The sequence below is a fragment of the Palaemon carinicauda genome, chromosome 4 (assembly GCF_036898095.1).
Source record: "Palaemon carinicauda isolate YSFRI2023 chromosome 4, ASM3689809v2, whole genome shotgun sequence".
NCBI lineage: Eukaryota > Metazoa > Arthropoda > Malacostraca > Decapoda > Palaemonidae > Palaemon > Palaemon carinicauda.
Genome location: NC_090728.1, coordinates 175,555,801 through 175,688,749, shown reverse-complemented (window position 1 = coordinate 175,688,749; position 132,949 = coordinate 175,555,801). Strand labels below are relative to the sequence as shown.

General features: G+C 40.0%; 4 protein-coding genes and 1 pseudogene across 10 annotated transcripts in view; 2 read left to right on the top strand and 3 right to left on the bottom strand.

Moving 5' to 3' along the window:
• The window catches only part of LOC137640219 (FYVE, RhoGEF and PH domain-containing protein 6-like), a 30,563-nt gene extending 8,864 nt beyond the window's left edge, over positions 1–21,699 (top strand). Inside the window, exons 2-9 of the mRNA XM_068372776.1 lie at positions 9,763–9,978; positions 12,222–12,394; positions 14,024–14,159; positions 14,676–14,777; positions 16,126–16,377; positions 16,626–16,808; positions 17,597–17,703; positions 21,127–21,699. Coding sequence (XP_068228877.1) covers positions 9,763–9,978; positions 12,222–12,394; positions 14,024–14,159; positions 14,676–14,777; positions 16,126–16,377; positions 16,626–16,808; positions 17,597–17,703; positions 21,127–21,166 — 1,209 coding nt within the window. The 3' untranslated portion in view covers positions 21,167–21,699. The remainder of the gene's footprint in view (positions 1–9,762; positions 9,979–12,221; positions 12,395–14,023; positions 14,160–14,675; positions 14,778–16,125; positions 16,378–16,625; positions 16,809–17,596; positions 17,704–21,126) is intronic.
• Positions 21,700–24,610: 2,911 nt separating this feature from the next.
• Positions 24,611–25,654, bottom strand: LOC137640216 (protein YIPF3-like). The gene has a single exon (XM_068372770.1). It carries the CDS (start codon positions 25,583–25,585, stop codon positions 24,872–24,874), a length of 714 nt encoding a protein of 237 aa, XP_068228871.1. The 5' UTR covers positions 25,586–25,654; the 3' UTR covers positions 24,611–24,871.
• Positions 25,655–26,341: 687 nt separating this feature from the next.
• MED9 (mediator complex subunit 9) lies at positions 26,342–55,703 on the bottom strand. Of its 3 annotated transcripts, none has more exons than XM_068372772.1 (4): positions 55,618–55,703; positions 36,222–36,318; positions 35,226–35,360; positions 26,342–26,480 (listed from the first exon to the last, which is right to left on the bottom strand). In XM_068372772.1, the coding sequence occupies exons 1-3, from the start codon at positions 55,689–55,691 to the stop codon at positions 35,229–35,231; spliced, it is 303 nt and encodes a 100-aa protein (XP_068228873.1). In that variant the 5' UTR covers positions 55,692–55,703; the 3' UTR covers positions 26,342–26,480; positions 35,226–35,228. The 3 variants fall into 3 exon arrangements, with proteins under 3 accessions (XP_068228873.1, XP_068228872.1, XP_068228874.1); XM_068372771.1 differs by having other exon boundaries at positions 26,397–26,535; XM_068372773.1 differs by lacking the exon at positions 55,618–55,703 and adding an exon at positions 55,219–55,286 and having other exon boundaries at positions 26,397–26,535.
• On the bottom strand, positions 46,756–46,874 carry LOC137640345 (5S ribosomal RNA; annotated as a pseudogene).
• A 14,355-nt stretch (positions 55,704–70,058) lies between the features above and the next one.
• Positions 70,059–126,314, top strand: LOC137640215 (centrosomal protein of 120 kDa-like). Of its 5 annotated transcripts, none has more exons than XM_068372767.1 (11): positions 70,059–70,215; positions 80,261–80,411; positions 82,477–82,594; positions 86,168–86,275; positions 90,124–91,257; positions 101,717–102,487; positions 102,628–102,810; positions 109,043–109,207; positions 110,490–110,588; positions 114,548–114,675; positions 122,993–126,314. In XM_068372767.1, exons 1-11 carry the CDS (start codon positions 70,176–70,178, stop codon positions 123,438–123,440), a joined length of 3,345 nt encoding a protein of 1,114 aa, XP_068228868.1. In that variant the 5' UTR covers positions 70,059–70,175; the 3' UTR covers positions 123,441–126,314. The 5 variants fall into 5 exon arrangements, with proteins under 5 accessions (XP_068228868.1, XP_068228866.1, XP_068228865.1 ...); XM_068372765.1 differs by having other exon boundaries at positions 70,060–70,215; positions 90,121–91,257; positions 122,996–126,314; XM_068372764.1 differs by having other exon boundaries at positions 70,060–70,215; positions 90,121–91,257.
• The last annotated feature ends 6,635 nt before the right edge of the window (positions 126,315–132,949 follow it).

The following is a 132,949-nucleotide window of genomic DNA, read 5'->3' as shown; positions in this document are numbered from 1 at the left end:
AAACTAGGAAAAAAACCACACAGGGACGTCGTCACAAAGGCTACGACCTGAGAGAGAGAGAGAGAGAGAGAGAGAGAGAGAGAGAGGAGGAGAGAGAGAGAGAGAGAGAGAGAGAGGAGAGAGCAAGTGGCGACACATTTCCTTAGGAAATATATGTATTCCTAATTTTCCCAAATTTCGATCCTACATCCTTAATCCGGCTTCCTACAGAGTAAATGGCTCAACTCAATTGTATGAGTAATTCGTACCGTGCAAAAATTTATTTCCGAACTCCTTCCGGTAAGTTGAATCACAATATGCTAATGAGCATCTTTTCCTTTCTTTTGATTCACTAACATTCGGGGGCTAACTTTGTCACTCAGATGTGCCGGATGCGTGACACATTTTACAATTCTGACTTGCAGAAGATAGGGTCAGTCATAGGTCTTGCATTTTCAGAGATCTTATTCATTTTATTTTTATTTTGGATGGCTTTTAAATGCATTTTTATCTCTTCAAGGGTTTACTTTTCATATTGAGCTATCGTCGATAACGGATGGAAAACGCCAAGAGAATTCTAAACCTTTGTTCTTTCACCTTTTTTCAAGTTCATGGCCCTTCCGGCAGCTGTTTAGAAAATCATGTACCCTAGCTAGCCTCAAAAATCACATAGAGAAATTAATCATTTACACTAGCCTCAAAAATTATATATTAAGAATTGGGTGTCTATTTTAAACAAACTACTCTTTTCTACTTAAATGTAATATTATTTTCAGGCACATTATTTTTTGTTATACTCTTCGAATCTATAGGATTAATTTGGGAAACTGGACGACTCCTGTTTTTTATTCAAGATGAATAAAATTCGCTAGTAAAATCTTCCGTGAAATTGCGCAAAAACCACATAGAGAAATTAATCATATACCCAAACCTCAAAAATTATATCTTAAGAATTAGGTGTCTATTTTAAACAAACTACTACTCTTTTCTACTTAAATGTAATATTATATAGGTGCTAGATGTGTAATATTGAAGTAATGCTAACGTCACCTGGTTTTGATATGACCCTATCACTTAGGCTGCCTACAAGTAGGTTATATATTTTTTAAAATTTAGGAGTTTGATGTACTCATGTAATATATCTATAACATTTTAATCAATTCAAATTAATTTCTTGCTTGATACTTAGAATTTTCTTCCTGAAAACACTTTTCAGTCTGTGCACTTAATGCACACTGGTCATGTCATGTACCCATTGAAAAAAATCATGCACTAGTTTGACTATCACTGTTCTAGATTAACAACCTTCCGGAGGTCAACTCCCTAGTAACGTTATTCATTGTACAATAAATATTTTTAATGTATATTTTTGCGCAGTTTGAACAAACGCTTCAGCAATTTTTAAGGTCAACGTTTCGCTACATTGTCGTATATTATTGAAGCTTGAGGATTTATTGAATTATTGTGTGCCTTGCGTAGAATATGTGTTACCTCACGTGAACATGTCTCTTAGAACTACAGATTGTAGGTGCGAACTCTTTGTGCAGTCGAATCGTTGAAACTTCTGAAGTTCAAACTCGGTACAAAGGTCAGTTTGTTGAGCAGACTGACATGATTTTCTTTTCATCGTCCATTTGTTATCTATTTCGTTTGGTTTTACTTTGTTACTTGTGTTGAATCTTAAATCAGTCTGCTTATGATATGTCTGTTTTATATCTATCTTTTATCGTTAATTCTTTACTGTTTGTACTTTTTGCGAACTGGATGGCTTTCCCTTTTAGTCTATTAAGACCTTGATATCTGGCATACCTGATCTCTCTCTCTCTCTCTCTCTCTCTCTCTCTCTCTCTCTCTCTCTCTCTCTCTCTCTCTCTGGTGTGTGTGTGTGAGAGAGAGAGAATATTCATCACGATTCATGACTACACGCAGAACTTGGTCGAGATCACTTGGCCTTTAATTCGAACTGCAGGCCTGGCCTCTAGCGGCATGATTCCTCAAGGACGAATAACATTGGCTTTAACCTACGTTTTTCCTCCGTATTGATGTATCCTTTGGAATTTATCCGTATCACGTATCATAATGCAGTTTAATGGTAAAAAAAAAATGACACTCACGTTGGGTATAGGAAATTGATACATAATTGTTTTTATCATAGAATTTTAAGTAATGGCAACTCTGATTTTCCTCTTTGACGCAATGATAGCTAATAATAATAATAGATTAAATAAATGCCTTTCTGATACTGTGCGTGCTGCAAAGCCTATTATTTGAAGGCGATCCCACTACCTCTTGGGTTCAAATTCGTTTGTGGAAACAACTTTCTTGCTTCCATTGTCGCCGGAAATGTCAACACGTCATCAAGATACCTTGGTTTTACCGCGAACTCTTAAGACTAAGATTTCACCGTACAGTATTATGAAATACTTTTGATACTAATGTAATTGGGCAGATTCAAAACAAGCGCAGATTTCCTTTCGTAGGGTAAAGAGTTTTGGTAAATTCAACGAGGAAGAATGTAATATCATGTGGTTATTTCCCGCTAATGGTAACTTCAGTTAGGTGCATCCTGGCTCGAATTCTTAAATTTTCCGAACGTGTTATATTGTGACATTTCAAAGTATGGATTTATTTGGTTTTATTGTATGTATGTTTGTATGTAGTCAGGAAATAAATTAGGCTTATGAACATTTATGGATGCATTATTTTTTTTTATAAATGCTATGTTGCTGTTCTCATTTCTGGTAGTTAATGCTCAGATAAATATTAATGAACATATGAGTCACTGGACTGTGCATTTCGAGGATTTTTTTTTTTTCCGGGCATGGAAACAACCAGAGCTGAATGACACAAAGGTAAACTGGTTTTTGTGTAAGATTGAGTCATCCAATATAAGGGACGCGACACCTGAAGTTGCTAATAAGTTCGGTGCATACAATGGTGATTGTAATCAGATTATAGAGTAAAATATGAATGGAATATCCTAATGGGAGAGAGGAATAGTTGTCCCTTTATGTAAAGTAACAGACCACTGAAATTTATCAGGTTAGGGTCATGGTAAGAGTTGGGTTGAGAAAGTAACAAAAATGACAAAAAGGAAAAAAAAAAAAAACGTTATCGGTTATGTCAAAGAACGGGCTTTGTGAATAAAGTACTTATGAATCTGTTATTGAGCAATCTAAAATTTAAACTGTAAAAAGTAGACAACATACATCAAATTAGATTTATGAATTTTGGCTATATATTCCGGTGCTGGAGTCTAGGAGGCCATTCAGCATATAAATGCAACTGTGAAATTTTTCTGCAGTTAAACTCATAATGTATAAGTTTATTTCGATGAGGTGGTACATATATATATATATATATATATATATATATATATATATATATATATAGAGAGAGAGAGAGAGAGAGAGAGAGAGAGAGAGAGAGAGAGAGAGAGAGAGAGAGAGAGAGAGAGAGAGAGAGCGTGATTGGTTGGGAAAGATAGTAAAAGACAAAGGTGATATGTAACGGGCTTTATAATTTTACGGACGAAAATGTGAAAGAAGTTTTGAAAGGAAATTAAACGTGTAAAAAGTTATTTAAGAACATGAGCTAAGAATGCAATGTGAAATTATTGATGTTTGAAGATGTGAATGTACTGATTCTGGGGAGCGAAGAAAATGGGAAAAGTTTGAAAACTTCTGCAAGAAGAAAAATTGGATAGTGAATGTAAGCAATGGTAGAGTTAAAGAGGGTAAATGGAAACCAATGGGAAACCAGGAACATGGTGTAATGAAATTTTAATTTAGGAGTAATGTGAATGGAAGTAAAAAGAACTGAGTCACAGAACAGGTGAAGCAAGAAAAGAAGCAGGAAGTGCGTAAGAGTTTGGGAGGAGATTCGAGTTTGTCTCTAAGCCAAGTTTGTATTACATGAAGAGATTAAGTTGAGCCAAATCTCCTTTATGGAAGTGAAATATGAATAGCGAAATTGAATGAAAGGAAAATTTAATCTATGGAGATGAAATAATTGTGTAGCGTATTCAGTGTAGAAGCAACTGAAAGTAATTAGTCTATAAATTAGGGGATAACGTAGTGGCTAAAAGGTTAGCGTAAGTGAATTGTAGATGTTTTAAACTTTTAAAGTGTAATGAAATAGTTTCATTTTGTGGAAATAGGGATATTGGTATCTTGGTGTAAGATTTGCATTATTCAGAGGTATTAGCAGAGGAAAAGAGAGTGGTGGTTAGAAGTTTTCTGCATTGGGACTCACCCGCGATTAAGCTCTCTAGGCTAACTTCTAAGTATGACTGTGGCAGAGACTGATGTGTATTTTTCTTGATGGTAACCACTTGTGCCTCATTGGTGGTCATCTGAACCTCATCACCAGCGAGTTCCAAAATGAATTCAGAGTTGTGAAGGAAATGCCTGAAACCGTAATGCTCGTAGTGGGGCACCAGCCACCCATTGAGATACTACCGCTAGAGTGTTATTGACTCCTTTGACTGACCATACAGTACTACATTAGATCCCTCTCTCAAGTTACGGCTCATTTTCTCCTTGCGTACACATACACCGAGTAGTCTGGCCTATTCTTACCACATTCTCCACTGTCCTCATACAGCTGACAACACTTGAGTTTACCAAACAATTCTTCTACGCTTAAGGGGTTAACTATTGCAATGTAATTGTTCAGTATCTACTTTCCTCTTGGCTAGGGTAGAAGAGACTCGGGTAAGCAGCTCTTCTAGGAGAAGGACACTCCAAATCTAACCATTGTTCTCTGGTCTTGGGTAGTGCCATAGCCTCTGTACTATGGTTTTTAACTGTCTTGAATTAGAGTTCTCTTGCCTAGGGGTACACTCGGGCATGCTGTTCTATCTTATTTCTCTTCCTCTTGGTTTTTTGAAGTTTTTATAGTTCATATGAGAAGGATCGAGTTTAATATTGTTACTGTTCTTGGAATATTTATTTCAATTGTTAGTTCTTCTCTAGCAGTTTGTTTGTTTTCTTGTTTCCTTTTCTCACTGAGTTATTTTTCCCTGTTGGATCCCTTGAGCTTATAGCATCTTGCTTTTCCATCAGGAGTTATAGCATAGCTTGTAATAATAATATAATAATAATAATAATAATAATAATAATAATAATAATAATAATAATAATAGTGATTAGCCTGGTGCGATGGTTGTAGGCAAAAAGGAAGGCAGCGACCTTATCCCAGGAGAGATAACTTTAATGCCAGTACTAATTCATAAATTGGTTATATATATATATATATATATATATATATATATATATATATATATATATATATATATATATATATATATGTGTGTGTGTGTATGTATATATATGTGTGTGTATATATATATGTATATATATATATATATATATATATATATATATATATATATATATATATATATATATATATATAGTGTGTGTGTGTGTGTATAGGTATGTGTTATGTGTTATTGTAAGATGGTGAAAAGTCCAGAATATGAACGAAGGCAGAGAGAAACGTTAAAACCAAATTCTCAGTACTCTGTAATAGTAATTTTCGTTATTTCTAAGAAATTCTTTAAGCGGCCCTTGCTCTGGGAAACAAATTACACTTAAGAGAGATGAAAATATCATTAGCTTTTACTTCATATACTAAAAAAAAAAAAAAATGTTCGAGAGAATTTAGACACGTGCGTCTAGTTTTAGTGTGCACAGAGTGGGTGGGGTTGACCAAGGCTAAGTATATCCCTAGACCGCAGAGTTGACATTCCAGAGAAGGACGCACCATTACTCATGTGGCTGACAGAAAGCAAAATACTGTGTATGAACGGCATCCTGAGGTTTCTTCTCTCTGTGAATGACCGCGATTCATGCTAAAACAACTCAGAGGCATGTGACCATGACTCAGGCATGTGCGTTTGTTCGTGCGAGTGTGATTGTAAAACTGGAGCACAGACCTGATAGTCTAATTGAAATTAAGTTTAACCTCTGGGTCTACTTAGGGTTCGTGGCGTTCCATTTCTCACGTGGTGGTTATAATTTCCGTCTAGTTAAATCATTGCACTGTACTGTTATGTCTCCAATCATTTTTTTTCTTAAATGACCTGTAATTATAAGAGAACATTGTCCTTATGAAACTAAGTCTATCCTAACCTTTGTGTACTATTTTCTATCACTTTCAATTTCATGATATGAATGTTGCTCTAATATTTCTACTCTGTACAGTAAATTAGTAGCAATGCCTTTGCTTAAATTTATTTGTAAATTAAGCAATTTATCTTATTGCACTCCATCTATTACTTACTGGCACAGACTTTATTTTTTATTTAGTTTTTTTCTGATTATGGGTTTTAGACTTTTTATAATTGTTTAGTTTCGGGTACGAAATAATACAACAATTTCTACAAATAGTAATGATAGCAGCAGTTGTAGTCATGATAATAATTGTTGCGCGAGTGGCTTTGTTAATATTTCCTGTGAAGATATTCTTGACCAAACTACTTTTCAACATTCAGTTTGGCATTAGTGTACATATTTGAACAGAGTATTAAGTAATCAAGACTTTTTTTCTATTTTTTTTTTACATTATAATAAAGAAGGAATTTCATAATATTTATCAGCACAACTTTTATTTTATCTTGTATTTTCTAATAAAATCCGTCCCAGAAGAAGACTTGTTGGTCTTCTTAAACACTAGAAGACTTGAGTGATCAAGGGTCTTAATTATTCTCATCAAACCATCAAAGCCATTTCAAGGGTAAATGTTCAGTGGTCACTTTCCCCTTGGTAAGGGTAGAAGAGACTCTTAAGCTATGGTAAGCAGCTCTTCTAGGAGGACACTCCAAAAACAAACCATTGTTCTCTAGTCCTGGCTAGTACCATACCATGGTCTTCCAATATCTTGGATTAGAGTTTTCTTGCTTGAGGGTACACTTGGGCATACTGTTTTATCTTGTTTTGTTACAAGTTTTTTTTTATAGTTTATATAGGAAATATTTATTTTAATGTTATTACTGATCTTAAAATATTTCATTTTTCCTTGTTTCCTTTCCTCACCGGGCTATTTTCCCTGTTGGAGCTCCTGGGATTTTGGCATCCTGCTTTTTCAACTAGGGTTGTAGCTTAAGGAGTAATAATAATAAAGGGAAGTAGGCCTATGCACTGAAATTGAACATAGTGCATCAAATTCAGGAGTAATGGTATCTCATATCGTTTTCTCATCAATTGAAATTAGAATTTAGTTATTCTGTAATTTCTAGTTAAAAAATACTATCGCTACTCAAATGGAATACCAGTCGTCCATTGTTTTAAATTTGGCTTTGGTTATTAACGTACTGATCACGATGGCACTGACGAAAGAGTTCTGTGTATTCTCGTTTCATGGAAGTAAACAATGAAATCGACCGACTTAGTCCACTGCAGCTCTTGTGAAACAATTGTTCAAACTAAATTTAACTGCAACATAAGATTTTTCTTGTACCCCTAGCTCATAAAAAATAGAGCGTATGTCATTTAATTACTTGATAATATTGAAAAGAAAGACAATGTTTTTGGTGCTTTTTTTTTTCTCTTCGTTTTCGAAATATTCAACAAAGTTTTGGTAACTATACCGTGGAAAGTTTTCAAAACTACAACGGATGGTTTACATGTCCCATTCATGTGGTTAGCCTATTATTGAGAAAATTAGAAATAATTGTCTGCAGATAAGTATCAGATAACCGCACTACATCTCAGATAACATTAAAGTTACCCCTAAGGCCTAAGCCATAAGTAAATTAGCCGCCTTTTATTTCATGTTTTTTTTTTTTTCGTTGCGTACATCGTGAAGTACTCTGATATCTCAAGTGTTGGTAATTGTGGAAATTGACTGCGTTCAAAATATATATATATATATATATATATATATATATATATATATATATATATATATATATATATATATATATATATATATATATATATATATATATATATATATATATATATATGCAGTCACGTGCGCGTGTGTGTGTGTGTAAACGAAGAAAATACTAGTGTTTACATAGAAAATTGTGAAAAAAAAGAAATATGATCCAAATATAACGACTAGCCTACCCAATTTGAGCATGATAGGCCTATTACTGAGTTTACGTGGGGAATTCTATTAAGAACAAAGATTAACCTATTTCAAATCGGCAGGTAATGCAGAATTGATACATAATAGACCCATAACTGATTTTTCACAGATAACTTGTATCGTATAACTCAAATTCTCATCAGAATATGCTTTTAGATTTTGACATAGCAGACTGGGGGTGGTTAGAAAATAAGAAAACTGGCCAATTTAAACCACCACGAATCCAGCGGTACAAAATAGGCCTAATACCGAGGGTTTTTCTACATGCTTATGAAAACAAAGATGACTGTTTACAGAACTAATGACAAAATAGGCTTATAACTTATTTCCTTTAGACAACATGCCCTAGGTATTCGTCGTAGAATTATCGCATAATTAACTACGAAATTAGCAATGAATACTATTTTTTTTTTTTACCTATAGCAGACGAGAAAAAAAAAGTGCGCCATGGACTAATTTTAGCGTATTAGAAACCATACCGTAATGATCACCTGATTCTTAATTTACATTAGTGAATTCGTAAAATAATAACTCATGCAGATTTTGAACAAGATTTTTAGGAAAAACAATATCTTAAATATTGAGTTGTTTATAACAGACACACCTAGCCTATAGGCCTAATTTTCTCTGACAAGTGTAGGCTAAGTTATCGGACTGTTCTCATGAAATTACGTATACCCTATTGTAAACTAAAACAAAAATGCACCGTTTTATGCTCCTGCTAAGTATTGGATGTCAAAGCGAACACAAGTAATTGTAGAGTATAGAATCGGGCCCAGATTCAAACTTTAGAAATCGGTTGGTAATAAACGCCATAGTCAGTCACGAAAACAAATTTTTAATGAATCAAATCAATTAAGCGTAAAGTGAATGTTAAAGTGTGCAAATAACAATTTCTTAAAACTTTCCCAATTCCAAATCTCGGTAAAACTTAATGTCTGTAAAATATCTACTAAAACTTACAAAGAAAATCCCGATGCAGTGGAGAAGCTTGGTCACTCGTGCATGGATGGCAGACTAGTTGTTACGTCAACAATCAACATCACCGTAACCGATTAAGTATCTAAGTACCAACGAAGCTGGCTTAAACTCCAGACAATACCGCTTTTTTCTTTTTCTGTGATGACTGTCTTTTAATTTTATTTCTTATTATATAGTATTTTCAACAAGATATTTTTGCATGCTATTATAAAGCAATTGCTTTATTTAGCTAAAATAATTTATGCGATCATATAAACTTCTTCATTGAATCGGGCACAAGAAACTTGCCATTTAAAGTATCATGTCGCATGTTATGAAAGTTATTTTTGGAGCAAAGTATGAGGGCGATGACCACATAATTTTCAGGGGATAATCCTATGATGTTATTGCATGATTTAAAAACTGACCTATAATGTGTTGCAAATAATTTACCAAAAATGCTATAATCCTTGGAGTAGTCTGGCTATCTAGGTTTAACGATACACTAGTCATGTGACTCTAGAAAGGATTAGAGTTTGCTCTCTCTCTCTCTCTCTCTCTCTCTCTCTCTCTCTCTCTCTCTCTCTCTCTCTCTCTCTCTCTCTCTCTCTCTCTCTCTCTCATTAGTGTAACTAAAGCTCTCGTAGCCGTCTACTGATCTGTCCCTCTTTGACATCCACCACTTAATTGAATAACATCAGACGTTGTTCATTTTTTCCACAGACCAACTTCATGAAGTTGCTGGCTCTACAGGATCGACTGACGTGCAGTCAGAACAGCAACGACATAAATAACGCGAACAGCAACGCTAACGTCACGAGCCAGCCATCCACCAATAATACCCACTACGAGCTAATTAGGCCTGGACGATCTCTGCTGAAGGAGGGGGAACTATTGAAGCTGTGCAGAAGGGGAATGCAACCCAGGTATTACATCTTGGTAAGTTAAAAACGAAAAGTCACCTTTTCTGGTGTCTTATTGACCTTTTTACATTGGGAGCTGTTTGAGACGCAACACATTGTTTTATACCAAGGTTGATCATAGAAATGTCTTGAATATGACGATCTGTAACATTTTGGAGCAAGGTATTAGAAACGGGACGTTAAAACAATTTTGGTTACAGTACAATACAACGTAAGCCCATTTGTCTTAGAATAAGAAACTGGAATTTATTCCGTGGTGATTGTATCAGAATGCGTTTTTATTTTAATCTAAACTTTTTCTGTTATGGCTTCCAAATAGCTAGAGCCAATGTCTTACATTTTGCTATCTTAATCTGCAACTAACCAAGCTAAATTTCACGCAGGTGTGATCTCTCCCGGGTATAATTGTTTACTGAAGTTGAATTTAACATTTTCAAATTTTGCTTACATATCTTAATGTACTTTATGTAGATGTTCTAGGTGTTTTTAATCCTAGAAAAAATCAAAACGCGATATATATATATATATATATATATATATATATATATATATATATATATATATATATATATATATATATATATATATATATATATATATATATTTAGCTGCAATCAAGTTTCCATGTGATATGTTAATTATAACATGATGATGGAAATGCTTCAAGCTTCCTATGGAAATTAAAGTGTTATAATTTATTTTCATTCATAATTGACAGCCAAATACCAAATTGTACTGGTGGTTTTACTTGAATGTTTCAACTTCACTAGTCGTATCATCGAACTTAGGCCTATCTATAGGCCAGGGCAATCTGTATTGACCTTGGGCTTATCTTTAGCTTACAGACAGTCTTCAAACTCTGATCCTTAAGACTAAAGGAGACAGTCATATACTCCATTTAGGTTAATTTTGATTTGAACCTATTGAGTACGACTTATTCTTAACTTCCGTAAATATGTAAATATAGTATTTCCATGGTTTGGCCTCATACTTTTCTCCTTGAATATCATTCGCATACATACCTGGGAGTCTTGTATTCTCATTTCCCTTAATTGCAAGTTTTGCTTTTCCTCTGTTAACTGTTTGCCGCAATCTACCCTGCATGTTATGGAATAGTGATCAATGACTTGTTAATAAAAAAAACAAAATCGTGATTCAATTAATATAGGTAGACCACTAGTCTTAAAGTAAGCAAACTTTCACATGGAAAGTCACACACAAGGAATGTTTATTAAAAAATAATTGTATACTTTTACTGTCATTTTAATTTCCGTCGAATTGGCTTGTGGTTTGCCTGAAATATAAAACGCAAATCTGTTACTTCCCGACGGATACTCCCTTGATATTTTGATTTTTCAATCGATCTCCAGCCAATGATAGCAACAATTTATTTTTATGTTGCTTGCAAGTTGCTGGCCTGAAGAAGGAACAAGGAACACTGAAGCAACACCAAAGGCGGTGGCAGTGATTTTGCCTCGAGTTGCCTAGTTTAAATAAACGACCGCATAATTTTGAAGGGATAATCTTAATGATGTTATTACATGATTTAAAAATGGAACTTGTGTCGCAAATAGTTTACTATAAAATATTACATTGTGTCATGAAATTCAAATTGAACTTGGAAAATTAAGTTGGAAAACCTTTATGTCAAATGGAACATTTCGGTAAGGGTTACTTATTTCAGGACTTATGGAGACTGTTTTAATAATATTGATTAGATTTTAAAAAATAGTGTTGGCTTATATCAATTTGTGCTGAACACAAAGTTAACTAATTATGCCCTTTAGTAAAGTAAACAAGTTGTCTATTTGTGGCCTTTAATAAAGCAAACAAGTTGTCTGTTCCCTTTAATAAAGCAAAAAGTTATCTAATTTTGCCCTTTAATAAAGCAAAAATTTATCTAATTTTGCCCTTTAATAATGCAAAAAAATATCTAATTGTGCCCTTCAATAAAGCAAAAAGTTATCTAATTATGCCTTTTAGTAAAGTAAACAAGATGTCTAATTGTGTCTTTTAATAAAGGAAAAAGTTTGTCTAATTGTGCCCTTTAATAAAGCAAAAAGTTATCTAATTGTGCCCTTTAATTAAGCAAAATACAGTAGAGTACTATAGTACTATTGTTATCCCGAATTAGTGCTGGATGAGGCCCAGAAATTGTTAAGATTGATTTGTTCCCAGCCATATAATTTTTCATTCATAAAATATTTTGATTTATAATATGGGATTTGAAAAATCGAATGTTTCTACTTTTTGTTGCAGTTGTCCGATGTCTTGTTATATACCAGTTTCATCACTAGTGGTCCAGGGGGAGCTCTTCGAGTCAACTACGAGTTACCCCTTGAAGGAATGAGGGTCGAAACACCAAAAGCTGAGGATTTTAAGAATGAATTCAGTGTGATCTCCACCTCTCGCTCATTTACACTGCAGGCAAAGTAAGGAATTACACGTTTATAAAAGATGAACATCTCATTAATGTTCATAGTCTTGCAGTCTTTAGCATTATTATTTTTTTATTTGCCTTATTTATCAATATCATACAGTAATTAATAAGGAACCGCAAAATTATTTCAATGGTAGAATCTTGTTGTTTGACAGTTGACTGCTTACATTCATTTATTAATATAGTTATTTTCACTCTAGTAAAAAAAAATATCCCAGCCTTAATTTACCATTTCATCCCTTCATGTCTGAGTTAAGGTATAAACTCACGTGGCAAAAATTCATATACTGTAGTTAAGAAATGATAATTGTGAACATCATGGAAAAGACTTCACTGTTTTCAGCTTTTCTGTCATTTCTGTTGCACATAATAAATTACTGGGATTTAATTTTCATATCTTGTAGTGTTTTCTATTGTAGTCAGCTGAGACTTTACTTCCATATACAATTGGATTTATGAATATGGGGAATAAGGCTCAGGGCTAGGGCCAGGGATACCATTCAGTACGAAGGTGCAACTGGGTTGCATTATGAAGTAAAAATCCAAAGAAGGTGGACAGTAAGATGAAAGGTAGGCCTAGATAGAAGGCTAAATAGGGAGTGAGCTATGAGGCAAATGGATGCCGAAAGTGCTCATCTAAGGTGCACTGATCACATTTAACCTCCCTGGGAAATTCTATTATTATTATTATTATTATTATTATTATTATTATTATTATTATTATTATTATTATTATTATTATTATTATTATTATTACTATAAGGTAAACTACAACCCTAGTTGGAAAAGTAAGATGCTATAAGCCCAATGGCTCCAACAGGGAAAAATATCTGAGTGAGAAAAGGAAACAAAGAAATAAATAAAACTACAAGAGAAGTAATGAACATTTAGAATAGAATATTTTAAGAACAACAACAACAATAAATTTGATCTTTCATGAGCAAGATAATTAGTAACTCCATTGAGATTTCAACTGAAGTTTTCTTTAAAAGTCTTCAAAATTATTCTACAAAATACTAATATAATCTTTTGTGTTTCACGTACATTAATTCTTGCCTGTATCAGTTTACCATAAAGTGTAATTAATCATAGATATCCTAGGTAATTCATCTGTTAGCAATGGTGGTATAGACAAGAAGGGAACTCAATCATTATTGGAATTGTACAGTACGTTGATGTATATCGTGAGGTAAAATTGAGGAAATTTACTGAGTGCTAAAAGTTGGTTATAAATGAGATTTTCCTTTGGTGCAAATGAGGGAAGAAATGTGTTAATCGAGTAGTATGTAACAAAATTTGAGCTTGCATTCAAGGTAATAGAATTAAGGGATGCGACTGAGAATAAAAAGTTGCTTATATTTCTTTATTAGAAGCTGTTGAGACTTCAAATGTCTAGTGTATGCTACTGGATAGAGATAAAGATAAAGATGGGATTGCATTAAGTTAAAGAAAATTTTGGGGTATAATGCAAATAAATATAGATACTTTTGAGGAACCCGCTGACAGATGACATAATGATATATTTAAAATTCTGACACCTATCAATACAATCTAGCTGATGATTGGAACAGGGCCTACCATTCTTTAGTTGAAAAGACATTAACTTCTCTCCTCCTTAAAGGTCTGCTGAAGAGCGAGATGCGTGGATACAAGCACTGAGGGATGCCATCGAAGACAATGCTTCTCGAAGGTCCACATTCTTGAGGGCAAAAATGCCAACTTTCCAGCATCCGAACACTTCATCGCTTGGGAAGCAGGTAATTTGGTGTTTGGTAACAATTAAAAATATGAACACCCAGTCACACTGTTTTGTTTATCAACTACCAAGAAACATTCTTATACATGACTGTTATTTCTTGAATAAGATTGTACCTTCCTTTCTCTCTCCTCAATGTAGATGGTATTTTATCAGTGACTTAGACCTACAGTACCTCATCTCTATATTCTCCTTCGCTCTATCACGAGGTGCTCTCTTTCTTTAAACTTTGCTATAATACAATATCTACTGTGTCTATCATACAATAAAGAATAAATGTCACCCAGGCTTAAGAAGTTCAACTCCTAGGTTATTTTAGGGAAATTTCTATTCTGATACTCACCTATTCATAGAATCTTTTGCATATTACCATAGTTACCACAAAACTAAATACACTATTATTACTGCTGTAAGTGAACAGAGTTAGGTAAGCTGTTACTGTAAAAAAGAAACTTAACCAACATAATCACTAGTAAAACAATCTATCACTGAGACTTATGCAAGTTACTTTTTTCAGGCCCCAGTTTGGATTCCAGACAACAGAGTAACTATGTGTCAGCAGTGTACAGCGGAGTTTACTCTAACTTTCCGTAGGCATCATTGCCGTGCTTGTGGCAAGGTAATGTGGTATTTTACTATCTTAAGGTTATTAGTTAGGAGAGGGAAGAAAAGCTTTCTTCAATTGTCTAGTTCACATTATGTGGCTAGATGAGAATCAAAACAGTTCACTGAATTTTTGAGATTCTTAATGCTATGAGAAGGATACTCACACCAAGATTCTTCTATATGGTTCAAAGCTTCTCGAGATATTATTTTTGAAATGCAAATTTGGCATATCTCTACCCTAACAAAATTATTTAGTACAGTATTACAATTCTTGAGGGCAAATGGCCCATAAGTTAAAGCAGATTAAAGCAGAGATTCCTTTAACAACACCAGTCACAAAATTCAACCACACATTTGGTCTGAATCATGTTAGGGTGGAGGGTTTGTTGGTTTTTTCCATTTGAGATTACCATTCTTGGAAGATAGATGGTGACTTTGAAATATAAAACCATATTGAAATAATGTCACCTGCATATTCACACCCTCAATTTTTAGTTACATTGCCCGTCTGCCATTTACATGTCATCCATTCCACTTCCCTCTTTTCTACTTAGATATCAAACTTCCTCTTCACAACTAAGTATTTTCTCCCCAAATCACAATGAGTCTTTTAATATAATAAGGGAAACCATGAACTCCTGGAAGTCAATCTTTAGTTCAAAAGTAACATTCCTTAAAAGTTATTGGTTACAACCAGTTCGAATATTTCCCTTTGGAGCCAAATTTTGTTTGTAAAATATGAAAAAAAAAAAAAATATACCTAGATTGTTTAGTGCAATCATCACTTACATGCTAATCTTTTGGAAATACTTAGTACAGTACATTTCATGAAGTTATACATGACATTTAGCAAAACATGAATGTTCTTTCCATTGGGCTAAGATGAAAAATAGTAATAAGAGACAGGATTTCACATTTGAAAAGTATCCAATACCGTGTTAGATAACGATAATAAAGTTGCTGAATTCTTTGTTGGCTAGTTCTTGAGGATTAAAGTAAAGGGCTTTCAATAAAGCAGTGGTATATATTTTATGAGTATCTGTATTCTAAATACTTTGCGTTTATGAAGATTAAAGTCTAAAGTACAAGTATGGCAGCTATGGCAAAAAAAAAAAAAAAAATAGGGCATTGATGTGGGGAGAACTAATTCTGTGTATAACCTGATAAAGGGAAAAGAAGTAAAACTGTTTGTGATAATGTTGATGGTGAATGTAATAAAAAAAAGTAGGCCTATGTTGTTAGATAAAGTAATGTAATTTTGAATTCCTCAGATTTCTTGAACACTCAAAACACTAGAGCCTTTATGCACTTGTATTTTTTATTTGTTCACAATTTAATAATAAAATGCTCTTTTAATTCAGGTGGTTTGTGACCACTGTTCAGCTAATCGTGCCCCACTGCAGTACAAGAAAAACCAGCCACTCAGAGTCTGTGATACTTGCTTTGAAGTACTTCAAAGTGAATTTGAGCGAAGGTATGAAGGAACAGATGCGGAGGAAGATCCTCAAGAATCTGAACTCAGAAGAGCATCCAGCCTCAAAGGTCTCTTTAAAAGAGGAGAACGAGAAAACAGAAGCCATACCAGAAAGAAAGTACCAGAGAGATTGCTGGAGGTAAGAGTTTTTGCCATATATTTAGTCATTTGCTTCCCTCCTTTTCCTCAAGTAAACTATCAATTTTAATTTTCACAAAATTATCATAGAATATTTTTATAACACAGTAAACATTACAGTATTATAATTTGATATTGTGAATAAAAGGCAATACGGTATTGTATTTACTTGTACAGGAATTTTGCTTATACTAAAATCTACTTACTCTTTATAATAAATCTTGATCCAAGTTGTTAACTATGTTGTAGGTAAGTGCAAGTGATGCTGCTTCTCAAATGTGTGGTTATCTTCGTGTAATGGTAAGGCGATCTTTACGAAGAGGCTGGTTTGTTCTGAAGGACCGTGTGTTATATGAATACAGAGCACCTCAAGATGTTTGTGCGCTGCAATCTCTCCCTGTCTTGGGTTATCAAGTTGAAACTGTGGACAAGGTATGAAATCTTCTTTTATAAAATATAACCCTTTATATACAAACCTTGCACTAGAAATTATGTAACAAATTATCCTCTCTCTCTCTCTCTCTCTCTCTCTCTCTCTCTCTCTCTCTCTCTCTCTCTCTCTCTCTCTCTCTCTCTCTCTGAGTATGTACTTCATGTCAATTAGGTCCATATTACCACCTTTCTATGTTTTGTAAAGTTTGTAAATGACTTAAGTAGGGGTAATATCAAAGAAGTATTTTATGTGCCCCAATTATATCTTGATAATTTAAGGGTATAATTAAGAATGCCAAAGAAAATACTGTATAGTATTGGTAACAAACAAAAGACACAATAACTTCTTAAAAGTTTTGATGTTATAGAGAAATGTGTAGATTTTTAAAAAGGCAGCAATCTAGTTGGTTCACTAGGGAAGGGTAATCTCAAGAACATTGATAGCAGTTGTAATTTTTTTGTTAGTGGAAATAGAAACTTGATCATAGCATCTGTCTACTACTATACTAGGCTAGTCGTTGAAGGCATTATTTTCCTCCTGGATATTCCTTTCATAGTTAAAAGAAGTTGCATATTTTGGGCAAGTTACTTGATGCAAAGTGAGATAGTATTAATTCATTTCTAGGTCAACTTTTGGTTCTTATTTTTTTCTGTCTTAGCATTCTGTTTTTCTTTGAATTTCTATATAAATTTCTTTAAATTTATAATTTTGCTATATTTTACTCAAACTGTTGATTTCTTAGTATTTTTTGTGGGTCAAATCTTATCCTCCATTACTTTTTGAACAGGAGAATGATGTATCTGATGGCCTTGACAGCTGCTTGACCTTCAAACTTACTCATCCCAATAGACCTCCACTAGTTTTCCATACAGACTCCCCACATCTTGCAGAGAAGTAAGTACATGAAGAAAATCAGTTTTTCTAACGTAGAATAATTAATAATTTTTAAAAATAGTTACTCATGAAATGAGAACATTATTCATTTGATTGATCAAACAATTCAATAAAATATTTAATGGTACTTTTCAAACTACTGTAGTTATACCATAGTTCCTAGGGGTGATGTTGGTATTTGCTTTTCACTGATTCATTGTATGTGAACTTCTATAGATGGTCATTCATTTACTAATTCATGTGAGAGAATATGCTTTTATCTATGGGATCATATATTTAAATTAAGAGCCTTTACACAGTAAAGTAAACAAAATACTGTACAATGTAACTTAAAATTTCACTAACTATCCCAGGAACCATGAGGCATGAATGTTAAGCTGCATTTTGTTAAAGGTGGTTAAATTATCTTAGTAGAGTTTCTCTCGCAAAATAGTAGAGTTTCTCTCTCAAAATGCTGCGACTTCTTTCTAAATTCATGGTAAATGCTTAAATCTCCAAAAACGTGGAGACCTTATAATAGTAGAGGGAAGGTTAAATGGTACTACTTCTGTCTCTTGTCTGATCAGTGCTAGAGATCTTCCTCTTGCTGATGACATTCCTAGTTCATTATCAGCCCCACACGGAGCCGTACATCTCCGACCACCCTGGCTACCAGGGTAAAATTAGAAGATGAAGAGCTAGAGGAGGAAAAGGAATAGCTGGAAGAGGGCGATTAGCTGGAAAAGGAGAAGAAACCAATTCTCTCCATCTTACCAAATCTCCCTCAGGATCTGCAAGATGAGAAGTCAAGGTCTAAGTGACCATCACTACAAAGCTCCCCTAAGGGAAGAATCCATAGTGATTGCTCCGACAGAAAGGATCACTGTCACAGGAGAAGCAGTATTGTATGCACTATCACTGGCATTTACAATAAACACTTAAGGCAGAGGTACTGGCATACAATTATAATAGGAGCCATGGGCTCCTTGATGACAGTAACAGATTTCACTGGCACCAAAGCCTTCTTACACCCTTTTACAGGCTTCAGCGTTGGCACCGCTAAAATTATTGGCACAGAGGATACTGAGGCAAGTAACTTCAGCTACCGGCTCCCTCGAAAAATGCATAGAGAACCTCCCTGCAAGACTTGAGGAAAGCTCATCGTAATGGATATGGGAGACTTTCCAGTGTATGCTAGTGTGTAGCAATCCCTGTGGGAATGCCACATCCCCCAAACCTGAAAAACTCAACGATATACATCCAAACCAAGGACAGAGTGAGGGCTGTATATTGTACCTAGAGAACTTCAGTAATCAGAGAACTCGAAGAGTAGAGTAATGTGCTATAATACAGTTTCCTAGGCATTGTCTTGGGTGTTGTCAAGGAAGGTGTCAGAGAAGACTAAACCTTCCTATTCCTCCTTCAAGAATAAGCCTTTCCCAGAACAGGAATCCACGATCTGTGCTTGGCACATGATGATTGTGAGCAATCTTAGCCTTACAAGAAGTTCAGAGAGTGTGGATCAGAACCGATTGCATGCGCCACCTTTTCCCCAACATAAACATAAATTCTGCTTCCCTTCCATAATTGACAGGAAGCCAACAATCAACCATTCAAACTGGAAATTAATAAAGAAAAGATCCAACAGGCTTGGAAAGCATTTAATTACTGTACATCTACAGAATACTGTACTCGTTATGGCCGAGGTCAGAAGTGAATTAGTTTTAAGATGAAAGTGGTGTGGGTTACTTACAGGTGCTCACCATCTGTCATTGACTACCTCAATAACACATTCTACAACCATTCCAGCTCTGATGAAGACATATCCTGTTTTAATGGACAAAAGATCTACATACAAGGAATAAAAGTAATGACTAGACTTTAATGTACAATCATGGCAAGTGGTCTTGCCCAAAAACTAAGCTGATTAATGGTTCCTTATTTGTAGGGTCTAATGGATTTATAATACAGTAGTACTGTATTTAAATTCCACTGGTATTTAACATGTCTTAAATATGTACAAGAGCCTTCCCACTAAAGAGTATTACTTTATTGATATTGTACAGTTTATTATTCAACTTCTCTCATACAGATGTCCTGTTGGTCATGGTACTAGTCACATACTTACTGCCATAAGAGTTATAAGATCCATTAATGATTAGCCAGACACTGATGTTGGATATTGTTTTAGTTATGGGTATATTTTTTACTTATGCATATGCTAAATAGTTTAGCATACAGTATTTCTAATATATATTCTGGTCTTTTCTCACTCTTTGATAAACACTAAGCATACATCATCTCTCACACTCATCAGCGAGTTGCTATTTGCTCATATTGTATGGTAGAGACTCTTTTGACATGGGTAGGGGTAACAACACTTCTTCAGGACACAGAAATAGTACTGGATAGTACCTTAACCTTTGTTTTTGGCTAGTTCTCTGGCGTGAAGGTACACTCAATCCCCTAACTGTCTATTTGCTCTTCCTCTTCTTTTATGAAAATGGTGGGTCGAGTAGGAAAAGGATGCTTGGTGTCTATCATTGTGCATATTTATCTTTGATCTTAATTTTCAATACTGTTACTATGGTCCTTCTCCAATGTTGAAATAATTTCATGTCTTATATAGTCTTAAATTTTTTTTTTTAGTAAGGGTTGCCTTTCCCTATTGGGGCTTGAGGTTTTGCAGCATTCTGCTTCTCCTAGAAAGGTTACAATTGGCTTTTGAATATGAAAAGCCACAATAATACAGTAATAATAACAATTTAAGGTCATGTACTTGAGGATCCACGCTCTTAACCACATCCATAAGAAGGATGGATGGCCTTGAAAGAGGTCTTATATTCTACTTGGAATCTATAAGAAAAGCCAGATTGTCACTCCTGCTACAGAACAATTTATAGCAACACCATAAAAATAAAATATTCAGTAGGGATACAGTTGCAACTATATTAATACATCTTTCTTCATTCTACATACATCTTGGTTACTAGGAAAATCCAGACTATTATTACATGAAAATGCAATGCAATACAGTAGTCACTTCTACCCAGTAATTATCTTGGTTACTTTAAAACAAAGATGAAAGGCTATCATTATTGTACCTAACTTTGTAGAATAGCCATATTCAATATTTGTTGGTCTTACTGTGCTGTATCAGGAAAATTATTGATTTAAAGCTCTTCTTTCTAAAGCTTTTTATATTGTGCAAACAAATGGGGGAGGGAGATGTAAACTCATTATCTAAGGCATGATCCTGATATTCCTGACCTTATCATAATCTGTGGCAGAGATGTACCATTCTTCAAAATGCTGCTCTGCCATGAAATAAATTTGAACTACAGTGCAAAGTTAAACATCCGAGATATATTTAAAGATATATGTATGAAGTTTCAGTGCCTTATATTCATTCAAGATTCCTTAAAATTTGAATTTTTCTTACAGATGGATTCAGGCTATGAGAGAAGCTGTGGTCTTATCTTGAGTATATCACTTCAGCGCTGGAAGGGGATCGATCTGCCTTATAAATAAGAGGGGGATGGGAATAACTTCTCACTTCCAAATACAGTATGAAGAAGACATGACACATAACTGGCTCAGGGATAATGCAACGGAATATGGCCATAGAAAACTGAAATGACAGCTAATAATTTAAAGTTACTATATATTCTGTATATCAAAGTATTTGTTTTTAAACTACAATTATGTTTTAATTGATTTATTCAATGTAAATACCATATTTAAAAAAATCTTTTGTCTTTCCAAGTCTGTGATGCATTCCATTTGTGAATACTGTTGTGATTATTTATATTTAGAACATACAGGTCAGTATACTATGTATAGTTTCTATGTATGAATTACTAGGACTGTTGAGTTTACAAGATATTTTAAGTTAAATTTTTGTCAACCCACATTTTTATTTATTTTTCAGGTTAGGAATGTTAAGTCATAAGAGGCTTTCATTATTACCATTTGGGTACTGTATTTTTAACCTGTAATTAAAATTTGAGAAAAATTAATTTTTTTGTGGTGTTTTCCTTTATCTCAAAATCTGTTATTTTGTACCTCCCATGTTTGTGAGGATTCTATATTTTAACTTTCTCATTACAGTACTTGAGATTTCTTGGCAGCATTAACTTACAGTATCACTTTTGGAAAATATACTGAAGTCCATGTTTCCAGCATCATCAGTAATCGTATAATAGTTTCACAAGTCTAAAGAAGCCCATTTCTAGACTCATTTTTCTTACAAAATTATTTACACTGATATTACAGATGAAAATTGGAATGAGGTATAGTAGTTGGGCAGTTTGGTACGAGGAAGCTGAAAAAAATACATGAAAATGAATGGCAAATATTAATTTGCACTCTAGATGCTGAAGGAGTCTGCAATAAGCATGGATTGCTATTTCTAGTTAGGAATCAATAATATCAAACCTTATACAGTATCACACTATCATCTTAATTAAGAATGAAATATAAAAATATGGCAACTGGAGAGGTACAATTTTTCTTTTTACACAGCCGTTCTAATCCCACCTGGAAGAATGAGCTAGAATGAGCTTTACACACTTCATGATGAATGTTGTCTTTTATTTTGGCCAGAGCTCTTCAATTATAGTAGTAGTAGCACATGCATTTCTGGATGTTTCATTGAGAAATTATAGTGTCAAGATATAAATGAACTGCATAATTTTAGCGCCCTAAAATGCTGCTGTTGTACAAAACCTGTCTTATGCTACTGAAGTCTTTTATTTAGGAAAGAAATCACTCCAAAGTATAACCATTACTTATGATTAATTTGACACTAAATACTATAAAACTTTCAATACCAGCATTAATAACCTTGCATTGAAAGTTAAGTTGATAATTTCTAAAAATATACTTAAAAGTTTAGGCTGTGAAGTGAATGCAGCTATGGGGCAAAATTCTACTGCACAGACCACTATATAAAGCTTTAACTACCAATCGAAATGCACTGTTGAGCTACCCTTAAAGGGGATTAATTGATTTGCAAATAAGTATTAAATATGTTTGCAGCAATATTCAACCGAGATTCGAAAGTTTAAAGGATATTCTTGTCAAAGAGAAACCTCACATTCTTTCAACCCCGATACTTTACTGAATGTCAAGCAATTTCTTTATTAATGCCTATCAAAAGCAATAGAAATAAAAAATTTCCTTTAACCTAGGTCTTATCTTCAAATAACCTTGATTTGACCTATGGCAATAGTTCTGTATACGAAACAATTTTCAGGCTAATTCCATTGCATCTTTATAAAATGCAATGACGTAGACAAGCTCTCACACTAGTCAGAAACCTAATACAAAAATACCTAGCCCAGTTAATATATAAGAAGGCCATTAAGCATGTCCTGACATTCTATAATGCAATTGGTTAACACTACTGAGTATTATGGTAAAACAGTATGAGGTAGGGGACATTACAAAATTATCCAAACAGTGTTATAGACTTTCGTAGATAATTACCAAATATGAGAGGTCACGGCAAAGTCTGGGCATGTTCCAAATTTGACTTCCTTCATCATTTATTCTGAAATACAACTAAGTTGATGGCTATCATATTCCAAGATAGGCAATGAAAGTGTGATGGTGCAAGCCAATATGAAAAACAAAATAAATGGTTCTGGTGATTTTGTAAATAACATGAATGCACTGTTAATTGTTCATAGCTATTTCTTATATTGCCATTCCCTATAAAATTAGATAAGCAAAGGGCAGCAAATGTCCAATAGGAGTTCACTATTGAACATAATTATGGGAAATACTCGGTCCAAACTAGGTAACTCGCTCCTGATGAAAGGAAACTACCAAGGTGTGAGCAGTCATGCTCAAAGCGCAGTTCATTAATTTCCTAATAGGAAGAGCATGAACAAAACTTTTAGGAGGGATCACAATAAACCATTACTATGTCTTACCATTCAATATGCTCCTGCTGCTAAGAGAGCATTAAAAATTAAGCTTATAACAAACCAAAGTAAGAAAAAGATCCAACAGTGTTAAGTCTGTGACAGGCAGGTGAACAGGGTTTCCCCTTGCACCTCCTATCATTAACCAAATACTTTGTTAACAATTCTGCATGCCCTGTGCTAGCCTCCTATTTCAAAGGACAAAAGGTTTGAATGCCTAGGAACATGCAGAAGGGGTATCTTTGCCAGATAATACTTGAATGGTTAATACCCTAAGCTTGTCAATTAACTCTTATCATTTGAATCTGTTCACAAGATGTCACCAGCATTGGGAGTTGTTATATCATTGACTATCAAACAATGGGATTTATTAGATTTAGGTTAATTAGAACTGGTATATAGGCCTGGAGTGCCAATCAGCACCATTGGGAAACTGAGGAGGGGAACCCGTAATTACACAATTCAGTAAAAGAAGGTGGACGATAAGATTTTAAGATAGGAAGCAGGAATGGGTAGTAGAATCATTTATAGTGCAGCTCGGGATTACAGGATTGCTGCAAAGAGCCTAAAGTAAGGCCTTCAGTGAACTGATGAGGTGCACTTGATTAAGATATGTGGCTATATGCAAAATGTTTTTGAAGATCTTTCCATGGGTTAATCAAGAAAAATTTTAATCTCATAACAGTACATGTACACTAATGTCAACTGCTTTACATAATTGCCATTAAAAAAATCGAGGCTCTCCTCAACTACAGATTATTATATTCTGCATAGATTCTATGAACTTGAGGTAAAAGTACTTGTCACATGAATCATTAGTCCAACGGACAATTCATATACAGAAGTTGATCAGAGGGGAAAATTACAAACTATAAAAGTCTTCCGTTCATATTCACATAAATCAATAAATACTGTAACATCTCATTAAAACACAATTAACCCCATCACTATACGTGCTACATACAATTTTATTCTATAAAAATGGATACTTAAACAAATTTAAAAAATTCCCATTTATTGGTACTCATATTTACATAAAGAATGCGTTACAAACTTCTACCTTTTCACTTGGAATTTTATCTATTTTGACTTTCATGAATGAAAGCTATGTTTTAAAATACAATTAGTGCAGACTGCTTCACAGGATTTTAATGTTTACCACTGAATAAACATGAAAGTTCAATTTAACCAATAAATATTTTATGTCCTGAGATTTCTAACTTGTCACAAACTGTAAAATGGAGGCCTCAGCTCATGCCTTACACAGCAAACTTTTTCCTCATAAATGCAAAATGAATATATATCAAATGCATGAGGTGAATGCATGCTAATGTAGAGCACATTACAAGACGCTGTCCCGGGCCTGGCGTACGTGCTAACATTATCATAATCAATCTACCTGTGGCGAGTCCCCCAAAGACTGTTGTAAGGAAAAAGAATACGCTATGGTTCTCTTCTTGGTGCAGCACTTCTGCAGTTAATAAGACAAGGCAATGGCCTGTTAGACTATATCCAGTTATGGAAAGCAACTGTGAAAATGTAAGACTTGTTTGACAAAAGTAACCCAGGAAAAATGCAAGAAATGAGAAGCCTAACCAATACCCAACTGTTAGTTTGGCTGTTGCCAAAACTTCCATAACAAGAGTTCTTTGGGGACTATGAAGGCCATAAAGAAGAATTGATGCCAGCAATGATACAATCATTACAGGGCCTTTCATATCGGAGTACACACGCTGGAACTCTGGAAAAAAAAGTGGTGGTGCCATGGATGATACTATTCTACGAGGAATTCTCTTGTTTGACACTGAAAAGTACGGTTTCACAAATCTGCACAGACTAAGTAAGTAGCCAAATACAGTCAGTTGTGATGAACACATGTCCGTGTTTGGACTTATTGACTCTATGGTCACAACTGAATGGCATTTGTGTGACATTGTGACTATTTTATTGTTATCAGAACTATTATATATCATTGGATCAGAACTATCATATATTCTCAATGATTTTTACCAGTATATCATTCTGTATACAACAAATGGTCACAGGAACTCGCTGCACCAATCAGCCAAACATTGATAACATTCTGAAGCTTGATTCGAGTTTGCACAAACGAGATCCTGCAGCCATTCCAAAAAAAGCTCTCTGTTTTTCTTGAGAACGAGAAATTGTCCAAGAACAACAAATGCCTTGTCAAATCCTCTATTCTCAAGGCGTCTCCCTAGGACTTCTCCAATTCCAGCTAATTCTGTAACAGGTTTATCACCCATGGGTTCAGCCACAAACAGAGTGTGTTTTTGAGAAGTTGTTGTCATTGTGATACACCAATTAAGAAACCAATTTCAAACCTAAAATCAGACTTTTTTGATAATTCCAAGCACAGTACAAACAAACATTCACTAACCAGCGCACAAACACATGAATGGTCTATATATTAAATCCCATATCTCGCATGCATTTCTTGTGAGCTTCAATTAATTCTTGGCAATTTTCTGCACCATTCTCTACAATACAAGCATCCCTAGCTTGTTTAGTTTCTGGACAGGCACAACAGGCTTTACACTTAGGCTTTTTTTCTTCAACCTCGTTCTTTTCCTGTACAGCAGGTGAAGATTCCGACATGCTGTTGTGTAAAAAAACTTGTGCTAAAAGCAAATTAAAAATATATCTTCACTTCTTTGGTTTTTCTTGTTCCAATTCTTTAAAACCTTTCTGTATTTCCTCGGTGAACTTCTCAGAGAATCGAGAGACTCGCTTTTTGGCCTCGGACTCTAACGCTTCCTCCGCTGCAATTTTGCTTCTCTGTAGGGCATAGGCTGTTAACTGAGCAGCACGTCGAATTGGGTACGACTCTGCTATCTTCTCAATTATCTGTGGGTTGTTTAGGATTCTGTTAAGGAGATAACGAAGTACCATGTCCACGCAACTGAAATGCATGGAAATCTTATTATATATTAAAAGTTAAGAAGGGATATTCAAGAATACACTTCTAATACAATTATAGACTATACTGAACTACCCTAAGACGAGAGGCATGACACTGGAACACTTTCCAAAATATATACTGTGCGGACTATTGTTCGTTTTCAAACATATATTTGTTGCTTTTATGAAATGTTGATCAACTCATACTATAAAATCCAATTAGGTATCATCAATAACCATACTGTATAAATTTCTACTATAAATAATGAATTAAATATGAATGATAACAACAGGAATACTTATTGTTTAAAACCAGTAAGTGCCATATAAACATTTTAAAGTTCAGCAAAATAAAGCTAATTTTAAGAGATAATTAAACAATAAAACCTATCGCTAAAGCCATGCTTCACACTATCTATGCAAAATATGAGAACTTAACTGTTACTCCAAAATGGAGTATATCTTGTTTAACTTATAAATAATTACAACAACAAGCATGCAACGTAACTGTGCTTTTTAACTTTGATACAAGCAAGGGTATGGTTAATTGCTAAATGAAACCTTCCAACTAGGGGGAGGGAGATTCCTGTTCCATTTATAGCTAGTCTATGAAGTTTGTATTCATAGAAAGACATTAATTTTAATTTTACAAGATAGTATGTCTATACTTGCCTCCCATTCATAAGAACAACTTTCCTGTCCTTGAAATTTATCACAAATTTTCAAAGTAATTTGTATTTTGCTTACCTATAACAAGGTGAGTCCTTTGAAATTTGGGAACGCTTTTAATGTCTTCAGCGGAACTGGAATGACTGTTTAAATCTTTACTGAAGTAGTGAACAATAGGCAGTGAGCACGACCCAGTAGCGCCACCCACTTTCATACCAAAGACAGTTTACTTGTAAGGGGTGGTTGAGGTTGTAAGTTTAATGTTTACAGACTAGTATTCAAACATTTTAAATTGTTCCCAAGTGTATATGGTACAAACCCTTTATCCTTTAATACAGGGTATAAGGAGACTATTTTTGGTGGGAGGAAATTCACCAAAGAACCGAACTGATTTGTTCTTTCTCTTCCCTGGAAGTATGCCAGTCTTCCTGGTCTCATACAGGTGCAAGGGAGATGACTCCAGCAACTTCCAATCAGCCCACCATAAAAATTAGTAGGCTGACAGGGCCTGGGTTATACTCGGTTATGTACGTGGTACTCTGTCAATGAAGGAATCTTTCTCTTACGGAACGATGCAGTCTGTAATAAAATACCTGGCGTATGATGACCGATGGGCCTGGCATTCATTCAACCATCGTCCCCTTTGTTAAGGGAGGATATGGGGGAAATACTTCTTACAGATTGATTTTAATAAAAAGTTCTAAAAAAATAGCTTACCAGCATCAAAGTTAGATACAGCGTGTAACAGTGCAACCTATTCATCACCGAGTGAGGGGAAGTAAAGAAAAAAATAGCTTACCAGCATCAAAGTTAGATACAGCGTGTAACAGTGCAACCTATTCATCACCGAGTGAGGGGAAGTAAAGAAAAAAATAGCTTACCAGCATCAAAGTTAGATACAGCGTGTAACAGTGCAACCTATTCATCACCGAGTGAGGGGAAGTAAAGAAAAAAATAGCTTACCAGCATCAAAGTTAGATACAGCGTGTAACAGTGCAACCTATTCATCACCGAGTGAGGGGAAGTAAAGAAAAAAATAGCTTACCAGCATCAAAGTTAGATACAGCGTGTAACAGTGCAACCTATTCATCACCGAGTGAGGGGAAGTAAAGAAAAAACAGAAGAGTCAGTCCTCTTAACTTTTATCCAGACTTACATTGATACGTTACCATAGAAAAAATGCTTTCTTTTTCCTTTGGGAACTAAGCTGGCTAATCAGCTACTTGAGCAACTACCAACAATGCCAAAATCTAAGTTTGTTTAGCACTCCCAAACTCCTCCCTTCATTATCTGGACAATTGCAAGATCCTTCTTTAAGGAGAAGTTAGAACTTTCATCCATTGCTTCGGGAGTTCTCTGTCAGATCTGATACCTCAGCATCTGTAATTGCTTTTTTGAGGATTTCTTGAAGCCAGAAAAAGACCATACTCTTCAACACCTATTTCTTGGTTCTGTTAGTGGTAAGGAATAGTCGACACTCAGGCCTGAGATGTAGAGTGCACTTCAGATACCACCGCACAGCCCTTATGGGACATAAAAGCAACTCCTCTTGATTACCATCCAACGCTTCACGTAGAAGAGGAAAGGAGGTCTCGAAACTGGGATCATGTGCTAACGGGTTCTGGATTTTGGCTACGAATTTGGGCACAAAACTAGAGGAGACCTCATTCCAACCTTTAGTAAGGGTTATTACACAAGTGTCCATGCAATTCGCCTGTTCTCTTTGCTGACGCTAAGGCCAGCTAAAAGATAAACTTGAAAGTCTGATCTCTCTCCGACGACTTTCTCAAAGGCTCATAAGGGGTATGCGAAAGAGAATTTAGAAAACGGGTCTCATCCCACTCAGGGGACTCCAGATTCTGGAGTGGGCAAAACTGTTTGAAGCTCCTCATGAGCATAGAGCAAACAGTTTACAACTCTCACGATGAGAAAAGATTTTTGCCCTCCAGTTGCAAAGATAGACGAGGATATCTGCAATCTGGGCAAGAGATACTCTGATCAGAGCAGTACCCATTCAACAACGCTAATCACAAAAAACAGATGACTTTCAGTGGTATTACTAGCAGATAGCGTCAGAGAACCATCCCAGGTACCCAGACAGCTTCAAAGGACCATTTCAGTTATGCAGACATCTGTGCTGTTCTGTGCCAAAAGCCTTTCACTCAAAGGCAATATTGGATAGCCTCCAACCCTGAATTGCAAATGACTTCATAGATTAGTGATACTTCTGATGGTGAGGGTGACAGTGAAGTGTTTCACGGGAGTTTTTCTCTCAGTGCTAACAGATCAGGATACCATTAGGCTAAGCGGGAAAAATGCATACGAATGCACCCAGGCACTTCCATGGGTTCTGGAAAATGTCCTTGAACAGCCCATCAATCTAAGAAGAGAGAACAAAACATGGTGTTTCCTGTTTAGCCGTGTTGCAAACAGGTTGATTCCAGGCGAGTCCCACAAGGTAAAAGCCATTATGCGAAGCAAAAATGCAAGGGCCATTCCAACCATACAACCTGGCCCTGAAAACTAAGCATGTCAGCAAGTATTTCTTCTTGCCCAGAATAAATCTAGCCGACAGTTCTATGGCACAGTCCGCCACCCAAATGTGCCTCTGCTTTGTCTAATTTCTAAGAGGAAGAGAAACCGTGCATATTTGGTGTTGTTGCTCAGAAATATCACCAAGAGGCTAGTCAAACATTCATGGAACACTTGCAGTACCAGAAACACCCGACTGCATTTCCAAAATGATGTGCAAACACTTTTCTCCTGACAACACACTAGGTGAGAGCCCTAACTCTCCTTCGACGCATCTGAGAAAAGCTGCATGTCAGGAGGTGGGGAATAAAGCAGGCTTCCATTCATGAGATTTTCTTTGTCCCACCATTGCTAAGATCAGCCCTTTCCTCAAGTCCCACTAGAAGAGGATAGTTCAGGGGATCCATGGAGACCAACCAGTGATCCTAAAAACACCAATGAAGGATCTATAGTGGAGTCGTCTGTGAGGAATAAGCTTCTCCTAAGAGTAAAGGTGGACAAGAATCGCCTAACTTCGAGGTGGGAGTACTATTTTAGACAAAAAAGCGTGTGCTACATCTCTGAACTTGATGATGCACTCCTTTGGTGGAAAGACTCTCACTGCTGCCATGTCCATCAGCTATCATGATCCCCTGATCTCAACAAAAGGAGTGCAGGCAATCTCGATCCTGTAGCAACTGCCTCTCACAGGAGCCGAGGATCAACTAATAGTCAAGATACTTCAAGAGACACATCCAATGAGAGCAGGCCCAAGTCGTCACCAATGTAAATACCAGATTGAAAATCTGGGAGCAGTGCAGACCAAAACAAAGGGGTGACGCAACCACTGGAAATCTTACTTCCCTAGAGCACTACTTGTGCTGGCAAAGACGCAACTCTCATAAAGAAAGCCATTTTGTGTCCCCAAGACACTGGCTTCAATTGTACAGGCATTACTTGATTTGGGGTGGAATTCTTTGTGACTTTTTTTTTTTCCCTTAGCACAGGGGGAATCAAAGGACACAATCTTGGGCTTTAAACCTTTTTGGGCTTCATACTCACTGGCTTCTTTGTGGTCACCACTAGTTTCACTATCACTGTGGACAAGGGGGGGGGGGGGGGGCAAATGAGCCTTATACTAACTTTCTCAAGAAAGACAAGGAGGGCCTAACTGCAAAACACTACTTTAGGTCAAAATCATTGCCAGCAGTCTGCACGGTAAATAGAGACTAGCGCACATTGGAGTGCAGCAATAACCGAGAACCCCAAACACCCCCAAAACCCTGAAAAATTTACCAATGTAGATCAGACTCTTGATGCACACTCCTTGGGGACTGAGCCCAAGGCATACAGTATAGCTATACCTAGAAGTTTCAGCAACCTGTGATGTTGATAGGGGGAGAAAAGAGCTATAGGGCTGCTTCTATATTATTTTAGGCATTGCCATGGATGATGTCAAGAGTTCCCTTTAGCCTTTTTTCACCTCCTAAGAGCAAAGGCTTGCCACTGAAGAGATATGGGGAAGATTACAAACAGACATGACCCCTACAGAAGTGTGTGTGTGTGTGTATAGATCTATCCCCAAATGCCATAAACCAATTACAGCATCCACTCTTCCTCGCAAATTTATGAATATCATACTTTGCTTCCATAATAATGTTAGTAAAGACAACAATCAACCACTCAGACTGCCAGCATTTGGATAGGCCACAACAGTATGTCTTTACTCGATGCTGCCAAAGACTTAAGTGAGGAGTCTTTCACAGGAAAGTGGGCGGAGCTATTCTTCCATACCCACCAACTGTGATTTCCCCAGTTGTTCCAGCTTCACTAAAAACTTTCCCGATTTCAAAGGACGAAAGGTTTATATACGCTTTGGCAAAAAAAAAAAAAAAATCTTCCCTATTGCTACTGTATTTTCCCCCCGCTGTGATCAGCTACAATAGTATTACATCATGTCCTATAGAAACATCACAGAACTTTGGCCAGTTAATACATTTATCCCATACATCAGACTAATTTAGTGTATTGTATACTGATAAATCTTAAAGCTAAAATTTTTACCATGTTACATAAACATAAGTGAAAGCACCTATTCTAATTTTAAGTTAATATGGAAATAATATATTTCATCCTTTATTTTCATGAAATTTACCTTCAAAACATAAGCTACCTCGCACATTATTTAGGTTGGTAATGAATGAAATCGTACATTGAAAATAACATTAACAATCATACAAGAAAGTACTAATTACAACTCTACACTTATAAGCATACATGTTAATATACAGCCTGTAACTTGCTAGTAAGTGACTGCAGCCAATACTAAAAGGAAAAGATTTATCACAGTTAATTTGTGTCAACCTATTTTACAGATTCACACTCAGGACTTCCTAAAAATCTTACTTTTTATTTTTTTCTATTATTGTGTTTCCTAAAAATTCTTAAACCTACATTAAAATTTTAGAGAATATTCTGTTCAACACATAGTTTTGTAATCATCAATGCCTTAAATTCTTGGTAAACAATATCTGATGTTAATTAATCTAATTTAATACATTCAAGAACTGAATTAAATACTATAGAGTACTCATCTGTACTCTTTGATAGCCGAAGTTAACCTCCTCTCAATACATAAGCATAAAAACAACAATATTCTCGGACTTAGCTTTGATGGCACATCTTTACTACCACCAATCACAATGATAAAAATCATCCACTGAATTTCTTCTGCAATGTATATCAGTGGCTAGCTAAAGCACATGGAGGTCTAGATGAAAGAAATGAGATTTTGGTTGTACGGAATCCCATCTGAGTAGAAAGTAACAACAGTTTTGGTACCACTGCCATGTAGTGAACACAGATTGAAAATTCATAGTCTTAGGGAATTGGTTGATCTCTGATTGAATTATTGATAATGGAGGAAAAGCAAAAAAGGTCTAGACGCTTTCAATTCTGGAGCATTGCATCCATTGTCCCTGGCATGTACTGATGAACAATAGATTTCCATAAATTTAGAGAAAATAAATTATATCAATATTTGGCTTTCCCGATATCCATTTCCAAACTTTTAACTAGGGGATGACAAGACCACACATTTCCTTCCTAGTTAATTGGCTAATAGTTTAAGCTGACTCGATATAAGGCAAGATAATAATTGTATGTCTCACTTCCGCTCTTTCGCTAAACTAGAGGGACTCGGACCTTATCACTCCTTTCTCCTTATGTAAGCCATAATCATCATGTCCTTGTAAATTGAAACAACCTTCAACCTCACCTATCACTAGAAGTTATACCTTAAGATGAGCTTTAATACCACTAACTCATCCAGGCAACTGATATGCATAATATTTCTGATGTCTCTGCTTATGCAAGATATAAATTTCAGTCTATGCTGAAAGTGCCCATAATCTGAGACCAATCTGGGATTGGAAATTGAAACTATTGCAAAGTTATTGCAAGAGGTGGGACAGTAAGATGATGAAAAGAAGAGGGATAAGAGGTAACAATTACGTTAAAAGTGGGTACAGCTAGGGAGTAATGGAACAACACCAAAATCCTTTTATGCCTAAAGGGCACCGCAAGGTAGTTTGCCATTAAACTCTCACTCGATACATTCATTATCAAGTTTTTCTAGGAGAATATAGGGTAACTACAGTATGCTTATAATCTCACGACCACAGTGATTGGATTGAAGGCCATTTAGCACCCAGGAGGAAACATCAAAACCGTACAATGTATTAAAAGTCAAAAGAGGTAGGAAAGCAGGATGGAAGATAAAAAGCATATAAAGTTTGATTTGAAGTATAATAGAAGACTAAAAAGGATGCAACTGAGTCAAGGAGACACTGTAAAGACCCTTAAATAAAGCCTACAATGCAACAGGTGTAGTACACTGATGGCACTACCCTCCTTATTGCCTTATTCTATGTTTGGGTTCCCCCAGGGCCCTCAGTGTGAGGCACCTCGTATATCCACCAGAGAGTTGCTAATGCATCTTCCGGTGTATTTTGCATCTTCCAGTCTTGGATGGTCTGGGATGTATCTTAAGTATTTATCGAGCTTATTCTTAAACACATCTATGCTCACTCCTGATATGTTTCTTAGATGACCTGGCAGCGCATTAAATAGTCGCTGCATTATCGATGCTGGTGCGTAGTGGATTAATGCCCTGTGCGCCTTCCTTAGTTTTCCTGGTATAGTTTTGGGCACTATTAATCTACCTAGACTTGCTCTTTCTGATATTTTTAGCTGTGATGTTTTCGGTAATTCCTTCTATTTCCTTCCATGCTTGTATTATCATGTAGCGTTCTCTTCTCCTTTCTAGACTGTATAGTTTTAACAATTGCAGTCTTTTCCAGTAGACAAGGTCCTTAACTTCTTCTATTCTAGCAGTATAGGACCTTTGTACACTCTCTATTTGTGCAATATCCTTTTGGTAGTGTGAATACCATCACATTGCAGTACTTGAGTGTACTCGTATATAAGTTTTGTAAAGCATAATCATGTGTTCAGCTTTTCTAAACATTCCCATCTTTGCTTTACATTTAGCCAACAGTGTTGCTATTTGGTCGTTGCATAACATATTCCTATTTAACATTACACCAAGGTCTTTTAATTGCTTCCTTGTTTGTGATTGTCACGTTACTAGGTCCCTTGTATGCATATACCATTCCTTCTCTGTTTACATAATTTATTGATTCGCATCTTTGTAGTGAGTTCCTATCTTCATCACAAGTAATTTCTCTACTTATTCTTGTGTCATCGGCGAAACTTCTCACTAAAGAGTTTTCAACATCACAGTCTATGTCTGAGATCATAATAACAAACAGCAGTGCAGCTAATACCGTACCTTGTGGCACGCCAGATATTACCTGGTCTTCATCTGATTTCTCGTCATTTGCAACCACTATCTGTTTTCTGTTTTGCAGGAATTCTTATACCCATTTTCCTATCTTTCCCAAAATAATATGCTTTCTCATTTTTTTTTCTCTAACATATTATGGTCTACCTTGTCAAAGGGTTTTGCAAAATCTAGATAGATCACATCTGTGTCTTTTTCATTATCATATTTTTTTATGTTTTCATAGTGTGCTATCAGTTGGGTTTGTGTACTTTTTCTGGGCACAAAACCGTGTTGACCTATAAAAACAAATTACTTTTACCCAAATGATTCATTCTTTTCTTTTTTATTACCCTCTCATAATATGTGATGTTAGACTAACAAGTCTATAATTGCTTGCCTCCAATCTTGATCCACTTTTGAAAATAGCGGTTATATAAGCTAATTTGTTCAACATATATCTCGCTCATATCTACACTTTGTCTTAGCAGTATTGCAAGCGGCTATGAAGAAAATCATGCGAATAAATTTCTATTTTAACCGTGCAAGCGAAGTTATTTAATGTGGCATAAAAAGATAACACGATACCTTGCAGGTACACGCAGCAATGGACAAAATCTCGGAACAATATTAAGAAACAAAATTTATGTTACCATAATTAAGCATACCTCTCAGTGCTGTGTTTCACTTTTGGATTTGTATTTCAGCAGCAATCGTTTCTTCAGGAGCAACTGCTTCCTTAGGGCTTCAAGATGCTTCAACTGCTCTTCCTTGCTGTACTCTACCCCAGGAAGTTTACAAACCTGATAGAAGGGAAAAAAACTTCAAGGTACTGTATATGACAACTAGCCTTGCATTTATACCAGTGGTTCCAAACCCCTTCTTTGTCACAAACCATTAGCACAACTAAAAAAATATTAAGAACAATCTAATTTTTACTAATATATCATGCACAGGAATTAAAATGTGTACTGCATTTCTTTCAAAACAAAATTTCAATAAAGTCAGTACTATAAACTACTAGAGCACTAATAATTTGGAATCACTTCTTTGCAATTAGACTTAGGAACTTTCTTATCACTATTAAATAAATATTGTAATCTACTGTAAGCCAATAATTCGGCTGCAAAAACAAGCGATGTACTGAGGAGTTAAGTTACATATATTAAATAAAAAATCTGTGATGCACTGAGAGCGTGATACATGAACAGCAATATGACAAAGGATTACTGTACAACCAACTATTTAACACCATTAGTGTTTTAAAACCAGGATAATGACCAAATATATTTTACTGTTCTTCTCTCCCTCCCTACTTTATACTTTATTACTATAACTTAGTTAGAACAAAATCATATCACACTTGAAGAAAAAAAAAAAAACAAAAAAAAAAACAAAACTGACTGATGCAATCTGCTCGGCATGAATAATCATGTACTGTACCTACTTTGATCAAGTTTTTCACACTTGTTTTTCAATATATTAACAAGAATTTGCATTCATCTACAAGTTATCACCATGTGAACATCCTGTAAACCAACCAGTCACCACTGACCACAAGTTGAGAACCACTGCATTATAGTTAAACGAGAAGAGTCAAAACACCCCAATATATATGGCCAAAAGTATTTTTAAACCAATTAAAACAAAACTCAAATCCATACCTGTTCTCTTGCAGTCTGAATTTTCCGCTGAAGTTCCAAAACTTTTTGGCTTGACTCCTGAGAAACTCTGGACAAGTCAGTCTGTTCTTTCTCCAAACTGAAAAAATAAACTTCCATAAATATTTTTCTCGAAGTATATCATGTAAAAAATAACACCCCTTTAACAAAACATCCATGACAGACAAACAGCATTACTCTCAACATTTATTCATTCATTACTACACTAATAAAGATTTGAAGAATTTAAACACAATACGTAAGTAAAAAGAAAGAGAATAAAATAAAATAACTAAAATTAACAATAAAAACCAAACAGCATTGCAAGTCGAGAATTGAATAAAATAACTGAAATTAACAACAAAAACCAAACCGCATTGCAAGTCGAGAATTGAATAAAATTACTGAAATTAACAACAAAAACCAAACCGCATTGCAAGTCGAGAATTGAATAAAATAACTGAAATTAACAACAAAAACCAAACCGCATTGCAAGTCGAGATTTGAATAAAATAACTGAAATTAACAACAAAAAAACCAAACAGCATTGCAAGTCATAAAACTAAGGCCAAAGGTGAACGAAACTTTTACAATGATATTTCAGCCCCTGCATCAGATATGGAAATGCCAATGCTTTAAAGGGCAAATAGCACTTTACTGGTGATATTGGCAGTTAGGGTCAAGATGGAAGTTCCTTCATGGAATGGCTTATAGACTGACCAGAAAGGTTAATATCTTCAAATCATACATCAAGATTTTAATCAATATTTCCTACTACGGTATACAGTACACAAATTTTTTTTATGTGGGTTTTAAATGATTCCAACCTGTAATTGGGAAAGGAGTATTTTTAGAAACAAAGGTCCACCTCCAAGAATGATAATACGAGATTAATGATGATAATAATCACAAATTTTAGGTAATTTGTATTTTTCCTAACAATACTTACCTCAAACTACTGGGATCTCCTCCCATCCGACCAGAGTTTTGTGTAGTTTACCCTAAACCCATTTTCTATGAGGGGTAACCTCAGGCGGAGTGATACGCGCCTCGAGGCTAACCCCGGGTCAGAGAGCATGCTTGGCTAAGGTCTCGACCTCCAGTAAGTTCTGGTTGCTAAAGTCTCAAAGAAAACCAGGGGGCACTCGGGGAAGGCAGGGTGGGCCATTACCCGAAAGTAGTTCGCGGTAAGTACTGTTAGGAAAAATAAAAATTACCTAAAATTTGTGATTTGTTCCAACACGAAGTACTTACCTCGAACTACTTTTTTAGGAGACTTATACTTTAGGATGTGGGCGTGGCCCTAAAAAGTTCTTGAGACCGTGCTGAGGAATATCCAGAGACCTAGAAAGTGGCTAGGTCGTGTTGACTCCATAGAAAACGATTGAGAGGAAACTACACAAAAACCCATCTAGTGTCTAAGAAACTCACCTGTGCAAGAAATCCTAGGGGATATGTCTTCCTCTTGTTGAGGTACTCGTCTCTGGCTCAGGGCCCTCACAGAGCCCACTTGAAGCGGAAAAAGGGGGAAGGAAGTACAAGGGGGTTTAAGGAACGAACCTATGTCTCTTGTGCTTGTTACTCACGGTTATCACTGAGGCTATGCCTTTAAATCGTTTGGAGCGCTGAAACGACGGTACCTATCGAGAACCCGTCCAGGGATCTTCTTGAATAGTCCTTCAAATAGTGAGCCGTGAAGGTAGGCTGGTTGACCCAGGTGCCTGCCCTTAGGATCTGACCCACTGCCATATTTTTCTCGAAGGCCAACGTAGTACTCAGGCCCCTAATGTCATGGGGCTTGGGTTTCCCCGGCAGGGGGATTCCCGCCTTACTCTAGGCCTTGATGATGACCTGCCGCAATCATAAGGAGATGGTATTCTTCGAGACTGGCTTCTTCACGAGGCCAGTGGAAACAAAAAGACTCTTGATCCTGGGCCGGAGTCTTGCTGTTCTTTCCAAGTATTTTCTCACTGCCCTGACGGGGCATAGGCACAAATCCTTCACGTCGTCTGACCGGGGGATTGCCGGAATAGAGAAACCCTCAAACCTGGGGTCCCATACAGCAGGGTTCTGGGTCTTAGCTACGAAGGAAAGAACAAACTTGAACGTGACTTCTCGCCAACCTTTCGAGTGAGCAACTTCGTAGGACAGACCACGAATCTCGCCTACCCGTTTAGCTGAAGCTAACGCCAGCAAGAAAACTGTCTTGAGAGTGAGATCCTTGTCCACGATGTCTTTCAGGGGCTCGAACGGAGGCTCGGATAACATTTTCAGGACCCTTGCCACGTCCCATTGTGGCACCTTCACAGCTTGCGGGGGGGGGGGGGGGGGGGGGGGGGCATGATTGCTCAAAGCTCTTAATAAGCATTGAGATATGTCTTGAGTTACCCAGGTCTATGCCCTTCAGGAGAAAAACTTGGCCCAAAGCCGCGCGGACTCCCTTGATGGCTGGAATGGACATGTTGACCACGTCCCTGAGGTAAACTAGGAAGTCCGCTACTTGCGGGATGGAGGCCTTCAGGGGCCTGATGTTCCTAGTGGCGCACCATTTGGTAAAGGTGGCCCACTTAGCCTGGTATACAGCTGTCGATGACCGTCTCAGGTAGCCCAACATCACGAACCACTCTCTCTCCAGCCACCAGGGCGCTACCAAAGTCATCTGTAGGTTGCTTGTCCTTCTCACCCTGTTGAGGACCTGCCTGAGCATCCCGAAGGGGGGAAAAGCGTACACGTCGAGATTGTCCCACGGATGTTGGAAGGCATCCTTGAACGCTGCTTTTGGGTCTGGAACAGGAGAACAGAACACGGGGAGCTGCGTGTTCAGCCTTGTTGCGAAGAGGTCCATCACCGGCGAACCCCATTTCTGAATGACGGAACTGGCTACTTCCGGGTGTAGAGACCATTCGGATCCTACCACTTGCCCCATCCTGCTGAGGCCGTCGGCGAGGACGTTCCTTTTCCCTGGGATGAACCTCGCTGATATTCTTATCTGCTCAACTTCGGCCCATTCCAGAAGTTGTAATGTGAGGACGCACAGCTCCTTCGACCTTAGGCCTCCCTGCTTCTTTATGTAAGCTACTACCGTGGCGTTGTCCCACATCAACGCTACGGTGTTTCCCCGGAGTAGGTGTAAAAACTCCAGGCACGCTCTTTGTACTGCCCTCAACTCTAGAACGTTTATGTGCTGGGTCTTCTCTAGGGCTGTCCAGTTCCCTCTTGCTGATTTCCCGAAGAGATGAGCACTCCACCCCTCCTTCGACACGTCCGTGAACAGGAGCCCCTCCGGAGGGTCGGCCGCAAAGGGCATCCCTTTGAGTGTTCATCCTGCAGCTCCACCACTCCAGGACCCGTTTCGTGTTCGGAAACACCGGGACCACTCTGTGGGGGGAATCCGTTTGGATCCAGTTCTCCTTCAGGTTCCATTAGACCTCCCTGAGCTTTAGCCTGCCCTGGGAGACCAGTTTCTCCAGAGACACAAGGTGACCTATTAGTCTCTGCCAGTCCTTTGCCCTCCTGGGTTGGTCCGCCAGGAAGGGGCAGAGGACCTGGTCTAAGTTGTCCAGCCTGTCCACGGAGGGGAAGGCTTTCACTAACCGGGAGTCCAGAACCATGCCGAGGTAGGTCGTCCTGGTGGAGGGTATCAGTTGGGACTTCTTTAGGTTGATGGTGATCCCCATAACGTTGCAGAACTGGAGGAACATCGCGCCTTGCTCCTTCAGTACTTCCTCTGAGGCTGAAAGTAGCAACCAGTCGTCCAGGTAACGAATCAGGCGGATGCCCTGTTCGTGTGCCCAGACTGAGACCGTTGTGAAGACCCTTGTGAAGACTTGGGGGGCAGTGGACAACCCGAAGCAGAGGGTCTTGAACTGCAACGTCTGGTTCTCCCATAGGTACTTCCTGCTGGAGGGATGAACCGGGATCTGGAAGTAGGCATCCTTGAGATCTACTGACATCATGAAGTCCCCTTCCCTAGGATGCCAAGACTGATTTTGGAGTGTCCATTTTGAAGTCCGTCTTGCAGACGAACTTGTTGAGAGCGGAGAGGTCTATGACCGGTCTCCAACCTCCTGTCACTTTCTCAACCAGGAACAGCCTGCTGTAGAACCCAGGACCTGGGTCCCAAACAGATTCCATTGCTCCTTTTGCCAACATCGCTGAGACCTCTCCCTGCAGAGCTGTCCGTTTCAAGGGATCCTTAGGGACTAGCCACTCCGCCTGCTGATCTGGTATCAGAGGAGGAGGGTCCACTAGGAAGGGCAACCTGTACTCTTCTTTCAGAACCGTCACGGTCCACGGGTCTGCTCCGTGTTCTTCCCATGCTTGCCAAAAATGTTTGAGGCATCCCCCCACCTGAGGCTTCGGCAGAAGTAGGGGGCCTCCCTCCCTATCTTCTCCTCGATGAGCGGCCTGAATGGCCTCTTCTGGACGCCGCGAGGGACATTCTATAGGCGGTTTGGTTCGAGGCTGATCCCCTACGGGAGGGCTGACACGACTGGGACCATGTTGTCGCCGAGTTGTCTCTCCTAGGGTGGTTAGGAGTGGGCCGAGGAAGGCGAGGCGTGTCAACGGAGGACCTTCTGAACGTCGGCCTTCTGACCGGGTGGAGCCTGGTCTCGAACGGTTCCTTCATTCTCGGAATTCTCTCCATCGCTTCCTCCGCTGCCTTCGGGGGAAAGATTGAGTCTTCCCACAGGGTCAGGTTCATCAGAGATCTGGCCTCTCTGTCCGGCAACCTCCTAGTTATCTTGCTCAAAACAGTGTCCCTCCTTCGTAGGACCCAGTTGGCGGACATGGCTAACGACTGGTATGACAAGAATTTCCGGGCCTTGCCTCCCGAGCTGATGAGTTCCTTGAGCAAGGCCTGGGTCTCCGGAACTGACAGGTCATAGGACGACTGAACACCCACCAGGGTGGCGGCCCACCAGTCTAACCAGGAGGAGACATTGACAAGGTCCTTCGACATCTCCTCCATCATGACCGCCTCCGAAGGAGAGAAGCAGATTGGAGCCGTGGACGCCCTTTCTTCTGAGGCTCCTTGCCCTAACACGGTGAGTGCTGGTTCCAGTGCACAGGCGCCCGCTCGCTGTCCCTCTGGGAGGTGGAACCTGCTCTGGGACTTCAGGCCCTGGAGCAGCTTGGAGGCGCTCTGGCTCTTGGGCGCCTCTGCGTGGTTGGCCACGATCCTGTCCACGTGACCCTTTCCCAAATAAACGTCCCTCGCCAAAGGGAGGGCCAAGGACTGCTGGACTGGGGTGTCCACTATTCTATTGAGGCTGGAGCGCCAAGCATCTTCGGAGGAGGGTTCCAGTAAGTCCAGCCTGTGGTGACTTCTGATGAGGCGTATCACCCTCCGATAGGCCGATACCTCTGCTGCTGACCCCTCTCCATGGTCGTCGAGCTCCTCCGACGGGGGTGCTGGTACAAGTGACGAGGGTACCCCGACGGAGGACCTCGCACGTGGGGGAGTCCTGGACCGACGCTCGCGCGAGGGTTCCCGACGAAGGACGGGCATCTCCGTCGGAAAGGGGGCCTCCATCCTGGGTCTAACATCTCTCCTGGAGGTCCTCGAATCTGCGGGCCTGCTCATTGAGGAAGGCCGAGGGCTGCGCTTGTGCCGAGCTAGGTGGCCCTTGGAGGTCAGGACTCGGCTGCCAGACCGAAGGGGCGACTCTCTCCGCTGGGCGGATGGAGTCGGAACCTTCGCGGTCTTATGCCTGTCAACTGGAACCTGCCATGAGGAATCCCTCCGTTGGGTGCCGCTGCTGCCGGAGGAGTATCTATCCGGGGAGCTCGTCCTCGGACGCCAACTTGAGGGGCCCGGCGCCGCAGCTAGCTCCAGAAGCCTGTCTCGGTGAACCATCACCCATTCGTTGCTCTTGGGGGATCTTGGGCGCCGACTCTCGTGGTGCGACCTCGAGGGGGAGCGAGAGAGCAACGTCTTCCTGCGGGACTTCCCCTTTCGCCTCCTGAGCTTCCTCAGCGCCTCATCCTCCGAAGAGCAGGAAGAATCCTCCACTGAGGAGACCGACTACTTATAGGCCCTCTTCGAAGGCCTCGCCTCCCGCGGTGATGTAGGAGGATTCCTGCGACGCTCCGTGGAAGACGACGCCTGCAGAAAAACCTCTGGAAAGACGGCCAACGGTGCTGGGGGGGTAGCGAGGAGGCTCTCCCGTGGGAGACCAGGTCCCGTAGTCATCCTCCATCCTCATCGGAGACCTGAAGGGCGTCTTAGGGGGAACCCAAGCAGTGGGGTTCGATGGCGGGAAAAGCTCCTTCTCGACATCGCCCTCGGCTGTTGAACCATCTGAAATGCAAGCCCAAGAGGCTGGGGAGAAATTAGCAACATTATTACCCCACATGGGGTCATCAGAGGAGACGTGACCTGCAGGCACCAGGCCACCATCTCCCGAAAACACTCCCGCCCCTCCCTCAGGCCCCTCACTCGCCTGGAAAGACGCCACAACCCCACTGTCATGAAGATCAGACTCTTGGGGAAGGGCTGCGGGCCTCTTCCCCGCAACGGACTTACCTCGTCCCCTACTCTGGGTCGGGGAGGTTGGGAGAGAAGCTCGGACCGACGAGGCGCCCGTCGAAGCAAGGGAAGAAGTGACGGTCTTCTTAGACGACTTCTTCGTCGCCTTCTTTTTGGTGCTATACCGCACCCACTGCATCTCGTTCCAAGACTCGCACTCCGGACACGTGTCGGAAGGGGAACACACGCTGCCCCTGCACGACGAACACAAGGAGTGCAGGTCAACTTCGGGTTTCGAGAGGAACGCACCACACGATTTGCCGGCCATAGGCCCAGGACAACGGGGAGGATGCTCTATGATGAAGGAGAAGCACTACGAGACACAAGCGCGCACAGAGAAAGCACAAAGGGACCACGTGGGAACTGCGTGAGACACAAAGGGTCGGGGACACACAAGTCACACTGGGATAAAGGAGAGCGGCGAGATGATATCGCGACGCGACCAGAGAACTTACTGGAAGTCGAGACTTGAGCAAGCATGCTCTCTGACCCGGGGGTAGCCTCGTGGGGCGTATCACTCCCCCTGAAGTTACCCCTCATAGAAAATGGGTTTAGAGTAAACTACATAAAACTCTGGTCGGATGGGAGGAGATCCCAGATACTCCTAAGAAAGTAGTTCGAGGTAAGTACTTCGTGTTGGAACAAATAATAATTATAATAATAATTCAAGACAACTGGAAAACCATGACCTTTGGTTGGGGTGAATAACAAAAAGGGTAAAGTAGGAATACATTGTAACCTTACCAAAAATAACCTAAATTAACTAGGGAGCCTAATCCTTCCTCACTTGGAATGCTATCATTTAGGAATAATAACCTTATTTAAAAAATTTTAAAAAATTAATATGGTTTAAAACATCAACTGTACAAGATACAGGTCTCCAATAGGTTTGATTGTTTCAGTCATGTTAATTATATCAAGGTGACTAGGCAACAAATTGACAGAATCCAACATCAAAATCTGTCGGTAACTAAAATACTGTACAGTACTTGGAAATAAAAAACTTTTAAATAAACATAGCAACATGGGAGGACAGTAATATACAACTAATACCCTTCAACCAAACCCCTTCCCACATACCCCGAGAAAAACAAAAAATACCACACAATTCTAAATCCTTTGTAAAAATTAACAAAAATGACATTCGAAGATAATTTGTATTTTTCCTAACCATACAAACCTTAGCTATTTACATTGGGTTTACCTTTTAGCGTAGCTGAAATGGCGAGCCATTAGAATTTAACGAGGGTGTATTACCCCCCGTGCTAGTTAGCGGGGGGTAGGGGAGTGGTAGCTAGCTACCCCCCCCCCTCATACACTGGTGAAGCTCACTTTCACTTAGAGGTAGGACTTGTCTTGGGGGACAGGGCTGGCGGGCAAATATGTGTAAATAGCTAAGGTTTGTATGGTTAGGAAAAATACAAATTATCTTCGAATTTGCCATTTGTTCCGTAACCGAAATACAAACCACATTATTTACATTGGGTGACTTACCCCTTAGGTAGGGTGGAAAGTCCCCAGCCATACTGGCTTTGGCTTTACCCGTGGACTCAGAATCCGAGTGAGTCGCACTCGAGAAAAGGAGTCCCTGCACCTCACAAGTTCCTTGCTCCGCAAGGAACCGCGTGGCCTACATAAGCTTGTGTGTGAAGGAAGAAGTGTGACCTGTCCTAGGCAGTTGACCTGGAGTTCCAGAAGGAACTCTGGGTTAGGACGTTCCCAATACCACCTCGTCAGGGTATGGGGGACGCGACAGTATTGACTCAATACTCGGAACACAAGGAAGCATGGTTTACCTGCAGAGGTTCGAGGTCAGCTATGCAGAGACCGGGATGCTGCTTCCCAGTAGAGGGGATGATTAAGAAAGAAGTAAGGGCCAGACATACTTCTTTCGTTCATGCAGACTAAAACCTGATAACAATGCCCTCAACCTTCTGCTACCTGTCCAAAAAGGAGCCTGAGGTTAGACCAGCTGTTGTGTAGCCACCACAGAGCGAGAGAAAACGTATCGAAATTCCTGTGGGTCACGCTCTGCAGGAAGCGGGCTGCGAAGGTCATTAGACGCTTCCAGACTCCAGCATGTAGCACCTGCATCACAGAGTAGTATTACTCGAAGGCGAGGGACGTTGCGATGTAACAGACATCGTGCTGTAGGGCGACGTGACGGGGGAGGGACCGGAGTCAGGTCGAGATGACTCTCCCCCGTGTCCTTCTTGTGCTCCCAAACCGGCTGCAACTGAGGACAAACTGCAGCTGTTCCCAAAGCTAACCTCTCGATTCCTTTACTGGCAAGAAGGAGAAGGTTTGGGACATCAGATACAGAATGGTGACTCGAAATCTTGAAGGAATTGGACCGAAGGGCCGGGACCCCAAGATTCTGAGTCTAGCCAACTACTCAGGAGCGAACCTGAATGTTGCCTTCCCCCATTCCTTAGAAAGGGCGGAGTTGTACGAGACCAAGAAGATTGCTTACACACTGGCCGCGGCCAGAGTGAGCAGGAGCCCCAAGACGGAATACGATCAGAGGCCTGACGTAAAGGGTCTTGAGAAGATCTCTTAAGGGACTAAAAAGTCCGAGCCATGCTCCAAGTTGGAGGTCTCACTCCGACTAGGGCAGGAACGTTCGCAGCTTCGCATGAGCGAGGAAAGGTCCAGCGGGAAGGAAAAAGTTATTCCTTTAAGCCTGAAGGTCAGGGAAAGGCTGAGCAACAGGCTTCAATGCCGAGAGCGAAAAGGAGTTTCCTCCCGCCGAAAGGCAAGAAGATCGTTATTGCTGGAGAAGAGGCCTCAAGGGAAGAGGTATATCTCCCACGACACCAACCACCGAAGACTCTCCACTTCGCCTGGAAGACCCCTGCGGATGACTATCGCAGATGACGCGACCTCCGTCCCGCGACTGTAGCGGGTTGTCTCTTCTTGAGGAGGAGGCGTAGTGTCCCCAGGCATGAAGCCGAAGCGACGCCCCGGCTCGTGAAAGATGTTGCAGTGCGGTTGTTTGAGTCGCCTGTGCCGTGGTAGAAGCTCTCCCGGGAGTTCCGTCAGGGGAAGGCGAGGGTCCGGAAACCATTATGCGCATAGTCCCAGTGGAGCTCTCAGGGCCATTGAAAGGTTGACAGACAACCTGGTCTTGTTGAGACCCATTCTCAACAGACAACAAAGGAGGGAAGACGCAGGCGTCGATGTTGTCCTACCATCCCCGGACTGCATCTTGCCAGAGTCTCGGGGTCTGAGACTGGGGGGAAGAACAGCGGAAGCTTGAGGTTCTAAGCTGTCGCGATCGAGGTTCCAAGCTGTCGCAATCAGGTCCCCCAGACCAGGACTTGCTGGTTACTCAAGGCCAAAGACCCCCAGGTACACTCTCTCTACGAGGCTCTGCTCGGATAGTCAGAGAGAACATTCCTCTGCCCGGAATGAGAGAGCCGATGGTGGTATTGAGTATCTCAAATCAACTCAGTATCTCTACTGCAAGATACGAAGGTGTGAAACTGCGTCCCCTGCTGGTTAGAACACGCCAGAACCATGAAGTCGACGAGCACGGAGCGACTCGGCAGGAGCTGTAGGATCTGTAGAGGGGCCAGACTATGGCCTCTAAGCCTGCCTGAATGATGGAGAGATATCCTTCAGGTCCTGACCATAAGCCTGGACAGGAACATCCCCCCCGCCCCCCTTTCTTTGACGAGGCCGAGACCAGCATAAAAAATGTGGGGAAAGGACGAGAATATCCACTCCCATCAAGAGGTTCCATAGGTCAACACCCATTGCAGGTCTAATCGTTCCGCTGGTCCCATAGGGGCCAGAAAGTCCGGTTAATCGTTGCTTTGAAACCACCGGAACTTGGGCCGCCCCACAGGGAACTTATCCAGAGGCGACCGTTCGGAACTTTAGACGGGTCAATGAGGAAAAGAGAACTAGGAAACGTTCCAAGGTAGGGCTGAAAGCTCTGCTTGACTGAGAACAGGTACTGCGACTCCCCTCAGCCTTGCCACAGTCAACTGAAGGGAAGGCTGGCAACAGAATCTGGCCTCCCCAGGCGGTCACCCATCCAAGTACCGACCAGAACCGACGTTGCTTAACCTCGCTGGACGGACGAGAAGCGGGGTTTCCAACGTGGTAAGGCCGTTGACTCAATATCATGGCTAGATACTCCAGATGTTGAGGCAGAAGAAGAAGAGAAGGCTCCTAGCAAAATACCATGAACCCCCCCTCATGGTAAGCATCCGGAAGCTTGTCCCGGCGCTGAAGAAGGTCGAACCCGAGCCTACTGGAGTTGACCAAACCTCCAAAAGGCGAAGGAGGCGGAAGCCTGCACCTGAGCGGCCATGAGGAAAGCAGGGAGAGTTCTCTGGGGAAAAAAACCTGCGATGCCACGGCGGGATCGCCACACTGCATCTTAAGCAGGAATACCTGTAGTCTAGGCTGAATTCCACGAGCTTCCTGGAAGATGGATGGAATGGACACTGAAAGTACCCGTACTTCCGATCCAGGGCCTAAGGAGTCCTGTCGCCTCGTTACCAGTCTGATCGATTCTGCTGTTCCACGCTGGACGAAGTTTGTTCGACAAACTTGATCAGGGCTGAGAGGTCGACTACGGAACTCCCGTCTCAGATACTTCCTTACAAGAAAGGATCGACTGAAGAAGCCGGGGGTGAAGCCGTCGACGATCCTATGGAGGACCTTCTCATAAGGCATGGATCAATCTGCCCAAACGGGCAAACTCTTGCCGACCCTATGGCATAGAGGTTCAGAGACACTGAATTCGCTGACAGAGACGGCAGGTGCGATATCCTTGGCTGCTCACAGAGATCGTGCAGGAATGGGCATCGGGAAGCTGTCATCCGGATGAGTAACCTTAGGCATCCTCCCAGCGTGAAACCTGCAAGGGGGGGTGCCAATCCTAGATTTCGTGAACTCTGCCGCTCCCTCTAGGACTATGCCCCCCGGGAGAGCCTCCAGTGCCATCTGTTCCTGACAAGAGGGAACTGCAATTGGACACCTTGTCTCAGTTGTCGTAGCCGGTCCGATAACTTAGGCCAACGTGGCTGAAAGAAAGAGGCGCTGGAGCCCTGCAGGGTCTGGAAGAAAGCGCCTTGGACGAGTGAAGACGGAAGTCGACTTCCTCCGCACAGCCGCTGTCTATGTCTCTGTCCTTGGGCACAAACAAACTCTTCTCAAGGATGGAAGGGTGTCTGAGGTTGTCGACATCCACGGATGAGACACCCGAAAGGAAGCCCTCGGTCATTGCGTCCAGATGGTCCAACATCGAGCTTGCCCGCAAGTTCGATACTTGACAACGAAACGCCTAGGTGCATGAGCCCGAGAGGAGGAAAGTACCCATGACCTTCCTGTAGCTTCCTTGAACAAAACCTCGGGTCGCAACCGAGGAGGGAAAGGACCTGGTAAGCCCCTTTCATGAGATGGAGAAGAGGAAGGGGTAAACCAGTCACCCCTTGGCCGATGGAGAAATCTCGAACGGAAAGGCCCCCGCCAAAAACCCTTCCAGGGACTGACGGGGAAGGGTTAACCCAGGTTCTGTAAAGAAGAATGTTGCTCAGACCTCCCTGAAGATTCTTCCTATTCTTGCATGTACCATGCTCTGCGTTTACGGGGTGAGGCCGTGTTCTGGAAATACGCTCCAGAAGACTCGCCAGGCTGGCCATGCTGCAAAACCCCGCGGTCGCAATCGCTCTGGCGCTCGCGCGATGGTAAATCAATGATTTGCGCGTGGGCGAACGTGGAAGCGCCCATGCGCGGGCACGCAGGAACGCAAACGAAGGTGAGTGAAGGAGCGCGAGCGTGGTAGGAAGGGCAAGAGCTGGTGGTCGGCGAGCGATAACCCTTAGGCGAGCAATGGATACTGCAAGAATTAAGCAGATATTCGCGCGACGGGACGCCGTCGGCCCGCGCGACGGGACGCCGTCGGCCCGCGCGACGGGACGCCGTCGGCCCGCGCGACGGGACGCCGTCGGCCCGCGCGACGGGACGCCGTCGGCCCGCGCGACGGGACGCCGTCGGCCCGCGCGACGGGACGCCGTCGGCCCGCGCGACGGGACGCCGTCGGCCCGCGCGACGGGACGCCGTCGGCCCGCGCGACGGGACGCCGTCGGCCCGCGCGACGGGACGCCGTCGGCCCGCGCGACGGGACGCCGTCGGCCCGCGCGACGGGACGCCGTCGGCCCGCGCGACGGGACGCCGTCGGCCCGCGCGACGGGACGCCGTCGGCCCGCGCGACGGGACGCCGTCGGCCCGCGCGACGGGACGCCGTCGGCCCGCGCGACGGGACGCCGTCGGCCCGCGCGACGGGACGCCGTCGGTCCGCGCGACGGGACGCCGTCGGTCCGCGCGACGGGACGCCGTCGGTCCGCGCGACGGGACGCCGTCGGTCCGCGCGACGGGACGCCGTCGGTCCGCGCGACGGAATACCGCTGGTTCGCGCGCGGGCGAACATTGGAGAGCATGTGCGCGGTCACGCATGAGCGTAGTCGTGCAGGCACGTGGGCGTGCGGTCGCGCGGGCATGCGGGCGTGTGGCCGCGCAAGCACGTGGGTACGCGGGTGAGCGCAGGCGGCCGGGAGACCGATGACACGTAGGCGGGCGATGGCGCGTTCTGGTGAGCGATAGCCCGTAGGAAAGTGAAGGCGCCTCGGCAAGCGATGGCGCGTTGGCGAGCGGTGGTGCGTTAACAAAACGCTAGCGCGCAGGTGAAGAATCGCGCGGGCGCGTAGGCGAGAGACTAGTGATGGTTAGCGCAAATCGCGCTAACAGAAGGCGCGCAGGTGCATCAGGAAGGTGAGCGCTGAAGCATGCTGTTAATCGGGCGATCCTAGACGGTCAGAAAACCGTTGGCGCCCATTGGTGCGTGGCAAAGAAGGGCGTGCGATGTGCGCTGGCGATTGAAGAAAGCTGGCGCACAGGACAGAAGTAAATGTGAGCGCTGGCGAGTAGGAGGAAGATATACAGCAAGACTCAGCTACTGGAGATCGTGGTCCACAGCAGGCGAGCGCTAGATCGCTACTGATGGTGTTCAGGGGAACTGACACGCGTGGTAGATCGATGGCAAACGTTGACGCGTAGGAGATCGCTGACGAGCAGGTGAACGTTGACACGTCTAAGGTCGCTGGCGAGCTGGTGATCGCTGGCGACCAGAAGGCAACGCGTGGAAGCCTGTGCGTAGAAGAAGAGTCCTTGACCCAGACCTGAACCGAAGTTCTAGATCGCGAGGGCGAACGTGGGCGCGTAACAGGAACCAACAGGAACAGCAGAGATGATCATCATGAGAGCGCTGACGAACAGGAGAGCGCTGACGAACAGAAGAGCGCTGGCGAACAGGAGAGCGCTAGCAATCAGGAAAGCGCTGATGAGCAGGAGAGCGCCTGTGCGCTAACACTGAGCAGGAGCGCTAACGCTGAGCTGGCAGGCGCCTGTGCGCTAACACTGAGCAGGAGCGCTAACGCTGAGCTGGCAGAAGGGCGCGCAGGGGAACCCTGACACGCAAGGGAAGAACCCCCGTGGGAGGCAACCCTTTGCCCCGAAGGGATCATTGTCCGTCGGAAGACCGTTGTCTGTCCGCCGGGAGACTGATGTCCGTCGGAAGAATGTTGTCCGTCGGGAAGACCGTTGCCCGTCGGAAGACGAGGTCAGACTGCTGTCCATCTGCACCAGGGGCGGAAGATCAAGAAGAAGGAGTTGTAGGCTGCATACGGAGATTCAAAAAGGCGCCTCTTAGCACCCTTATAGGGAGATGGGAGGCCCTTACGACGAGGCGGACGGGGAGCCTTACGGCGAAGGAGGTCAACAGCAACAAAAGCAGAAGAATCCTCCAAAGAGGAGTCTCTATGAGTGTACTCTCCCGCGAACGAAAGAGAAACACTTCGTAGAAGAGACTGGTCAGCCAGTGACCTAAAAGGAGCAATCCTCCGAAGAGGGGCTCCTGCAGTTGCCCAGCCCCTTGAGCGAAACTGCAGGTGCGACCGCTCAACACCAAGAGCATAGTCGCACGAAAAAAAGGCAAGAGAAGAAACCCCCAAAAGGGAAAAACTCAAGCCTGGACAGGAAAAACTTCCCTCGGAAGGAAAGTTACCCACCCAAGGAGGCGAGCCTCCTGAGAGTTCTAAAATGAACTGGAGAGCTGTCAATCGTCACGGGAGTACTTCCAGTAGAAGGAGACACTCCCCTGACGAAAATCCAAAGGGGAGGCAGCAACAGCCGAATCCCCAGGCCTCAACAAGACAGCTCACACCGTTGCCATATTACAGAAACGAACTAGATCGGTAACTGTAAAAAATAAAACAAAAATCATTAGTACACATTCATTCCCCCGGGAAGGCTCCGAAGAGGAATCCCCGAGGGAAAGGAAAACAAGAATTACACAACAGGCACGTGCCCTCACTACCACTTACACTCACGGAAGGAGAGCTGTAACCAAAACAGAATTATAACAATTATAATTATGTAATTTAAAAATGAATGAACACTAAAGAAAGAACGAAAACCCCGAAAGAAATCGTTCTACAAAGCTGGAAAATTAAATACAATTAGATTCATAAACTAATTGAGACAAAACGTACGGCGTAGCAACCCCCCCCACACGGGAAGGAAGCTACAAAGGCGTAGTAACGTAGTAAAATGGTGAACGACCTCAAGAGAGAGAGAGAGAAAGACCGAAGTCAAACTCGATACCCATAAAATTACACCGTGGTGGCCTAAACTGCCGAGGGCTCCACGGAGATATCGTACACTACACACACAAGCACAAATCTCTGAAAAGGAAACTTACTGATTTCTATACTCAAATATATATACAAACATGAAAAAATTTTTACATATATATTGAGTAAAAGAAAAGTAAGTGATTAAGTAAAGACAAAACAAATAATGGCTGCCAAGCGAGGACAAAGACAGAGACGTCTGTCCCAGTCCGAGCCAAAGTGAAAGTGAGCTTCACTGGTGTGAGGGGGGGGGGGAGGGGTAGCTAGCTACCACTCCCCTACCCCCGCTAACTAGCGCGGGGGTAATACACCCTCGTTAAATTCTAATGGCTCGCCATTTCAGCTACGCTAAAAGGTAAACCCAATGTAAATAGCGTGGTTTGTATTTCGGTTACGGAACAATTAGTATTTTTGACATTTCTCAGGATACATACGAGTTGGTTGTCAACTATCATTTTCACTTTAATGTAATGACCTTATGCTAGTAAATTACCTTTAAAATACGTAGTACCTCAGTTTATGAGTAAGTTGGTATAAGAGCATAAAAATTCATTTCAGTTTACGAGTCTTGTATAAGCCTGCGAGCAATGATTTCCCTTCGTGTGCACAGACAAGTACTATACAAACAATTCTATCCTGCAATGCACAAACTTTCTCTAGTGTAATGAAATACTACCTGCAAGTCTCAAATAAATCAGCTTTAAATATTTGATTTGAGTAATGTACTGTACTGTTTTATCTTTTGTGTGTATAATTGGTTTTTAAACTAGGCGTACGGTGTCTAAAAAGAAATTGGGCATAGGTGTTTGGAAACACTTTTTTAAAATCATCTTTTTATGGGAGGGAACAGACAAAATACTTAAAAAAAAAAAATTGCTACACATTGCGCAGCCAACAAATCGTGTTGACACGAGAATAGTTACAGATGGCTTCAAACTGTTGGAACCTAGATATATGTCTACTTTAGGCTTCAGAGCCTTTAAATATGCAGCCCCGAGACTATATAATAAGCTTCCACGAAACATTCGAATGATTGAAGACATTGAGGCTTTCAAGAGGAAACTGAAGATTTTTTTTCATGAGCCTTTTGACAGTGACGATTTAACAGTAAATGAACAATATGTGACATGAAAAGATAAATACTCTGAACAAACAAGGTAAAACGACAGTGGAGGTCGGGTAGAGAGCGGGGTTCCCCTACTGTACGGGACTGGAAAAGCAGCCAATAAAGTAAAGTTAAAGTAAAGTAATTATTTTGTAGAGGGAAATGGTCGAAAGCTTTTGAAGAAGTTAATTGAAAAAGGGCACTGTTAGAGTAATCATGATTTGAGGTCCAGAAAAATCGTGCCTGTACAAGTAAAAGTAAGCAACACACAGTACCAAGCCAGTTGGCAAGACCAGCCAAAAAATGTAGTGGCACAGGGGTAGTTGGTATTAATGCTTTCATAATGGGTGTTCCATATAGCAATAATTTCCTCAGTGTGCAAAGCAAAAAAGCTACACGAACAGGGTTGCATAAATACAGCCATCTATCACCAAAGCCAAAACAGCATTTAAGTAACATCATGCGAACATGAAAAATGACAGAAGCATCCTTCATGGCGTCACACAAAACAAGGAGGGAGTGTTAACGTGTGTATCTTTTTTATCTAATTATTTTACACTAGGGAAGCTGAAACTAACTGAAGGGGAGGGTAGAAAAAAAATGGCTGTTGTAGAACATCCAGAAACTTGTACATAAATATCTAGAAGCTCATGATTGGTTAAAGCCAGGTAATGATATTGTCATACATAAAACAGAACAGCTGATGAAAGCGAACACAAGCAAAGCACGCGCAATAACTAGCCGTCAGTATCCCGTATGTAAACAATAGCTAGAGTAAGAATTAGCCTTCCCATTTTGATCAACCTATGCTTGTTACTATCCTCTAGCCCCCATTAATCATAGAGAAAAATGCCCTACTAGCCAGCACTCATCAATTATAGCGAATTCAAGTTTCGCTAGTAATCACAGGGTTAATACAGTATATGATACTTAAATTACTATCAAAGCAAATTCGCTATAAGAGATGGACGAGTGCTGGCTGGTTTGATATTTTTCTCTATATGTTTAATGGGGACTGCAGCATAATAACTTGCGTATCAGTTGATTAAAATGTGAAATCTATCTCTCACTCTAAGTCCATTGTTTACATCTGGGAGACTGATGTCGTGTTACTGCGATAACTGTGCAGGCATTGCTTGCATTCACTTTGGCCAGCTTTTCAGTTTTTTGTAGGACGTAATTATTACCTGGCTGTTTTAATCAATTAGGAGCTCCCAAATATTTATGCACAAGTTCCCAGTTTTTGTTCTACAACAGACATTTTTTCCACCCTTTCCTACAGTTTGAGTTAACCAACCATCACATAAAGACATCTCCAATAGGGATCCTAAGGGAAGCACATCAATCTATTTTATTCGAAATTTAGTGTAATTTCATCTAAGTCGGCAATTAATTAGGATGGAAACGCTCTCCGTTCAGCGTACTGCTAATGTTACCAATGTGAAAGTAAACAATAACCGCAAAATATTGAGCCGCGTAAATTGCTAGCGCAACTTAACATTAATGCTTGCCAGTACATACGGAGCTCGCAGTTTTTCTGCGAGCAAAACGAGCGCAGGTTGGAGCAAGAACCATTAGAAGTACGTTTTATGAATCCTAGATAATTATAATACTTTAATTTTCAGCCACTTACACAAACCATATATTTCTCCAACTGGTTATCTAGTGTTCCGTTTGCATTTTTGTCCATTATTATTGCTGTAAATCACTTTCCTTGGACTTTCCCAACACAAACAAAAAAAAATGGTTTCCCACTGTAGTCCCCCAAAATTGTCTTCATATAAGGGGGTCCAAAAACTCATAAAAGGGTGGTTTGCCCCCAAATAATCATAGTCAGAAATGCGTTAAACCCATGATAGCGAGTGGGAAAAATATATGGTTCATATATTTGGCTAGAAATTAAAGTCTCATATATTTACCAATCAAAGTATCATATACTAACCAAAGTACTTCACCTCTTTGGAATAAAATAATTGAAATTGTATTATGGAAGATTTACAGCATACAAGATATGACTCGATGAGCTACAAACTATCTCTACGGATTAATTTTGGTATTACCTTATTTTCACCTAACGAACTGTTACACCCAATAATGTATGATGAGGTAACTAACCATCTTAAAGGTGAACCATAGAAATCTATTGTGCTGTTCTTAGTTACAAACTTCCATTAAGGAGAGAAATTCTTCAATAACAATATCAGTAAAATTTGCCATATTCTAAGGTCAGGTTGGCCATTCAGTCCTAATCCTCAAATGATAATTAGATAAATATTTAGAATTAAAGTTTTGGACATGATTGTATTCTAAACCTAAAAATATTACTTTTAAGTAAGGTTAGGTGACACAACTTTCAGACAAATCAAATCGTAGCATGGCCGAAAGTGCTACCCTTACCAGCAATATACCCGATGCCACCAAACTTAAGATAAATTGGTTAAAACATATTCATATACTAGCTATCTTGATGATCTGCAAACAAACTATCATAGCCTGCAAGCTAAGCATACCCATGCCGTAAATGATTGTGTCCTGGTTTAAGGCTACCAGTACCAGCCTAACATTCTGGCAATTCAGTCTTCCAAATAAATACACAGTAATAATTAACTAACCACGTGTTTTTTCTTAAAACTTGCTACTTGCTTGCCTCTCACTTACAAAAAGTTCAGTGGAAACTTATACCGTACCATAAATAAACAAGGCTGGCTGGCTTAGGTAAGAGCTAACAGCTAAGAATGCCGGTAGAAGAGTTTAGTTTAACAAAATACTACAAGATACGTTGATATTGCGTTACCTGAGCATTTACAGTCATATATTTATTTAAGTAAATATAATATTGCGTTTTCTCAACCAAAAACCAATTAAGTGTTACGTAAGTTAAATTCTAAAGTTCGGAATTTTAGAATGAACGCCACCAAAGAAAATGCAAACCATATTCGATTGTTGAAAGAGAATGGCGATACGATCAGGATTCAATGTAACCTTTAAAGGATAAAACCAAAATGAGTATAGTCTAGCACCCATAGGGTGTATAATTACAATACATAGTATAATTACCACCGTAAATATTGATAAATAATGGGTAAAAAGTCTACATCGATGTCCTCCGCAGCCACAACCTGAGATGACATAATTGCAACTGAGTAAATGGTTCTGTTGGTATATGAAAATATTTCCGTTTTTCTTTGGAAATTAAAAACTGAATTCTTCTTAGTGAATTCATCTAATAAATATTTTTATAGCCTAAAATTCATTGTGAATACCTTATTGTAACTTGTGTTTGCAAATGTCAAAAAGTAATTCAGTTTTCTTTTTGTTGCCCGGTTCTCAAACTCTAGCTGCTATTATTATTATTATTATTATTATTATTATTATTATTATTATTATTATTATTATTACTATCCAAGCTACAACCCTAATTGGAAAAGCAAGATGCTATAAGCCCAGGGGCTCCAATAGGGAAAAATAGCCCAGTGAGGAAAGGAAATAAGGAAATAAATAACTGAAGAGAACAAATTAACAGTAAATCATTCTAAAAAAAAGTAACAGCGTCATAACAGATATGTCATATATAAACTATAAAAAGACTCATGTCAGCCTGGTCAACAAAAAAGCATTTGCTCCAACTTTGAACTTTTGAAGTTCTACTGATTCAACAACCCGATTAGGAAGATCATTCCACAACTTGGTAACAGCTGGAATAAAACTTCTAGAGTACTGCGTAGTATTGAGTCTTATGATGGAAAAGGCCTGGCTATTAGAATTAACTGCCAGCCTAGTATTACGAACAGGATAGAATTGTATAGGTATCTTATCCTATCTTTCTTCCGAGTTCAAACTGTGAATTTATCGCAGGCTTTCAAAAAAATAATATAGAAATTCTAGCATCAAACATATTTGCTGATATCTACTTGATACACTTATATTAAATTTCATAAAATCATATTCCTGTGCAGCACACTTTCGAGTTTTCTATTTACGTTGATTAGTAATTCTATCTAAATTCTCCATATTTGATCATTTTAAGTAGGATAAAATCACTGTAAGTCACTTCCTTGGCATACATGGTCGTTTTCTCAGTCTCTTTAAATACCGTTTTGATCTAATATTATGAAAATATTTCGTGTTATTTTTTTTCTTCCTTTTGAACAGAAATTGCTGACACACGTCTCGAGGATGTAGGCCTATGTCTAAATCGTTTAGTTATTGCTGGTCGTTCAAACGACCTGCAGGAATTTGTAAATTTTCAACCATCTGTAGCACTATTCAGTCATGTGGTATTTTCCCATGACACTATTAATCATACTCGAGGCATTGCCCAGTGGATTACCGTGATTCAATACTGTTGACAGCTATTCTTGTAAGCATCAGTGATTCAAATCTTTATTCATGACAAAAGCTTATTGTAGAATAATAATAATAATAATAATAATAATAATAATAATAATAATAATAATAATAATAATAATAATAATAATAATAATAATAATAATAATAATAATTATTATTATTATTATTATTATTATTATTATTATTATTATTATTATTATTATTATTATTATAATTATTATTATAGCTCTCTCTCTCTCTCTCTCTCTCTCTCTCTCTCTCTCTCTCTCTCTCTCTCTCTCTCTCTCTCTCTCTCTCTCTCCAATTAGGACTTCTTTTCTAAGTTGAATTACTTTTCATTCTGTATGAATAACCATCTGTAAATCTGTAAAAGCATTAGACATAAAATGGATCTAATGTGATTACTGTATTGTGAGATTTTGCATCACAAGTAATGCGTCTTACTATATGGCATCAATGTTGATGGTGCAAACAGAGTTAACAACGAGGGCATATACCTTACTTATTGGCTGCCAACGCAAAAACCCATGGTCTCCTTATTTTAAGGCTGAAGTCAATCTTAAACGAACGAACGAACAAGGGCATAGGAAACAATGCAGATGATTACTGTAATCAGGGATACAGATATTGCTGTACACGAAGGTACAAAAATGATGGATGGGATTAGAAAATTGCTGAACTAGAACATTTACAGGTAGCTCAAGCTAGTGACTTGGTAAATTTGTCCAGGGTTGTTGACATAGAATCTAATTAATTTATAAGGAAATTTTTATCAGAGGAAATTTAAGTCACGAAATAAAGAATCATTTGATGGTGTGGTGATGTTTCCTCTTAAAATGAAGAACAAAAGTTACGGAAAGGGAAAAAAGTGATGGCAATGAAGTCTCCCCACTCAGTAGAAAAAATGAAGTGGCAAATAGGTTTAAAATATTTTCAATTGTTCATATCAGGTCTACTTCTAATGGATATGTTGTAAATTTTGTTGCTGGGACCGATGGAGAAGTTAAAGTGGCTATAATACATAACACGACTGAAGTGACAATAGCGGAAAGTAACTCTAAACTCAAACCAAAAATGGAATTTCGAATGTATTTAGTGAGGAGATCGATGTCGTTAATACATTAGTGGACATATATTGTTACTTAAAGTTAATCCCTGGTTTAAATGAGAGGATGTGGGCGGAATTACTCATATCATTCTAAAATAAGATTCTGAAATTTGGAGAGCCATTTATGATAATGTCATATTATGAAGGAATAGGACATATATGGCGGATCCCCTTTGCAAGCTCACATTTAGTGTCAGAGATATGGCCTTGTTAAGAAGGACGTACGTTCAAAAATGATGATGGAGTCTGGAAATTTTGCTGATGATCATGAAATGAAAGAAGGTGCTTTGAGTTATCCGTTTGAGAGAGAGAGAGAGAGAGAGAGAGAGAGAGAGAGAGAGAGAGAGAGAGAGAGAGAGAGAGAGAGAGAGAGAGAGAGAGACGGATACCGATCATAGGGTGAATACGGTGTTGCAAAGTTTTGTACGTGTTGATACCAAAAACTTCTGCTGACTAATCATGGATACGAATGTTAAAGCTTTAGACTGTCAGTTAAAAACAATTGTGAATTAGAGCTTATGCATATAAGAATTCAATTGATATATTAATATTCTTCGTAATGTTGTTAACTTTTAATTATTTACTGACGACGTTTGCCTTGTGGTTATTGAGATTATTAATTTTAACAGTATTTCCACTTTTGGATGAGGTAATAATCTATTTCTAGCCAGTTGAATTGATTACGCTCAGTGAACGTCATTAACTAAAATGCAGGATATTTGAAATTCGACAGGGTCGTAGGGTAGGCCTGGTGCTAATTTCTGTGAATTGCAGATCTTGATAAAAACAAAAATCAAATAATAATAATAATAATAATAATAATAAAACACCAAAAACGACAACAACAACAACAACAACAACAACAACAACAATAATAATAATAATAATATTAATAATAATAATAATAATAATAATAATAATAATAATAATAATAATAATAATAATAATAATAATAATAATGATAATAATATCTCGCAATTAGACCCTCTTTCAAGCAGGTTTCATTGAAGAATAGGCTACAATTGCCTCAGTGGTATTTGGTTTCTAGTTGAGCTTTTCAATTGCTCTAATTTTCCTCTTCTAAACAGTACTGCATGCCTCCAGTAGCTGTGCTATGTTCATCATCTCATCATTAGGTGAGGGAGCAAAATGCATAGACAAAATTTTAAGGTTTTACTAAAAAATTATTAGAAGTAAACTTGTCAAATACTGGGTACAAAAGAGTCAGCTGCAACACCTTTCGAGAAAGTTCTGGGTGTTTCCTCTCATCTTCAGTGGATTGATGTAAGCGGGGCTGGCTTCATTTATACGGATTGGGGGTTAGTTAATTTGGGTGCTGGTCATTGAATGGTCCATGTGAGTGAAGGCGGTACCAAGCCTGGGGCGAAGCAGCTCTCCTATTGGCTGAGGCGCTCGCTGAGAGGGGATCCGTCACAGTCAGGCTGCTGCTAAACTTACAATTGTCAGAGTTAGGCGGGGTTTAAGTAAAGCTGGTCTGGGCTCCCAGTGCTGTACACTGATTGGTCGAGACGCTCCTTGAGTGAGGCTCTGTGTCAGGCAAACTGTTCTGCCGCCATGCTCCCAAGTCCAGTGAGTCCGGAGCTGCTTCCTGATTTGCGGAGGCATGCACTGGGAGAGTCTCAGTCTTAGGTCGGGTGTCGGGTCGCTGATTGTCCTCATGCTCGTCGATGGTGGCGAGTGGTTTGGTTGGTGCTCCTATAGCAGGAGTGGAAGAGGATCCTTTCTTGGGTAGTGTTGAGGTTCTGCATTTTCTGCTGGATGAGCAGGCCTTCAGGATCCTTAGTCTTCTGCTGTCCAGAGCTTTTCCAATGATGATGGTATTCCCAGTGGTTTCCTCTCGTTTGATGCTTTTGTTATGCACCAGGAGTTGGTACATCTTAATAGTTCCCTGCTGAACATGACAGGACAAACGTTTAGAAAGTCTCATCATTGTCATTCTAATATAACGGCCGGGGAATCCACAGACTGGATTAGTAGTCTTGCAATAGAGGGGCCAGATTGTTTTCCATAATGAGGGATCTGATCCTTGCTGTTTGATAATAAATTATTAAATTAATCTCAGTTTCTACTTGTGTGGCCCTAACATTATTCCTGGTAATCTTCTTCATAGTCCTATTGTCAACCTGGTACTGCTTGTGCATAAAGTACAGTTTGACTTTGGAAGTACTGCTCTCGCTGCAGGGCACAGTCTTGTACCAATTATCATAGCACGTTTGATATCTCAGTTGACCTGTCTTATGGAGTGGCCATTGTTCAAAAAGACCTGGGTGATCATATTCAGTTCCTTGTGAGTCTCCATCCAGGAAGAATAATGGGAGAAGGCCAGATGAACGTAGGCTGGGATGGTGGAAGTCTTGTACCTAATGGGACACTCACTTCCACCATTTAAGGAAAGGCCTAAGTTAGTGGGTTTCATGCAGATGGTAGTATCAAAACTATACACTGCAGTCGAAACCGGGATGTCCAAGAAGGAAGGCGGCCATTGTATTGATGCTCCAATGTAAATCTAAGGGAGCTGCATACCTTCAAGGTCCTACAGAGTTCATGAGCCTATTATGTGTGGTGAAAGGGTCCTTCTTCGTATATATTTCCAGGAGAGTGCAGAGGGCATGCTCAAGAATGTTGAGTGGAGGGGTCAAATCCTCCCTGTAGACCTGGATGGTCTCGTCTTCAGGAACATTCATGAAGAGTGACTCTACATCAAGAAAGGTGATGGCTCCTTTACTAGAATGCCCTTTGATGTTCATCAGGAACGCCATAGAAGAAGCCAAACTGTACTGGTCAGGACCTTAAGGGGTCAGAAGAATGCTAAGCTTTTTAGCAAGCTATAGTACGTCGGGCACTGGTTGATGATAGGGGAGAAGGGGTCTCCTGCATTATAGGCCTACACATTCCCATAGAGGTAACCATACCCAAAATCACCAGTGATGGGCTAAACGTGGACAGGATTGGAGGCCACGTTGATGACCTCGATGATGCGGTTGGCCTCTCTTTTGATGTCTTCTATGGAGTTGGAAGTAAGTGGTTAGAATTTTGAAGTGTGGGCCAGGATGGTGTCAAGTTTTCCATGGTAATCCTCGGTGTCAATGAGAGCCTCAGCAAGCAGGAAGGGCTGAAGGGCATCGGTAGTACGGAGGGTGCCTTTTTCTTGATAGTTAAGAATGAAGTCAATCAGCAGTTCAACTTCCAATCTTTTGTCTGTAGGTCTGGGGCGAGATTTGAAGCAGTAGTTCAGGCCTAGCTTCAGTATCTCGACCTGGGTTGGCGAAGGGGAGAAAGTTTAAATATTAATTTACTGTAGTCCTGTTTCTTTTTTTGGATGTGAATCTTGCCACTGATGATGAAAATCAAGTTGTTATAGATGGATTGGATTTTCCGAGCCTAGTCACATTCCTTAAGGGACTGTGGGGTATGGAAAATGTTTTCTGGGTAAGGGAGGTCCTGGGAGTGGTTGACCTCGGTGTCATCAGCGCGGGAGTCATATTCTATGTCTGATTCTTCTTCTTCTAGATGTTCCTCAAAGACTAAGTCCTCAAGGGGTTCTCCAGGTCCTTCAGGTGGGCTGGAGGTTCCTTGCCGGATAGCTATCCACTCCTCCTCCAAGTGGCTCTGTCATGCAGGCAGCTCTTCCTTCTCTGTCTTCTTAGCATCAAGCTGTTTCTGGAGGAGGGTCCTCCTGAAGTCGCTGGTCCTTGGTTCATTGCGGACTGAGGGGTTATGCAGCTTGAAGTTAGTACAATATATCTTGGAAGTAGACTCTCTTTCAAGCAGGTTTCATTGAAGATTACACCTACCTCAGTGACACTTATTTTGTAGTTGAGCTTTTCAATTGTTCTGATATTCCTTTTCTCAACAGTAATGCATGCTGTCAGGAGCTGTGCTATGTTGGTCATCAGTAGGTGGGGGAACAAAATATATAGAAAATTTTTAATATTTTACTAGAAATTTACTATATGTAAACTCATCAAATATAGGGTACAAAAGAGTGAGCTGCAACGTGTTTTGAGTGAGTGCCAGGTGGTTCCTCTCATCTTCAGGTTAGAAGAGGATCGATATAAGTGGGGCTGGCTCTTTTTATACAGATCGGGATGGTAGTCAATGAGGGCGCTGGTTGTTGATTGGTCCCCCTGAGCGATGGTGACTCACCAGTACTTCAGCCAATTAAGAAGCAGCTCATGACTCACTGGACCTGGGAGCTGAGTGGCAGAACAGCTTGCCTGACACTGAGCCCTGCTCAGGGACCATCTCGGCCAATCAGCACATAGCATTGGCAGCCGAGGGCAGCATTAATCAGACCCCATCTAACTCTGACGACCGTGAGTGTAGCAGCAGTCTGACTGTGATGTCTCAGTGAGTGTCTCAACCAATGAGAGAGCTGCTCCGTCCCAGACTCAGTACTGCCTCCACACAATAGGACCAATCAATGACTAGTGCCCAAATTGACTACCACCTCGACCCATATAAACAGAGCCAGCCCTGCTCACATCAATACCATTCTAGCCTGAAGATGAGAGGAAACACCCAACTACTAAAATTTTATCACTTTTCTATGCATTGTGCTTTCCCACCTACTGATGACCAACATAGCACAGCAACTGGCGGTATGCAGTACTTTTAAGAAAAGAAAATTTAGAGCAATTGAAAAGCTTAAATACAAAATAAATGTCCCTGAGGCAGCTGTAATCTTCAGTGAAATAATCATAATACTAATGATAATAATGAGTGAACATGATGTTTGCGAAACACAATGCCCCCAGCAGTGACATATTCCTTTTTAACTTTCCACTTGTAGGTTTTACTTTGACTAGGAATTCCCTCTGCACATTTTACTCCCACATTCAAAGATAAATAAACAATCTTATATATATATATATATATATATATATATATATATATATATATATATATATTTATATATATATATATATATATATATATATATATATATATATATTTATATATATATATATATATATATATATATATATATATATATATATATATATATATATATATATATATTTATATATATATCACACATACACACACACATATAGGCTATATATATATATATATATATATATATATATATATATATATATATATATATATATATATATATATATATGCTATGTATGTATATATATATATATATATATATATATATATATATATATAGTAGGTTGGCCAGGGCACCAGCCGCCCGTTGAGATACTACCACTAGAGAGGTATTGGATCCTTTGACTGGCCAGACAGTATTGCATTGGACCCCTCTCTCTAGTCACGGCTTATTTTTTCTTTGCCTACACTTACACGGAATAGTCTGGCCTATTCTTTACATATTCTCGTCTTTCCTCATACATCTGACAACAATGAGATACTTAACACTTCTTCACCAAGGGGTTAATTTACTGCACTGCAATTTGTTCAGTGTACTTTCCTCTTGGTAAGGGTAGAAGAGACTCTTTAGCTATGGTAAGCAGCTCTTCTAGGAGAAGGACACTCCAAAATTAAACCATTGTCCTCTAGTCTTGGGTAGTGCCATAGCCTCTGTACCATGGTCTTCCACTGTCTTGGGTTAGAGTTCTCTTGCTTGAGGGTACACTCGGGCACACTATTCTATCTTATTTTTTTTCTTCCTCTTGTTTTTTTTTAAATGGTGTGTTGGGCAGGCTTAATAGAAGGGCCATGGATGCCTGGTGGTTTATCAAGAGGTTGTCTTTTCCTTTTTCTGATTTTTTCTTCTCAAAACCATCCTTACTGTCCTCCCTTCAGTTGAAGTGGCTATCCTGGAGGGTATTTAGCCTTGCATGGTGTATCGGCTCCTCCATGTTGACCAGTTTTTCCGACTTTTTACTATAGTCTATGGATATCATCAATCACTTTTATTATTATTCTGTACATATTGTTTTTGTTTTAATTCTTGTTAATCTAGTTTTTAAGTATGATGTCTCTTTTTTATTTCTATTAATTCTTATGCTGTCTGGAGACATTGAGCGAAATCCGGGACCAGTACGTCCTAGATTTCGTCAATGTCGTCTTCTGTATTGCAATATTCGTGGTCTTCATGCAAATATCCGAGACCTTACAGTTGCGTCCAGACAGTATGATATTCTTTTGTGCTCAGAAACTTTGGTTTCTAATATGAGGCACTCATCTGAGCTCCTTATAACTGGTTTTAAGAAGCCAATAATGCTGAAACGTGATTCCATTCCTAGGGCCAGGGGAATGGCGGTGTATATTAGGACCGAGTACCCTGCTTCTCATAAGCCCTGCTATCAATGTGGATGTCATGAGATTCAGGTAATAAAAGTTTGTGGCAGGCATAACAACTTTTATTTGTGTTCAATCTACCGGAATCCAGACATGGATGATTCTATCTTTGATTGTCTTCTTACCATTATGGCTAAGATACAAGAAGATGATAGAAAGGCTTCGTTTGTCTTTGTTGGTGATTTTAATGCTCACCATAGGGAGTGGTTGAGTTCTATCTCTCCTACCGATCGCCATGGCTTAAGAGCTTTAGACTTTGCCTCAGAATCAGGCTGTGAGCAAATCATAAATGAAGCTACTCACAGGTCTGGTAATTGCTTGGACCTCGTATACACTGACTCCCCTGGCGTTATAACTAGTAAGGTTGGTTCTCCAGTCGGGACTTCTGATCATGCCTTGATTTCATTATTAGTGAAGACTGAGCAGCCTGTCCCTGATATATCATATTCTTGTAAAATTTATATGAAATCCCAAGCAGACTGGAATGGGATTTTGCATGATCTTTTGTGCTTGAATTGGTCACAATTATATAATAGTGTAGATCCTGTTGTCCCTTTGAATGAGAATCTAGTCAACATAATTGATAGGCGTATCCCTTCTCGTGTGCTAAGGTACCGAATGAAGGACAAACCGTGGTTCAATGATGATTGTAGACGTGCTTATTTGGAGAAGCAGGAGGCCTATCACCTTTGGAAGGGTAACAGATCAGATTTGACCTGGAACAACTATACTCAGCTTCGAGCTTTTGCTCAGAGAGTTTATGCCTCAACTGAAAAGGAGTACAATTTAATCATAAAAGAAACCCTCTCAGGTACAACTCAGGAACATAAATGGTGGTCTACCCTTAAATCTGCACTCTTTGGTGTAGATGCAACAGTTCCTCCTTTACTTAAACCAGATGGCTCAGTCACTCACTGTCCAAAGGAAAAGGCAACCCTTTTGGCTGATGTTTTTGACAGTAAACAGAGTAATGAAAAACTTGAACTTCCTCATTCCTGTTTTCCTGAGGCTAAACTAACTAGTTTAGCTTTTCGATCTCGTGAGATTAAAGCTCTGTTGATGGACCTTGATGCTTATGGAGGTGTAGACCCTAATGGTATTTTTCCTTTGTTTTTTATAAAGACAGCAGATTTCTTAGCTCCAAAGCTATCTGTTATTTTACGCAAGTTAGCAAGAAGAGGAGCTTTTAGCACTTGTTGGAGAATTGGTAATGTTACTCCTCTATGTAAATGTGTTTGTGGTAGCTCAAGTCCCACTGATTACCGCCCAATTTCCATAACTCCCATATTATCTAAAGTTTTTGAACGTCTTCTGGCAAAACGTCTTAATAGGTTTGCTGAAGGTAATCATCTATTCCCTAGTTTGCAATTTGGTTTTCGGAAAGGCCTTGGAGCATGTGATGCCCTTCTTACAATCTCCAATGCAGTACAGAAATCCCTTGATTGTGGTCGGGAAGTTCGTATGATTGGCCTTGATTTTAGTGCTGCCTTTGACCGTGTTAATCATGAGGCCCTTGTTTTCAAACTGAAACAGTTGGGAGTGGGTGGGTCGTTTCTTAGCATTATTATTGATTTTTTAAGTAGTAGATCTCAAAGAGTTGTTGTTGATGGGCACCATAGTGATTATAGGAATGTGATATCCGGTGTTCCACAGGGTAGTGTTCTTGGCCCATTACTTTTCATACTATATACACATGACATGTGGTTTGGCCTAGAAAATAAGCTTGTTGCATATGCAGATGATGCTACTCTTTTTGCATCAATTCCATCCCCTGAATGTAGATCTGGGGTTGGTGAATCCCTTAATAGAGATTTAGCTAAAATTAGCGCATTGTGCAAATTATGGGGTATGAAGTTGAATCCTAACAAAACTCAAAGTATGATTGTAAGTAGGTCAAGGACAGTGGCTCCTCAACATCCGGATCTCAGTATTGATAATGTTTCTTTAAATTTGTATGACTCTTTCAAAATTTTAGGCGTGATTCTTGACAGCAAATTTACTTTTGAGAAACATATAAGGTCTGTGTCTTCTTCAATTGCACAAAAAATTGGCTTATTGAGAAAGTCTTTTAAGATATTCGGTGATCAATCTATTCTGAAGAAGTGTTTTAATTCTTTTATTCTACCTTGTTTTGAGTATTGTTCTCCGGTCTGGTCTTCAGCTGCTGATTCTCATCTTAATTTGTTGGACAGAAACTTACGGTCTATTAAATTTCTTATTCCTGATCTAGATATTAATCTCTGGCACCGTCGATCAATTAGTTCATTATGCATGTTGCATAAGATTTTTCATAACTCTGACCATCCTTTACATTCAGATCTCCCTGGACAATTCTATCCTGTTCGTAATACTAGGCAGGCAGTTAATTCTAATAGCCAGGCCTTCTCCATCATAAGACTCAATACTACGCAGTACTCTAGAAGTTTTATTCCAGCTGTTACCAAGTTGTGGAATGATCTTCCTAATCGGGTTGTTGAATCAGTAGAACTTCAAAAGTTCAAAGTTGGAGCAAATGCTTTTTTGTTGACCAGACGGACATGAGTCTTTTTATAGTTTATGTATGACATTTTTGTTGTTGACGTTGTTAATAGTTTATATATGATATATCTCTTTTGACATTACTTTTTTTAGAATGATTTATTGTTAATTTGTTCTCTTCAGTTATTTATTTCCTTATTTCCTTTCCTCACTGGGCTGTTTTTCCCTATTGGAGCCCCTGGGCTTATAGCATCTTGCTTTTCCAATTAGGGTTGTAGCTTGGATAGTAATAATAATAATAATAATAATATATATATATATATATATATATATATATATATATATATATATATATATATATATATATATATATATATATATATATATATATGTGTGTGTGTGTGTGTGTATGTATGTATATACATATATATATATATATATATATATATATATATATATATATATATATATATATATATATATATATATATATATATATATATATCTACCTATATATATATATATATATATATATATATATATATATATATATATATATATATATATTATATATATATATATATATATATATATATATATATATATATATATATATATATATATATATTTATATATATATATATATATATATATATATATATATATATATATATATATATATATTCTTGAATTGGTCACAATTATATAATAGTGTAGATCCTGTTGTCCCTTTGAATGAGAATTTAGTCAACATAATTGATAGGCGTATCCCTTCTCGTGTGCTAAGGTACCGAGTGAAGGACAAACCGTGGTTCAATGATGATTGTAGACGTGCTTTTTTGGAGAAGCAGGAGGCCTATCAACTTTGGAAGGGTAACAGATCAGATTTGACCTGGAACAACTATACTCAGCTTCGAGCTTTTGCTCAGAGAGTTTATGCCTCAACTGAAAAGGAGTACAATTTAACCATAAAAGAAACCCTTTCTGGTACAACTCAGGAACATAAATGGTGGTCTACCCTTAAATCTGCACTCTTTGGTGTAGATGCAACAGTTCCTCCTTTACTTAAACCAGATGGCTCAGTCACTCACTGTCCAAAGGAAAAGGCAACCCTTTTGGCTGATGTTTTTGACAGTAAACAGAGTAATGAAAAACTTGAACTTCCTCATTCCTGTTTTCCTGAGGCTAAACTAACTAGTTTAGCTTTTCGATCTCGTGAGATTAAAGCTCTGTTGATGGACCTTGATGCTTATGGAGGTGTAGACCCAAATGGTATTTTTCCTTTGTTTTTTATAAAGACAGCAGATTTCTTAGCTCCAAAGTTATCTGTTATTTTGCGCAAGTTAGCAAGAAGAGGAGCTTTTAGCACTAGTTGGAGAATTGGTAATGTTACTCCTCTATGTAAATGTGTTTGTGGTAGCTCAAATCCCACTGATTACCGCCCAATTTCCATAACTCCCATATTATCTAAAGTTTTTGAACGTCTTCTGGCAAAACGTCTTAATAGGTTTGCTGAAGGTAATCATCTCTTCCCTAGTTTGCAATTTGGTTTTCGTAAAGGCCTTGGAGCATGTGATGCCCTTCTTACAATCTCCAATGCTGTACAGAAATCCCTTGATTGTGGTCGGGAAGTTCGTATGATTGGCCTTGATTTTAGTGCTGCCTTTGACCGTGTTAATCATGAGGCCCTTGTTTTCAAACTGAAACAGTTGGGAGTGGGTGGGTCGTTTCTTAGCATTATTATTGATTTTTTAAGTAATAGATCTCAAAGAGTTGTTGTTGATGGGCACCATAGTGATTATAGGAATGTGATATCCGGTGTTCCACAGGGTAGTGTTCTTGGCCCATTACTTTTCATACTATATACACATGACATGTGGTTTGGCCTAGAAAACAAGCTTGTTGCATATGCAGATGATGCTACTCTCTTTGCATCAATTCCATCCCCTGAATGTAGATCTAGGGTTGGTGAATCCCTTAATAGAGATTTAGCTAGAATTAGTGCATGGTGCAAATTATGGGGTATGAAGTTGAATCCTAACAAAACTCAAAGTATGATTGTAAGTAGGTCAAGGACGGTGGTTCCTCAACATCCGGATCTCAGTATTGATAATGTTTCTTTAAATATGTATGACTCTTTCAAAATTTTAGGTGTGATTCTCGACAGTAAATTTACTTTTGAGAAACATATAAGGTCTGTGTCTTCTTCAATTTCACAAAAAATAGGCTTATTGAGAAAGTCTTTCAAGATTTTCGGTGATCAATCTATTCTGAAGAAGTGTTTTAATTCTTTCATTCTACCTTGTTTTGAGTATTGTTCTCCTGTCTGGTGTTCAGCTGCTGATTCTCATCTTAATTTGTTGGACAGAAACTTACGGTCTATTAATTTTCTTATTCCTGATCTAGATATTAATCTCTGGCACCGTCGTTCAATTAGTTCATTATGTATGTTGCATAAGATTTTTCACAACTCTGACCATCCTTTACATTCAGATCTCCCTGGACAATTCTATCCTGTTCGTAATACTAGGCAGGCAGTTAATTCTAATAGCCAGGCCTTCTCCATCACGAGGCTCAATACTACGCAGTACTCTAGAAGTTTTATTCCAGCTGTGACCAAGTTGTGGAATGATCTTCCTAATCGGGTGGTTGAATCAGTAGAACTTCAAAAGTTCAAAGTTGGAGCAAATGCTTTTTTGTTGACCAGGCGGACATAGTCTTTTTATAGTTTATTTATGACATATTTGTTTTTGATGTTGTTGATAGTTTATTATATGACATGTCTGTTTTGACGTTGTTTCTTATTTTAGAATGATTTATTTTTAATTTGTTCTCTTCATTTATTTATTTCCTTATTTCCTTTCCTCACTGGGCTATTTTTCCCTGTTGGAGCCCCTGGGCTTATAGCATCTTGCTTTTCCAACTAGGGTTGTAGCTTGGATAGTAATAATAATAATAATAATAATATATATATATATATATATATATATATATATATATATATATATATATATATATATATATATATATATATATATATATATATATATATATATATATATATATATATATTAGTATATAACTAGGTAACTATCATAAATATGTTGTACATCTATATTTAGCATGCTACCTTTTTTTTAGATTTCATACGCGTTATGAATTTTCTATATTGAGGTGTAAAATTGATGTTTAAAAAATTCACCTGGTTAAGCAATTTAATGGCGATCTTCGTTGGTTTCAACTTCCACTATTTTGACCACTTGCTTTTTCATTCCTTCGAAGCGGGCGTCCATTGATCTTCAGTAACAAATTATCAAAGAAGAAGAAGACAAAAGCTTTCAAAGGGAAAGAATTTTGGCAATTTTCTGCGTATTTGGAATATGAAATGAAGAAAGACTTACTCCTGGTTTTGTGCTTTTACGAAGGTAATTTACCCGAAAGATTCAAGAACAGAAATGAGCCGTCCATTTAGTGATGAGTCAAATAGAGGAGGGAGGAAATCCTCATCACCGAATGTAAACAAATCAATGGCATTGTTGGAAAGTCTTGCCGTACCGTAGGCCTAATTCCACTTCATTCTTCTCCGGCAACTCATGCAGTACCGTTTTTTATTCCAACGTGAATTTTACTTTTCTCTAATGTGTCCGTGTGTATGTGGTGTAGCTGCCAGGAAGAATTGTGTTTAGACAACCTAGTATATCTACCGGCGCTTCCAAACCTATCCTAACCGAGGATGTGAAAGTTTTTAGTGGAACGGAAGGCAAGGCTACATTTAATCAGCTCAAGTCACAATTTGAGTCATTGTTCGTTGTTAGGTTGCCTGAAATTATTCATCCCTATCTATCTAGGCCTCGTTGTGTATACAAATTTGCATCTGAATTCTCGCAGTGTTACAAGGGCAAGAAGTGTGGATTTCAGATTTGGCCTACTTTGCTTGGTAAAATTAGGAATAATTTTAAGACATTAGCTTGGGGTTGTTGCAAAATCCTGGGGGATCTGGTTGTATACATAAGTAGTGCAATGTAAATGATAGGGGGAATTGAAAATACCAAACTTACCACAACAGGTTGCCAAAGCTGATGATAGCAAGGTGTTATTCCAACTATTTTCAAGGTAGAATGGGAAAAAAGTAAAGATTACAAATTGCATTAATAATATTGTTTATGTTACAGGTAAAATAAGTTTAATTACAGTAATAAGTATAAGCCTAGAAGTGTTGCATTTATCTATTATGCTAAAGAATGCCCACAAACTTATTTTGTGGAGTGACCATTCAGGAACCGGGAAGGAGATACCCCACTCATGGTATTTATGGGGAAATGTGTTTTTTCAGGCATAGTTTCACATGTTTTAAAAGATGTGTGTTCGTTTGAACTGGAAATTAGTAGATTTCACATTAGAGCATATTTTCCCAAAGTAACAGTTCCAATAAAAAGTTATTGAAACTGGCGTCTTATAGTGATCATGAGTTTCGGTCCTGGATTCTTTACCATTTTGTTAAAGTTGAAAGGATATATGTCTTAGCCTACGGTAATCCCATAATCCCACCTAATTTGACATATAGTCATGTCCTTACCTACTCTTCCTCCCTTATCTTGAGTAATTGTGAAACAATCAAAAGTGCTCAATGATTAGATTAGTTGAAGCCAATCACCAGTATATGGAGTGAGTATTTTATTATTTAAGTGAAAACTATTTCTGCAAAAGATGTATGAAAAGAAATTGATTGTCTTGAACAGATTTGTGTCAGTAAAGATATATTACATATAAAGTATAGTAGCTTTTTTAGGAAGAGGGGTCTTTGTTAAGAAAATAAGGAAAAATTTCATAACCTAACCTATTAAAATAATTTATGATGTAACCAATATGGTGCAACCTATCTATTGTTTTTATGAACAGAGCATATACAGTATATATATTGATTTAAAAGCTCAAGATAGAGATAACGAAAAATCTAACAGGCCTTTTGCGTTAATAGGCGTAGGAGTAGATGACGATGCTATATATACTGTATATACTGTACAGTATATATATATTGTATATATATATATATATATATATATATATATATTGTATATATATATATATATATATATATATATATATATATATATACTGTACATATATATATATATATATATATATATATATATATATATTATGTGCGTGTGTGTGTGTTTAGTATGTCGCTTAGTCATTTGGGTATTTGTTAACAAGAGCATGTTCTCCATATCCTCCAAAATTATGCATTCCTGCAGCTCTCCTCTTTATGAAGTAATTAGGAGGTTCTTTTAATGTTGGGAGCAAAAAATAGCAAGATATGTTGCAGGAGGCGGGGAAAGGGGAGGGGTTGGTGGAGGAGGTACTAAGCGACCAGGAACCGACACTGTCAACATAGTCAACCAAAGAGAGATTCATGACGTCAGCGCACATTTGGTATATATTCAAAATATATACTAAATTAAAAATGGAGTAATTAACCGAAACTGTCACAATTTGTGAAATATATATTTTATATTTGGTAAATATTTGATATAAATCATATTAAAGTGTTTTTTTTTAAGAAACTAGTTTGAGAATGAGTAGTTTACCCAGACGACGTTTTGCTACACTAAAGCCAATTTCCCGCCAGTGAAAACTGTCATACGTTGCAAAAATAGTCATTCTTGTAAAAAGTTTCTTTAAAAAAGTAACTAGATTTATTGTCAAGTATTACCTAATAAAATATGAAATTCACAAGTAGTGACACTTTGGAGTAATTGATCCATTTTCTTAATTTAGTATATATTTTGAATATATATGAATTGTACGCTGACGTCACTAGCTTCTCTTTGGTTGACTATGTTGACGATGTCGATTCCAGGTCGCTTAGTACCTCCTCCACCAACCCCTCCCCTTCCCCCCCTCCTGCAACATATCTTGCTATTTTTTCTTTCCCAACATTTAAAGAACCTCCTAATCACTGTTCATGAAGAGGAGAGCTGCAGGAATGCATAATTTTGGAGTAAATGGAGAGCGTGCTCTTGTAAACAAATACCGTCCTTTGGTAAACTTTACCACGTAGGGTTAGGTACGGTTAATGTATGATATTTTAATTTTTGATAAAATTTGAATTATCTTTATAAAAATTGACGAGTACGGGAAATTATTGCATGTTTCTTGGTAGATATATGATACTTTTATTTCTAGTCAAATACACGAACCATATATTTTTCCTACTCTTTATTTTGTGTTTTGTCCATTTTTTTTCATGAATATTGTAGCAAACCCCTGTTCATGAGTTTCCCTACCCACCCTCCATATACAGTACTGTAGTAACAAATATTGGGTAGCCCAGTGAGAAAATTAGGATTTCGGGTCGGACAAATCCAAAATCAAAATATTTGCAGCAATAGTAATGATCTGAAATGCAAAATGAATCTAAGTTGGAAACATATATGACATGTTTCACGTAAGTGGCTGGAAATGAAAGTATTGTGATTACCTATAATTTATATCACTTCTCACATGTAGATTTTACTCTGCCGGGGCTCGCTTTACTCTCAAATAAATATCTTATTGCTCCTTTGTTCAGGCAAGCGGTACATGGATGCGGTGTGCATGCCATCTGTGCGGGTCACCATTTAAGTATCATAATTACCTATAATTTATTAAGCTGTGATCCTCTTAGACCCTGCATTGACCGTGCCCAGCTCATCCACCTACCACTTGACAGAACAGCGGAGGAATGACAATGTTTAACTGTGAGGGAAGCGAGACACTGTGGAGCAAACACCATTACTGGGATGTAATATAAATTATGGGTAATTCTTCTTCTTCTTCTTCTTCTTTGTCTGCATCTTTTCCACTTTTATGTGGGGTCTATGTTTCTGGCCAGCATTCTCACGGGTTCGCCCTCCAAGGAAGCCCTTTTGCAGTCCATCCGCATGGGTGCTTCTGTTAAGCATCATCGTCGCCGTCAGAGGTAGATCCCCTGATTCTTGTCGACTTTGTTGTGTCAGAGGTGTCTCATGCGGCGTCATCCCTCTCCTCTGCCACTCCAACTCTACAGCTGTAGCTGCCGACTTAGTTTCCCCCGTTCCTGACCATCCATCATCGGTCTCTCCTGCTAGTGTTTCTCTCCCTCGGGGGATTTCACTTACAGAGACTCCTCTTCGGAGGACTGCTGATGGTCAGCTTGTTGATTCAACGGCCCCCAGAGGGCGCATCCGTTGGAAGGCTCGCCTTCCTCTTCGCCTTAGAGGTCTCCCTTCACCAGCGGTGAAGAGGCGCCTCTTTGGTTCAACATCATCACCGCAGTCCCCCATAGAGGAGCCTCCGTCAGACCTTCATTCATTCATCACTGCACCTACAACCAGTTTTGTGACTTCGGTCCTGGACCATTCTGCAGATTGTTCGCAATCTCCTTTGGTGGATGGTCGTCCTTTCAAAGGACACGTCAACCATCCATCCTCCAGACCTGCCGACCTTCCATCACCATTCCTGTCGCCTGTAGAGCCTAATATAGCTCCTCCAAAGTGCGCAGATGGGCGCTATCACACTCGGCCTGCGCACCACGTGCCTACGGGGTCAGACCTTTAGCGCTCACCAGCAGCTCGTCATTCTACAACGCTTCGGCGCGCCACTCAACTTGCTCGCCCTCACAGACGGCAGCAGCCTCATGCGCTTGCGCACCAACACGCGCCTACGCGCCATCATTCACCTACACATCAGCGCTCTCCTGCGTGCCACGCGCCCACGATCACCTGCGCATCCTGCGCGCACTCTCTCAGGGTCGCCTACACGCCAGCACACCACAGCGCACTTGCGCTCTCCTGCGCGCCCACAATCTCCTGCGCTCCAGCGCACTCCTGCACCTACTCGCCATGCGCCAACACGCTCACGATCTCCTACTGGTCAGCGCCCACCTGCGCCCCAACGCTCGCCTATGTGCCAGCAGTCTCCTGTGCGCCAATTCTCTCCTACGCGCAAGCACTCACCTGCATGCCAACGCTCTCCTGCACGCCAACATGTGCGCAATACATGCCCGCGTGCCATCCCACTCGCCAACCATTGCGCCATCACTCCCCAGCGCACAAGTTTGTAGGTAAGACGACAACTACGTTGCCGCCCTCACCTATGCGCCAACTTGCGCCAGCGCTTGCCCGAACATTCGCGCTCACCTGCGCGGCCGCCATTATTCTCCCTCGCGCGAGCGCCATTGTTCTCCCCCGCGCGAGCGCCATTGTTCTCCCCCGCGCGAGCGCCATTGTTCTCCCCCGCGCGAGCGCCATTGTTCTCCCCCGCGCGAGCGCCATTGTTCTCCCCCGCGCGAGCGCCATTGTTCTCCCCCGCGCGAGCGCCATTGTTCTCCCCCGCGCGAGCGCCATTGTTCTCCCCCGCGCGAGCGCCATTGTTCTCCCCCGCGCGAGCGCCATTGTTCTCCCCTGCACCTACAGTCACGAACACAGATGCACCATCCGGCAAGGTCGCCATCGCCTCATTCCCCTCCTCGCAAGCGCATCCCAACGCGCACTGTGGGAGAAGGGAAACACTTTTACGCAGAGAGGTTCAGGATCCCTAAACTTCCGTCTAAGGCGGACCCACCTATCACAGTAACTCCTCGTAGGGAACTTTCGGTCCCTTTCCCTTCAGGGGATCTGTTTGACAGTGCATCTCTCAGCCAGCAGCCCTGGTTCAGTGCCTTAGTCAGAGCTGTAACACAGGCTTTCAAGCCTGTCCTGTCTGATCACTCATCAGAGCAACCTATAGCTCTAGACCTAAGGCACGGAACCATGGCTTCCTCTACCCCTTTGAAGAGGAAAAGACGAGTTTCTAACGCGGTCACTTCCCCGAGGGTGAAGCTGATTCCATGCAGACCATCGAGGCAAGTTCCTCCTGTTTCTCAGAGAGACTCTCCATCCCTGTCGGACGAAGAACTCCCGTCACCTAGGGAACCACGCGAAGAGAGAAACTCCGCCATCGCACCAATGGAGGAAATCTCTCTTCACGCTGAGAGTTCCCTGCAATCTGAGATCAGAAGGGACATGCCACACAAGTCATCGATGTTGGAGTCTTATCTCCTTCCCGGAAGGAATCCAAAGACTCCAAAACTCTGCCTAATTCCTCCACAAGGGCTAGAATGGAGCCAGCCAGCCACTCAGGGAATGTCTGCGACTCACCCCAAGAAGAGCCTTTGGGGTTAGAAGGAGACTTTGCTGCAAGTCCTACAGCAGGAGGAGACCAGCAAGAGTCAGAGCATGCATTCTGGCAGGTTCTGACTCTAATGAGTCAAAGACAGGGTCCTAGACCGCGTCTTTGGTACTCAGAAACCCTCAAAGACCAGTGCAACCCTGCCCTGGTCTCAAGGGGTGAAGAGTACCAGGGACAAGATGTCCCAACAGCTCTCTGAGTTTGCCTCCTCCAACCGTGCCAGTACCACAAAGAAGCTCCTCCCGTAGAGCAGAGGAGGTACTTTGAGATCTTGGAGGAACCCAGTTCAGCTCTTCCTCTTCACTACTCTCTGGAAGAGCTAACCCGGGAATCCGTCTTGAGAGACACTCCAATCGGCAGGTCTTGTTCTTGGCAACCGAGATCCTTAATCAGGAGAAGGTCACAAAGTATGCTGTGCAAGCTACTTCGTGGCTGGACATCTGGTTAGGGACCTTAGGCATTGTGATACGATCCGAGGATTTTTCCAAGGAACGTACCAAGAAAGCTATGGAAATCATCCTACTCTTAGGTACTCGCATGATCGAGTTTCTTGCCCACCAAGTCTCAAACTTGTGGGCAAACACCATCTTGAAACGTCGGGATGCAGTGTCTGAGAGGTTCCACCGGAAGGTCCCTAGCGTTGAGATAAATAGGCTTAGACATTCTTCCCTAGAGGGGTCCCATCAGTTTGAGCCTAAGGATGTGGAACTTGCTGCTGAGGGATGGAGGAAGTCTCACCAAGATTCCCTCCTCCATAGGGCTTTAACATCTAAGTCCTATAAACCTCTAGCACCACAGCAGTTCCGTCTAACCAAGACCACAACGATGACAAAAACAGCAGCGAAGACAATGGTGTTTAAGCCCTTTCTTGTCAAAGACAGGAAAGGCAAAAAGTCTTCCAGGGGAGGGAAAAATCCTAGAGGGAGCAGCCGAGGCCGCAAATGCTAGGATAGGCAGGCCCCCTGCATTTCCACCCGTGGGGGGATGCCTGCAAAGTTGTGCAGACAGGTGGAAGCAACTCGAGGCCGATTCTTGGACAATCTCTGTGATCAGTCTAGGATATCGCGTCCTGTTCATAACATCTCTACATCCCCTGACCAGGAATCCAGTGTTATTGAACTCCCTTGCCATTGGATTGGCAAGGGGGCAAGCCCTTCGGGCAGAAGTCCAGACCCTGTTGAAGAAGGGCGCTCTCCAAGAGGTCGTCGACGGATCCCCAGGCTTCTTCAGTTGACTCTTTCTTGTAAAGAAGGCGTCTGGAGGCTGGAAACCAGTCATCAACCTCTCAGCCCTAAACAAGTTTGTCAAACAAACTCCGTTCAGCATGGAGATGGCAGACACAGTCAGACTAGCAGTAAGACTGCAAGATTTCATGTGTACACTGGACCTAAAGGACGCGTACTTCCAGATCCCAGTCCATCCGTCTTCAAGGAAGTACTTCAAGATTCAGCCTAGACAACAGAATGTACCAGTTCAAGGTGCTGTGCTTCGGTCTTTCCACAGCACCACCAGTCTTCACCAGAGTGTCATCTTGGGCACACAGGATCGGCATCCGTCTCCTCCGTTATCTGGACGACTGACTAATCCTAGCAAACTCGGTGTCAACCTTTCTCCTACACCGAGACAAACTTCTTAGACTTTGCCAGGATCTGGGGATCATGGTAAATCTCGAGAAGTCCTCTCTGCTTCCTACTCAGAGACTGGTGTACTTATGCATGATTATAGACACCAATCTCCACAAAGCCTTCTCATTAGAAGACTGGATAACAAGGCTGAGAAAGGTCGCAAGACCTTTTCTCAGACGAGAAGAACTTCCAACCCAATCATGGTTACGTCTCCTCGGTCACCTTTCATCGCTGGCCCGTCTAGTTCCCAAGGTCGCCTCAGGATGAGATCCCTCCAGTGGCGACTCAAGTCCCAGTGGAATCAAGAACACGACTCCCCGGACATCCAGATCCCCATGGGACCTGCGGAACAGACAGACCTTCAGTGGTAGGTGACAGACGAGAATCTACGAAAGGGAGTGGACCTTCTCGCCCTCCCCCCGGATTTGATGCTGTTCTCAGATGCTTCAAAAATAGGGGGGGGGGGCCACATGCAGCACCACATGACCTCAGCCTTCTGGTCAGAGTCAGAAAAGTACCTCCACATAAATCTCCTGGAGATGAAGGCTGTCTTTCTGGCCCTTCAGCAGTTCCAACAGTTCCTGGCAAGCCACTCAGTGGTGGTGATGAGCGACAACACCACAGTTGTGGCCTAGGCCTACATCAACAAGCAAGGAGGTACTGTACTTTTTCGCAGCAACTATCCGATCTAGCAGTAGAGATACTGAGATGGGCCAAAATCCACTCAATACTATATCGACACATTTCATTCCGGGCAAAAGGAATGTGCTCGCCGACAACCTGAGCAGAGCATCTCAGATAGTGAGCACCGAGTGGTCTTGGGATCATCTAGTAGCCAACAAAGTCCTGACTTGTGGGGTTCTCCGATTGTTGACCTCTTCGCAACGGCCCTGAACTTCAGGGTCCTGCTGTATTGTTCCCCAGTCCCAGACCCCAAGGCGCTCTGGCAAGATGCTTTCTAACAACGGTGGGGCAACATCGATGTTTACACCTTTCCCCCGTTCTGTCTGATGAGGAGGGTACTCAACAAGACCAGAACATCGGTCAATCTTTCAATGACCCTCATAGCTCCGCTATGGCATCACGCAGAATGGTTTCCGGACCTTCTGCAACTCCTAACGGAGCCTCCAAGAGAATTCCCTCCACTACACAATCTACTCAAACAACCACATGCCAACATCTTCTACAAAGCCGTAGCTTCACTACGACTTCATGCCTGGAGACTATCCAGCATCTCTCTGAGAGAGGATTTTCGCAACAAGATGCGATCAGGATGTCTGGATACCTGCGAAAATCATCAGCAGCAGTCTACCAGGCAAAGTGGAAAGTCTTCTGTGGTTGGTGTTGTGGAAGGGGTATCTCTCCACTCGATGCCATTATTCTAGCAATAGCGGAGTTCTTTGTGTATTTGCTTGAAGAAATGCGCCTATCAGTCTCTGCAGTGAAAGGCTATCGCTCAGCCTTAAGTCTCGCCTTCAGACTGAATGGAATGGACATTTCTTTATCGCTAGAACTTTCCTTACTCATACGGAGTTATGAACTTACCTGCCCCCAGTCAGAGGTGAGATCTCCCCCGTGGAACGTGGTTTGAGTTCTCAGGTCTCTTAAGAGACCTCCTTATGGACCATTATGCCAGGCAACAGATCACCACCTGACTTGGAAGACGGTGTTCATGCTAGCTTTGGCTTCAGCCAAGCTATTCGGTGAACTTCATGGTCTCTCATACGACATTGCCCATTTAAGGGGATGGGAGAGGTAACGTTCAGCTTCTTCCCTGAGTTTATTGCTAAGACTCAGAACCCAGGAGTTGCGGATCCTCGATTCGACTCCTTCCGAATTTCTAGTCTCTTTACTGTAACAGATGACCCAGACCATCTCTTACTATGCCCAGTAAGGAGTTTGAGGCTGTACCTTAAGAGAGAAGAAATATACATTAGTAGTGGGCACGGCCCGAATAACTACGATGTATGTTCCAACAGATTAATTCCTTATTCTCCAGCAATTGGTTGCCCAGGCCGTTATCCTGCGAGGATAATGTGGTGCAGGTTCCCTTAAGGTATCACTATACAGAGGCCATCCCAGGACAGTTGCCAGCCAGTTGGTTTGGACTTCTGCCCACCTAAAGGTGATTCACCTTATAAAGAGCAGAAGGTTTGTATTTGGCTCCGGAACAAATAACAAATTTGGAAGTAATTTGTATTTTTCCTTGCAATACAAACCTGGAGCTTTTTACACATACTGACCCGCCAGCACCAACCTCCTGAAAGTCCTGCCGCAATTACAAAAGTGACGGTTAGTTGCTAGTGCTGGTGTGAGCGGTAGGGTTAACCTACCCCGCTCCCCCCCTCTGCTAACTAGCGGTGAGTAGTTACACCCTGACAAAAAGTTTATCGGCTGGTTTCAACTTTTGCCAAAATAATACTCCTCTGTAAAGAGCTTCAGGTTTGTATTGATAGGAAAAATACATATTACTTCCAAATTTGTTATATTTTACATGTAAAAAAATGTTAGTATATCAATTTAGGTTTAAGACTAATAGCTCTCCAATAAATCTTGAAATAGTCTATTATACATGTAGTAGATGAGCCCACAATAGATATAGACAACTATAATCTTATTTAATCCTCAAATTAATTGTTGTCTATTTCACTAGGCCAAGGATTTTTCCCTAAAGAGGGTCATCGTGTTGTACTGTCTGCTAAAATTGACAATAACATCCTATCAACTGATCCGGTTGTTCAAACTTCTGAGCCAAAGTTTTGCACTGAAATATCTTGGACAGTAGATCACCAAACGCTTCGAAGGTCAGTTCTTTATTATGTTGGTCTTTAATGCATCACTATTTTTTTCTACATAAAATAAACATCCTACATTCTTTACATAGGGAGAAGAAATCAAGGCTAGCTGGTGTACGTCTATAAAAACTTATAACAAGGTGTCAACCACTGTCCGGTTGTAACCAGTGGTAACGGAGAAGCACCACTTATTGCTCACTTACCTTCTTCACTTTAATTTCAGCCATGGTCAAAGAGAAGATGGACGTCTCCTTCCATGTACCTAACTGGCTTTGGCAAAGATTTAAATTGTCCTTTTTTTTTTTGTTTTTCTTTTCAGATTGTGGTGTAACAGCCTTAAGCACTTGCAGAATATGCATGTTTGGCCTGGCAAGGCGGACCACTTCTGTAGTACTTTCATTTTCCGGGAGTACATGGACCTTCATCACGTTTTCTCAGTATGCAGAGGACATTCTTGCATGGGGGCCTCCCCTTGCCTAGAGTGTAGGGAGGGGCCTATCCTCTCAGTGGTAACAGTATGCAAGGAGGAGGAAGAAATAGTCTTAAGAGGGATTCTTCGCCCTCGTGGTCATCCTCGAGGTTGAAGAAGTCCTGCCTCTTTATCCTCACCCCTGATACCCTTGTCTCTGACTCTACTTGATCGGTTCCCTCCGGGAAATAGTTGAGTTTAAGTGATGGTCATTTGACGCTCGGTCAACCTGCGGATCAGGCTGCTGCTTCTTCCTCCTGTAGCGAGACGAAGGGAGTAGCCCCCAATGGGAGACCTTATCCTAAGATGCCTTGAGTCATCTGTGGCTGTCCTTAGGACTTTATAGTCCACCCTTTAAGGACTGGCTACTGGAGGTGTTGGTGAGTTCCCCCTTATCGTACCCTTCCCTTTGGAGTTGTAGCGTACTTCGAGCTTCCTCATTGTGATGAAGACCTTGATCTTCTTCCCCCTTCTGAGCATGTCGGCCCTTCAGAGTTCAGCAGGTACTCTTGTCGTCATGAGAGGTTGTCCTTGCCTGACAGTTCACCTCCTCAGATAGATCAGAAGCAACAGCGTGACTCGTCACCTGCCCTCTTAAGCTCTTCAGAGCTGAGCTCGCAGATGATCTTTACGATTATCCTGCAACCCAGCATGCTTTCGCAGCAGGGATCTCGAATGAATCTCGTAGTCTTCAGTGAGTGCAATTACTTGCGGTAACTCGCCAGGCTCGTTCTGCTCATCAGCACTTGCCAGGGAGGTTAGTGAACGTTGCAAAACTGCGCATTCTAATTAACCTTTCTACTGTGGCTCACTCACACACATGTAAGCATAGGCTACCTTATCAAGTAGCTCGCTATTAGGGCGAGTAGCAAACTGCGTAGCAGTTGCTTTCAAGAATCTGCGCAATCTCTAGGAGCTCTTGATCGCGCGTGATCCCTTGCTCGTAATCTAGGGGAAGCTCGTGCACCTTATCAGCAGGTTCATGCTCCAGTACAGGGGCAGGTCATGAGTGAACCAATGGTGCAAGGTTTGTCTCGCAAGGTTTTCCTACGGGAGATCCTTAGAGCAGTGGCTGCTATCGTCCCTTCTCCCTAAGTATCTTTAACAAACACAGTTATGACTTAATCACTTCTCAGTCCTGATCCAAAAGTCAAAATTAAAGTCTTTGATAGAAGAGTGGGTGGTATTTTAAAGGACTCAGGTTTTTATAGTTAGGAAAGTTACAAATGACTCTAATTTTTTTATTCTTATTCCGGGTGGTTTTTGTGTTTTAATTAATAGTTAAAAGACTAGAGATTTTTTAGACTGTGATTTCTGTTTATTCTTCTTGATTGCTCTCCAGTTCCTTCCCTGTCATTTATTCATGTAAGATAGGGAATGCTAGGTTTTGTAAATGTAGTGATTGACTTGATTTACACTTATGGATAATTGAATGGTTGGCTTGATTTACTTTATCACGCTGTTGCAAAGCATTGGATTGGATCTATTCATTGTTGACTCTTTTAAGAATTGATGTTTGACTGCTGAATCAGTTGAGAAATAATAAATTACTTTGGTTATTATGGCAATTTTTTATTTTTATAATTATATTCTCTACCCTTTCAGATACAAACTCTCTCGTGTACCAGTAAAGGTTGAATGTTTCAGTTTGGATAAGAATGATGATCGTAATTGTCTTGGTTACATTATTTTAACCCTGTCATCAGTGGTGCAAGGAATAGAGGTAATAAAATACAGTATAAATTATGTTTATCCATGTGCAGTATAATTTATCAGAACCATTTTCTTTATCCATATATTTTTTATCAGGACCATTGTAACATTGATATATTGGCCTCTCTAGTTTTGTCTGATATTGAATGCCATCATTTGCCTCCTGGTTTGTTCCTACATGAATACAAACCATCGTCCTTTACGTAGGGAACAGTCTTCAGTGCTCCATCTAGACGTCTGTTAAATTAGTTAACGACAAATGGGAATGAGGCCGAGGAGCCCCTCTTCCTTACCTATCAAAGTCTCTTCACTCAAGTTTTTGGCAGTATTGAGTATATATGTACTGATGCGCCCTCGAGCAAACTTGTAATTTTCTTTTTCTTCAGGAAGTTAATACTAGCTGTTAACTTAGAGATTGTAGGAAGATGTACTTTACACCCAGTAAAGTACATCTATGTTTTCAATCATCCCTGTCTGCTGAGTGTAGGTCATGGCCTTGTTGTGGTGGCAGACGTATGCTTTATAGATGAAGGAAGAGAACATTGCTGCTTTCTTGTGCTCGTTGGATGCTTCTGCTTTTGCAGCCTCTGTGCTTGATCCCCTGGCTATTCCCAGGGAGTGTGGGGCAGGAGCAAGAAGCCCTCAAATGTACGTCGATGTATTTCAGGTCCTGGTGTCATGTGGTTCGCCTCTCCTCGTCGGAGGTTGAAGGCTCTTCTCCATTTGTACTGCTGCTGACGACGAGTGTGATTTAAGGTGGTTCTGGCTTCCTTAGATGCTTCAGGTAGGCTCCCCAATGCCAGTGTCTCCTTGATGATGCCAGTTGTAAAGGTCATGTCAGTGTGTCCCTAATGTCAATGTTTGTCCTTAGGGGCCCCAGGGCTGAGGGCATGTTCCCCCTAATGCTGGGGAAGGGTTCCAATGTTTTTTCCTGACTGGCCACTCCTTTCTTCCCTTTCCCTGTGTCACTCCCTAATCCTTGTGCCTGATGGTTTCTAGGACTTCACTTCTTGTAAGCGTGATTTCTATCCCAGTGACAGTGTTCCCCTACTGTTGTAGTTGCTCCATAAACTTTCAGAGCCTGAGGGAAAGGTTAGAAAGAGGAAGAAACATAGGCAATCATCCTCATCATCCTCTTCTCACTTCCATCTCTCACTTTTTCAAATGAAGAAATCTAGGAGGGCTCTTCAGCCTTAGTCAGAGGAAGAGCTCCTTCAACACCACCTCTCTTATGAAGGGTGGGCGGCTTCTGAGTGACTCCCAATCCCATGGGGAGGAAGCCTTGCCCCTGTATTTCTGTCTCCTGGTGACAACTCACTGGCCGGGGCCATGACCCTGTGTTGCAGCCTTGAGCCTCGAAGGCCGGGCTCGTGTTCCCTACTACCACGGTAGCCAAGCGGTATTTGTTATAGCTCCTTGTTGAGGCCTCTTGCGACCGATGCATTGGGCCAGGGCCTTGACCCTGTGTCATGGTATGAAGCCTCTGCCCCACTAGTACCAGGCTTAGGTCCTTGGTTACCCCGGTAGCTGAGCGGAACTTGTGTTTTGGCCCCTGGGGCCATTTTGTGTATCCGGGGCTGTAACCCCATGTCACAGCTTCGATCTACAGCTCATGTCCTTGGCTACCTCGATAACCAAGTGGGAAAGGTGTTACGACCCCGCGTTGGCTTTCTGCCCAGGTGCTATTTTGCTAGACCGGAGCCGTGTTCCCGTGTTACAGGAGGGTCCTGAGTTATCACAGTAGCCAAGTGGGACAAATGTTGCAGTGTAACCTATTGTCACAACTTTGAGCCGTGGCCCCATGGGGGCTGGGACTCTAAGTCTCAGTCTACCCCAGTAACCAGGCAGGGCATGGGTGATGTCCTTGTGTTTCAGCACCCTCAGAGCTGAGCTAGGGACTTTAGGCTGTGGCCTTAGGTCTTAGTCCCCCGGGACCTGGGCTCAGGTTCCCCACTTTGTCTTGCGTTGGCTCTTTATTTTGGAACTTCGGGCCAGATGGTGACCCGATGTCGCAGCGCCGCTCCTATTGGGCCCGGGACCCGGGACCCTGGACTCCGATTACCTCAGTATCCAAGTGGGATTCACAGGCGATGTATTTGTCAAGAGTATGGCTCCAGTCTCGGTCCCGGGACCACAACTTGGATGTTGTCTATGTAGGCCTTGTGTTTCGCGGGGTGGGGGGCCGATGACAAGGCCGAAGTAGATGCTTTTTGAGAATACATTCTTGCCTCGGAGTTGACAGCCAATCATTTACCGAGCAGGCTCACTTAATTGCCAAGGTATGGCTGTACGATCTGTGGTCCCTACACCCTGGCATATTGGAGAGGATTCTTTGGGGATTGTTCTGTTCTCCATATGATTAGACAGGAAGCACCCCCAGGTTTTTTTTTTTCTAACCACTCTTGTCCAACCCCATGATTTGTGTTTTAAGTAATTTTCAACTACCGTGGGATCACTTGGTTATTTACGCTCAGTCTCTGGTGATTCGGGTGGTTCCCAGTTAGCTTTATAGCAAGTGTTTTTCCATTCTGCCTTGTTGAGATATTGGAAGAACTCCCTTTGCCTTCACTCTCCCAGGGAAGTGGTCCTTTATCTATGATGGTTATCTTAGAAGGCATCCTTCTTGAGTTAGATCATCACTAGACCAGATCACGGAGTTTATCTTCTTCCTTGCTGGGAGAAGCTCTTGTCAGTAGCCGGTGTCAGGGCTACCTCTCAGTCTTAAACATATTCTTTTGACAGAATGGGACAAACCTCCTCTTCTCATGGGAGTTGTCTATGCTCAAGGTTGCCGCTAACAGTCTTGCTGTTCATGGCGCCTCATCCTAGTTTTTGAGAAGGCCTTAGTTAAGGTGCTGATGCACAAACTATCTCTACTACCCTACTTAACGAAGAGGCTAGGTGCCTTAGTCTCACCTCTTGGTGTGGGAGCTCCGTGGTCTTGTGGTGGGGCACTTGGCAACTTGGATTCTGCTGTTGAACGGCACCAGGTTTGAGCACTTCTACTAATCTCTATGTGAACCATGGAGGGGCTTTGAGAGAAGAGTCTTTATGCTGTGTGAAGAAGACCCTACTTTGCAGTCCTGAGCATTGGCTACTATTCTGTAGCATGGGCAGAACCGAGAAAGAGGTGTCTTGAATATGATTCATTTCTGACTTCTCGAGTTGATCAGTAAGGCTTACAGCTCTACTGTTGAGAGGGTCTAGGTTCCAGCTAGGACCAGAACTCACATAGTTCTCAATTATTTGTCAACAGTAGTCACATACGGTCTTTGCAAAACAAGAAGAGAAGAGGTTTACTGTACTTGCTAAATGTCAAAAGCACTTGTGTGAGCAGGTTCTATTAGCTATTATACTTTTTTACAAAGCATGAGAATGCATATATATGGGGTTGATTATGATGGCTAATGAAGACTGTGTGTGAGTAATAGGTTTGTGAGGAAAGAATATTCCAGAACAATGTTTTTTATATCGTTGATGTATAAATCAGTGAACTGTTAATGTTTTATAGCTATAAAAGTGTTGCTATCAAATAATTTTTGTACTTAATATTTTTATTTGAATCTACTATCCTCTTTTTCAGACTGATCCCAAGTGGTATAAACTGTTGGGAGGAAACTTGCAGCAAAGTAAAATTCCTCCCCAACTTCTGCTCTCCTTAAATTTGCACCCAGTTAACCTAGATGATGAGGTAAGAGCTCATTAGAAAACATGATACCTATATCGTTTTACTTATGTTAAAAGTCTGGAATCCTATTCCCACACAAATATTACTAATTATTTTTTCTCTGTGCTTAGAAAGTGATTTTGTCAAATTCTATCATTACTTCAGGAAATAGTATATTTCAGCCATTTAATCTTTCTTTTTTCTTTTTTGGTCTATTCTTGTTTGTTCAACTCCTCCGTTTTATTTAAATTTTTACCACAGTTTGAATAGATTCTTTTGCTAAATTTTAGTAGACTTCAAAAATGGCAGAAGTGTTAGGTGTAATATGCAAGACATATGGGGATATTTTGTACAAAGGTTTAAAAATAGAAGAGAAAATCTTTCAAGCTTGGATAGGAGACAGAAGACGGGCAGAAAATTATATTTGGAATGTTTTTTTTCCAACTAGGTCCATGAGTTCCCCATGATTACGCAGTAAGAGTAGAAACATTTTTATAGAGGAAAGATGTGATGAATAATTGTGTATTTGAGAAGGCCTCTGACAGTGTACCAAAACACTCATTTAGATGGACATCAAAAAAGCTTAGGATTCTTTGACCAATTGAGGGTATATTATTCTAACACAAGATCTGTTTGGATATATTAAGAACACTTTTGATTTATATATGCGCATATCCTTGATAGCAGTAGCTTGAATCAGCTGCCTATGTTTACATGTTCTCAGCTGGGGTCTATTATTTAGCTAACTAACTTATTCAAAGCATCTTATATATATATTGCACAAATGTCGATGGTGTATGTTATAGACTGCCGTAGTTTATGGACAGTTTACTTAAAGCTATTAGTGTCATTAGGTATCAATTGGATTTGTAAATGCATTTGTTCATTGTGTTTTCCTTTTTTGGCGTCATGTAGGGTGTGTGAGAGAAGGAAGAAAGTTAATGTGGGTAAGAGTAAGGTCATGAGATGCACGAGAAGGGAGGGGAGTGATAGGTTGAATGTTATGTTTAATGGAGTTACTTGAGGAAGTAGATCAGTTTAAGTGCATTGGGTCTGTTGTTGCTGCAAATGGTGGAGTGGAAGCAGATGTACATCATTATTATTATTATTATTATTACTTGCTAAGGTACAACCCTAGTTGGAAAAGCAGGATGCTATAAGCCCAGGGGCCCCAACGGAAAATAGCCCTGTGAGGAAAGGGAACAAGGAAAAATAAAATATTTTAAGAACGGTAACATTATAATAAATATTTCCTATATAAACTACAACAACTTTAACAAGAGATGAAGAGAAGTTAGATAGAATAGGGTGCCCAAGTGTACCCTCAAGTAAGAGAACTGTAACCCAAGACACTGGAAGACTTATGATACAGAGGCTATGGCACTACCCAAGACTAGAGAACAATGGTTTGATTTTGGAGTGTCCGCTTAGAAGTGCTGCTTACCATAGAGAGTGAATGAAGGTTGTAAAGTGTTGAAGGCAGTGAAGGGAGGGGTTAAGACAATAGGGTTAGGAATGAATGTAAAGAAAGTTCTTTATGAGAAAGGTATTGTACCATTGTGATGTATGGATCGGAACTGTGGGGAATCAAAGTGACAGAGAGACAAATTGAATGTGTTCAAGAGGAAGTGTCTGAGGAGTATGGCTGTTGTATCTCAATTAGATAGGGTTAGGACTGAAGTAGCGAGGGTGAGAACGGGTGTAAGAAATGAATTAGCAGCTAGAGTGGATATGAATATGTTAGGTGTTTTGGCCATGGAGAGAGAATGAAAAATGGCTGTCTGCTGAAGAAGGTGATGAATGCAAGAGTTGATGGGAGAGGCACAAGAGGAAGGCCAAGGTTTTGGGTGGATGGATGGAGTGAAGAAAGCTCTAGGTGATAGAATAGAAGTGAGAGACAAAAGAGCATGCTAAAGTAGTAATGAATGGCGAGCAATTGTGAAGCAGTTCTGATAGGCCCTGCTTCTTTATCTGGGCGCCTTGGTGACCGCTGAGATAGCTGCAGTAGGGGATTCAGCATATGAAGCATCATTTGTTGTGGATAATGGAGGATGGGTTGTGGCACCCTAGCAGTACTAAACAACCTCCGCTGAATCCCTCTTCAGACTGGGAGGAGTGAAGAGAAGACAAGTCTCCCCCCCTCCCCCCTTTAATGTTAGCTAAACCCCAAAATGGGGAAAGTGCCTTGGTAAGTAGATAGATGTAGGGGAAACATGATATGGAAACAGTTTTATTTTGTTTATTAAGAATTTCTAAGACTACAATAAGGAAAAAAAAGTTTGTAATAACATAATTTTTACATATACACTTGATAATACTTATTTAAAGTGGGCATATCCTCCAGAGTGGTTGCTTGAAATCAGCTGATGGCAAGATCAGCTGAGTGTGTTTATTTATTCTGAGATGGACTGGCATAGAAAAAAGTTGGTTTCATTTATATAGAATTATTCCTTAATTAGGCTATTTGTATTGGAGATATGCCAATAATGAATATTATTATTATTACTTGCTAAGCTACAACCCTAGTTGGAAAAGTAGGATGCTATAAGCCCAAGGGCCTAAACAGGAAAAATAGCCCAGTGAGGAAAGGAAATAAAGAAGTAACTTATATGAGAAGTAACAATCAAAATAGAATATTTTAAGAACAGTAACAATATTAAAATAATATCTTCATATATCTATCTATTTACCAAGGCACTTCCCCCTTCATATATAAACTGAAAAAATTAAAAACAAACAAGAGGAAGAGAAAGAAGATAGAATAATGCCTGAGTGCACCCTCAAGCAAGAAAACTTATCAAAGACAGTGGAAGGCCATGGTACAGAGGCTGTGGCACTATCCCAGACTAGAAAACAATGGTTTGATTTTGAAGAGTACTTCCAGAAGAGCTACTTACCATAGGTAAAGAGTAGAAATACGGTAAAAATTATTCTATTACTTTATATAAATAAATACATACATACATACATATACCATGGCACTTCCCCCAATTTTGGGGGGTAGCCGATATCAACAAAGAAACAAAAACAAAAAGGGGACCTCTACTCTCTACGTTCCTCCCAGCCTAACAAGGGACTCAACCGAGTTCAGCTAGTACTGCTAGGGTGTCACAGCCCACCCTCCCACATTATCCACCACAGATGAAGCTTCATAATGCTGAATCCCCTACTGCTGCTACCTCCGCGGTCATCTAAGGCATCGGAGGCAGCAGCAGGGCCTACCGGAACTGCGTCACAATCGCTCGCCATTCATTCCTATTTCTAGCACGCTCTCTTGCCTCGCTCACATCTATCTTCCTATCACCTCCTATCATCTTAAATATAAAGATCTCAAAACTATTTACTTCTTATGGTGACCTTTGCCAACTGAATGCTACTCTAGCGATCTGAATCTAATCCGGTATATTTGAAGTCTGTAATAACAGTGTCTGTTGCTGCAAGGTTCTACTGTATTTCATTTCTGTCATCCTATTATAGTTGGTTGTCACTTTTAAGTGATGGTGGTTAAATCTTGGGATTTAAATTTAATGACTCAAATCAAAATGCTTTTCTGATTTTTTTATTCGATAAAAATTTCATTGATATTATTCAAGATAGAGGTTGGAACTGTGCACATATTTTCTATTGTCAGCTTTTACTCTACCGCTAGCTGTTTTTCAATAATGTAAGAGCCTTTTAGTCAGAAAACTTTTAGACTGTTAATGAATGGAAGATGGTTATTTGTTTAGTTGGTGAATGGAAAAGAGGTATTTGTGTTTGATGAATATTGCTAATGATAAATGAATTTTGTCTCAAAATTATAGAATTGTTATTTGATATGTAGTGAAGATATTATTTATTCATATGAACTAAAGTCCATTATTTTCCAGCAGGTAAAAGTTGATTCACCAAGGATGTTGCATAATGGTAACATGCATGGTGGACAGTACACCCTGACTCCTGTCAGTAGTGCTGTTAATAATCACTTATCACAGCACAATGGCACATCCCATGTTTACCAGGTTCCAAATATGAATTCACATGTCTCCCTGTCACATCAAGATGCCTTTCCAACAGTTGATTTTGGTGCTTCTAGTAAGCTTGGAGCACTACTCTCCGACCGCTCATCACAAATGCTCATTTCATCATCTCAGAAAGATGCTTTCCAAATGCTCTCTTCAGATTCAGAAATTAGGAATAAAGACACAGGATCTGCAAAGCATTTTGAAGATGAATTTTCTCAAGCTGAGCACATAGATTTCGATGAAGAACAAGATGATGATTTGTGTAAAATTGAAGATGTATACACTGAAGAAAATCTGGATGGAGATCTGGCTCCTAGTGAAGATATTCGTGATGCACAGGAAGTAAGGGCAAAAAGATTTGAGACAGCCTCTGCAGACAGAGTTAAAAATAAGGATTTCACAAAGTGTAATGGCAGGGTTGAGTTTAGAAATATTAAGAGTAAATCAGTGCCATCATCCCCTGTAGAAAGAGTGAGAAGTTTACTAGACGGAGTAACCAGTGGAGGGGAGAGTCTGAATGAAAGTGAAAATAAACTGAAAAAGAAAGAAAAATTTGATGATGATGTTGACATATATTCAGGATTGGATGATGAAGGTCTTGACAGTGGATTCCAGTCTAGGTTTAGTGGTAAAGCTCGAGAAGGCTGGCCTTCAGCACAGCCAGTGTATCACAGCAGTGGGGAAGGTGAGAAAAACATAGCTGGCTCATCTAGTTGCCCAAAATCTGCAAAGCAGAATAAGTTCGAACACAGAAGGCTTTCTGATCCTTTGAGTAGTGCATTGAGTGGAAGTAAGCGGAATTTCATCCCTGTAAGAAATAAAGGAGGACTCCAAGGTAGTGCTCAGTCATCTGCTACTCGACAGAACAGTGGACACTCAGATCATCTAGTACCCCATATGGACCATGATGGTGGCTTCATTCAGATTGGGCCTGCAGGTGATCCAGAGGAAGAATCTTTTGAGTTTGCAGTTACAATAGTTTCTGCAAAGAACTTGGATCAGGTTAGTACTGCTGATCAGTAGTTGTTTAAGTACTTTAGTAGGGATGCACTCAATACTTCTTTATCTTTTGTTTAAGAGAATATAGGAGTAATTGACTCTTGATAACACAAAATAAGTTTGGTCTATAAATATTAGTGAGTGCCGAGTTCTGATGTTAAACATGCTGTGTAAAGTATTTAATTCGTGATGATAAAAGGATTTCATTTGGAATCTTTATAAAATCACACTGCTTATTAGGGGTATTGGCATGCTTATTCCTTACAACAAACAAACTACTAGTGTAATATTTCACATTTGCATGTTCTATTGGTTATTTTTAACCTTTTGTTCATTTACATTAGAATTATATGTAGTTGTTAAAATATTTCACTTTTTTGCCATTTTAACTATTTTGTCTAACCAGGATGATGCAGTTTTTATGAATCGTTGTATACTTGTAACATCATTTAACATCATTAGGTTTGGCATTTATGTTTGATAATATTATCTGCTGAGTAGATAGGCAGCAATACTCTTAGCTTCCAAAGTGGAGAGTTGGTACCCCTAAATGGGAAATTAGTTATTTAGTAGTAGTGGTCAACTTGCTATAAAGAATAATTGCTTATGTGATTACATTTAGCCAAGGTCTTCTTTTTCGTTAAGGTGATACTGTACCTTCGTTCTACCTTTCACAAATGTTCTACTCACTTGGCTTACCAAAGAAGTTAAATCGACTTGGTTAATAGAGAAACTCCTGATGAATACACACTGATTAAGTAAACTTAAGTTTTAAATATTAAACTTAGCCGGTGAATATATAATAGCTGACGTCTCCGACGGCTCGACAGATTCCAAAAACTCGCGAGCGATTGCCATGAAGGTTGCGGGTGTGCCCACCAGCGCCGACTATCGGCCAGATACCGCATATACTTGTAAACAGCTCCAGTTCTTCTCTGTCGGTTTCATCGACAAGTCGATTCCACTCGCTTTATGACCTCGAGTTTTCTACCGAATTGGTGAAGTACTTGGTTTTGGTTTTATTGCTTTCGCCGTGTTGGATTATTCAATACTATCCTCAAAAGAAATGCTTTTGAAAGGAGAGTAAAAGTGTTTTGCCCTTGCTTTTTTATCTCTGGTTTTTCCATAGAGTAAAGATGGCCGACCCTTCCCTCAGTGTACGGAAGTGTGTTTTAGGCTTTTAGTAATTATTTTATCACGTTATAAATTATTGTTGATAATTATAGATTTTCCTCTATATATTTTATATCTCTCCCGCCTTTATTAGGCCTCTTCGATTAGCTTTCCATTTATACTAAACATCAAGATAAATTTTATGTTTTGTTTATATGCGGCCTTTACCTATTCCTCCCCTAGTCCGAGATGTAGGCGGTCCTAACTTGGAAACCGAAGTTAAACAACGTTGAGCCCATTCAACTTTTATTTTCGTTAAGTTTAAATCATTTGCTCTGTAAGAGTTATGAAATGAATATTTTTTAGAAAATATTTTAAGAAAGATATTCTTTGAATAGTCTTCGTGCTTTTTTTTCAAAGATGAACTAACGTTTGGTTTATTTATGCTACGCAGTTTGCGCTCTATCGTTACTATAGAGAAAGAGAGAATCACGGTTTCACTTTGCAGAAAGAGTAAATCGATTTTGACGTTTTGTTCATTCTTCTTTCAAACTGAAGTGTTTTAAATACAAATTTAAAGGAAGTTGTTAATTTTCAATTTCTTAGTCCTTTCAGTTTTTTCCTTTGGTCAAATAACCTGTTTATTGACGAAGGGTGAGTGGGCAATTCTCTTGTGTGTGACAAGAGAGAGAGAGAGAGAGACGGAGAGAGAGAGAGAAAGAGAGAACGATCCGATCTTTATTCTCGTCCCAAGTAAGGAGTTTGGGAGCGAGTAACGTTGTTCTCGATTCAGTTTTTTTACTCTCGTCCCAAGTCTCTGTACGGGGAGAAAGGATAAAACGTTTTTAGTTTTTATTCTCGTCCCAAGGCACTGTACGGTGAAAGATTGAAAACGTAGTCTTTAGTGAACTAGAGTTTAGTCTCCTCCCCAGTCACTGATCCTTTTTAACTTTATATATTTCCGTTTTATTCGATATATATGTATATGTTTTTTTTTTTTGATTTTTGCATGTGTGTTTCATTTTGTACTAATGTGCTTACATTATACGACTCATTTCGCAATTATAACCTTTTGATGTAAGGGAGAATTGCGTGCTTCAGGTAGATATCAGTTTTATTCATGCCTAATGTGAAATTATTGAAAAATACGATATCAGTGAAGTGAGTGCTAGAAAACATGTGCTGTGTTGCGGAGGGTTCGTTTGTTCGTGCTTGTCACTTGCCTAGTCCGAGACCTCTTTCAGGCTCCCATGCACCAGGGAGAAGGAATGTCGTAGGACCTAAGGGAGTGAGGAGTGTAAACCAACGAACAGACGTTCCCTCAAAGGTATCAGACGTTGCTCGGCAAGCACGTCCTTGCCATAAGACAGGAGAGACGAAGTTTCTCCTCGTCATCCGAAGACTTTTCGCAAAAGAAACCTTGGCGCAAGGTTTCTAGACCCTTTAAGCGAAAGTCAGTCCCTTCAGGACAGGTCCAGCGTCCTGGCTGTAGCCATGGGGACAGCTCTGACCCTTTGCAGTCGTCGGAAGACGGTTCGCCTATTAAACGCAAGCGTAACACGGGGTCCGAGGGTCGCGGTAAAGGCAATGTTTTGCCAACACAGACGTTACCGTCGTCTCGGCCCGTTCCGACTCCCGTTGATCCTAAATGGGTTGTCCTGCAGGGCATGCAGACTAAGCTTGCCTCCCTTATGGAGAAGTATGGCGTTGAGCAGGTTCACGATGAACCTTCGCTTTCGAGTCGCCGTTACGCTAAACGAGACTCTGGCCGTCAGCCGCCCAAACGAGCATTTACTCGTCCTTTTTGACATTATGAAACGTGATGTCGGTAGTTTGTCACGTCAGTCACGTGACTTGGATCCTCACTCGCTGCAGTCCCGTGTTGACTTTCAGCCGCTGCCGCAGCCTCGTGTTGACGTTCAGCCGCTGCCGCAGTCTCGTGTTGACGTTCAGGACGTTCGCCAACCAGCTCAGTTGCCTTGTTTTGACGTTGAGCGTCAAGCACCGCAGTCAAGGGTTGTTTTGACTGCTCAGTCTAGGCAGTCAAGGCAGTCTCGACTTGACGTCGAGCGTCCATCAACTCCTGTTGTTGTTGCTGGTCAGTCCTTTCAGCAGCGACATGACGTCGCTTCCTTGACTGCTACTGCTGCTCCTTTGCTTGTGGACTTTGCCTGTCAGCATTGCCACCGCGGCAGGTCTCTCCTTTTCATGAGACTCAGCAATTGTCGGACGAGGTTCCTTCAGATGAGGAAGTTGCTGATCCCCCTCCTACTGATATTCCTTTGGGGACTTTGTCAGACGGAGAGGAGCCTAAAGCTGCTCAGCCCTCTATGGATTTAAAAAAAAAAAAATCATGCTGATTTTTAAGGATCTTTGTCCGGACCATTTTGTAACTGCTGCTCCTCGTTCGCCTTTGTCAGAGTTTACACTAGGCCTAGCTACTTCGAAGCCGTTGTTTTCTAAGCTAGTGCTCTCTCGCGCTTCTAAGAGAGCTTTACGTTTGCTAGGCGACTGGTTGATCACCAGGAGGAGTTTGGGGGAGACAGCCTTTGCTTTCCCTCCTTTTAAACTGGCTTATAGAGCGAGCGTCTGGTATGACACGGGAGAAGTTCTCGGCTTGGGAGTTCCTGCCTCTGCCCAGGGAGACTTCTCAAGCCTCATAGACTCTCCCCGTCGCCTGGCCATGAGACGCTCCAAGATTTTATGGTCGGCTTCAGAGCTAGACCATCTCCTGTTAGGAGTTTTTCGAGCGTTTGAAGTTTTGCTGTACAATTATGTCATGCATGAACAAGGCTATCAGGGATGGCTCCAATGATCTGACAGCCACGTTCTCTGCAGGAACAAGGCTATCAGGGATGGCTCCAATGATCTGGCAGCCACGTTCACTGCAGGAGTACTTAAGATGTAAGTGCGCTCAATGTGTTCATTGTCAAGACAAACTTCACGATGAAGACTACCAAATCTGTCTTGGCAGCATTAAGGGAAGGCGACTGGATGGTCTCTCTCGACCTTCAGGATGCATACTTACACATCCCGATTCATCCAAACTTTCAACAACATCTGAGGTTTGTGGACGGGAAAGTAATGTACCAATGTCGAGCACTGTACTTCGACCTCATTCCTGCTCCTCTTGTTTTTACAAGGCCCTTGCAAAATGTAGCAAGCTTTCTACATTTTTTGAGGACTCAGAGCCTCCCTTTATTTTGACGACTGGCTAATCAGGGCGTCGTCATTATATCGCTGTCTGGAGAGCCTCTAATGGACATTAGACCTAACCAAGGAGCTAGGTCTCATAGTGAATGTAGAGAAGTCGTAACTTACAGTACCTCATCCCAGACTATTCTTTATTTGGGAATGGAGATACAGTGTCTGATTTTTCGGGCCTTTTCGTCTCCCGCAAGAATGGAACAAGCTCTGTTAAAAGTCCTTCACTTGCAAGAGAAAAACAGTTGCTCTGTAAGAGTTTGAACTAGCCTCGTGGGAACTCTTTCATCGCTGGAGTAGTTTATCTCTCTGGGGAGACTCAACCTATGCCCTTTCCAATTTCACCTAAACCATTGGAACAAGGAGAAGGGCTTAGAGAGTATCTCTTTCCCAATCTCCAACTCAGTCTAGACATGTCTGACTTGGTGGGACAGCAACATCAGACTTCGAGATGGCCTTTCTCTTGCGATCAAGAACCCAAACCATGTGTTGTTTTCAGATGCATCGGATTTGGGGTAGGGAGCTCCACTGGACAGTCTGGAATGCTCGGGTCTTTGATCCACGGATCAGAAGGAACTCTATTTAAGGCAAGTAACATCTCTCCTTTGGCGAGATTTGTGCAAGGAAAATGAATGTCTTGGCGGACGGCCTCAGCAGAAGAGGACAAGTCATCTCCATGGAGTGGACATTGCATAAGACTGTGTGCGAGAAGCTATGGATGACATGGGGTCAACCCACCATAGATCTTTTTGCGACTTCTCTGACAAAGAGGCTCTCGACTTACTGCTTTCCAGTTCCAGATCCAGAGGCAGCCCACATAGACGCTTTCCTGCTGGACTGGTCTCACTTGGACGTTTATGCCTTTCCACCTTTCAAGATCCTAGACAAGGTGCTGCAGAAGTTCACCTCTCACGAAGGGACCAGGTTGACATTGGTGCTCCACTCTGGCCCGCGAGAGAGTGGTTCACAGAGGTACTTCAATGGCTGGTAGACGTTCCAAGGAGTCTACCTTTAAGGATGGATCTCTTACGGCAGCCCCACGTAAGGAGTCTTCATCAAAGCCTCCCCGCGCTTCGTCTGACTGCCTTCAGACTATCGAAAGACTCTCAAGAGCTCGAGGATTTTCGAAGGAGGCAGCCAGAGCGATTGCGAGAGCTAGGAGAGCATCTACCATCAAGGTCTACCAGTCGAAGTGGGAAGTCTTTAGAGACTGGTGCAAGTCATCATCCATTTCCTCTTCCAGTACCTCTGTAGCCCAAATTGCAGACTTTCTCCTGCATCTGAGAAATGTTCGCTCCCTCTCTGCTCCCACTATTAAGGGCTACAGGAGCATGTTGGCTTCTGTGTTCAGACATAGAGGCTTAGATCTGTCCAATAATAAAGATCTCCAAGATCTCCTTAAGTCCTTCGAGACCTCTAAGGAGCGTCGTATGGCAACTCCTGGATGGAACTTAGACGTGGTCCTAAGGTTCCTAATGTCCGACAGGTTTGAGCCATTACATTCAGCCTCCCTGAAGGATCTCACCCTCAAGACGCTTTTCTTAGTGTGCTTGGCTTCGGCTAAAAGGGTCAGTGAGATCCATGCCTTTAGTAAAAACATCGGCTTTTCTACAGATAAAGCCACATTGTTCGCTTCAGCTTGGTTTCTTGGCCAAAAATGAACTGCCTTCTCGTCCTTGGCCTAAATCTTTTGATATACCTTGCCTATCAGAGATCGTAGGCAACGAGCTTGAAAGAGTACTGTGCCCAGTTAGAGCTCTTAAGTTTTATTTAGCTCGTACCAGATCTTTACGAGGTGGATCTGAGGCCTTATGGTGCTCAGTTAAGAAGCCCTCATTGCCTATGTCTAAAAATGCTTTATCGTATTTTATTAGATTTTTAATCCGAGAGGCTCATTCTCACTTGAGTGAAAAAGATCGTTGCTTGCTTAAGGTCAAGACGCACGAAGTAAGAGCTATAGCAACTTCCGTGGCCTTTAAGCAAAACAGATCTCTACGAAGTATTATGGACGCGACCTTTTGGAGGAGCAAGTCGGTGTTCGCTTCATTTTACTTAAAAGACGTCCAGACTCTTTATGAGGACTGCTGCACACTGGGTCCATTCGTTGCAGCGAGTGCAGTAGTGGGTGAGGCTTCTACCACTACATTCCCTTAATTCCAATATCCTTTAAATCTTCTCTTGAAATGTTTTTAATCTTGTTTTGGGTTGTACGGAAGGCTAAGAAGCCTTTCGCATCCTTTTTGATTTGGCGGGTGGTCAAATGTCATTTCTTGAGAGCGCCCAGATTAAGGGTTTTGATGAGGTCCTGTTGTATGGGTTGTCGCCCTGGATATAACAGCTCCTGGGAGTCTTTCAGCATCCTGAGAGGATGGCTGGGCTTCGTGAGGAAAGCGGACTAACAAGGCAGAGTAATCGTCAGAGTCAGCTTCCTTACCAGGTACCTATATTTATTTGGGTTTTGTTATGATATAACTGTCAAAAACTCTAAGCATATACGCCTTTATTGTATTAATACTGGTCTCTACCCACCACCATGGGTGTGAATCAGCTATTATATATTCACCGGCTAAGTTTAATATTTAAAAATGATATTTTGATTATAAAATAAATTTTTGAATATACTTACCCGGTGAATATATAAATTAAAGGCCCTCCCTTCCTCCCCGATAGAGACCTAGGGGACTGAGAAGAACTGGAGCTGTTTACAAGTATATGCGGTATCTGGCCGATAGTTGGCGCTGGTGGGCACACCCGCAACCTTCATGGCGATCGCTTGCGAGTTTTTGGAATCTGTCGAGCCGTCGGAGACGTCGGCTATTATATATTCACCGGGTAAGTATATTCAAAAATTTATTTTATAATCAAAATATCATTTTTGAAAAAATTCCCCTCCAAGCTTTAGTGGCAGATAGAAAATCTATCTTTCAGATCATGTTTATTAAAAGTTCCTCTAATTGTTCAGAGGGAGTATCACAGTTATAAAGGTCCTAAGCATAATATGTATATAAACAGATAATCCCATACATAGAGAAATACATTTTTGAGAAGGTGTTACTTTGATTGAGACCATATACTATCTGTGCTGAAGTTTTATAAGAAAATTTAGTGCCATTTCTTGAGGGGGCCTCAGCTTGTGCTGGCTTACTGGTTTTGAAGATGTAGAGCAGTCCTGAGATTTCAGCTTACCGTGAGTTCGGAGGTCGTACATTTCATTGTTGACATTTACAGTTTCCGGAGAAGTAGGTAGACTATACTCAATTTTTTTCTTTTTCTTTTTTCATTGAGGCCCATTTTCACTCACTTGCAGGGGTGCCCTTTTAGCTTGGAAAAGTTTCCTACTATTTTATCCTAATAACATCATTGTTTTCAAGTAATTATTATTATTATTATTATTATTATTATTATTATTATTATTATTATTATTATTATTATTAAATGCTAAGCTACAACCCTAGTTGGAAAAGCAGGATGCTATAAGCCCAGGGGCCCCAACAGGGAAAATAGCCCAGTGAGGAAAGGAAATAAGGAAAAATAAAATATTTTAGGAATAGTAACAATATTCAAGTAATGTTAATCTACTAAACTAATTTTTCTCATATATGTTTTGTAACACATTGAGAAAAATTTCACTAAACATAAGAAAAACATATAGCCTAGACTTTTTGAATACCAGTATCAACTAAAAACATGGAATTAATAAAGCTCGCCTCTGGTGAAAATTTGCTGGGATGTAGAAGGAATAGCCAAGTGGGCCATCTTCTGTGGGTGGTGTTGTGGAAGGGGTGTCTCCTTTTGGAGCCTCTATACCATTAATCGACGGTTCTTTACTTCTGCAAGGAGGAACTCTGCTGAATTTCAGTCTATCAGTCACCCTTAAACTAAGTCTTTAGACTAAACGAGTAGACATTTCTTCGGAGAAGGAAATCTCCATGCGCACATGAATGGGGCACTCTACTTATCGATGAGGATAACTTCAGATAGGGATCTCGCCCTTAAAATGGTTTTCTTAGTCGCTTTTGCCTTGGCTAAATGTTTCCGTGAACTTCATGGTCTCTCTTTCGACATCACCCCTTTAAGGTGTTGGAGGAGATCTTGCTCCCCTTCATCCATGAGTTTGTAGCCAAGACCCAGAATCTGATTCCTGATTCCAGATTTTTATATTTTCAGGTCATGAGCCCTAGGGAAGTAACCAATAATCTTTTATCAGTTGTTACTACCTGAAATATATTTTTCTCAGCACATGGAGGACAAAAAAGAAGATAAATATAAAAACACAATTTCACTCTGGCTGAGGGAGGTCATTACACGAACTCTCATCATCTTCCTCCTCTTCCTCAGGAAAAACATGGGTAAAGGCTCATGATGTCAAAAGCATGAGAGCTTCTTTAGCATTTAAAAAGCATCTCTCTGACGCAGGCACTCCAAGTAGGTGTGTGGAAGTGTCAGATAACATTCACTGCTCATTATCTTCAGGATGTAACCCACATATCCCTATATAATTTCTCTTTTTGGGCATGTTATAGCTGCACAGCAGGTGCTGTAGCTACCTCGGTCCTCCTACAGGACCATTAGATTTGGATAGAGGGCAAAGGTAACATGTAAGTCTGGCACAAAGATAAAGAATGACTGGCCTTTTCTTTTCCTTTCAGTCTTCCCCTCTCTTTGCGCACCACTTCAAAATGCCTTGCAAGTTGGACTTGATTTGATTAATAGGTAAGCCCCACTACTTGGGTGCAGAAGTCTTTTACACAAACTCTTTGCAAGTTGATTGGGTCGTTACTGGGAAAACCCATACTCATATATGCGTTACACACAAAGTGATTCAAGCCAATCCATCTCATCTTTACCAGGTGTATGACCGAGATTTTTAGTTCAGAACAACCCATGAAGACAGGGCCATGAACCTGCTGATATTACTAAACCACTGGTTCACGTAGTGAAAGGAACCGTAATTCTTTCAGCATCACAGATGCACAAGTTTTGAGTTCAGGGCTAAGTGTTCCAATCAGTTAGAATGGGGATTTCCTCTCACCTAAGGATGAGTCTCCTATGTAAAGGTTGATAGTTTGTATTTGTGCGGGAACAATTGACAAGCTTTTAAAAGTAATTTGTATTTTACCTAATTATATACAGTAAATCTGAGTCCTTTACTCATACTATCCTGCTAGCACCAACCCCCTAGGAAGTCCCAGCTGGTATCTAAGTGGTTTGTCAGTGAGCCAGCGAGGTGCTATTGCCTCCCCGATACCGGTATGTAGCTATCTGCTGGTTGTTGACAACTTGTAGTATTTAATTGCTGTATTCCCATATTTGCTGTTATCCTTTTCCTATGTAAAGGACTCATGTTTGTATACAGTAGTTAGGAAAAGTATAAATTACTTCTAAAAAAATTTTACACTTTAATTTCAATTTTGACAAGGAACCTATGTAGAGATGACTTGCTTTTGCCTTTTCTTTAAAATAACATAGAAATGGGGGTAAAGATTGCATGAACACTGCGAGTGTGGCATATGGACACTGCTTAACTGATTTTGTGCTAGTCTGGTTAGTACTAGTCCACTAAACATTTGCATACTAAGGGAAATATATGCTCACAAACCAATACAAACCCCCTACACCTAATCAAAATTTCACGCTCATGTTCAGTTATTTATGAACCGAGGTATTACTGTACTGCATTATAATAACTCAGCACTTGACTAATCATGCATTTTGGTCATTCAAGTGTAAGTGAAGTAAGAATGCGGGGTAAGATACTATTATGAGTAAAATAGTTCTTTAAAAATCTAATCTTCAGGCCATTTGAATGTATTTTTCATTACATGTTAAAAAATGCTTTGTTTACTATGTTTAAGGAGGTTGAAGCTGCTGTTTGTTTTTGTGCAGCAAAATTGAAAGTTTATCTTATTAGAAAATATTTGAAGAGGTTTTTAAAAATCAGTTTAAAAACTCTAGTGTATGTTGTTTATTTTAAGGTTTAGTCACTTATTTTATTCAAACTATATCAGATGCATGATTTGTATCTTGTATTTTACAGTTCTCTACTTATTAGAGTAGGTATAGAATATCCTTGTTGTCTTTTGTTGTTTAATGACTATTTGAATTAACTTTGCATACACCTTTAAATATTTTTTTTTCTTTACAGCTTCTTCCCAAAGACTTCACTTGGAATCCAGCTACTGAAACCTGTTTTTCCTATTCATTAATGGGTTCCATGATTACTAGTGACCCGATAAAGAGTTTAAGCCATCCAGAGTTTTTAGCAGAAAGGGTAGCAGGAAACATTCAAGCCACATCTTCTAATTTGTCTGCATATTTTAAGAAAAACCCAGTGTTCCCTATTCACCTAATTGTTGGGGACTTATGTTTGGCCTCTGCTTCCATCAGTTTAATGAAATTTCAAGATTTTGAAAGCAGAGCAATATCACAGGTACCTTTAACATTAGAAGGGTGGCACCAAATGGTATCAGTAGCACCAGAACCAAGGGAATTCATTCCAGGAAAAGAACCTGTTATTGGTGTTGTTTTCCAACTTAGTGGACAGTCCCAGAGAAATGTACACTATATGCCCTCACTTTTATCAAATTCGGATGGTTCTAGTGAATCCGAAATAGATATGTATGACTACCCTGTCTCTCATCGGAGAAGACACAGGCCTGGAAAATTGAAGTTCCACAACTTGCTAGATTCACCTTCTCTATCTTCCGAGTCCTCGGAAGAAGACATATTACCTGCTGGAAAGAGACGCAGAGGTGGAAATTCAAGAAAATTCCATCTTAATAAGCCTTCTCTGACTGACATTGCAGCACTTCAAGGATTGTCTGATGAAGGTGGTAAATTGAGGAGACACCTTGTGAAAGCTGCTCTTGAGGTTGAATCATGGAAGGTGGACCAACAGGCAATGTTTTTAAAACAGGTGAGCTTGGCTATGCTATATATTTTAAATTGATTTTAACACTTATAGTAATTTTTGTCCTTTTTATGTGTTTCTATATACTTTTATCATGTATATTTATAAGGATATCTTGTATTTTAATACCCCCTGTGACTTTTTAGTGGGCGCAGAAAGAAGCTGAGTTGCAACGGCATTTATCTGAAGAGTGGAAAGCAAGAATAAACTACAAGGAATCAAGTTTGCATAACCGACTAGCTCAGATTGATGGTTTGAATAGAAAGTTAACTTCAGCACTTTCAGAACTAAGTATCAGAGAAAAGAAGTTATCTGCCAAGGAAGATAGGGTGAGTGTTAAACTATAACTTGCTTATAATTATCCAGTTTATATTGTTCTTATTAGTAGAGACATGAACTACTCAAGGCTTGCAGCTTTTTAGGAAAAAGGTAATCCTAAATATATGCTCTAAAAGGCAACATGACAAAAAATAGAATTCTTAATGCCTTATGAATGAAATTTAAGGACTATTTAATGAAATCCCTCATGATAGGATTTCTTAAAGCCTCTACACACACACACACACACACACCTCTCTCTCTCTCTCTCTCTCTCTCTCTCTCTCTCTCTCTCTCTCTCTCTCTCTCTCTCTCTCTCTCTCTCATATATTTTGACGATAGCTTAAACCAACCATTAAGCTTTTTGCGAGGAGTCATTATCCTCCACTAGTTAGCAGGGTGGGGGAGTAGACCAGCCACCCCTCTCACACCAGCGCTAGTAACAAACTGTCACTTTATTTCTGCTCAGTAGAGTATAGATGTTTTGCTCTGTTGTTGAAAACTATACAAATCCAATACGATTGAATACTGGCCTAAAACCTAAAATCTTCCTTTTATTTTTCTATTTGGGTGTGTCTGCCCATGGGAATCGTAACCATGCAGGTTAGTCCTGTCACAGAAGGGCGCTGTTGTAGCACTTTCATGCAGGCTGTGTAGACCGGTCTTCTCGGTCTCTGCCCTACATGTAGGAGTCACTCTTGCAAGCAGAAGTCTCCTTGCATGGAGTGTCGTGAGTGATCGCCTTCCCAGTAAACAAGGTTTAGCAAGCGACAGAAGATGAAGGTTATGAGGGATTCTATCCCTTCGGGTTTATTCTCAAAAGGAAAGAAATATTGTCATCGAACTCTGTAGGCTCAACCTCGCCATTCTGACTACTTGGTCGGCTTCCTGTAGGAGTCGGTCGGGTATGAGTGATACCAGTTTAACTCCTGGATAATCTTAGACTCCAGAGGCCTCTGTTTTTTCCTCCAGCGAAGCAGCACCGGCTGCCTTCGTAAGGAAACTGCTCTCTGTCAGCAGTGTCAGCTCTGGGCTTCCTGAGGATAGGGAAGAGCAGGGAATGACATCCTCTCATGCCCTACTGGCCTTTGATGCTACACCTAAGTCAAGGAAGCTCTCTGGTTGTGCCCCTTTAGGAACAGTTCCTTTCTCAGGGGACGCACCATGGTTCCTTGGCTTAGTAAAGGCAGAGAAGTAGGTGGTCACAGGACCAGGCAACCTTTCTCCAATAGTCCCACCTCCAGATACTCTTACCATTCCATTGGAGGTATCGAGTTCCTTCAAGGGAAGTAAAGGCCCTGCTGACTCTAGACGCAGTAGTGCTGCAGTGCAAATTCCTCCTGTTGCCTCCAGGTTTCCCTCCTGTTGCCTCCAGGTTTCCCTCCTGTTGCCTCCAGGTTTCCTTCTCCTTGGAAGTCTCCAAGGTACCAGAAATATCTGGCTACTAAGGCCTCTTCCATCACCCTAGACCATATCTGGGAGAAACTGGGGTCGATTCCCATCGTCCCGAAGAAAAGGAAATGGGGGCTACAAGACGGATACTACCCCGGCCGGGGGATTCAGTTCATGCGCGAACCAGCAGAGGATCGAGATCTCCAAGGGAAGTCTGTTCAACATCTGCCTGCATAAAAGGAAGGACATTCAGACCATTCCCAGGAACTGGCACTCGAGGTCTGAGCGCCCAGTTCAAGGGGTAGGTCAGTCGGCTACAATGTCTATTCCAGGAAGACCAGAGCATAGCGGCCTTCGTTCATGCGCGAACCAGCAGAGGATCGAGATCTCCAAGGGAAGTCTGTTCAACATCTGCCTGCGTAAAAGGAAGGACATTCAGACCATTCCCAGGAACTGGCACTCGAGGTCTGAGCGCCCAGTTCAAGGGGTAGGTCAGTCGGCTACAATGTCTATTCCAGGAAGACCGGAGCATAGCGACCTTCCTCTGAAATCTCACTCTGTAATAAAGACCTTTGTTGATGACCTAGACCTTCCCTGAGCTGCTATGGGTGCTAGGTCAGAGGAGGAAGAACGATTTTATAACGGATCGTAACACACTGATGGGGTGCTGCATGAGTCCGCTAGCCCCAAGATCTCCCCCTTGGAATAGAAAGACACAGGTCATGTCATTCTGCAAGTGTTATCTTGCATTCATAAGATCAATTCCTTTGGGGGAACCAGATCAGGTTTTAGTGGAGGGTAAGGGCACTGTCGTAGACCTCTTCTACAAGACTGAGACTCACCAAGACTAGGGTAGCTTTTCCTTGGTCAAGGGGGGTCAGGGCAGCGGAGAAGAGGGCTATGCCCAGGTGCCGGGAGCATCATAGTCCCTTCAGTCTGTGAACTCATCTCATATTATGAGATAGTGGTGGACGATTCTCCTCTGCTACCCTTACATCCAGCAATTCTGGCCCTTAAGCAGAATACCCTGGACAAACTGGCAACTTTGCCAGTGAACTTCTCTGCGACAGACACTGCCATCATGAAACTGGTAGCAAAGTGTGCTCTGCAATCCGTTTCGAAGCTTGACTACTGGTTGAGGTCAGTGTGCTACCTAAGTAATAAAGACTTCTCCACTTCCCAGAAGAAGGAGGCTATGTTAGCCTTCTTCCTCCTCTGGAGAGAGAACACTGGAGTTCCTAACACAGAACATTATCAACTAGTGTATCTCAAAATTCCAGAGGCAGGTGCCTAGGAGAGATGATGATGTTGCATAATTCTTCAATGGATGGTTCCTCCCTCTTTAATGGGGAGGAAATTGAGGCAGTAGTAGACAGATGGATGAAGGCAAACCAGGACTCTCGCCTTCATAGGGCCATGACTTCATGTCCTTACTCCGTGGTACCACCACCGCAGGGATTGTCCCCAACAAAGCTTCAGGGTGCTAAGAATTCTGCACAGTTGCAGAAACAGGCAACACAACTTCAAGGTCCTTAGCAGCCCTTTCGATCTCGGGGGCACAAAGAAGGGCAGAGGGGCAAGAGAGGAAAATGCTTATGTTCCTGCTAGGGGGAGCATTCCCCTGACCAGTCCATCGGTGGAGGGATGCCTGCAGAGCAGTTGACACAGATGGATGCTCCACTGGGCTGACCCTTGATCGGTCTCCGTACTTTGACAGAGATACATGCTCTTTTGCCCTCCTCTGACCCTCCATCCGTGGATGCCAAGTTCCTACACAAAGAGATCCTCGAAGGAACAGGCCCTTCATGCCAAGGTCCAGACCATGCTAGAAAAGTAAGCTCTCCTGGAGGTCCTGGATGGGTCCCCAGGAAAGGCATCTGGAGGCGGGAGACCAGTCATCGACCTCTCAGTCCTGAATGAGTTTTTCCAACAGACTCGGTTCAAGATGGAGATGGTCAGACCGGCTGCCAAACCAAAGGACTAAATGAAATTGTTAGACCTTAAGGATGCTTATTTCCAGAGACCCATTCATCCATCCTCAAGGAAGTACCTGAGATTCACATTAAGCGGAGAGGTATACCAGTTAAAGATGGTGTGCTTCGGCCTGTCCACAGCACCGTAGTTGTTCGCTCAAATTTTCATCCTGTTGTCCACCTGGGCCCACAAGAATGGCATTTGTCTGATTCATTATCTAGGCTAATGGATAGTTCTAGCAGACTAGAGGTAGAAGGCTATCCATCAACTCCACAGAAAATTCGAGACCGGTTGCTAGGAAAATTGCTGGGTATCTCTGGGAGTTGTCTGCTGCCGTATATCAGGCGAAGTGGATTGTGTTTTGTGTTTGGTGTCATAGACAGGGTATCGCTCTCCTCAGTGCCACTATTCCAACAATAGTGGACTTTCTTTTGGACCTCAGGGAAGAAAAACTCTGCTCGGTATCAGCAGTCAAAGGCTATCACTCAGCCTTGAGGCTCGCTTTTATACTGAACTGAGTTAACATTTCCTCCTTATTTGAATTCTCTCATACTGAACTTTGAGCGCACATGCCCTCAGTTGGAAGTTAGACCTCCTTCTTGGAACATATGTACTACGTTCTCTGATAGGAGCGTCTTATGAACCTCTTTGTCAAGCATCAGAGCGTAACTTGATGTTAAAGACGCTGTTCTTGTTGACCCTGGCCTTTGCAAAGAGTCAGCGAGCTACATGGTCTTTCCTATGACATTGTCCTTTTTTTTGGGGGGGGTGGATGATACTCTGCTTTGTCCCTGAATTCGTAGCTAAGACTTAAAATCTTGCTGTAGTGGATCATAGATTTGAGCCCTTCTTGATTGAGAGTCTCTGTTCTATAAAAGATAACCCAGACCAGCTGTTACTGTTCCCTGTAAGGGCGCTGAGCCTGTCCTCAGATCAGCAGGCTCTTTGTGAGCTTGGGAAGAGTCAAAAGGAAGGTTACTAAGAACTCCATCTCATCCTATATCAAACAGGTAATTGGGAGAGCCATACGATCAGGCTCCTCACCTTCTGGTCGTCGAATCCAAGCGCTTAAGTGACACAAATACTACAAGCGGGCGTGTGAACGGCAAGCCACATTCACCGCTCACTACTTGCAAGACGTAACCCACACAAACCTAGATACTTTCATCTTGAGGCATGTGGTGGGTACACAAAACATGGTCTGTAACATCTCATCTCCCTTGTAGAATAAGTAGCAGTATTGAGGGCAGGTGTTACCTGTGAGTAAGTATAGAATGGATGTTTGATTGACTGACCCCTTCCTATTTCATTCTCCCCTCTGTTGTGGTTCAACATCAGAGGAACTCAGGAAGCTGACCTCCTCCAACTGCAGATGGGTACCATCGTCCCTTGTGTAACCCGATATGTCTATATAATTGTTATGCCCCTGATCTCCAAGCTAGGTGGAGTCGGGCAATGTGTAGGTTGAATTATTTTTAATATTTGCAATTTTTGCTAACTTATTAAATTTTGCCAAGTGTTTTACCCTGTGGATAAGGGAATTTTTTCTGGTATTTTTCAACATTGGTTCCTATGTATTTGGCCATTGGTTAGTGAACCCATGTATGGTAAATCCATGAATGAGGAGGAACAAATTTGTGTAAAATCTGACACTGTTTATCAGTAGTGTTCAACCTAGTGCTAGAGAGGTGTTTGATCTCTTTGGTACCAAGTCCCTATGTAGGTTCTTTGTAAGGCTTTAGAATCTATTCCTATGTTGATTCAGATACTCCTTAAAGCTTCAAGTAAATTTTTCTCCATAGAAAACTTTAAAAATATTAATTGCTTCACTAAAACCCCCTTACTTGCAGTGCTCACTATGGACATCAAAACAAAATTTTGTGTAATAAGAAAACATTGATCTCACATCAGTTTTCGTATTATGTCGTACTGTTACATGTTTTTATAATAATTGGTTGAACCTAGTTCATCTGTATATATACTGTAGATTGGTTTTCATGTACTTTCTGCTATACCAGCCCCCCTTCCCCCCTTTAGTCTGTTGATGTGATGGCTAACTTTATCAAAGGTGGTGTTAAATTATAGTCTGAAAGCTGTTAAATATCTCTACTCTTCTTCTTCTTCTTCTTCTTCTTCTTCTTCTTCTTCTTCTTCTTCTTCTTCTTCTTCTTCTTCTTCTTCTTCTTCTTCTTCTTCTTCTTCTTCTTCTTCTTCCTTCTCTCTCTCTTCACTGTGTAGTCAATATACTCATCAGCTTGTGAATCTAAACTGAGAGTGAGTTGTACTCTTCAACATGGGATTTTAGAACTTGCTCATTAACATTCTTTGTTTTGGTGGCAAAAATCATTATTTTGCAAATTAGAAGAGAAATAGCTTGGGCTGCTCTATACTTCTGATTATAAAGCTCAAGAATCCTGCATTTAGAATTCTTAGGAATGTTATTCAGGCTTAGCCGTATATCTCTTCACTATTTACCATCCAGGATAGCTGAGAAACTTCACCAGCTTATGAAGACTTGATCTTGATTTAACCAAAGAAAAAGGGGAGGTTAAAAGGACTATATATTTTAAAGTTTAAACAAAATAGAGTTGAAAAAGTTATTCAACTTTGTATCTTTACAGCTAGCCAAAAATGTGGTAGAAATGAAACCTTGTTACAAACTAATTAGATATGTGTAAAGTATATTGCTGAGAACTATTGATATGTGGGTGTATGCAGTGTTGTCTATAAGCAAATACTGTAGTTGTCTTTTGAATCAGTAATAAAATATTCACAAAAGATTTCAATCACTTATTGTTAATACAATGCATGGTCTGAATTAGTTTTGATGTATGGTTAAACAAACTGTGTTTATCTAATATGTATCTTTCTTTGCAGGTTCATAAATTGCTAGAAGACTTGGAAACTCAAAAGAAAGAACAAGATGGAATAGAGAAGGAAACATTTGAGGGAAGACTGAAGCAAAAGGAAAGAAAAGAAAATGATGCATTGTTAGAGGAATTGAAGAGAGAAAAGGAAAAGAATGAGGAATTAGAAAATGAGGTACAGTAACTGGAAATAGTATTACATAATGGTTTTTTATCCGATTTTACTGGATCTGAAATAAAAATATAAAAGCCAAGGGGGCTACGAAAGTTTATTTGTTCCTACAGAAATACAAACCATTGTTCTTTACATAGGGAAAATTATAACAGCAAATCTGGAATAAACCAATTAAAAATTGTAACAAGGTGTCGACGACTATCAGGTACAGTAGATAGATACCTGTAGGTAGTGGGGAGGCAACCACCTCCCCAGTGGTTCATTGACAAAGTATTTAGATAGTGGCCGTTGGCAAGGACAACCATTCCCGCTGGCTGGTTTTGGCAAACTTCATTTTATTTTATTTTCTTATCTAGTGTGTTTTTTCAAGGGGATTCTGGTCAGGGAAGTGATCCTTGCCCCTTTTGCTTTCCTGCAGAGGATTCGACCGACTGTAGCTAAGGGCTTCTTTGTATGAATGTATATTGTGGGATCCCTTTGGATGCATCCCTGCCTGACGTCTACGGGACGGGAATTCGAAATGTGTTCAAGTTTTAGTGGTCGACTTTATGGGAGGACAGTTTTCAGCATGTCTTCTTCTTTGTAGTCACTCTTAAGGTTGCTTAGTCTCGTCCTCTCACCTTGACCCAGATATTTCCTCTTCTCCCCCTCTTCTGTTGGTTCCTCTGGAGGCTTTTCTGTAAAGGAGGTTATCCTTTGAACTTGACAAGCCTCGAGGTATAGAGTCCATCCCGTTTCTCATTGGGAAACAAGTGTGTCATCCTCCTGAGGGGAGTTTTTATTTCAGATTGACATGTGTGATGCAGCCCTTATTGGAATAAGAGGCTTTCTCTGTTTCCCGCATAGAAGCATGTTTTTCTTATTCTTAGTGTAATTTATCTCAATTTGTGTTGAAATATGTGAAAAGTAACAAAATTATGCAGCGTGTATCTGAAAACAAGCTCCTGTCGTTGACTGCGGCGCGTGTTGTTATTAAATTTAGATTTACCATCACGATACTTTATAATATATTTATTTATTGACAAAACCTATATCTGAGAGGGAAATTTAGGTTAGTAAAAAAAGTCTTAATTTACATTACTTGGTAAACATTTGAAAACAATGATGGTATTCGGACAAAAATACTTCCAACCAATCAGCTATTAGGAAATTTTCCAAGCTAAATGGGTACCCTTGTGAGTCTGTGCAAATCTGCCTTGCTAAAATAAATTGACTATAGTAGGTGAATTTTATATTTTCTTTATGTACAACATTATTAATATGGTTTGATTATTTTCCTCAGGTGTGTGAATTGAAGTCGATGTTAAATGATTCCGAATTGTCTCCAAACCAACAGTATCAGGAAATGAGGAAACAGATAATCTCATTAAAGAAGGATAGGGTAAGTGAAAGTTCCTAGTGTTGGAAGATAATTTTATATAATGTACTGTCAACTTTTGATATTCGCAAAATTTTTGATGCAAAAACGCTAAATTTGACACAGAATTTCTCAACTGTAAAAATTGCCAAAGTATGAGTCAAAACGAGAAAGTTAGAGTTAGAAATCTCCAAATACAGCATCATCTTAAAAAGCCAAAATCAAAATGTGAAATTTAGCCTTAGAAATTGGCAAATAATACTTTGGTGTAGGTGACTTAAATGCCAGAATGGCGGCTGGAGAGGTATGGTGTACCAGGTGAAAATGAGAGTGGTGAGAGACTGGTAGATATGTGTTGAACAAGAGCTGATGATAATTTGTAGTTTTTCATAAAGAATTATAATAGGTATACATGGGTAAGAGGAGCAAATGGAAAATTGGTAGAAAGGGCATTGATGGATTGTGTGTTGATAACAAGAAGGATGTTTGGAAGATTGAAAGATGTGTATGTGTTTAGGGGTATGGCTAAGGGTATGTAGGCTATGACCATTTTTTGTTTGAATGCAAATTAGTTGTAGCAATAGAGTGGGGGTATGTAAAAGGGAGGTAGTAAAGGTTGAAGAGTTGAAAAAACCAGAGGTAAAAAGTGAACATCAAGAAAGGTTAGAAATGGCATATGACAGGGTGAAAGTGAGAGAAATTGGTGATCTAGAGGCGTGGAAGTTAGGAAAAGAAAATATCGTTGCGATTGCAAGTTATGTTTGTGGCAAGAAGATTGTTGAAGGCAACATGAGGAAGGGTAGTGAATGGTGGAATAAAGGAGTGAAGATGAAAGAGGAAGAAAAAAAAAAGAGGGCAATTGAAGAATGGCTGCTGAGTAATAGTGTAGAGGATTATGAAATATATAGAGAGAAAAATGTGGAAGTAAAACATAAGGTAGCTGAGGCAAAGAGGGTAGTTGACTGGAGATGGTGGTCAGAGATTGGGTCGTTCGTATGAAGAGAAGAAGTTTTTGAAAGAAGGGAAGAGAGTAAAGGATGGATTGAGAAATGAAGAGACAGTGAAAGATGAAAATGGAAGGTTGTTGAAAGAAGATGAGGTAAGGAAAAGGCGAGTTGAATATTTTGAAAGATTGTCGAATGTTGAGGATAATAGGGAGGCAGATATAATAGTTGTTGCAGATGTTGAGATGCCAGTGGTGGGAGATGAGAATGAGTGAGATTATAAGAGAGGAAGTAAAGAGAGCACTACATGAGACGAGAGCAGGAAAAGCACCTGTTATGGATGGTATGAGGGTTGAGATGTTAAAGGAAGGGGGTGTGACTGTATTTGAATAGTTGATTATATGTGTTATGTTGTATGAGAGAAGGAAGTTGAGAGCTAATGTGGGTAAGAGTAAGGTTATGAGATGCACGAGAAGGAAGTGTGGTGCTAGGCTGAATGTCATGTTGAATTGAGTTACTTGAGGAAGTAGATCAGTTTAAGTACTTGGGGTCTGTTGTTGCTGCAAATGGTGTAGTGGAAGCAGATGTACATCAGAGAGTGAATGAAGGATGTAAAGTGTTGGGGGTAGTGAAGGAAGTGGTAAAGAATATAGGGTTAGAAATGAATATAAAGAGAATTCTGTATGTGAAAGTGATTGTACCGACTGTGATGTATGGATCAGAGTTGTGGGCAATGAAAGTGACCGAGGCAAAAATTAAGTGTGATCACAGTGAAGTGTCTGAGTAGTATGACTGGTGTATCTCTATTAGATAGGGTTAGGAATAAAGTAATGAGGTTGAGAACGGGTGTAAGAAAGGAGTTAGTAGCTCGAGTGGATATGAATGAGTTGAGGTGGTTTGGTCATGTAGAGAGAATGGAAAATAGCCATCTTCTGAAGAAGGTGATGAATGCAAGAGTTGATGGGAGAAGTACAAAAGTAAAGCCAAGGTTTGGGTGGATAGACGGAGAAGAAAGCTCTAGGTGATACGAAGATAAATGTGAGAGAAGCAAAATTAGTTTGGTTATGGGGGACGTGAAACTCAATGATCATTGTCTCCACATTTTAAAGGACGAAAGGTGTGTATACACGTAGGAATAGATAACAAATTTCAAAGTAATTTGTATTTTCCCGATTTAGGCAAACCCAAGTCCTTTAAAGTTAAACTTCCCTCCTCAACCACCCCTCAGGAATGGAAGGAATAAGAGTTGGAGAAGAAAATAGAAATAATATTAGATTTGCAGATCATAGCTGACTCAGAAGAGAAACTGGAAACAAATCTTGACACAGTAAAAAGTGAGAGTGAGAAAAATGGGAGTAAAAATCAACATACAGGAAACGGAAGTGGTAACAAAGAAAATCTGGAACCTCCAAATTGCAACATCATGATGGATGGAGCATCAATAAAACAAACAAATGTCTTTGTAAATCCAGGTAGTATGATATCACATGATGCAAGATGTAATAAAGAAATAGAAAGAAGAATACTAATAGCAAAATTATATTCAACAGTCCAAAAAACCTATTTACAAAAACCAGAATAGGGATTCAGACAAAAGTTAGAGCATTGAAAACCTGTGTGTAGTCAACTCTTACTTATGGCTCAGAGACATGGACATTAAAGAAGAACTTGAAAAATAAAATAAATGTTGCTGAATTATGGTTTTATAGAAGAATGTTGAAGATCCCATGGACTGAGAGTAACAAATGAGGAGGTATTGAGAAAAGTGAATCAGGAGAGATCACTTCTAAAAGTGATGAGGATTCAGATGGAATTTCTAGGACATGTAATAAGAAGAGAAAAGATCAAACTTTTGTACCGTACAGGAAAGATAGAGGGGAGAAGAGCAAGAGGCCAGCAAAGGAAGAAGTTTTTGAACAGCTTACTGGAAGATGTAAATAAGAATGTAGCAGCTGGACAATTTATACAGAGAGTTAGAGACAGGACCAGGTGGAGGCAATTGACAGCCCACATTGAGGACATGGCACCTAGATAGATGGATAGATATAGTTTTTTTTATTAAAAACAAACCCTTCATGCCAGTTCTGTGAATTAAGAATGTCAATTGTGTGGTCTGGCTAAACTACTTATTAAAAACAATAATAATGACTCGAGTGTTCAGTGGTTGGAAAATGGGTTATGAACTTAGAGATTAAGGTGGCTTAGAAATTTGATGATAAGAGAATAGGAGTATATAATCTGAATAATAGTAATTGTAGAAGAAGCAGGATGAAGCTCAATAAGGACTATAAAATTATGGAAGGTTTATTTTAGAGTGATTCAATAATTAAGTGCACTTGACGAAGTGGAGACTACGTTTCGTGTTCAACCCATAAAGGGGCAATCTTACCAAGATTTTAATGATAATGATTGAGTATTTCCTAAAAACAAACCTATTTTATGGAGTTTTCCATACTCCTGGTCCCCTAATTTCAGTGTAAATAAGGTCTGCTTCAGTTTGCAGAGGCAAAGATGATGGAGTCCTTTCTAATAAAAGATCCCTTTAATTGTGGGATACTCACCTTTGGTAATAACTCAAAAGTATTTTAGATAGTGTATTATTGAACTCATGGGCATTTTATAACATGTTGGGCATTATAGAGCTAACTAGAAAAGCACTCAGAACTCCCCCATGGCAGCTTAGGGTTAATTTGGTTGACATTTTAATTGACCTTTGACCTAGAACTTTCAAAATTAAACCACTTCCACATCTCAACATAGCAATTAATCCCTGAAAGTTTCACTACTCTGAGTAAAATTGTGCCCTTGAAGTTGTTCACAAATAGACAAACAAGTATGAAAAGATAACCTCCCAAATTCATTGGCGGAGGTAATTAAGAAAACCCGTATTTATTTAGGCTACAGTTTTTTTTTAAACGAATAATTCTTTCCGCATAATCATGTGATATATCTACACTAATCTAAATTTTTACTGGTATTTCATGTGTTTTTTATGTTTTCAGATTAAATTGATTGGTTATCAATTTTTATTATTTTCAGGATATTTTGTCAGATGAATTGGCTACAACAATAAAAAAGAAGCAGTATTACAAAGTACAATGGGTTCGTAGTGTTAGTGAGCTTCATCATTTTAAAAAGTCTCACCTCCATGATGTCGAGGCTTTACGGTAGGTTGTTTTATGATTCTTGTAAAGCTACTACAGTACTAGTAATTGAAGATAGCCTATTTGATATGTTTATATAACCATTGATATTAGTTTTGCAATTCTTTTAAATGTTTCTAGTATTCCAAACAGTACTAAAATTGTTCCCTCTTTCAAGTGAGGCTACTGTTGTAGAAGTGCCAAAACAGGATGGAAGTTGTTTTGGGCGATCTTGAAAATGTTAAGGCTAACAGAAATACTCATTAAGCAATTGATTATGCAACACATTTACACACTATTTTGTGTGAAGACCATGGCAGCTATGGAAAAAAAATTACGAATTATTGTGATATTCAGTAATGCCCACAGTGCCTTTGCTGTTTGTTTTACAAATGCATAGAAATACAACAAAACAAAAAGGGAGAGCCAAAGAAGTTATGGGGTTAAAAAGACTTGATTAAAAAGTATTGTACTGAAAGATTTGAAATATAAAAATTGACTTAAAATTGAGTCAGGTAAATGGTGCAGCAAACCTAAAGTATGAGCATTGAATACTATTGGAAAAGACCTTCACCTTACCTCATCAGTAATAAAGCATTGTGTTTCTTCTGATGAACTTTAACTTAGACTGAAGTAATGTGTTAATTTTTTATTCATACTGTGGTTGAATTCATAAGGTGAAAGTAACAAGTCTGAGTTATTCAGTCATGACAAGTGATCAAATTTTTCTAATCAGAAAGAAATATTAGTTTTGATTATAGTACAATCCAATATAGTAGAGAAAATTTTTTGTCGAATTAAGAATTGAACTAACAAAATTAACGGAATAGATAAGGGAAAAAGGACAGTTTAGAAAAAAAAATAACCTCCAATGAACTGGAAAATATTTATGTGACGAGAGGAGAATACGTATTAACATGAATATGGCTGTACTCAAGTATTTAGATAATTTTGATAGCGATATGTGTGTGGAGTCAAATATGAATAATGAGAACTCCTCTAATTTTCTGTTAGCACTCCATGTTATCTTGTTATATTGAAGATGGATGCAAATTAAATTTTGTTTTCCTTAAGGGGACCGTCCGCCATGGTGTTTTGACATACCATCTTTCAGGAATCGAAAATAGTTTTATTGCTTCTATGTATGCATAAACATATCGTACATGGTCTCCAGAAGTTTCAGCCAATTATTTTTACAAATAATAAAGATATAGCGGTCTTTGAATGATGACGTCATCCTTACCGCATCGTCTGCATGACTGAGTTTGACAGAATTGTTTTTTTGTGTTTATTTTTGCACATATATAGCGATTTTTTCACTTATGTTTCGAAATCTCATACATCTGGCAGAAAAGGAAAGCATTGCTAGAGTGTAGATGAATGGAAACAACGAACTACGAGAACAGCAGCCAGAATTTCCTAAGACATAGAACTTATAATGAATGTGTTTGTTTACTTGCAGTTCATATGTACATTGTGTTTTCACAATATCCTCGGGAACTTTATAGCAAGGCCAATGTTACGTAAGGTCATAGAAAGAACAAAAAGTCAATAATTTTTTTTTTTACAAATAATGAAGATATAGCGGTCTTTAAATGATGACGTCATCCTTACTGCGTCGTCTGCATGACCGAGTTTGACAGAATCATCTTATCATCTTTGTGTGTTTATTTTTGCATATACTGTATATAGCAATTTTTTTCCCTTGTGTTTCGAAATCTCGTACGTCTGGCAGAAATGGAAGACATTGGTAGAGGGTAGGTGAACTAAAAGTACGAGCTACGAGAACAGTAGCCAGAGTTTCCAAAGATGTATAGAAGTTATAATGCATGTCTTTGTTTTCTTGAAGTTCGTATGTAGATTGTGTTTTCGCAACGTCCTCGGGAATTTTATAACAAGGCCAATGTTACCTAAGGTCATAGAAAGAACAAAAAGTAAGCAGAGAACAAAAAAAAAAAAAAAAAAAATCAAGTGAAGGAAACATGAATAAGAGTACAAAGCTGAAACATGCTAACTAAAACACTGGCAACAGTGAGAGAACGCTGGCAACTCATGACATCCTTACGCCAAGTTTAATTGTAAACTTAGGGTTTAAATACCTCGTTTAGGGTGCGTTTATGTAGGAATAAACAATAAAAGTTATCATAATAATGTTATCTTGATTTCTTCAAGAAAAGAAGCGAAAATTTGTTGCAAATCTTTGGGAGGGCATTACTCAAAAACATACTTATTCACACTTAGGTACATTTTTCTCATTTATAGTTTGAATTTAGAGACAAAGATATCATTGAAAAAAAGAATGAAAATCCCACAATTTCGTGAGACGGATTTTTTATTTTCTTTTTGCTTTTTTTTCACGATTATTTTGTGTCTAGACGGGAAAAAAATAAAAATTCATTGAAAAATAACTAAAACGAGAATCAAAATTCCTTCTCACAGAATTGTTCGATTTATGAAGTAGTTTTTATTGCATAAGTTTCAATACAATTGGTGTCATATTAGAGGGGAAAAATGTACCTAATTTTTAAATCATGATTTTTGCTAATAAATCAAAGTGTTTTTGATCAAATGACTTGAAATTTTTTTATGATGAAGGTATTATATATGTCTAAAATATATTTAGAAATGGTCTATTTTGGATCATTAGAAAAAAAATGGCAGACTATTCCCTTAATAAAAGTAAGCGTTCCCCATAAGGGTTATTGACATCCTTACACCGGTTGCATTAATTCAAGGGTTTTTGCAGCATTCTTTTGGCACCCAAGTGCAAATAGGGGCCAAAGGAATGCTGCAAAGACCCTTAAGTAATGCACATGGTGCCTGGGTTTCTGCTTTTTCTCTTCAATCTTGCTGTTCAACCTCTCTTCAACAATTACTTTGTAATATAACCCCAGCACGGCTATATAGCATTTATTCATTATTTCTATCCAAAAGTAAGTCATATTTTAATTAAGTTGTTTAAATTTAAAGTTTATATATCAAGAAGTTACTTTATAAATAGTTTTTATTACAAAACATTCCCATTCAAACCCATGAATAATTACCATTTTGGGGTTTAAAATGCTGTATGGTCACCAAGGACTTTCCTGTGGAAGGCTAGAACAGGAAATCCAATATGAAATAAATACCAAAGAAATATGGTCTCCCCTGCTCCTGAAAGGGAAACCTTGGACTTCAGGCACTTTTGAACTAAAACACAGCGTTTCCAATGCAGAAAATTGTCTTCTGTGGGTGTCGTCATTACTACAGTACACACACCACCATCGCATAGCCAAACAAACTAGGCTACCTGCCGTCCATGATTCCGTTGTAGAGTCAACATCTCCGTGAAGTGAAGAATCTTGGAATACAAACAAGTAGCAGGAATCACGTTTCAGTTATCACTATTTTTCTTTTGAATAGCGTTGATGTAAATTTGACTTGGTCGAATGTGTTGACGACTGAGTAAACCAATGTTTTGATCTGTAAATCTTAAGGTATTGTTAGGCATTGTCCAGGCTTCTTGAAACATGGCCGATATTTGTTTACCCTTCTCAGTGTTAAAATTGATATCCATTTCTAATAGATAGTAATTTTAGATTCCTAATTTGTATTAATTTTATACACTTTTGTCATAACTCTTAGTCAATCTGATGAATGTTGGTGATTAAAATACCTGCATAATTAATTTTTCATCCTGGTTATCATGTTTAGCATGGAAGTGTACATAAACAAAAATGCAATGAGTTATAAAACTAAAAGGAAATTTTAGGAGTCTCGTTGTGGAACAATAATTATGGATAGGATGTGTAACTTGCTGCTGCCTTCAGGTAGCCAAAATTATGAATGGTTGGGCTGTGGCACCCTAGCAGTACCAGCTGAACTCGGCTGAGTCCCTGGTTAGGCTGGAGGAACGTAGAGAGTAGAGGTCCCCTTTTTTGTTTTGTTTCTTGTTGTTGTCGGCTACCCCCCAAAAATTGGGGGAAGTGCCTTTGGTATATGTATGTATGTATATATTGATACAGTGGGGAGTAACTGTCTCAGCTTTCCATATTCTTCTGATACGAGTTTTGGAGGGAGGGAGAGGGACAGGATTGAAACATAAAGCCTATGGTTAGCGAATTCTCATAATAGTGACTCTTAAGTGACTTTTCAGCTACCAACTAGTTGAGGAGAGGGATACCTTAATATCACCCCTTTCCTTACCAATCCTGACACTATGTGATTGTGAATGGAAGGGGTAAATCAGTTGGGTACTTCCCATAGGATATATTATCTTCCTATTTGAAGACTTAGTAGACTCATATTAATGTGTTATCTTTTTCATGCCTCTTGGCTTGGTAAGCCATAGGCATACTGCAGTGTAGTTGTGGAATAAGAGTAAGCCCTTGCCCGTCTCACCGAAGACCAACTATCTACAATATTGAAGGGAAGGGTTTAGTCACACTGTGAGCCTATCTTTCTGTATTTATGAGGCCATTGTAATTTAGGAAGGGAGTGGAGATACACTTCCCCTCACCTCAGTTATATAGGCCTATTTGAAGTTTTCAGTTGATTTTTTTTTCATCTACAAATGAATGAAAGTAAAATCAATGTGTATGTATTGGATGTAATAACCCGGCCAACCCTGCCATTGTCTTTATTTGTAATGGATCCATTCCTCTTGGAATTAAGATACACTTTTGGAAAGCCTGAGAGATAAGGCGTCTGTCCTTTCAATGCGGGTGAAAGGACTTGCAAAGTTGGTAGGTCCACTGGGTGTTTATCCAGCAAGGAACAAGGGGATCTTGACTGTCCTTCAGTTCCAGATGTAGTTGTTAATGGTTTTAGAAGTGGGGTTGTGGTGGACCAGGCTCCTTTTCAGGTAATAGATTTTGGTTCAGAAGATGACTTTGATTCCAAAGAGGACACAGCTTTACTACAAAGTTCTTCAGAAGAGGCTTTGGTCTTTTTAAGGAGGCATCCCTTGGGATTCCCCTCATTGTCTACCCAGCTTTCTATGTCGAATCCAACCCTGGGTTCTGCTAAACAGGTTATCAATCATCTTGGATATGGTATGCTTGCATTTCTTACTGATGCCTTTATTATAGACAAGATAGTTGAGGTTTTGATCCACGCCCTCTGTGGCCAGCCCACTCTAGGTGTTGCCCTTCCAGGTAGTTTTGTTCCTGCCATCTGCATCCTTTCAGCTCCAGCTTGGGGATTCAGCTGTGTCTGGGCCTTCAGGTTACCAGCTTCCTAGAAGGGTACCATTGAGGGCTCCTCCTTCTGGTCCTTAAGATTTGGCTGTAGCTGGACCTTCAGATTACCAGCTTCCTAGGAAGGCTCTAGTGGCAATTCTTGCTTCCAGTCCTATGCATTCAGCTGTGGCTGTGGGTTACCAGCTTCCTAGCAAGGGTCAAGTGAACGCTCTTCCTTCCGTTACAATTATTGAAGGCTCTGTAGGAAGGGAAGGGGTAGAGGGGCTTCTGACATGGATGTAGAAGAGTGAAATTTGTTAGGAAACCCTTGGCATTCCTGTGATGGATGCGCCTTTTGACCCAAGTTGAATATTTTTCAACATGAGTATATAGACCTGCCATTCAATGACGTTGAATTTGAGAACCTTTTAGTCATTTCCAGAATCATAATAGAGGTTCAAAGATCCATCTCTTAGGGCAAGTCCCCAGTTAACCCCGTTTTTCTGTTGCCTCAAAAGTCTGCTTTGAATCCCTTAGCAGAGGCAGTATCAGACACTGGGAGGTTTTTCTTTTTGACCATAATTTACCGGATGCTTCTGTGGTGGGTGTGACAGTGACGAGCCAAAACCTTTCGTTTCCTCCAAAGTTGGAAATTGTCATCCGAGTCAGTTAGAGAGGTAGTGTTGAAAGATTTTACCAGGCCCAAAGAGTATAGTCCCTTTTTGGGGGTACACAGTATCTAGAAGAGTTTGAGGGATTCACGGAACTAAAAGGGTTTTGTGAAGTCTTTCTTCTTAGAAAATGGGACATTCAGGTAGGTAACAATCAATTGGGTGACCACTTTAGTCCCAGATAATCTTAGGAATGCAGAATTCATGCCTGGCAGACCTTGTTTAACATAGTGTCTGCTGTGGCTTCTTTGGAAGTGGGAGCTGTAGGAGGATCCCAGATGTACGCCTCTACAGTAGTAAAGCCACTGCATAAATCCATGTACGAGGCTTTGCAGAACTTTGTTAGTGCAAAGTTCAAGGTGAGGCACCACATGCTTGCAGCATTCTATCTGAAGGAGGTAAAGATAGAGGAATTTCTGTATAGTGATCTATGCAAATCTCTCTTCTCCCAAGCCCTATTGGACAAAGCCAAAGCCAAGCATCAGTCTTCACAGCAGTATTTGAAATAGGAAATCTGATGCTCTTTGGTTCCTCCTTTTTGACACAGAACCTTCATGCTTGGATTTTGTCTCCCATATTTTTGAGAACAATTTCTTCGCCCACAGCTTTACTTATTTGATGAGCTGAAAGAGGTCTTCATCCACAAAGCAATAGCAATCTTTGTAGAAAATTTGGATAGCTTTTCTAAGGAATAAGTCACCTCATCAGATAATCCCTGACTACTTGGCTCCTTTCTGCTCCACCTCTTTGAGGATAGGAAGCTTTATGCATCAATGAGAACCTCTCAATCGTGCATTTGACATGAATCTGGACTCGAACATTATTTCATAAGATCACCCAGTCTTTGGCTTTGCATAAACCATCTCCACCAGTTCCCATTGTATTTTTGTCTCTGGATAGGGTGCTTGTGTTTGGCTAAGTTAGGTCATTCTTCCATCTGCCTTAAAGAACTTTAGGAAAAGCCATATTTTTAATAGCTTTAGTCTTAGAAGCAAGAGTTAGTGAACTGGGTGCCTTTTGGAGGGACCAACAGTTCATTATCATATCTTGGGATGTCATCTGAACCTGACCCCAGGGCTCCTCTTTCAAGACAAAAATCAAAAGCCTCTTAAGAGATGAGATCTGTCTTATATTTCAGCTTTAGAGTCTGGAGAGTTAGTGGCCTCTTTCCAGTATCTACCTTGCAACTATATTTAGAGAGATTCTAATCTTCAGGAAGTAGCTTGTTTCAAAATACTCATACAGTACTAACAAGTCCCTTTCACCAGGGGCTATCTCTATCTTAATTATCTCTCTTTTAAAAGCTGATCCTGTTTCCATCCCTAAAACTTACAATGTGAGAAAAATTGCTCCATCACTTAAATTTTTTTTTTTTTTTTTGCACTAATATGCAATTTCAGGACATCCAAAGGTTGACGAGTTGGTCTGTGCATGGGTTTTTCATTCAACACTAACTGAAAAAAATCCAAGTAGTACAACATTCATGTGTGGTACTTGCTTGCTTGGGACTTGCGGCAGGTACTTGGAAAAAAAGAATTCTTAAACGGAAGCTTGATAAACTGCATTGATAACCTGCATTCAGTGTTCCCTCAAGTCAGACTTGTTAGTTTTTCTTCACATTTATACAAACTTGTTAAGTTATTGTATATTATAGCTGGGTGGTAGACAGTTGTCTTTAATGGTACACAAGTCTACTTAATTAATGCTTTGGTACTAGTCCTTGGGGACCACACAGCACATTAACCCCAAGAAAGCGGTTTTGCCGAAGGAAACCCTATTTTTGGGGAGATGTGTTATCTCCATGACTCTCCCTCCTCCCCAGCCTTGTGCAGGGAGCCAGACAATAGATTGTCACTTGGAAATAATAAATGGTGGCTGGACACAAGTTGATTCCCAGGTAGAATGTTTCCCAGCTGTAGCGTATGTTCATTCGGCTGTGGGATGATGATGTGATAATGACATCACCCATAGTAGACGGTTTTCAGCATTGGAGGTGCTGTGTTCGAGTTCAAGAGTGCCTGAACTCGATCTCTCTCTTATACACTGGATTTGTGCTTTGCAAATTGATAAACTGGCCCGAGAGCAGGGAAGACAGTATTTTTATGGTATTTATGTCGTATTAAATTCCCTGTTCTACCCTTTCACTGGGAAATTCTTGTAGACCATACAACCCCTCCCCAAAAGTAGATTTTCCTTCATGAAAACTAATTTTTAGTGCTCTCCCTGAAGTCCGTAAAATCTCCTTTTGGCATATAATTCAGGATCCAAAGAGTTCCTGCGTAGTGAATCTACCTTCATCTGACTGACTTGTATGTGATTAAGGGTTTAAATGGTAATACTTTTTGGTTTTATGAAAACGTTATTCTCAAAACAAGTTTTTGATAAATATTTTTATTTGAATTTACTTTGTCCATAATATCTTTTATCAACATGCAGGTTAATGCTTGTGTTTATAAAGTAAGTTTATTTTCTCTTTGGTTGAACTAGTACATTTTTCACCCTTGATTTCAGTAGATGTGAAATGGAAATGTCATCTCCTGAGCCATTGTTTCCTCATCCCCAGCATCACAAGAGCAGGTTTAGGAGCCACAATATAGATGGGTCCCAAAGGAAAACCAAGTTGAGCTCCAAGAGCTGCAAATCTGGAAAGGGTTCAGAGTCTTTATATTCAGTGAAGTCAGCATTGGACTCGCAACGATTGAAAGAGAGAGTCAATGTGGAGCCAGGTTGTAGCTGGATGGATCAGTCACCAAATCGGGAAACTGGTAATCGAATCGAACCGAAAGTGAGTGGTCTGCCTAGAAATAGAACAGAGGCTGAAAGAACAATTGATATTGGGAAGGTGCGTAGAACAAGTATGGGAAATTCGGGTGATTTTGAAGAGTTTGTAAGAAGGAAAAGTAATGATGATCAGTTAGAGAGAATGTTAAAGGAATGTGTGTGGAAAGTGGGGGATTAATTATTCATGCTGACAAACAAGGATGTCAACATTCTTGCATAGTGATGGCACATAGGCTTATTTATATTTGAGCCAAAACTGTGTTTTGTTGTAAAACTTTGTGTCGTGTAATGTACACATTAATTGTTTGTGGATATGCAAAGTCTCATGGATAACTTAAGTGGTCAGTAATAGTGTATTGTGAGGCATACATTCAGTGATTGCTGGTAATTAAATAGAACAGTTTCAAGTGGTGGTGTCTTTCGAGATCAACTGCAGTCATTTGTGAAAATCGTTGGTCATCCCAAACATTCATTAAGAAAGGAAAATCTGCAAAAGTACCAGAATGGGTATAATATTCTTGTTTGTAAAATGAACTTCAGTGTTTTGCGAGATGCATATTTTGACACGAGTGTTTACTTCTATTTCACATGAAAGTCGTACTTTGAGTGAAGGAAACTAGCCCTTTTCAATGACATGTGAAGTTGTATTTTTCACTTTAGTAGGCAGTTGGAATGATTTTCATCCAGAAAATGTTTGTTGTTTGAAAAGGCAAAAAGTTTTGATAAGGTTTTATAAGTAGGCTTTTCTAGGTGATGGGCTAGTGGCATTGTACAACATTATCATCAGGAAATCAAGATAATGATTGCTTAATCACACTTAGTAGACAGAATAGATGGTAAGACTGACAAGTTCAAAACATTCCATGAAAAAAAACTCAGAAATTGAATAAGCTAACTGTTGCATTTGCCCAAGGTTAGATAAGTTACCCATCTGTATAGTACTGTATTTCAAAGTTGGGAAAGTGTTTGTATTATTTCTCTCAAGATGACAGGAATATCAATTGATAAAGAATGGCTGGGAAAATGGAGATTATCAAAGTAGTCTCTGTTAAGTGTTTGATACTTGGGAAAGATCATCCTTATCTGGTTAAAGATTTACACCTTGCTGTCCTGTGCATGGTAATAAGTAGGTTATTTATGAATTGAATAGTTCTGTATTGGTATTTTCTTCTTCCTAGTTATGATAGATGATTTTTTACAAGGTGAGTTTGAAGCAGCACAATTGCTTTTTTTTCTTCACCAAACCTACTGCGCAGGTAGTAGCTCTTTGAGTAATCTGTCATATATTTTTACTAATTTAAGAATTCCATCCATTGATTATGTATGATTAAGTAACCTGTGAATTATTATGTAGAAATACAAAGGGAACTTGAATGTGGTTTGATGGTGCTATTTCTCCTTTCTTTTCATCACTTCGTGAATTAAGTTCGCAAACACCAAGTGAATGGTCTCTTATTTTGGGATAATCGTGTACCTTGCACATTGGTTTCTGTTCAAACTTTTTTTTTTTTTTTTTTTTTTTAATTTGCATGTAACCTTTTATAGAGTACAACATCTTTATAGTGTGAAAGTCAAGTTGAATCAGATAAATGATAATTTCTTTGTTTAATATATTACATCTATTGATGGACTTGAATGATATTGATTATACAAAATCTTTAGTTTATTAGTTCTCTATGATTAAGTTTCAGAAGGCAAAGCATTGGATTTCTTCTTCCAATAGAATCTTCCCTCTCTTCATTCCATTTTTTTTAATGGATAGAGATGTAGTTGATGTTCCTAGTGAAATGAATTTAATCAAATTATCATACTGCTATAGAAAATTTTTGCTTATGTATACATATATGTTAGTAGGACATAACCAAGCATATAGTTTACAGTACTGTATATGTATGCATATATTGCTCTTATGTCAGTTTTGGATATTGATAAGTATAGTTCAACAGTAAAAGGCACAACCTATTTTACTACATAGTATTTTCTTGCCGACATTGGGTTAGACTATTTTCTGTGGGGTCAAGGGTTTTTACACTGCAGTTTTTTTTTCCTGTTAGGTTAAACGAATACTTTTATATCATTTTATGTATGGCATCATTAGAAGCAGTATTTTGGACCCTTAGTAATAGTAAATAAAGTTACATTGCATAAGAATATGAATGGAAGGAAAATCATTGTTTTATTTATCTTGAAACAGTTCATTAAATGTAAGAACTTATTTGGAAACAATGTTTTTAATTGATTTTTCTCAAGATTTAAGTCTGGGTTTTTTTGTGTCTATTTTGCAATGAAGTAATGGTTCATTTTAAGTAAAGTGGTATAATTTGTGTGGACTCCGGTTTAACTTTTACTTAGCATAATCAAGACAGATATTTCTATTGAAAAGGAGCAACTAAGTATAAAAAGTTTACACTTTTTGTCTTTGTGCTGTACAGTACTATTATATTTTTATCGAAAAGAGCGTGCTCCTCATCTTTATAAAACTTTGATAAAATAGGGTTTGCAGCTCATGGAATGTATACATTAGATTTTTAATATTATAATGCTCTCTCAATTTCAGTGCAGTTTTTTCACCATTTTCAAAGGAGTCCCATTGTGGTTTATGTAATATACATTACATTTCTTGTCGCAGTAGTAATTGAGAAAAGTGTGTAGATTACTAAGGCCAAGTTATTGATGGTAGGAAGTGGATGCCTTTCAAACACTCGTATAGAGTTATAGTGATGCATCTTTTCATTATAAGGAAATTACTTTTTTATGTTAATTTGCTTCCATTTTTTTGTATACCTATTATCTGTTAAGAAGCCATAGTAGTGTTGTTAGGTAGGCTGCTGTGTAATGTTTTCTTACAATATGCTGTTCCAGTTGATAAACTTGTATATTAAAATACAAAATTTAGAATTAAGAAATACTTGCCATGAGTAAAGCACAGATCTAAAGCCTACCATGTTACTTACTAGTAAAGTAGTATTAATTTAGCACTAAACCAATATATAGTCTGGGCATATTGTAATTGGACTAACTTTAACAAGGCATTAATAAAGAGTAAAGCCATATGGGTAATTTCTTTGCCATTAAGTTTTCATATATAAGAAAAATATATTCACTCCTGGTTTGTGCTTTTTTATATAATTTGTTGGGTGGTATAGTATGCACGTATCCTCAACACAACCATCAAGTTATACCTTCTGACAAATATTTCTTTAGATTATACATTCAATAGAATCGGTTTAATACGAATAATAATTTAAAAGAAACATATTTTGTGTTTTGTAATTGCAAACAATTGCATTGTTAGAGAGTTGCAAGTTACAAAGGCAACAACTAGTTTAGAATCTCCCTAAAGAATTATGATATCCTATGAAACGTGAGATGAGACAAATCTCTCGACCCTTCTGACCTGTACGAAGCTTCACTCTTAATGGACTTGTTTTTGCAAGAACCAAGTGGAGGGTCAGGATCCTCTGTTCAGGGCAGTTTGACTTATCAGCATATCTACTTCATTAGAGGTATAGCAGCTGTGGTTGGAATGACCTCGTCTGGTAAGAAGGTATTTACTTTATCCAAGTTTGACGTCTCTCCACGAAGGGATGTAGGATCACTAGTGTGTTTCAGTGCTGTCATCTGTAATGATAGACTGATTTTAGATTAAGATTACTAGTAGTATGATATGTAACATGACACAAATTCTGTAGAGATTAGTTATTAAGGGTATAGTAACACCTTGGTTTACTAATAACTCAGAGTACAAGCAGTTTGGTATACGGTGTGACCATCAAATTTCAAATCAATCTACGAGCATTTTATCGGTCTGCGAACAAAGGTTTCCCCCCATGTCTGCATATTTTATGGACAAGTACTAACAAGATCATCATGCATACTCATGCGCCACCCACGCAGTGTTCATTGACTTTTTTCACTATTTTGTTTTCGTATTAGCTTGTAACCACCCCTTCCTCAGGTCCTGACTCTCTCACTCTCAGAGAAGAAGAATCTCTCATGCATGGCTTTGGAATGGTTTTTTGTACAGTTGTGATTGCTTTTGTCCATCACAAAGACATTTTTTGCTTCATTATAAAGGTATCAGTATTGTGACATGGGCCCCTAAGGTGATTAGAAAAGATGGTAGGAAGAAGAAAAAGCATGCTGGTGTACGTTTGCTACTTTAACCTCCATGACCATGATTGTGAAAGTTACAATTCTTAACAATAAAGAGGATATCAAAGCATTAGATGAAGCGGAGCAGATGGTGTCATTGACGGATCAACGGCAACATGATCTTAACACTGAAAGTTATCTTTTTTATCTGGATTAATGAGTAGTAGTTAGATCGTGGTATGGTTACCAAAAACAGTACTTAAGATAAAGCAATGGTATTGGAGCTGAATAAGAGACAGTTTCAAGAGAATGTATATTTCAACTGAGAAGGAATTTTAAGAATGTGGGAAAGTGTAAAGTTTTATAAGATACAATTTCATCAGTGCGAGTACTGAATATATTTAATGATATTGACAATGTGATGTCTCATGTCCATAGTTTTAAAGAAAACTACAAAGAAGTTGACTCTAGATAGATTCCTTGTCAAAACTGAATGTGATAGAGTAAACAGTTAATAAAGTATCCAGAAAGCATAAGTTAAGTAGGCAGTTATTGATAGTGAATTCCTTTCAAGAGAGTGTACTCCCAATATTTTACCCAAAGTTCTTAATGAGGCAGATTCTTCCTTCAAGCAGTAAACCCCTTCTCCCTCTCTTTTCCCTCATGCCTGGTACGACTCACCTGTACTCTGTGAGGTAATTTGTCGGTATTTCTGTTTTGTATTGCAAATTATTGATTTGCATTCATACTTTGTAAGGGTCTATAATTTCCTCTTCATATGATATTAAAAACCTTTAAAAATGATTCTATACAGTACAGTATGTGTATTTATGACTGTGAAATGTGTCACGGACAAATAGGTTATTTTATACAAAGGCTAAACAGTAAAGTAAATGCGCAGGAAGTAGGGCGGATATTGCTGAGCTATCACCTTGTCTCCCTGATCCGTGGGTTTTGTGGGAAGCAGTTCGAGCCGCTTTCATCTTACTTTAATGTGACGTAAAGAAAACGAGACTACTACTTCGTTACTCTACACACTATTACAAAATCTTAAAACATATCAGTTAATTATAAAACTACAGATTTTGTACCACGTTACTAAACTTATGTGTGGGTTCATTGCTGTGGGTCGCCTTGGGTTCTCACTCTGCGTCCCCTCCCCGGTGTACCTGTTGACATGGAAACAGATTCATTACATGTGTGCTTAAGTCATCACAAACCAAGCAAAAATGAAAGCGGCTCGAACTGCTTCCCACAAAACCCATGGATCAGGGAGACAAGGTGATAGCTCGGCAATATCCGCCCTACTTCCTGCGCATTTACTTTACTGCTAAGCCTTTGTTTAAAATAACACATTTGTCTGTGTCAAATGTATCAAATGAATTCCCTTTATTTCTTATGGTGAAAATTGTTTTGGTTTACAATCATTTTGTTACGAGCTTGCTCCTGTAATGGATTTAACTTGTATACCAAGGTACTACTGTACTGTATACAGTAACTTTATGAAACCAGTGAGTTGCACACTATTCTCTAATAAAAAAGGTGAAGATAGTTCCCCAAACATTTTTAAGTTTGATAGTTAAGTGCACATATGAAAGGAATAGGGGAAAATGAAAAGGCAGAAAGCATTGCAAGTGGAAGGCATTGGGATGATGTACAGAACCTCAAGTTTTGTGTACTGTACAGTGTACCAATGCCTTATGTTTAGTATGAGGGATAGGACATAATCAAGGTTCAAATAACCTCTTGGGAAGAGCATTGTTCAGTAGCGAAGTAAATATAAAACTGCATGAGCAATCATTTTAGAGGAAATTTCTAGGCTACCTTATGAGCACCCAATCCAGGATCAAGAATAACAAAATTGAGTTATTTTTCACAAGCATTCATACCGTACACTTGGAATAAAATGGGTGAAAAATCAATTCATTGTATTTAGTTGACCATAGAAATTTTTTTTTTCAATAGGACGATAGTTAAAAGCAGAATATTTTTTTTATTTAGTAGAACCACAATACTGTATAGTCAGAGCACAAACATGCACTTGGTTAGTGAAGAGGTTGCAGAATAAGCCTTAATGAAAGCAATGATATAAAAAATAGACAAAACCAAACGTGGTAGGTTTCAGTAAAAATACGGTATTGGTGTAAAGATGTAATTTTTCACACCCGTAACATTTCTTCTATTTTACCTTGTCCAAAAAGGAGAAAATATTGAGAACTAATTCAATTAACCATTGAAAGAACAAGTGTTTAAATTGGTCACAGTTGTGTCAAACTGTTGACCCTGTTGTTTTCTAGAATTGGAACCTGGTCAACATAAGTGATAGGTGAATCCATCTCCTGTGCTAAAATACCAACTGAAAGACAAACCCTGATTCAATGATGATTGTAGACGTGTGTATTTGGAGAAGCAGGGGGGCCTCTCATCTCTGGAAGGGTAACAGCTCAGATTTAACTTGGAATGACTATACTGTACTTGGCTAAGAGCTCTTGTTCAGAGTTTATGCTTTAACTAAAAAGAAATACTGTACAATTTGACTGTAAAAAAAAAAAAAAAAAAAAAAAAAAACCCTTTCTGGTACAACACAGAAACATAAGTGGTGGGCTACCCTTAAATTTACACCAAAAGTGGTGGGCTACCCTTAAATCTGCTCTGTCACTCACTGTCCAAAGAAAAAGGCAACCCTTTAGGTTAATGTGTTTGACAGTAAGTAGAGTAATGAGAAACTATATTCTTCATTCCTGTTCTCTTAAGACTAAACTACTGTAGTTTAGCATTCCAGTCCTGTGAAATTAAAACACTTCGTGGACCTCGATGTTTATTGAGGTGTACAAAATTGTATTTTGCCATGGTTTTGTTTTTATAAATACCACTCATTTCGTAAAAGAAGTTCCTAAGTTGTTTGTTATTTTCTGCAATTGAAGGGTGCTTAACTGTCTGATTTGAAGGATGCCTGGCTTAACTCCTTGACTTGAAGGATGCTTGGCTTAACTGTGTGACCTGGTGATGCATGGCTTAACTCCTCGGCATAAAGGATACTTGGCTTAACTACCTGGCTTGAAGGATGCTTTGCTTAACTGCATGCCACAAAGGATGCTTGGCTTAACTGTGGTTTGAAGGATGCTTGGGTTATCTGCCTGTCAGGAGGATGTTTGATTTTAAAGATGTTTGGGTTAACTGCCTGGCATAAAAGATGCTTGCCTTAACTAATTGGTTTTAAAAATGCTTGGCTTAAGTGTCTGGTATAATAGATGATCACCTTAACAACTTAGTTTTAAAGATGCTTGGCTTAACTACCTGTCATAGAAGATGCTTACCTTAACTACTTTGTTTTAAAGATGCTTGGCTTAACTGCCTGGCATAAAAGGTGCTTGCCTTAACTACTTGCTTTTAAAGATGCTTGTTTTTATTGCCTTGCATAAAAGATGCTCATCTTAACTACATAGTTTTCAAGATGCTTGGCTTAACTGCCTGACCAAAGAGAGAAACAAAGAAGGCATTAAAAGGTATAAAAAGTGGAAAACAGCAGGAGAAGATGGCCGAATACTTGATTTAATAAGAGATGGAGGAGACTATAGTAGTAAAACTCTACTCTAGGTCCAGAGATGACTTGAATTTTCCCGCGTTTTTTGGCCTAATTTGTCCTGAATTTTCTCTCGTTATTTGGCTTAAATTGTCATGAATTTTCCCACGTTTTTTACACAATTTGTCCAGAATCTTCTCTCGGTATTTGGCTCAATTTATAGATGAGTCGACACAGGCTATAAACACCCGATTGTTCCAGCGAGTCGAATGAGCCGAACTCTAGCGAGTTTTCTCTCACAGATTCAAAATATGAAGATAGCTAATTTGCTTTTATTTGCTTAAATGTCAAATAAGATTTCCATTCGTTTTTTTTTATATTTAAAAGCTATCACTTTATTGTTAATTTTTATAAGATAAGTGATAAGAATATTATATTAGCGCTGATGAGGGGCTGGTAGTAAAGGTGACGTTGGTGACATAGGTTGGTGGTGTATTCGTAGAGGCGGTGTGTTGGTGATGATGTGTTGGTGGTGATGTTGGTTGTCTATCAAGTATTTTGGTAGGAGGATATTATTCGTGTATGTACGTACGTACGTGTATGAGCTTAGAAGGAGGAATAACTATTATGCGAAGGGAAGGAACACCAAGGAGGGAAGGTGTCTGGATTCTGGAGAAGATACTCCGTATGGGAGGTAAGACTATGCAAGGTTTGACTTAACTACAAAACCAACCTTTTATTGAATTGCAATTGTTTCTCCTACTACTGCCACTCCACCTATAACTCAACCCAAAACCTCAATCCTACGGAACAATCCTTCCTCCAGCCATGCTTCAACTACGTACAGTATGGTAATCATAGGCCTAGGCCTATCTTTTAGAAATATGCGTTTTTCCTTTAACGAATATGTTGAACAACAACTGCTTCTTATATCTTATAAAAGCTATCCCTTGGGAGATTAGTGCTAGCATTGCATCTCAGGTGGTTAACTGTAGGCATTTTAAGGGGTCTTTATAATCTTTCCCTCAGTCCCTAGTCCCAAAGCTATATCCACTATTATAGCTTTCTCCTTCACCTCTAATTCCATCTTGTTGCTTTTCAAGTTCTTTCAACTTCATAATCGCAACTCAGTGAGGCGTGGCCTCCCCGGACCGAGCACCAAACCGTAGTAACCTCGGCGCTAAATTCATATAGGCCTAAACCTGACAATAAGAATAAGATGCTTTTTATGCTGATTCGGATTTTGGTATTTTTATTCCTTTGCTTTTTAGAAATTGTGAACAAATATTACGTCAGCAGAGTCTTGGATATCTCCATAAAAAGAGTTTCCTGAAGACGAAGGAGATAAGGGTAGAAGGAAGACAGGAGGAAAGAAAGGAAGGAATGAATGAATGGGACAAAGTCAAACAGTGATTAAGTATTGTTCTAGACAGGGAAACGATTTATATATATATATATATATATATATATATATATATATATATATATATATATATATATATATATATATATATATATATATATATATATATATATTATATATATATATATGATAAATTTTTTGCACATTTAAACGTGTTTTTCATATTTCATATAAGCCATATATATATATATATATATATATATATATATATATATATATATATATATATATATATATATATATATATATATACATTAAAGTCTGGATTCTCTTAACGACCTCGGGATCAGAGCCCCAGGCGAAATCACACAAAGACTATACAGTAGTATCAGACCGGCCGGGATTTGAACCCTGGTCCAGGATACCTGTATGCCAGTGACCATACCACTCAGCCACGAAGAAAGATAAAAAGTCAATGACAATTCTTCTGTACATATACCTGTCAAATTCAGGTTTTCTGTACTTAAAATTGAAATCAACCCATCTTCACCATCGTAGCTAATTGGTAGGTTTGGGACTTGGCATTCAATTAATGATAAATTTTTGCACATTTAAACATGCTTTTCATATTTCAAATAAGCCATATATATATTAATACATTAAAGTCTGGATTCTCTTAACGACCTCGGTCAATGACAATTCTTCT

Bases quoted from the DNA above. Each gene is read 5' to 3' on its own strand.
- LOC137640215 (XM_068372764.1), top strand. From the start codon at position 70,176: ATGAAGAAAGACTTACTCCTGGTTTTGTGCTTTTACGAAG. The intron at 91,258-101,716 runs GTTAGTACTGCT...TTTTCTTTACAG, and splicing joins CTGCAAAGAACTTGGATCAG to CTTCTTCCCAAAGACTTCAC. The intron at 102,488-102,627 runs GTGAGCTTGGCT...GTGACTTTTTAG, and splicing joins AGGCAATGTTTTTAAAACAG to TGGGCGCAGAAAGAAGCTGA.
- LOC137640216 (XM_068372770.1), bottom strand. From the start codon at position 25,585: ATGATATATAATAGTTCTGATAACAATAAAATAGTCACAATGTCACAC.
- MED9 (XM_068372772.1), bottom strand. From the start codon at position 55,691: ATGTCATCTCAGGTTGTGGCTGCGGAGGACATCGATGTAGACTTTTTA. The intron at 36,319-55,617 runs GTAATTATACTA...TTATTTTTTCAG, and splicing joins ATTTATCAATATTTACGGTG to TTTGGAGAAAGAACAGACTG. The intron at 35,361-36,221 runs GTATGGATTTGA...CCCTTCTATCAG, and splicing joins TTCAGACTGCAAGAGAACAG to GTTTGTAAACTTCCTGGGGT.